The following is a 144,179-nucleotide window of genomic DNA, read 5'->3' as shown; positions in this document are numbered from 1 at the left end:
GCACTGAGATAAATTGTCTTGAGTCTCTGACATACTTCTTATTGAGAATCAACAAGTGTTTTGAGAGGGTCCCTGAAGACCACTAAAGTGACTTGGCTCTCTATAGCTCCTTCCTCTGAGGTCTATGGGCCAGAACTCAGTTATTGGCTCCTTGTCTCTAGAATCTAAGTTTCCTGAACACAGCCTGGGAGTTTTTTTTATCTCGTCTTATCATATAGAAGATATAACTTAGCATGAAAACTAGGTATACACATTGGCCATCTAAGAGGGCGTTGCTGGATTTCTGTCCCGCCCCCCAGGTCCCACCACCCTTCAGCCCCAAATAAACAAATGGATGCTTTATTAATTATAAAACTGTTGGTCAATGGCTAGGGCTTCTTATTGGCTAGCTCTGTCTTAATTATTAACCTATTTTTAGTAATCTAAGTATTTCCTTGTGGTCTTGGCTTACAGGAGAATGTCCAGACCTGTTTCTCCTTTGGTAGCTACATGGTGCTCCCCGAGGTCTCTCTCTGCCTATCTTTTCCAGAATTCTTTTTGTGTCCTAGCCAATGCCCATCTTACTGGCTCTATTGGCCAAACAGTGTTTTATTCATCAACCAATATGAGAAACATATATAGAAAGGCATCCCTCATCAAGAGGGTGCTTGTCGAAGAACATGCTGAGAAGGACTTGGATTATCTTGGACTTCTGATAACAGCTGCTTCTTAAGTAACCTCTGTTCTGTTAAAATTGTTCAGAAGAGACCAGGCTGGAAAATGACACTTCCTCAAAGCATTTTTGCAAAGCACATACACACTGAACATTTTTTAACACATTGCACAGAGTCAAATTTTCTGCTACACAAGTTTAATTTGGGCTTAATGATGGTTTTCATGAAACTGCACACTATGCCATATCTATACAATACTTGAGGATTCTTGACCTCAGCTTACACTTTCGAGAAACCAGGGGGAGGATTCATTTGGAGGAAGACCTGTGGTCATAAGTTACTGAAAATAGTTACAAAGAAAATACTAAAATATACAGGTAGTAAACAGTTTTTAGAAAAGCTCTTGAACTACAGTGATGGCTGGTGTATGGACTCCAATGGCCTTGAAACATCAGGAGATGAAAAAGGAGGACTGGTCTGGGCCAGAGCACATCAACGTTAAGCAGGACATAAGCAGGGTTCCATACTCACATCTGGATGCTGCAGCTTGACAAAAGAACTAACAGTGATCACAGGAGGAGTCCAGAGACAATCTGTTCTAGAACTGCTATGTGTGAACAGTGCTGGCAGAATGTTCTCCTCCAAGAAACACAGTCAGGGTCATGGTTGGAAAGTTTAGACCTGACCCTGCAGACATAAGTAACATGTTGTTGGTCCCCAGACCCCGGGAGGAAGATGGCACCATTTACCTGGGTAGATGAGGGTAGTTTTCCTCTTCATAATGCACATGCCCCAACATGTGACTAGACTCAAGATGCTTTCATTGCTCCATTTTATAGATGGACAAGCAGGCTCGAATAGGAATAGGAACCTTGTCCAAGATCATTTCCAAAGAAGCGATCATAATCAAACCCAGGCAGCACAGCCAGATACTCATCTTGATATAATTTGATCAGCATCTAAATTCAGTGAAGACAGCAGAAGAATTGCTCTGCTCTACTCTAGTAATTGCTCCAAGAAGTGGAAATAAATTGCCCATGAGATATTTACATGCTAGTGTGAGTCACAGACTGGTGGTAAGGTATCACTGGTATTTTGCAACAAATGATTCATGCAAGAATATCCATCATTTGGCCTTGGAAAAAAGTGGAAACTGCCTATGTACACAAGATTGAGATAATATTTATTTCAGCAAAACACTTTGGGTCTGTTGAGTTTTATACACAGAGGTTTGGAAAATCCAACATTTGCTTAGCCTAGCTAGTGCAATCTAGTTTGGCATTAATGTTCTCCCTTTTCTAATGAAATTAGTTTTAGGTAAAAGGGCAGTTTGTGTTGAATAAAGTGTTTTCACTGTAGTGTTGTTTATCTTAATCAAACTTATATCCAAATTGGCTCCTGGAATACAAATTCTTGTAGATCATGAAGTTTAGGAAAGTTGGAAAGATGGGGATGATTTTTCTCAAGGAATTTAAAATCCTGACCTGATATGTTGTCATTTTCAATTGATGTTGAGACCATATACCAACTTCTCTTTGATCCTATTTGTGTCTAGAACAGAAAGTTGTAGTTACTGAACCCTAATACCATCACATTGAGAATAAGTTACTTCATAGATTGGAATATTTTTATATAAACAAATATGTGTCTTTTGTATCAGTTTTCCTTCCAGGAGAGGCTAGTTTATTTGTAAACAGTATAGTAAAACCATGTGTTCCATTAAGCCTCAACTAAGGCTGGAAGTTTCTTGTAGAAAGCATTAAGTTTGAATGAAGACATGTCATGTAAAGAAGACAGAGTATCAATGTAAAGACGTCTACAAAAATCTCAGGCTTCAATGCCCCTTCTTTTATGAACTTTGGGCACACTTTCCCATCATGCCTCCCTCAGTTCAACATGGCCTTCTGAAGAAACATATCCCCTCTCAGACTTTTGCCACCAGGCCTGTGCATTTTGTTTCTGAACCTAGTATTGCAGATGCAAGTGACAGAATCATCACGTATTGTACCTGGTGATTTTGATTCCTGATAAATCTTAGGGTTGGAGAGAGAGCTCTGCAGTTAAGAGTGCTTACTGTCCCTCTCTTCAGCTGTATTCCCCAGGCTTAGCCTAGTGCTTGATTGTGGATTTCTGTGCCTGGTTCCATCAGCTATTGGATTAAGGCTCTGTGATGACAGCTGGGGTATTCATCAATCTGATTCCTGAAGTAGTCCAGTAGGGAGGTCAAGATCATGATAGAGATCTACATCGCTCTACAGAGACTGCTGAGTCAAGCTCATGGAAATTCATGAAATCTAAACCAGCAGCTGTGGATACTACAGGGAACTGAGCTAGGCCCTTTGTGTGTGAAAGACAGTTGTGAAGCTTGAACTATCTGAGAGGCCCCTGGCAGTAGGACCATGATAGAATCCTGGTACATGAGCTAGCTTGTTGGAGCCCATTCCTTATGACAGGATGCTATGCTCAGTCTTAGTTCGTAACAGAGGGACTTGGGCCCTGCCCCAACTTAATGTACCAGACTTTGTTGACTCCTCATAGGAGCCCTTAACTGTGAGGAGGAGTGGACTGGGGGTGGGCTGAGGGGGAGGTAGGGGTAGGAGGAGGTTTGGGATGGAGAACTGTGGTTGGAATGTAAAATGAAATTTAAAAGAATAAATACATTATTTTTTTTAAACAGTGCTTAATGTCTTGTGAAGGACCAGTTCTCAGAACCCCCATCAGGAGTCTGGCTTACACTATGAGTAACTCCAGGTCTAGGGGATCTGATGCTTTCTGGCTTCCAAAGACACTTGCATGTATGTAGAACACATCTCATGCAGGCACAAATGTATAAACACATAAAATAAATCTTTAAAAAAAGATAAATACCTACAATGTGACAATGGGGTTGCTAAATTATTTTTAAGACTCTTTTTAAAAGAAATGCCAAATGTGTAGAAAAGTTGCAAAAAGCAGACTACTAACATCTTTTATACAACTTCCACCAAAAATTACCATTTGCTTTTTATTTATCTGTGCATTCATTTATTTATTTGAGAGAAGGTTTCATGTGTAACCCTGGCTGGCCTGGAACTCTCTATGTTGACCCGGCTAGTCCTGAACACAGAGATCTGCATACCTCTGTGTGGTGAGGCAATATTATGAGAATATTTCTTATTCTAAGAAACTGAGAATTTGTTGAATCTCACAGCCACATTAGTAATGCAACTTGAGGTCACTTAATACTTAAGACTGCTATCCTATTGTGTACTCAGCTTGAATATTTAACCCGATTTTTAAGAGAACAGTGTAGCAACCAACCTCAGTTGCCTTGTATTTCCCATGTAACCAACTTTTACAGTTTAAGTTAATGCATAGATGTCACGCCCAACCTTGACCAGCAAGGAAGACGCAACTCAGGGAAGATCTTCTAGCAGTTTAATCAGGATCCTTGAACAAGCTTCTTCTAAACCCGGGGAAACGCCCCCACAGGCTTAAATCCCCTTGCGCTGACCAACCCCGGTGAGCCACGTGGACCCTGCAGATAGGCTGCTCTTATATGGAAGCAAGCAAGCTGAACAGGCTTAGCCAAATAAGGACTTGTTTATGACAGAGAGCACTCACCATCGGGAAGGTGGAAGGCAGAAGCCAGTGCCATCTTTAAGGTGTGGCACTTCGCAGCTCTCTACACATAGATAAAATAACCTTAAATTCATACTTTCCATGTCCCTGACCTAGAATAATTTGTGTGTGTATCAATTGTTAAAAAGCAGCAAATGCAGAGATGAAAAGCAATCTTTTAAAATAAATGTCAACGATAAATGCTGAACACAAAATTTAGATAGTTGTTGATAAATAATGGTACTGCTTGTTATCTGTGTCGGTTGGAGTCAGTGACTTAATCCCTTGCTAAACTCTGTCAAACATTTTTGCAAAGCATTCCATTATTTTTCCACGGGATGTTTTTTATACTGTTTTATAAAGACCTTTGTTAGGGACAAAGATGTTATTAGAGACCAACGCAGACATAAGGACAGGGACAGACAGGTTCACAAGACAGCCTTCATCCGGCAGACCCAGATAAGGAACATTAAGTAGAGAATTCAAATCTGGACTTTCTCGTAGTTAAATGATTCCAAGAGGACATTTTTTTTTTTTATTTCTTTTCCTTAATGTGACATTGATGCATTACTGGTGACTCAGATTTAATCACTAATGTGTTTAATCCTTTCACCTCTGTCTCCTGAGTGCTGGGAATAAAGGCATGGCCACAAAGCCTGGTCTTAACTAGATTTTAACATTTCATGATTTAACACATCATGTTTGCCTTATGATTGTCTTTCTCTCTTTCCTGAAATTTGCCACATGAGATATGTAGTATATATTTATGTGTGTATACTGCATATTTCTACTCTGTTTGAAAGAGTTTATAGGTTTCGTGCTTCATTTACTGCTTAATCACTTTGTTGCTACTTTCCAAGAATAAGAACATCTTCTAAAATGAATACAGTAAAATGATCATTTAATAAAAAGTCAAAACTGACGTAGGATTAGCAAACTCATAGGATCTATTTTAAAGTATTCCAATCTTCTTTAATGCCTATTGTAGCTCATATTTTGCAGGTGTAGGGCACCATGAAGGATCACACCTATATTTAGTTTTCCTACTTCTTTGTCTTTCTACTTCTTGAACCTTCCTTGGCCTTCACTGAATCAGTATTTCTTGAGAGCATAACCCATTGAATTTTTTTTCAGAATGTTTTCCAGGTAAATGTTAGCTTACATATCATATTCTGTGTATTGATGTGATAGTCTTGCTAGTGCACCATATCTGGAGTTCCTTTACCTCAGGACCACAGTGATGTTATTTTTGATGACTTCATTACTTCGTCATTTATACCCCCATTCAACTTTCCACTCTCCAGAATTAACCATTTAGTGCTGTACATTCTGAAAATGTATCAGATTCAGACTTTCTGTGCCATTCACTTGGGCTTTCCCTAGACTGCCACTTCCCAACTTAGTCTTCCAAGACCCCTTTTAGTTTTGCTAACCTTGAATTTCTGACATTCAAACTTTCCTAAGATTCTCCTCACACTTTAGTGAGTATGACCTTCTGCTCCACACGTGCTACACTAATGCCTCACGATAACCCATGCAGGAAGGTTTATTTTGGTCAGTTAAGCACGGGAATCAGTCATTATTACAATACCTTCCATACTATATATTAGCATATTAGATGCAAAAATCACATGGACAATAAATTCAGAATTTCTTCAATGTGCTTGAAAAGAACCCCTTTCCTTGTCAGTTTACTGCAAGTAACTTAAGAAAAAGGTAACCAGGGCTCCATGGAGAAGTTAGTTGTTGATCTCACTCTCCGGGAAGGGCATTTATGAAAGCCTTTCCACCGAAGCTGAGGTTGTTGGTTGGGAGCAGTCTTGTAGTTCTCTAGACCTTTCTTTGTGTTCAATTTTATCTTCAAACCAATATTGGCTCCCTCTTTTATATTCTCTCTCTCTCTGTCTCTGTCTCTCTCTCTTTCCTGTCTTCTATCCCTAACCAGGCTCAATCATCCTGGTCGCACAGGTTTTCCTTTCCTCCCCCTCATTTTCTCCTACTTCTCTCTCAATTCGCTGCCCCCCACTTCCACTGAACTCAGGGGGACTTGTCCCTTCCCAGTTCTGTGAGGGACTTTATATGAATCTCTTAGAATACACCTTGTATCCTAGTTCCTTTGGTGGTGTGAATTATAGGCTGGTGATCCTTTGATCTAGGTCTAAAATCTATATATGAGTAAGTACATACTGTGTTCCTCTTTTTGTGACTGGGTTACCTCATTCAGGATGGTTTCTTCAAGTGCCATCCACTTGCCTGCGAATTTCAAGATACCATTATTTTTTTCTGCAGAGTAGTATTCCATTGTGTAGATGTGCCACATCTTCATTAACCATTCTTCAATTGAGGAGCATCTAGGTTGCTTCCAGGTTCTTGCTATTACAAATAGTGCTGCTATGAACATCGTTGAACAGATGTCTTTGTTGCATGGATGTGAATCCTTTGGGTATATGCCTAAGAGGGGGATTGTCGGGCCCTGTGGTAAACTAATTCCCATTTTCCTGAGGAACCACCATACTGATCTCCAAAATGGCTGTATGAGTTTGCACTCCAACCAGCAGAGGAGGTGTGTTCCCCTTTCTCCACATCCTCTCCAACATGAGTCATCATTGGTGTTTCTAATGTTAGCCATTCTGGCAGGAGTAAAATGGTATCTCAAAGTTGTTTTGATTTGCATTTCCCTGATAGCTAAGGATGTGGAGCATTTTCTTAAGTGTCTTTCAGCCTTTTTGATTTCCTCCATGGAGCCCTCAACTAATGCCTGTTGGAAACAGGATCAAACACCCATACATAAACACTGAGTCGAACTAGAACCCAGATGCAGATGGAGAGGACAAGACCAGGCGGCAGAAACACATACAGACAGCTTACCTGAACAAGGAGGAGCTAATGGCCCCCAGACTGATAGCTGGGAAGCCAGCATGGGACTGACTCAGGCCCCCCTGAATATGGGTCTCAGCCAGAAGAACTGAGCAGGCTAAGGGACCTCAGACAGTGGAGCCAGGATGTATCCCTGGTGCACAAAAGGACTTTGTGAACACATCCCTCATGGCGGGATAACTGCCTTAATCTAGAGACAGAAGAGAAGCCCTAGTCCCTACTTCCCATGACCTGTGAGAACTACATGACCCCAAGTGGATGGCATTCCCCTACATATGGAATTGGGGTGAAGGGATGGGAGCAGAGGGTGGTTAGAGTGCATGTGAGAGGGCAGAGAGGGTAAAAGGGAGGGAAGGAGGGAGAGAGGGCTGGAGGGGAGGGAGGGAGGGAGAGGGAACTGGGATCGACATGTAAAATAATAAATTAAATAAAAAAAAATGTTTTGACTCCAAAATTTAAGTTCAAGGACAAGGGGAAAAGGATTTCTATTTTTATTTCCACAGAAAATGAAAAGATGTGGATTCCTTCCAGACTAATATGGTTTGATCAAGCCAGACCACCTGAAACAGAGTACCAGGTGATCCTACATTCAAAACAGCTGGACAAAACAGCCCTACAGACTACAGCCAGGATTTCTGAATCTTCTTCGAATCCCCCAAGACAGCGCCCCTTACCAGCAGGAAGTAGTTCGGAAAGAACGACGCCCAAATTCCCAAATGTTGTCTATAAATGTTTGTTTTCATTTTTAACTTTGTTATATAAAATAAATAAAAAAAATTTAAAAAAAAAGAAAAGAAAGAAAAGAAAAAGGCAACCAGGGAAGCCGCCATCCTGAAAGGTACCCATCAGGAAACAGGATGCCTTGCTGCTGCTCTGCTGAGCATGTCTTCTTCGTGCATTCTCCTTTTCTCCAGCTCTAAGGCTGCTTCTCTCCTGCATTGCTCCTTCCCTTCCATCAGTCAAATTACTCCTCCTCCTGCCTCACATGCACTCTCGTGTCTGTTAGTGAACACACAAGGCTTCTGCTTGCCTGGCTATGATGCCGGCATGTGCTCTGTGCTCCCTCCTTCCGCTGGCCACAGACTCCTGTTTAGGGATGCAGTTCCAATGCTGTTTTCCACTCCATGTCCGTTTTTCTCTCCTCCTCTCTCTTTCTTCCTTTCTCCTGCAGATCTATGTGTTTGTTGTCTTAGCTTACAGAGACTATGATAACAAGATGTCATAGCCTGACAGGCAGGATTATGAAACATGGAAATTTAGTTTTCACAGTTGTGAAGTTGAAAGCTCAAAACCAAGATGCCAGACAATTCCAGGGCTGACGAGGGACTGCTTCTTTGTAGACTGCCAACTTCGCCACTCAGTGACGGTTACCTCTTAGGCATCCTTTGTAAGAATGATGAACACTTCACCCCCATAACCTTTTACTCCTCTGGGAGAGACAGTGCCAGCACAAATATTGGGGAGGACATAAGCACTCAGACAATATTCCATGATGACTAATGGATTTCATATAGGCTTCTTTCTCCACATGCTAAGTATCTTGAGCTCATGAGCTTGGTGTATACTTTATAAATGATATCACAGTTCTTAGAACTGTGTGAGCCCTGATGGTTAAGGAATGAGTAAACATACACCTGATGTTTTCTACCTGCCATTAGAGAGCTGTCTAATGGGTCTGTTGACATCGGTTATACCTGATGATGATGTCACAGTATTGACTCTGAAGGGACTTTCTAATAAAGTCAACATTATAATTATCTGACAGTAGATTGCTTTTCATGTTTCTTTTCACATACCACTTGGGCCCCTTTTGAAATATCTGTCACAGATGAGGAGAGGGAAAGAACTTGACTTTTCCCTTTTAAGATAACCCAAACCAGTAGGCATCATGCATATTTCCTTCTCAAAAACTTTGTAAGATTCAGACATTAAGAGGGCATAGTCGCCAGGTGTGGTGGCACACTCCTTTAATCCCAGCACTTAGGAGGCATAGACAGGTAGGTTTCTATGACGTCAAGGCCAGCCTTTTCTATAAAGCATGTTCTAGGACAGTCAGGGCTATCCAGAGAAACCCGTCTCCAAAACCAAAAACAAATGAACAAAATAAGTAAATAAATAAATAAAGAGGGAGAGTTCACATTATTGATTGGCAATGAGAAAAATTTGTGGCATATGTATAGTATTCATTTCAGGGACACTAGTAATTCTCTATAATTTGGTAGAGTATGTGACTTTGTTGCACTTATCTTTTAGTGAAACTTTTAATCCTATAGCCACAAGTTTTCTGCTTTGTTGTTCATTTAAAATGACATATATATATATATATATATATATATATATATATATATATATATATAGTTTTGTTTTTCTGCATAGCTTTGGAGCCTGTCCTGGAACTAGCTCTGTCAACCAGGCTGGCCTCAAATGCATAGAGATCTGCCTGCCTCTGCCTTCCAAATGCTGGGATTAAAGGCATGTACCACCAATGCCCAGCTTCCATTATATATTTAATATTTTTCAGATATGCTAGTATTCATGAAATTCAACAGGGAAAATAACAACATCTGAAAAATGCAACTTATCTGTTTCCCCTGAATTTAAATATCCAAATGTGACTGCTAGTCACTTTGCTATGTAAGTGCATGTTATTGATCAGCAAACTTATATTTTCAGCTTAGGGTAAACCTGTGAAGAACATGGTAATAGGTGGCATTCTCCCATCTGTCTATGGCTTCTATAAACAGTACTTATTTTGTAAGAATCTTAGTTCTCTGCAGTTGAAGCAGTGATTCATTTGACCTCTAGATTTATCCAATAGAATTGGTCAAAGGCTTTGTCTAGGGTACCTGTGTGTTCTCATGGCACATCTTCCCACTTTAATTCATTACTGACCTATTTCTGCTGCCTCTGTTACAAAGTTAGGTCATCTAAAAGGGTCAATAATTGGCTATCTACTGATTAGTAACCTCAGAACATTAGATTAGCAGCTCAACGCCTGTCTCTGTCTCCAGACAATGTTTGAGGAATGAACTTCTCCATAGCACATATGCATATATGTATGTATGAATGTATATATGTATGTGTGTATATCTCTCTACTCTTGAAATTTTCTTTGAAATCAACTGTTGAGCTAAACTTTGTCATCAACTTAAATGGATCCCATGTAGATTGTGGCACAGGACTAGGGTGTATTATTCAAACTCCTTGTCAACTGTGATTCATTTAAAAAAAAAAAAAAAACCCTTTTACTGGCTGCCAACAACTCAAGAGTTGACATACCAAGGTTTGAGGGATCACAGATCTAGAGTGAGCTTGGACATGGCAGGAATACAGCCTGCATTCCAGGTTGGCAAAAAAGCACAATTTACAGTTTCAAGTCAAAGAGCAGCTGTTGTTACCAAAGAGCAACTGGGGAGGTTGAGAAATGTGTGATAAAAGCATCCCCAAATGCAGCATTCCTCTCTCTCTCTCTCTCTCTCTCTCTCTCTCTCTCTCTCTCTCTCTCTCTGCCTCTTTCCTTCTTATCCCCTATGTTTTATTTTCTCCCTTTCTCTGTCTCTAAAATTTGAAGCATTATCACTGTTCTGAAATTCCTTAACCATTGTTAAATGGCAAGCCAGTTAAATTCACTGTGGCACCATAGTACTGTTCCAACTCTCCAATCACAGTTGAGTTTAGGATACTGAAGTATGTGATGGCTTGAATCAGCATTACCATACAAGGCAGTTTTGAATTCCTCATAGTAACCTTTTATTACTGTTTTTAAGTCTCCAAGCACTGCCAAACATCTTGAGCTTTGAGGAATGATTATAAACTTTATAAAGATAAACCTTTGATTCCACTTTGAAATTCTGCAACAAGATGCCAAAATTACAAAAAATTGCATGTATTTCAAAACCAAAGACCTCTAAAATCATTTGGATAATTCAGTCCTAGAAAAAACAATGTTGGTGTTGTTGGGCAATTGATAAATGGGCATTGCTGCCATAGTCATGCTGGCTTTCAGAGAGGAAAAAAGGAAACCCTCAGAAACTGCTTGGGCTGCAGAGTTAGCTTGAAGTCTGGGCGGACTGCTTGCAGATTCCTTGGATATTTAGAAAACTTCCCATTTACAATCCCTAAAACATTTGTTAGAAACACTTAATAATGCGAGTGTTTTCCTTGGCACCTCAGCAAGGGGCTTCTTGCTTTCAGTTCACATTGGGAGGGGTTTTGCTAGGAACAGAAAGAGTTCTGTCTGGGCAAGCTGCACTGGTACTGCTGCTGGCCTCTTCCCCAGGAACGACACAGTGCAGAAAATCCTCAAGAATGTGTGACCTTCCCTGTGAAGGTTGGTTAGAGGTTCTTGGAAGAGGGTGTAGACGAGAGGGCAAATAAGCAAGTCCCACCCCTTTTATGTGGTGCTGACACAGTGATCTGCTGTAGTGTCTACGGAAGGGAAGAAGGTAGCCATGGATGCTAGGCAGGCTATTGTGGCATGGTGAACAGCTCTCAGGCTTTGGGGTCTGATTGCTACAGTTCCAGTTCTAGCCTTTTGGTTTACAGACGTGGCTGTGGCCAAGTGGTATCATCCCATCTCCTTAGCCCCAGTGACTTTCTGGTAAAAGTATGTGACAAAAGGACTTACCTCAATGCTTCTCGTGAGTATTAAGTGATAAGCTCTAAGGTCTAGACCTTCTGCTCAATAGACATTAAGGTGGTTTCAGAAAGGAGAGAAAGACTTAAAGTGAACTTTGTTTATGAAATGTTTCAGTCAAATTTGCTTTTATGGAATATACCATGCTCCAAATCGCACACATACATGTACCAATATGCACATGCACACACATACATTTTGGCACAAGCACAAACACAAATGTGTGCACCCAGGCAAATGTACACACATCTGTACACACATACAGGAATACATATGTATGAACATACACACACATGCATAGAAGCATATACAAAGTATATATGCATCTACCTATATCTATGTACACACATGTGTACAAACACACCCATGGCCATGGACAAACATGAACACAAGCACACATAAGGATCATGCTAATGCTATTCATTCACCCCTTATAAAAATCTATGAGTCTTGTGCTCACATCAGCATCAAAAATACAAATGAGAGCTCACACTGGACAGAATGTGGAGCAAAGGGAATACTTCTCCATTGCTGGTGGGAGTGCAAATTTGTACAGCCACTTTGGAGATCAATATGAAGGTTTCTTAGAAAACTGGGAATCAATCTACCACAAGACCCAGCTATACTACTCCTGGGCACATACCAAAAGGATGTGCCATCATACCACAAGGATATCTGCTCAACTGTGCTCATAGCAACAATATTAATTGTCTTAGTTAGGGTTTCTATTGCTGCAACAAAACACCATGACCAAAAGTCAAGTTGGGGAGGGAAAGGTTTATTTGGCTTACATCTCATGAAGGCATTTCCTCAACTGAGGCTCTTTCCTCTCTGATAACTATAGTTTGTGTCATGTTGACACACACAAAACTAGTCAGTATATCCATAGTAGTCAGAAGCTTGAAACAACCTTGATGTCCCTTAACTGTAGAATGGATAAAGAAAATGTAGTACATTTATACAATTAAGTGTTACTCAGCTGTTAAAAACAATGGCATCATGAAATTTGCTAGAAAATGGATGGAGCCATTACCTGAGTGAGGTAACCCAGATCCAGAATGACAAACATTGTATATATTTACTTATAAGTAGATATTAGTTGTAAAGTAGAGTCATGTTACAATCCACAGACCCAGAAGCTACCTGTATCTGAAGAGAAACAAAGGAGGAGGGGTGGATAGATGTGGCCAGGGGAGGGGGGAGGGAGGGCAAACTTTGGTTGGTATGTAAAAACAAACAAACAAAAATAAACAGCAAATAATCTGTAAGTCTTTTAAGAAGGTTTGTATGACTGTTAAAAAAAATCATTTGAATGCTCAAGTTACAGTTTCATTTCTGAGAAACATGGGTTGTCTTCAGCCTTCCATGAAAATACTAAATTTTATCCTCTAGGGATGCACGTCCTTCAAGGGCCTAAAGGGAAGGAGAATAGGACAAAAGAAGATACTGGGGGAAAGAATGACAAAATAGCCCATGTTTTCTAGCAGATGGAAAATCTACATTTAGTAACATGTACATATAATATACATATATGTATGTATATATCATACTCATATATATGCATATACACATACATACATACAATATACATATTATGTGAAAGCAGAAGGGGACTAGTGAGAAAAGACTGAAGGAAGGAAGAGACATGGAGGACAAAAATAAGCAAAATACAATAATGTATTTGTAAGAAAATACCACAATAACAAGAAATGACACTGCTAAAAATTGCAAAGAGTATTTTATAATGGCGGCAATATGGAGGTAGAATGGAGAATGAAGACCACACTCAGAGTGAAGTCCCAGATTCTTCTGCAGTTCTGTGCTGTCTGCCAACTTCCCTCTTATCTGTCCCCGTTTGACACCCGGTAGCAGAACTTGAAAAGAGGTGTGTGTGTGTGTGTGTGTGTGTGTGTGTGTGTGTGTGTGTGTGTGTGTGTGTATGTATGTGAAACTGCTATATGTATTTGCTAGACGGAGCTGCCAGTACTCACTAACTTTCTTAGAATGAAGACTTTGAAAGTCTCATCCTTGGAGATTATTATTCACAGTTAGATAGAAGTAGTTTGACTTAAAAATTCTAAGAAATAATGTAAATTGCTTTTTATTACTGCCGTCATATGCCGGGTACTGACAAACATCTTTTTCTCTGCTGAGGATTGCAATTGATTGTTAGTGTATTTGAATCTGATTGAATCTGATTTATACCTCTGTGCTTAAGTGGGCTCAAGACATAAAACAACAACAAAAACCTCTTGGTGTAGGTCAAGGTCTTTGAGAGCATATAATAGCAATCCCAAACTTGGAAGGCTGAAGAAATGTTGTGGATTACCTTTCCTAAGGTTCCAAGTTTTACAAAGTCATGGAGATATGAGGGATGTAAGCATTTGGGAACGTAGATGACAATGTGTATAGAAACAGGAGTTGGAAGGGGCTGGCTTACTGCTTGATGCTGTAAGTAAGGGTATAGAAAGAGCTGAGGATTCATATCATCAGCACCAGCGTCTCCTAGAAACTTGCTAGGATGTGGATCATTGAATCAGAAAGTCTGAAAACTGGGGTCCAGTTATGCATATTTTAGGAATCATCTGGGTGGTTCAAAACCATTGAATTGGATCAAGGTGAGACTAGACACAGGTGGCCCACAGAAGAATTTACAGGGATCCAGGTGAGAGCTGCTGGTTTGGAAATGAAGTGCTGGCTATGGTGATAAAGGCCTTAGGCACAAACACAAATAAGCCTTTCTGAAAGCAAGATAGCCCACATGGTAAGAACACCAGGGAATAGGTTGCACTGTTTTGGGTCGGTAGTGCCTGATAAAACTGCAATGGCCTGTGCCTTAGAAACTGACTCAGAAAAGGATTGAGAAGAAAGAGTAAGATGGCGGGAGGGACAAGCAGGGGTCCAGTAACCAACCACCCTGAGGATGTCACAGTGGCTCTTATTCCGAAGTCACACATTTGCTGTCCATTTAAATGAATTCTTGCCTAAGAATTGTGTTCCCAAATGATGTTGTTACCTCATCCTCCAAGCCAACACAGTCCCCAAACTTTAGAAACATGCGTGAAAGCACAACTGGTAGATGGAGACTGAATCTAAATAATTACCATAGCCACCTTTGTGGATTGAAAATGCAACAGTCGGGCCCTGCTCCTTGCCTGCTGCTGTACAGGGCAAGGAGGAGACCTAGCTGACATTGGGCTGACCAACTTCCCTACCGCTGAGGCCCAGCTCCAGGGCCTTGAGTTGGCACACTCCAACACCTGCCCACAGTGCTGCTGGGGACTGGGAAGGGCCAGCCCTGAGGAATCATAGCCACAGGATCTCCACGAGTCAGGACAACTGCAGGATATCCAAGAGGAGTATCCCTGGCGGTCTAGTATTGATGGTGTAGCAAAGGCCAGAGGCCCTGAGCCAGACCAATGATCCATTGCAATGAAAGCTGTTTGGGCAAAAGGGTGTACTGTGTGGTGACACACCCACACCAAAGCACCCAGCGCCACTAAGACAAACGAATGTGTGATGTAGAGGCAGGAGCAATGGTGGAGCGGAGTGGTACCAGCAAAGCAGATGCTATGGCTAATGTGAGAGAAAGCTAAAGATGGTGAAGGGAGAGGGTTGATGTCCAAGGTGTCCGGCGAGATGCACTCTTTCTTCCAATCTTCATTTTTAGTTGTATTTATTTTTGTTTTCTCTTATCGGGGAGGTTACATGGGTGGGGGCTGAATATGGAAGGACTGGGAAAAGGGTGGTATTGGGGTGCATCAATAAAAAATTATGTTAAAGAAAAAGAATAAATAATAATAATAATAATAATAATAATAATAATAATAGTAATGTAAGATACAAAAGCCATTTCTCCCCTTCCCGGTTCAGAAAACTACTTCTGTTTTGGTTGACTATAGACCTAGCCCTCTGGCTATAAATCATGCCAGACTAAGTTAGTCATAGATACACTATTTATTTGTACCCTTGGTGGGATAAACACAAGGCTTATTTGTAACCAGTGAAACAGAAAGGTAGGGGAACTCTGGGAATAAGTTTTCCTACTGTCTAGAGTGTAAAACACTAATTTTCCTCTTTTCACCCTTATCACTTGCGTCAGGGGAATGGTGCTAAGGAAGTAACAAACCCTAAGATGGAAGGCAGTGTGGGGAATGGACAGACTAACACAAACCTGTCTGAGCCAAATCTAGTTAGTTAGCTGACTACAGGTGACTCAGCTGTTTTTAGTTGTTGCTTAAGGCATTCCCCTGGTTACTCACCTTTCTCTAGGAAACCACTGGGGAGAACTTCAGCAGACCTCTAGCCCTGTTACCCCAGGCACCTAGAGCTTTCAGGCTCATTTAGGAAGTAGACACCCATTCTGCTTTGTTAGTCTGCTCAGCTGACCCTCTCCCTTCCTGAATGTGTTCGTTCCTCTGGATAATCTGAAATCTAATTGATCTGAACTGGAGACTCCTTTCTATGCAAAACCACTTCAATTCATGACCGAAATGGACTCCTAGTTATACCTCAATGCCTCTGGGTTTTGCATTTGAATTTTACTTTTACAGGACTTTCAGTAGAGGCTGTATTTTTTTTTTCTCTCCTAGGCAGGTTGGTTGCAGTGCCTGTGAGGTAGGTAGGTGGGTGCCTTCCTCAAGCATTCTCTTATTTGTACTAATTCCTTTTGGTTTCTGATATTCACAGTCTTTGAAAGTGTGATACAGAGCCCCTGGGCTTTACCACCTATTTCTTTTCTACCATTCAATTCCATTTTGCATTGAATGCTTAAAAATAATTATTGTTGCCTGCCAGTGGTGGTGCATACCTTTAATCCCTGCACTAGGGAGGCAGAGACAGGTGGATCTCTGTGAGTCTGAGGTCAGCCTGGTCTAAAGAGTGAGTTCCAGGACAGCTAGGGTTACACAGAGGAACTCTGTTTTGGGGTAGGGTGATAATTTTGTGTTAAGTAGGAGTTTCCAGTGAAAAGGCAAACTAATTAGACAAAGCTTTTAAGCATCTTATAAGGACATGAGAGAGAAAAAGACTCCTTATCAAGTTAGAATGCTTGTTAGGTTGTGTGATAAAAACCCCACATAATAGAGAGAAATGGTTCTTAGCATGTAAGTGTTCCAGAACATTCCTTCATATTCTTTGATAACATTAGTTGTTGTTGTTATCATTGTGTGATGACCACAACATACTCATGGGTATTCAAGCAACACTTGTGCCTTTTTTTTTTTTTTTTTTGTCTTCCTAAAATCCAATATTCATGCCCTTCATCCAATTCAGCTGTAACTGGAGAGGAGAGTGGAGAGTCAATGGGTTTTGGCCAGATATCTATTTCGACTCCTAAACCCAGATTTCTTTTGAACTACCAGTTCTCAGTCAGATGGTATTTATGAAGAATTGACACCAGCATGTCTACATGCAATAGTGGCTGACTCTAGCAACGGTAACTGGGTTCAAAGTGCTTTTGTTTTTGGTGAAGGTCAAGATATCCTAGGGAAATGCAGCATTGAGGAAAAATCAATAGCAGCCTTTATAAATGTCATTTAAAATGCCATTTAAAACAAGTATAAAGGTTAATGGTATTTTGTTTTGATTGTTTCAAAATATACTATTAGATTAAATAAAAGCTACAATGACATGCTCCTCATGAAAGGACAGAACAATTAGCCACAGGTATTTAAGCATCTGGTAAACATATGAAAAAAAAGATTATTAATCAAACCAGAATGCCTGTCAGGTTTGTGCTAAAATGCCTACCCAGGGAAATGGGACTGTTTCATATATGTGACATTCAGTAAAGGCAAGAGTTAACATTGAGCACTTGGGTCAGCAGTGCTCAGTACAAGAGGGTAGCAGATTAAAAAAAAAATGGCTACCAAGTGACTTGTTTTGTTTTTGTTTTTGTTTTTGTTTTTTTTTTAATCAGGGACAGCCATAAGTTTTCTAAGGAATTAAGGACAAACTCAGAAGACAAGTTCAGATATGCCAGAGCATTTTGAAACAAGGGCTTAAAACTATTCTTGGGTGGTGGTGTCTCTTTGGTAACCATGGTGAAGTTGGAAGAGCTCAAACACTACGTGTCACAAATTGCTTAAGAATGACTCAACACTGAACCTCTTGCCTTTGGTGAAATTCATCTTGAAACACTTGAGTCAATTTGGAAATATATGCTTAGAGACTTCAGTCACTGTGGTTCAGTTAGTGCTTATTAAAGAAAAGACAATCTCTAGTGTAGGTTTTTTTTTTTTTTTGTTTTTGTTCTTGTTTTTGTTTTTTGACAATCTCTAGTATTAAAAAAGAAAAAGATAAAAATGACACGTAACAAATGTGAAGGCCAACACGACACTAGAGAAACTTGGATATCTTAAGTGTTACTGAATAACAAAATTCCATCAATTTCTCCAAATCATAATTGTATCCAAGGTTATATTTATGTGTGGACTCCATGAAGGAATTCATGCTTGACCACTTTTGGGTGGTCTGAGCCTCTAGGGAGGGTGCTATGTGGGTCACTTGAACATCCTTCAGAAACTGATGCTGACACTGTCTCAGCATCTTCTTTTGAATTTCCTGGACTCAAGAAGTTTCTCTCTTCTCTTTCCTCATTGAACCCTCTGCTCTTGAATTCCCACTGCTGTTTAGCAACAAAGCAAACAAAGCAAACAAAGGTCACTGTCATGTCCTTTAGTAACCAAGATAATGGCTTCTGTGGAGAATAAGGACATCTCTGGTCTTGCCCTAAGCAATGATTCTATCCTGTCTTCTAGTAAGGATTCTGCTACTGTTAAATGTTGTTGATAAATTCATGCCATATCAGAAATAAAACAATCTGAGTTCTGTGTCTGAGAAATGAACTGACATGACGTTCTAATGAAAAAAATATATTATTTTACCAAAAAACAGGTAATTAGAATAAAAAATATTCTATGTTGTTCACATTTGGGAAGAGTAATACATAAATTCAGATAAAACTATTTTTTCAACTTCTAGGAAAGGGCTTAGTGTTGGCATTTGTAGCACGGTAACTGTTATTAATGTTCTATTGCTCTGACAGAGATCTTACGTGACCCCCCTGTGAAAGGTCTGTCAACACCCCAAGGGGTTGAAGGGCTCTAGTAGGCCCACGCATGGCAAACCTGGCCCTGGTAGGCCTTGCCTCCCCCCCCCCCATTCACTTGTCCTTGTTAAAAACTCTTAGATTACATTCCTAAAGCTGGCCACTAAGATTTAATCTCTTATTTGACCACTTCCTCCACTGAGGCCGACTACCAAGGTCCAGCTATCAAAGCACTGAAGTCCAGCAATCAAAAGTCTCCTCGTGGCTACCCTAATGAACATGTCCAATCAAAAGAAACCCACTTTTCCTAACATGGGCTTTCCCCTTTGACCTTTACAAAGTGCCATTTGCCTATGGGCCATGTTTGTCTCCTCTGTATATAGAGGCAGTCCTTTGTCCCTCCCCCTTTTTCTCTTGTTCCTTTCCCCAAGGACCCTCTATCTTTGTCTCTGATTTCCTTCCCTTTGTCCCTCCAGGGCAAATACATCTCTTTTGCACAGAGAACTTGATCTGGGGTGTCTTATGCTGATACCAGATATAGGTCCTTTCAGGGTTGTGACCCACAGATTGAGAAGCACTGTTATAGACATTGGGCAGAGGCCCTGACTTGTGAAATGTGTTCATTTCTTGTACATAAGGGTCTTTCCCTCCTTCCTGAAGGAATGTTTCTATTCAGAGAAAATGACTATGCTATGGGAAGGGAGCTATATCCTTAGTACTGGAGGAAAAATAATTCCATAGAATTATCACCTTATTTTCTTATAGGATAAAGAATGGCTATTTCTTATAATCACCTAGGAAGAAGGAACAATTGAAAAATCACCTTTATGGTGGGCATGTCTCAGAGACATTTTATCATTCCTATTTTTCTTTTTTCTTTGTGGGTGAGACATTTTCTTATTTGCTAATCGATCTAGTGGGACCCAGCCCACTGTGGGCTGTGTAATTCCTAGCCAAGCATGGCTGAGCTTATTGAGCAAGCCAAAGGGACAAAGCCACTAGGAATCATTCCTCCAAAGTCTGGTTCAATTCCCTAAATAAGGGATTTTAACCTATAAACCAAATGACTCACAGAAGTTGCTTTTGGCCATGGTGTTCCATAGCAACAGAGCTAAACTGACAAGAACTTCCAGCCACCTTGAGAACCTCTTAGCCAAGGAGTCCATGACCTTGTATTGCAAGGGCAAATTACAACTATTCAGGGGAGAGCCACACCTAATGGATCTATATCACCTCCACTCATTTGTTCCATGAAAGATACGGGTGTCATTCTCTTAGGGAATGACATGCTTAGTGCCAGCCTTAATCTTAGCTGGAGGCATAGTGTCAGCGGGGCAGATTTGGGAAGAGTCTGCTAGGGTGTATGAAGGGGTTCCATTCAAATTATCCTCATTCTGCAGATGTCTAGGAAAAGTACTAAATGTTGAGGACAAAATTGACTGGAAAGTGTGTTACTATTTGAGACAAAGCAAGGCAAAGGTAAGTGTAGTTACAGGATACTGAATGTAGGATTTAAGATTACTCCTTTCAACATTGTTCTATGTGTTCGAACCCCAAATGGTACCTTGCATTGCTAGAGTGGGCACAATGCAGAGGGAATACAGTGTACCTGTTAAGTATTGCTGTAAATACTAAGTATGTGTGCATAACACATAAAGCGGCAGCATTCAACAGGAAAACAGCATCTGAAAACAAAACAACCACTAACAAAAATCCCAAACCAACTGTCTTGAGTATGTGTCAGGAAAATTTAAACTACTAAGACAGAAATATTTCTGACCTGGGGAGGTTGGGGAGGGAGGCAGAATGTGTATGCTCAGCATGCACAAAACTGAGTTTGGGCAACAGTACAGTAGAAATCAGGTTCAAGGTATACTGCTATATAATCCTAGTACTTGGAGAAAGAGGCGAAAGATTAGACGTTCAAGGTCATCTTTGGCTACATAGTGATTTTGAGGTCATCCCAAGATATATGGGACCCTAATCTTAAAACAAAATCAGTTTCAGACTGAAGAAACACACACACACACACAGTTATTAATCTAGAATCTAGAAAAATCCCCAGGAAATGTTATAAGATCATATTTATAGCCAATCATAAGGAAGCACATTTGAAATTTTTTTTTTTTGATGTTTCGATAGTTTCAGTTTATTCCTTCCCAAAAGACCAACCACAATCAAATGAGGTGAGTTTCTTTTATTGTCTTCATAACAAGATCAGCTTAGAACTGGATCACTTGGCCCTTTCTCTTCTTATCACCTCCCAGTTCAAAATGCTTGCATCTCTTAATAGCCAGCATCTGCTTAGATCTGCAGTTAGGCTCAACACACTCAAGCCTCAGCACAATCTTCTTTGTAGTTTTAGCCTTTTTTTCGGAAAATGGGCTTAGTCTGCCCACCATATCCACTCTGTTTCCTGTCATAACGCCGCTTTCCCTGGGCATACAAAGAGTCCTTGCCCTTCTTGTACTGCGTCACTTTATGGGGCTGGTGCTTGCCACATTTCTTGCAGAACATCCGGCAGGTCTTAGTAACATTCACCATGTTGGCGGGAGCGATATGGGCACAGAAAGAAAGAGGGAAGGCCAGCGACGGAAGTTTATAGCCACATTTGAAAGGGCCAATGTAGGCTGGCTAGTGGGGTTACCTAGTAAGACTCATCAAAAATAAATAAATAAATAAAATAAAATAAAAACAAAAAACAAAAACAAAACAAAAGTAAATGTCCTCTTAAAACACCTAGAAATACAGTACTTGATTCTCTTTTTAAAGTTAACTAAAATAAGGACACCTTTAGAAAAACAAAAACAAAACAAAACTCCTGTATGACCCAAGGATTATGATTGCAAACAAGTCCTGATTTAAGTCTTTCTGACACTCACTTTCTCTGCACAGAGGAACTCCTGTCTGTCCTGTCCTTTATTTTTGTCAAGGTTTATTTTTACTCTTGGAGACATCGCCCCCTGCTGTATTAGATACATAACTGCAAAAAGGATCTGGAAAAAGACAATGATTCAACTGAAAGAGACTTTATTTTGAGTAACATATATAATAGGCATTCCATTTAATATTTATAGTGCATAGTTACGTGTAAAAGCATACAAGGGGAAAACATTAAAAACACCCCATGATGGGAGTGTACAGGCAAGAAGACAGTCCGTGTCTACAGCAAGCTCAGAGGTAGCGAAAGAGAGTTTCCAACTAAAAGTCATGCAAAAAATGAGGTCACGGCTGGCAAGTGATGTCAATACAAGTTATAATTCCCTGGGTATAAAAATCTATGCATATTCTTTGGATTTCAAAAAGAACTAAATGAACAGTCTGGTTTTATGTTCTAGACAAAAAAAAAATCTCTAAGAGCAAAGTGCTGCACATATTGTTCTGCTACATACATGTAAAATACTCAAGACCATAAACGGAGGTCACTGGATGACAAAGAGAACACTGAGAGGTAAAGTAAATACAAGGAGTGCAATAAGAAAAAGTCCCCTCTGCCTCAAGAAGGAGATGCAAAGGCTTAGGCACTGGAACACCCACCATGCACCACCACGGGTGTCTGCCAGAAGGAACTCACTGAGCATCATCACAGTTCATGAGACAGGCTAAGTGTGGAGTGTCACATCAGGCAACGTGAAATTTCCTTTACATTTTCCATGTGAATCAAAGCATAGGAGCCCAAACTGTTCATCTTTCCCAGGACACTAACTTTTAAGTGATATATATTATTTGGCACTAGGGGTATTCTGTTAAAACGATCGATTAAGATTTCATGGTTGGAAAGGAAAGCTACAATTCTTTACTTAAAAAACAAAAACAAAAAAAACCAAAAAAAAAAAAAAAAAAAAAAACTGTATGCTTAAAGCAGTAATTTAAAATTACAACAGACAAAATCCGTAAGTTTAAAACAAAGAAAAATGTTGAACAAAATCTTCTGGTGTGCTATATATTTTTTTCCTTTTATTATTTTTTTTTCAAATTGCATTCTATCATGAAATGCAGGCCACTGTGGACAGCTATGGCTCAATCCTGCTCCGTGCTCTGTGCTCTCCTCCTAGGACATCATCTTCTTACATTCCACGGAACAGAAAACCATCCCTTCTACAGGCATGAACTTCTGCCCGATAAGACACTTGCTGCAGCAGGAGCACAGGAAGCATTCCGTGGATGCATGCCAGCTGAAGTTGTTGTAGGTCACTCTCTGCACTTCCGGGTCGATGGCATTGTGGCATCCTTGACACACCTGTTTGGGAATAAAGCAAGCAGAAAAGGGTCAGAGAGCGACCGACCGTGTCAGCCACACCAGCACCTGAGGGCAAACTGAACCCAGATCTTCAGATGTTAAGTTTAAAACTGTATAAAAAATACACAAGTGACAGTGACATCTTCGTGAATTATTTGAGTCAGCAGGGACCTATACATGCCAAGCAAGGTAAGCAATAGCAGGTAAAGGTCAAACAGGTGAAAGATGCTCCGAAGATGGCCCTAGGGTGACAGACATAGAAAGTTCTGACAGCAAATGCAAAAGCGATGCATTTGGTTCCAGTTCTTTTTATTGGATTTTATAAAAAAGAATTAAAAGGAAGTTTATAAGACTGTTTCTCCTCACTCACTGAAGCTCTGAAGTGGTAATGTCATACCTATGACACGATGTGTCATACCTATTACATGGACACTGATTTCTAGAGAGTAGTAAATTAAAATCGCTTTCATAGTAGTTAAGAATTTAATTAAGAATACTGACAATATTTGAGTATAATGAGTTCTTGCCATCGATATATCTTCGAGTTACCTAGCGTCCATTCTGTCAGAAGATCAGTCATCGACTTATCTATCACCTATGCCATGAACTTCATTACTCTCATCGCCTGCACCACCCAGCTTGTGCTTTATGGACAAGGTCTCAGGCTGGTCTCAAATTCCTGACACCACTCCCTCCCCCGCCCAAGTGCTGTGACAATGGGTGGGCTCCATCAGTGCTGAGGATCAAATCCAGGCAGGGCTTCGTGTATACTACTAACTGAACTATATTCCCAGGCCATCATTCAGTGCCCTATGTATGTTTTACCCAAATATACAAATGATGCAAACACATGCATACACACACAGAGCGTAACAGTTTTCTAACTGAACATGCATATAAAGAGAACAAACAATCGTCTATATTTTAACAGGAACGTTATTTAAACGTTCAAAGCTACATGTGCACCCAGGGCCTTCAAGGGGGTGATGCCCCCTTTACCACAATGTGCCTGGCAGTGCATTTCCTGTGTTCAGAAACCTCACACAGCTCAAAGAGCTATTTCTTTCCATCTGTTTTGTTTCTTTTATTTGAACACAAGATGTGAGGTAGCTAATTCTATTTATTGTATAGGTTCTCTGGCAGGTAGGCCCTGTGAACCTCTCAGATGTAAGTCCTGGATGGCCATAGGATTCTGATAAACACATGGAGACAAACTAGGTATCTGGCCATCTCACACCATCTCCCAGTTAATGTTTAGCTAAGAAATTCCTGTTTAGACTGAGGACATTTCTATAGATCTAAAAATAACTTTTCTCTGTCACTTTTTTTTTTTAAAAAAAAAATTAAAATATCCACACAAATTAACACTGAGTTAAATGATCTCCAAAGATTTACATCACGAATGAAGCATGCAGCATCTTTACAGTTTGGATGAGATAAAGATACCTTGTTGTAATATTAGGCAAAGCCATTGGTTTACTTTACTGACAAAGTAACTCATCTAAAAAGAAACAATTGTGTATTATAAAATTAAATGACTCTACTTCAAAACTGTTTCTTTTTCAGGCATATTTACTGTGTTCACTAATTACTCAATAATATGGAGAGGGAGTTTCAATAGCTGAAAAAAGCAGTTTCATTTGCTTAAACCTTGACTAAGCAAATAATTTTGGGTATCTGCGATGTTGCTCAACAGTTGGGAGTAGAGAAAACAGCCCTTACCCTCATGTATCTATATTTAATATATTAATAAACATGATTAATAACATGTTCCTAAGAGAAGGAAAAGTCCAGGGTTAGCCTCAAACAGATGAGAAGAGAAAAACAAGTTAGGTATACCAGTATTTCCCAAGTGAAGGTAAAGAGTAAGCTCTACTTTCTAGCTGCTACCCACACAGACACACACGCACACACAAGAGGGCGGGGCATGAAGAGGCTAATCAAGAGAGAAAGAGGTAGAGAGAAGCAGAAAAGGTGTGAAAAAACGAGTCTGGGGAAACACATCGGTATGTTCATAAAACAGTAAGTGAGAGTGAGCAAGAGAAAACGGATATAAGAACTAAAACAGAAAGTAACATGCCTTTGGAATGCGTAACTTGGGTCAGATAACTACAAGCAGTGGGCTAGTCAAGAAGGGTGGGTGCATTAAGCAAAGGCCCCGGGGTCACATCTGCATTTGGGAAAGACCATCTGTCATTGTCACTACAGATGGCTTTTACACAAGGTGACTATTGGAAGCAGGGGCTCGCTTGTGATGGCACTAACTACATTTACAAACAAGGAAGTCTGAAGCAGTGGCGCTGTCAGGGTCTGAGTGGACTGACAAGGCAAAGTGGAGAGAAAACACACGAGGCAATGAGTCAGGACTATGAAGATGGGCAGACCTCAAAGCCGCCATTTTGTCAAAGAACCGAACTTTGAGAACTACACATAGGTCCACCTTTTCCCTTACCTAGGAGTCTCCCTTAGCACCAGCTTGCCAGGATTTGAAACTTAAGAAAAGAGAAACAGTAGGAGCCTATCATTCTGATATTCCTGGCTTATGACTATATATGGGCATCTTTTCACCCTGTATCTCCATCACCATCTCTTGGCCAGCATGAAGCAGCAGTTCTGTGTAACACGATGGATGCAATAAAAAAAAAAAAAAATACACTCTCACATCAAGCACCTGAATGGTCCTCAATAAATCTAAAAATATAGGCCAACTTTTGTTGTGCTAGATCCATTCCACAAGAGTTTAAGAAACAGTCATGGAATCATTTCCAGGGGGCAAAACAAGTGGGTGAGTTAGGAATGTATACTGAAACCATTTTTCAATTTTTTTCATGTATTCATTTTAGTATTTTATGTGCATTAGTGTTTTGCCTGAAATATATGTCTGTGTACCATGTGGGTACCTAGTGTCTAAAGAGGACAGAGAGGACATCAGAACCCTGGGACTGGAGGAACAGACGAGTGTGAGCTGCCATGTGGGTGCTTAGAGTCGAACCTGGGTCCTGTGGAAGAGCAACAAGCTGTCTTAACTGCTGAGCCAACTCTAAAGGCCCAGAAACCATTTTAAATGGAATCTGATCTGTAGTAGTAAGATTAAATTAATTCCTATTAAGGATTTTTTTTAAGTTGGGAATTTATTGGCAAGCATCATATATAATCTACATGGCACATGCACATGTTGGATAAGCCATCTTACGGTCCTGGCAGTCAGTGCATTTACGTACAGCTCATGAACCACCTGGTTTTAAATCACCTATGGAGGAAACACGCGCTTTCTCCATACAAGGCTGGCTCTTGGCTTCCCACTTCTAGGAGACCTAAGGAGAGGCAGAAGCTGAAGTCATGGTGTGGGGCTGAGGCAACTGTGTCCCTGTGCTTCTTACCACAGCATGGTTCTTCACATAGCAGGGCTTGCACACAGGCTTGTCATTGACCATCACATATATTTCTCCTGCCAGGATGTTGTCGCAATCAAAGCAGCAGAAGTGTTTCAGGTGCCAATTCTGGTTTTCAGCTTGGGTATATTCATTGCTGAATATCAGCTGGCCAGAGGAAAAAAAACAAAATCCATTAGGCATTTTTTTTTTCCTCTTTATGCCACAGTTCCTCAGACAGGCATTTAAGTCGACAAGAGCAAATGCCTTCTTTGGGCCCAACAATTGAAAAGGGTAACGTTACGTTTGAGTTTATCATCAAAACCAATTAAACTTTTGTTTCTGATAGTCTGTCAGGATACCCAGAGTCAAAAACAACCAGGTTTCCTGCATGGTTAGTGTTTGGTTAATGCCTGTTGTCTCCCGGATGACTGAGCCTTGTGGGGCACAAGGATGAGGCTCCATGCGGATGGCCCTGGAGAACATACCTCATCGCACCCAGCACAACGGGGCTTCTCGCTGTCACAGTAATGTCTGCCACAGTAGAGCTTCCCATTCTTCCAGAAGTAAATCATGTCGACCAGGAGTTCGCCACAGGTGCTACAGATGAAACAGGCCGGGTGCCAGAGTTTGTCGTAGCCAGCCCTTTCAGCATAGATAGCTGGGTCTCCTTCCTTCATGATCTGCTTGCAGCAGTAACAGGACTAGGACAAAGAACCCAAACAAGGATCGTCAGAGCACTGGCATGGCACACCCCGCTTCAGAGCATACCCAGCGACAGCTTCAGGGGAGGCCACTTCTACGGATACAACAGGACAGAACACACTCTTCCATGCCATGGAGTTTCCCCAGCTTCTTTCCATCTCAACCGACTTCTTTTGCCCTGTGCACGACACAGCACTGTTTCCCACATGGAAGTCACTCATAGGGAAAAGAATAGTAGTTTTCACCTCAACTTTATGTCACTTCCCTCAGAAACGATTATCCGAGAGCTGTTAGTAAACTTTGTTGAGGATTAAACTGTATTCGTTGATGTGCTAATTGTATCTCTGAGAAATACACCTCAGTCAGCTCAGACCTGATGCTTTGTTTATCTATATCATGAGTCTCCTTTACCTTCAAGTCATTACATCATTACAAAAAAAAAAAAAAAATAAAAAATAAAAAACAAAACAAAAATCTCTCTTGAGAGAGGCTTTTAAAAACCCTTGTCAATACAACTGCATACATCAACTCTGAATCTTAGGTATGGCCTCACAAGAAAACTAGATTAACCTAAGTATAATTTATCCTTATTTCTGTCTAAAGATAAGCTCTCTGATTGCATTTGAGGCCTGCTCCATAAGACAGAATTCCTACTAGAAACCTAATCAAAACCCATGGCTGAGAAGGTCTTAGGGAGCAACTTACTACCGTTGTTCAAGCTGTATTGATATAGCCACAAACTGCCTTCTAAATGTTCATGTTTACCATCATAAACAAAGGCTACCCTCAGCCTTAATCAGGATGAATGCAGAGACTCAGGCTGCCCGGGCAGCTGAGGATGTGTGATGGTGAGTGTTCAGCTTGAAAGAGACATTTATAGCACTCAGGGAAAATCTTGGAAGAGGGGGTAGAAAGACTCTAAGAACTGGAAGACAGGGAGAGAAGGGCTGTGAAATGTCTTCTGAGCATGACTCTGCCACTGTAGTCAGGAAGTCACAGCAGCAGAGGCTGTCTGCACTAGGCCTGCACAAGACTGGGTTACTCAACAGTCAATCATGCATTGGGAAAGGTCCCGCAGGGGGCATGTCCCTCCTTGCTGAACTATTGTTACTGATCGATTCCAGGAATGGGGGCCCACTAGGCTCCATGCATAGTTCCAATCCCATAGGCTTAGTTAAACTCAGTGGCTCACAAAACAGAAACACACGAACCCAAGAAAGGGACACGAGGGCTTAACAGGAATGGGGGGAAAATGAGAGGGATGGGAGCAACCAGAATGTATTATATATTATATGTGTGTGAAATTGTCAAAGCACAAACTGAATCAAACGAGACAGGAAAAAAAAAAGTTTTATTAATATGGGGTTAATAAAAAGTCAACAGTTACACTGATGACATTAGCCAATGTTAGTCAATGGAATAAACTAGAGAAAAAGATAACCAGTTAACACTTTTATATGTTATAAAGTTTATAACATCTTTATAGAGGCTGGGGCTGGAGAGATGACTCAGCAGTTAAGAGCACTAGACTGCTCTTCCATAGGACTTGGGTTCAATTCCCAACACCCACATGGTATCTCACAGCTATCCATGTCTCCAGCCTCTGGGCATCCAACAACCTCTTCTGGTCTCCATGGGCATTGTGTGCATGTTGCACACACACACACACACACACACACACACACACGTGCAGGCAAAAATCATTCATACACATACATAATAACTAAACAAAGCATTCAAAAAATTTTAATGACAGATGCTAGATCGGTATGTTATATTCAATAAGAGCAAAAGCTAGTGCCAACTACTGTGAACACATAAACTCAAAAGTAATTTTTCATAGTAATCAGAAAATTTGGCTTCAGATGGACATCCCAAACAAATAACTCGCCAAGTACGTCTAAACTTCCTCATTCTCTTTCCCTCATCTACCCTTTTAGAAACAGAAGAGTGTATCTCTCTCTCTCTCTCTCTTTCTCTCTCTCTCTCTCTCTCTCTCTCTCTCACACACACACACACAAAGAAGTTCTAAGAGAGGAAATGATAACACAAACACAGCACAAGCCAACAGTGTGACTACTCACAAATTGGATCTTCTTGGGCTCCTCAGACTTGTCCTTGGGAACGGCGGCGGCTACCGGGGTGTTTCTATCCCCAGCAGGACTGTGCACCTTGTCGCCTTGAGCGTTCATCTCTGAGGGAAGCTTCACATCACCCACACCCAGAGCCTCACTCTTGTACTTCTTCACAAACTGCTCCATCTCCTTCACCTCTTTGGCCGACAGCTCATGGCACTTAGAAGGGTCCTGGTCGTGTGCAGGCAGCTGCTTTGCCAGCTGCCTCTTCCGGTACTGTGCCCCCTCCGAGCCTGCCACTGGTTGCTTCTCCTTAGGTAGCATCTGCATGTACTGCCGGGCCTGGGGCATGGGGAGGCCGGTGACAAATGGGGTTATTCAATCTTTTATAAGATGCACCAGAAACAAGTAAGAATCAAGAGTAAGAATCAAGAAGAGGGGATTTTCATCCCTTTACTATAAACATGTAGAGATAGTAAAGCACTAAAGAAACAGTTTTCTATGAACATAATGGACACATTTTTTCTCCATGATTTCAACCCCTCTGTCCAGTATTCAAGAACATTTGAGATTACTACCATTTAGTTGTGCTGAATCAACAGATGTGTGGCGATAAGGAAGATTTGGGGCAGACCATCATGAGTACATGTGGATCAGTGGCTTTTTCTTCATATACAAACATCATTTGTGAGATTTACTGTAAAGACCTAACTGACCTTCCAGTGCTTCATCTAGTTGTCATAATAATGGAAGGTGTGCAAAAATCACATTTTTTTTACCTTTTATAGTAGAAGAAATATAACATTGGAACATTTTTGTTCTAAATAAACTAAGAAATTCTATTATTTACTCCTTCTCATCTTAGACAGTCTTGAAAGTATACCAGAAAATTGGGCAGATTGATATAAAACAACCAATTATTGTTTTATTTTTTTTTCTGGTTTTCACATAATTACTAAAATTGTGTGAAAAACTCCTTAAAAAAATAAGATAAATTAGATAGTCAACCAAGTCTACGAGTCATCTAGACACATATTTTAAAACATAGAAATAGGAACCTAAAGTCAATGTAATGGGAACTCAAGAAAACAACAACAACAGATGTGTGGTGCTAGCCTATATTGCAAAAGAAACTTCCCTAAATAAACAGTCTAGTAACAACAATAACAACAAGAAGCCTCTTCCCCCGACTCCCAGTACTTACCAATGCCTGGTTCTGGACTGGGGGAGCCCACTCATAGGTAACAGTGTTGATGGAGACATTCTTCTTGGCAGCAACTGGATTGGTCAGTATCATGACATTGCGTTTATACATGGGAATCCCATCTGACTTCAGCTTGGCAATCAGGGTGGTGTACTTGGTGTCTTCAAAGAGTCTCCCCACTTTTCGATCCTCCTCACTGCTCAAGAGGACATCATGTTCTTCTTGCCCGCATTTGCAGTTACGGCATATTTTTCTATAATTTGAGGGAAAGCACAAAATGACCAACTACACCTAATTAGAGATAACTACACACATGCAGTCCTTTGTGGTTCATAAAATACTTTAAAGGTGTTATTATAACAACATAAAAAAGCAAGTGCTTTCTTCCACGGGGAGGGATGAGTACTCATAAACTTAAGAAAGAAAGGCACATGAAAACACACCCTTACTTTATAAGACTTTGAAAAATTAGGTTATAACTAAAAAGTGCATGCTCAAGATTGCCAGGCTGAGGATGACACATGTGATATTTTTTTTTCTCACACCTCACTTACTCACCAAAATAAATATATACATAAAGCTGCCCAAACTATCACAGCAAGTGAGATTCCACATTCCACTCCTCTCCCTGTGAGTAGCCTGCGGTGACCTGTGAAGATGGTTTGCTACTCTCTTGACCCCCAAAACCCTAAACATCATACAAATCAAGAGGGTCAAATCTTCATGTTCACTTTAAGAACACCCTTGAAACTGCCCAGGCCATCAAGAGTAAGAATATTGGAAAAGCCACCAAGTTACTGAAAGATATCACCTTAGGGAAGGGTGTGCCATTCCAGAGGTATATGATGGAGTTGCTAGGCGTGCCCAGGCCAAACAGTGGGGCTAGACACAGGGTGGGTAGCCAAAAAGGAGTGCTAAATGTGGAGAGTAATGCCGAATGTAGGGGTTTGGATGCAGATTCTCTAGTAACTGAACATATCCAGTGAGCAAAGCACCCCAATGAATTTATGGAGCTCATGGCCAGATTAACCACATGAGCTCCCCTGTCACACTGAGAAGAAACAAGTTGCTCCAAAGCTAGAAGAGTAGTGTGCACAGAAGGAAAAGATATCCCAGAAGAAACTGAAATTAAAAAATCATAGCAAGGGAATAAATTATGCATGAGAGAAAAATGGCCTGCTATTGTTTCTGGCCACCCAGGGCTACATATTGACATGACAATTTCAAAATCAGACAAATGAGTCAATGATCCTCCACCCGAGTAACAGCCCTGGTTGTCCTGGAACTCACTCTGTATACCAGGCTGGTCTTGAACTGATAGAACTCCACCTGCCTCTGCCTCTGGCTGGAATTAAAGCCATGTGCCACCACTGCCTGGTTTGGCCTTCTAAAATCTACTTCCTGGTGAGATGATTACACAGACACATATGGACATAATTTAATTTCATTTGTGCTAAGAAATGGAAAAACAGACTACCATGGCAGTAAAAGCTTTACTTCAACCTGTTAAGGAAAGGATTCCAAAAGAAAGTGATGTTTTTGTTTAGACCTGAAAGCTGCATAAACCACAAGTGAAGGGGTGTGCAAATGTGTATTTGTGGTTGGGGAAAGGAGAAGAAAAGGCTCCCAAGACATGAATGGAAAGAGAAGTCTTTGCGGTGGCCCTAAGTTAGGAAGGAGATGCTCACTTAGGTCCCATACCAGATAAGGCTGGTTGTGAGGGCTTGAGAAGCTGATGAGGCTGGGAGCAGGAGAGGCATGAGACACATGCAGGTACATCATGTAGAGTTTGACTTTCATTATAATAGCATTTATGTGTCATTGAATCACAGAAAACTAGTACCATGAACAGATCTACTCTTTCAAATATCACACAACCTACCATGCAGAGACTCGATAAGGGGTAAAACATACTTGAGGACTACATGTTAATTGTGCATTGAGTTGGCGGTGTGGTTTCTAATAACAGCAGCACCGTGGCTACTTTTAATGTAATTCAAATGTTTGGTGGTGTTTGCAGTGGTCCAGGTTAGGATATGCTACAGCTGGAACTAGGGTGTTAGACAGTAGAGTCCAAATGGAGAAATTTGGGATCTTTTCTTTCCAGCAAATCTAACTAAGCTTTGTAGTTGATTTAGGCTTAGTGATATATGCTCAAAACAAAAACAAACACACACACACAGACACACAACCTATAAAACTGATTTTGGTAATGAAAAAAAAATGGTAAGATGAATGTTTAATTCACCAAGATTTAAAATACAAAAGAGAAATATATTTGAAATAAGGGGTCGGAAATTTTGAAAAGTTGAATGTCTTCAAAACTAAACCATAGTGGTACTTGGATTGCCTGTGATATGGGATAATAACATCAAGTAGACTGCAAGATACAACAATCTAGTGTTGCTATGCTGGTAAAACAATAAAACCCTCAAGTCTTGAGATTCAGGGAGCACTTAATGTGAAAATCTTATCAACTACCTTCTCCTCATGGGGAAGCATGGCTTGAAAGAGTGAAGACCAGAAGGTGTGTGACAAAGGACCAACTTGGAAAGGGTGACAGAGGAGGAAAAGGGGCAGAGGAATTATGATGGAAATGCAGGGCAATAGAGTTGAACATTTCAGACGACATCAGGCGCGTTCAGAGTAGTATGGCCATAGATGGAGTTGAGCATTTCAATAAGCATTCTGCAACCTTACATTGTGCTGGAGGTCACTACGGCTACAAAATAGTGTTAGAGACCTTTAAACATGTGCTAGATCACACAGATCACTAACAAAACATTAGAGCTCAGGTGCTCATGCCAGAAAGGATGAAAGGTCAATTACTAGGAGATGCATTCTACTCAGGAAATCGTGGGGAAAGGTCAAATAACTCCAAATCACAAGGAATAAGAGTAAGAGTGAGAAAGAAAACATCATGTGAATGCCGACTTTTCATTAGAGGAAGCATTCAATGTTTCTCTTCATCCCCACTGGTTTTTGAATCTCATCATAAGACTTGGGAGCTGATGCTGCCCCTTTCCCTTCACAATCTGACATCCACGAGAGGGATGTGGAGAACTGGAAAGGGGCGTGTGGTGTAGGAATGAGAATCACAGCTGGTTTCCACTCTCTTAATAACATCTTTCTGCTTTCTGTTTTGTAATAATGTATAGCATGACTGTCCAAAAAACAAACAAACAAAACAAAAAAAAACCTAAGGAGAAAAAAAAAAAAAAAGCAGAACACTCAAACCCAATCTACCAAACATTGAGCAACTTTTACAGTTAGTATATTGATTTGCAGCTAGAATTCATACTGTCCTGTAGGTACTCTTCAGAGCAGTGAGAAGGAAAAAAAAAAAAAAAATCAATGAAACACGAGCAATGAGCATTCATCAGAAAGCAAGCAAGCATTCTGGAGTTATGCCCTGATGCTATGTCTGGTCACATAAAAGTACAAAGCATTAGCAGGAAGAAGGTTCTAACAGGTTTTCTGACTTAAAATTAACATTCCATACCAAAACCAGGAAAAACAAAGTACTAAACACCAAATGGATATCTTTGCCAAATAACCAATTCTTAAATAATTATTTGTTCTTGTGTCTCCAGTTTTCTAAAAAATTCTTTCTAGTACCTAAGCTGGAAACACTAGGTATGCCATGGAGAGAAGAGAACACGAGAGGGAGGAGGAGAAAGGGAGGGGGGAGAGGGAGAGGAGAAAAAAAAAAAAGAGGGAGCGGTTACGGGGGGGCTTAACAGGCACATCACTTTTCTTGTACACACATTGGTCAGGAAACTTTATTTGGTAAAAAATCTGTGGAGAATTAATGTGTTTTATTATAGCTATAAAAGCTCCTTTCTTCCATCTGGTTATCTCATACCCCCATCTAGTGGAAAGGATCAGACCCTTCTACAAGTGTGGTCTTTACTCCCCTGCCGTTACCCAAGGGAATTAATTATCTACATGGTGCCTGGGTCAAGATTACAATGATAATTTCTGGAGAGGGAATGAAGGAGGGGATGAATTTAGTTCTCAAGGCAGGTAAACAGACCTTTATTGGGCCGGGGACTCTGGTGTGCATCCTAGCAATCAGCAAACTGACTGCTTATAGGAACAGACATAAGATGACTCTGACCTTGGATTTGGTGATTGAGGTTTGCAATGGTAATCATGTGTACCATACAATAAAGAGTTTGGGGTTTCTTTTAGTGACCAACAAAAGACATGGTAAGGGAAATGATTCTTGATGCTTTGTAAACAAGAGTTTTGGCACACTCTAGGTACAGTTACATTTACTATGAAAGTACGAAGTAAAAAGGCTCATTGACCAATGACACAAAGCCTACCTCTATAGTAGTTTTAACACATGGCTTGGTCATCCTTTGGAGGATTCATTTTTTTAATGAAGCCTCTTTTTTTCCTACCCACTCCTTTAACTACCCACTGTTTAAAGCACATTGTATTGGGTTAAACAACATACTGACAGCTATGGTGAACAAGAAAAGAAGGAAAAAAAAAAAGAAGTAAGGAAGTGTTGCATTATCCCAACCCCCAAGTTTCTTAAATAGAGAGAACCCATTACTAATTAACGAACACTTTTCAATTGGGTCTATTGCCGAGCTCTTCTACCCTTCCACTCTTGCAGGGATGGTCTGGGGACTGAGCACTTGGTAAAGCATGACCGAGAAAGAGCAGGTTGAACACTTTCTCTCCTGGACCGTGTCACTGCAGAAGCAGGAGTGACAGCTCTCCTAACTGCAGCTCCATGCCTACAGTGACAAGGGACAAGCCGCCACACCAGGAAGCCACCTACAGAACCTTGGCAGGACCCAGGATCTTGACATTGTGGAGATCTTTGCTGCACTAGTTAAGAATTATCCTTAAATCGTTTCATAATAATTCTTACGATTTAGCCTACAGAGTCAGAGATACAGGGGGAGACACCTGGTGGGATTCAGAGATAAGCTAAGTGAAAAGCCTTTTACATTAAAAAAAGAGAGAGAGAGAGAAGTAGACTTTGAAATTCTAAGGTCTGTGTGTGTAAGACTGTTGTTTGAAATGAAAGGTTATTTTTTAAAATTAATACCACACACACACACACATACACACACACACACACACAGATATACAGAATAAACCCAGGTTCTGGATACTCCAGTTCACCCTCCTGAGAAAGAAATGGTATCGTGATTCATAGAAATTATTATTTTTCCATTGCAAGTGGTAGAACCTGGAGCGTTCTGGCACACTGCCAGCTGTCCTGGTGACGTAAGACAAGGCTGTGCCACTGCCACAAACCATAATTTAAAGGGATGGGAGCTGTCCCTCTCTAACAGGGATACACATATATGGGCAGGAGTGTGGGTCTCTGTTACAGGTTACTCCATTTACGGTGGGGAATCAATTAGAAATTCTGCGACATGTACACAGCGAAGAAGTAATGTCATCTCTTGTAAAATATAACTTTTAACACAAGTAAGGCAAAAGTATAACTCTGTTGCTTATACGATGTGTGAGTGATTATAGTAATGATCTTACTATATATTCAGTATGAAAACAATTGGCTATAAATGTTGTAAAATTATGGAATTGGGCCAGACATTTCATAAATACTTGTATCTGCATTTTGCCGAAAGGCTGTCCCATAAATGGTTCTTGCTGGAGAGATGGCAACCTTCTTAATCCCTAGTTTTCTTCTAGTTTAGGAATCTCTAGCACACAGAAGAAGGAAGAGCTCTCAGCTAAAGAACATCATTGTTCGCAAGGATTTCTGTGCCACCAAAATCACACTTCAGAGCAGACGGCCCGGTACAGCTCAAAGTTGTCTGATTGTGAAAGTGAACATTTGCTCCAGTTTCTAATGCGGCATGAAAGAAAGATGGTTAGGAGGACTTTGCCAAGCTCTGGGTTCAAGTTCAGCTCTGCCTCTGTAATCTGTCAAACCGATGTGGCATTTATTTACTCTCCCAAGCAGGCTTGCTCACATAAAACAATGGCTTTTAGGAACATTAGGAAGAATCAGGGCATAAAACGCCGTGATAGGCAGAATAAGGCCTCCCTGAGACTTGCACTCCTGGTATTATTCCCTTGAATACAATTTTTATTTGGTAAATGGGGGTGGGGAGAGGTTCCCAGGCAGACCTACTCTAATCACTCAAGCCCTAAAAAAGGAATGGAAACAGAAGTGAGAGAGATTAAGGGCACAGAAAGCTTCTAAGTACTGCTGACTTTAAGATGGACGTGATTGTACGTCGGGGTATGCAGGTGGCTTCCAAAGATGACAGCAGTCTCACGCGAAAGGCAACAAGGGAACAGGGACCTCAGTTGTCCAGCAACAACGAAAATGAATTCTACAAACAGCAGGAATTAGAAATTAGATTAAAAAGAGTAATAAACCAAATCAATACAAAAAACACCATCAACACTTTGATATCGGCCTTCTGAGATGCCAAGAACAGAATCAGCTATGCTGTCCCTTTTCCCTCCAGCTCATAAGAGGCCCAGTTAACTCACACGTGTTTTTGCTTGCTCAGTTTGTAGTAAGCAGTTACACAGAAAACTATCACACATGTGGCATACAGAAATAGTTCATAAATTATATATATATATGTATATATACACACTATATATATATATATACACACACATATATATATATATATGTATGTGTGTATTAAAAACTCATTGGCCCAAACAAGTCATTATAGTATTTTTTTCAAGTTTTGCTATTTAAATGAGACTTGACAAGCAGAGCGGGAAGCTGCCCTATAAACTTCTATAAGCACACAGATTTGTTTTTAGTTCCCTATAACTTTCATGACACAGTCTCAACTTCCATTCACCTCTCTGGACCCATGTTCTATCCACGACACTCTGCTGACTGTATAAGGTGGGCTCTCTGTCCTCAGCAATGAGGCCAAGGCAGGCACTAGCTAGAGGCTTACTGGGAAGCTGAGTGAAGTGTGAATGTTCCCCAGTGTACAGGAGAAATGATCTCTAACTCGGGAATGTGTGAATGCACAGGAAGGAGGGGCCATGGATCACATGTTCCCCTCCAATTCATGTGTGTGTTTGTGTGCACGCATGCTAAGGCCATGAGAGCACATAGTGAGAAAGTGACTGTCTACAAATTCAGAAAGCAGACCCTTGACAGACTTCACAGCTTTCCCAAATGAATACATTTGTACTTACTCCACTAAATCTGTGCTGTTTTCGTTACAGCAGCTGGGGCTAACTAATACAGCCGGCAACAGCAGTAGCACATGACCTAAGAAGTTCTGTTTGTAGTGTGCGGAGGTAGTATCTTTCCAAGCATGGGCACAGGAGATAAGAAATTCAGAGAATCTGGTGAAATAACATGGAACAAGGAGCAGGGGGTAGAGGATGCTTAGAGGGAGAGTGGGAAAGGCTGGACTAACAAGTGGAGGTCAGATGCTGAGGTCTGACAACAAAGGCCAAAGAATGTGATGAAAGTAATACATTCAGTGTGCATGGAGGGTTGTTGAGCAATTAAGAAGCCCACAATAGTGCCTATCAAACCATTTTCAACATATCAGTCTATGGCTATGGAGGGAGGGGTGTGCACTGGTCAAGGGGTACAGACTCTGAATCCTAAATGTCAAGGCTGACTGTGAAGATGGAGGTGAGTAAGTGGCTGGGGACTGGTCTGCAGATGGCATCTTCGTTTACACTTAGGACCACTGGTCTAGAATGTGTTACTATGACTATACCAAAAGGGGGCTAGAGAGATGGCGGCTCAGTGGTTAATAGTAGTTGCTGCTCTTCCAGAGGGCAAAGGTTCAGTTCGCAGTTTCCACTTGGATGCTAACAATTCTCTGGAACGTCTGTTTCAGAGGATCTTACACTCTGTTCTGACTTCTGAGGGCACCGGCCACACACGGGGCATGGAGACACTCATGCAGGCACAATACCCACATCCTTAAAACAAATGCGTAAATAGATAAATAAAGCTTCAAAAATACATTTAAAAAAATACTGAAAACTAGCGGCACCAGAGGTCAATGTCATCTGCTCTGGTCTCCCAGTTACGGAAGTCAGGGGATGATGAGGAATCCTCTGAAGAAATGTCTGGACCCCCCCCAGGAGGGTAACATCATTACTGAGAAATATCGTCTGGAGGGGATCATACAAGCACTAGCTGGGTTGGGAAGCCAACCTTGAATATTTATGATGCTTGGACTCTAAGACTCTGGCCAGTTTATCAAAGCAGCCTGTACGATAAAAACTAAAGAAAGAACAGGTTTTCGTGCCATGAAGGTCTGTTCTTGCCTGGCCAATATTTTAACAATTTGAAAACATCAGATGATAGTGGCCTGCAGGAGAGAAAATGACAAAGACCAAGAAGTTACTATAAATGAACCTGATTTACTGAAATGGAAACATCTCTTAGGAATGAGCTTTAAAAATCTTATGAGCAGTTTATGGAACTGTCTAAATGAAAGAATTATCTCAAATTTGAAAACACTGTCCAGCAGGGGGCGATGTGTCCCTCTACAAAGTCAACTGTAGACACAAAGAAAAGTTATGTCAATAAGTGAAATAAATGGTCAGCCTGGTGTCTTCAGGTTCATTATCAGCGGGTTCAATAAGCAGGAAGTGCAAAACAAACAAACACCTGTTGTTCTTCCCCAAACACAATACAACATAGCAACTCGTCACAGAATTTACCACATATTAGCTAACTGTAAGAACTCTGAAAAAGTGTAACCCAAGCAAACACCAGAGTTTTGTTATGAGACCAGAGCATGTGTGAGTCCGGCTCTCCAGAAGTACCAGGAGATAGCCTCTAACACTGAGAAATCATTTTCTGTTCAATATATTATCTTTGTATTTATCTACAGGCATGATCACTATTGAACTCTAGAATTTACAAACTCAATGGAAAATTCTAAGGTGTCTGAACTTAAACATAATAAAGATCTGAACCATTATCTCTGGAATTATTGAAGTTTCTGTTTTCATCACTTTTTAAGATAATTTTGTCTATTACCTATGGCTTATTAAATATGAAAGCTTTTAAAGGAGACAATACACCAGATTTTATTATGTGTTGTCTCTTCAGCTTACACTGTATACAAATAGCCATAACGGATACTGAGTTTTTTCTTTATTCATTCTTCTTTTTTTTTTTTTTTTTTTTTTTTTTTTTTTTTTTTTTTTTGTTAATTGTAGTGTTCTATGGTAGTATGAAGCATGGAAGCAGTCATTAAATGAAGTTCAGTATGGACTGGGCCTACAGTTCAGTGGAGGAATGTTTGCCTTGCATGCATGAGATGCCAGGCTCAATCCTTAGTATTTAAAAAGGAAATAAATGGCCACGGGGCAACCACCACCCACCGTATAACTGATTTTTACTTTTCTTGACAATATTATGCAGACTCTAACTTCCAGCAGGCATGTGTGGAAGAACTTTGATGTTCTTTGAAAGAGCAGGTTTCCATTTTTAGATTTATAGGCTACAAATAAGATCCCCTAAAGTAACAGTTTTGATGTGTTATTTCTGTCCTTCAGATACATGCACAGTATTCAAAAATTGGCAACAAGTTACTTCTTTCAACAGTTTCAAGTTCCTGAAAGTTACTCCTTTACAAATTTGCCCCTGAGAGGAGATTTTATTTATTTGCTTACTTACTTTTTTTTTTTTTTTTTTTTTTTTTTTTTTTTTTTGAGACAGGGTTTCTGTGTCTAATAGCTCTGGCTGTCCTGGAACTCACTTAGATCTGCCTGCCTCTGACTCCTGAGTACTGGGATTAAAGGTGTGTGCCACCACCACCCTTTGCACAACTAATCTTAGTGTCATTTCCTGACAAGTAGGACACGGAAACACAAGGGATGCACACTGGGTGCCCTGCAAGGGTGACAGAAGCCATTCGGAGTTAGTCAGCAGTCCTCCCAGGGTCCCACAGACCCCCCCCCCCGCCACTCAGAAAGGGCACATTCAGCATTGGGAGGGGGCAGTAAGAAATCTGAAAGCAAATAAACCAAGCGACTCTACGTACAGTTGTTATTGCCCAACCCACTCTGTCACACTTCATGATATGAACATAGAACAGTTTCACTTTTATTAACTTCTTAGGAAACAGAAGCCCTGCTACTTAGCAGCTGGTTGAATACTTGTCAGAGACTGCAAGCACGCTGTCCTCCGGGCACCGCCCAAGAGGATAAAACGCTAATGATAGTACCGTTTCAAGAGCTCACCTCCAGAAGTGTAGTTCAAACCCTTCACAGTTCTCTTTGCATTTTAGACAGGGGGCTCCAAATCCTTGTTCATGACCTAAGCCCATCTGTTAAGGGGGAGAAAGAGAAGGGGAATCTATTATTATGAATTCAAAAAAAATTTAAAAATTCAATAAAACACACTTTTAATTCCCCTTGACACTCTTGTTGATATAACTCTCAAACAAATCTTTTATGAGCTGCACACTGTTTAGCCAACGAAGGCACCAGGTATGTAAATGGAAGCTGCAAGCCCACACATAGCACACTTTATATGCTCGTTGCTTTTAGCATGGAAGACAAAGAAGCAAGTACAACTTTACAGAAGACTACAAATACTGAAAATCACAAAACTCATGAATTTATGTCTTTTCCCATTGTTTGCCCAGAATATCTCAAGTACAGGGAGAAGGCAATGGGCAGAGACTGGAAAGCAAACAAATGTGTGAAAGAGTTTAGGAATTACAATTAAAATATTGCTTTATATTATGAAAATATAATCAAAGCAGCTACACAGGAGTAATGAATACCAACAACAGCATTCTATTATCCTTACTATTTAATTAAAATCTTGCAGAACCTTCAAAAACACGAAGCAGGCATCACTGCATTCCTTTTTGTTCTTTTTGTTTTGTTTTATTTTGTTTTGTTTTGTTTTTCAAGACAGAGTTTCTTTGTGTAACCCTCGCTGTCCTGGAACTTGCTCTGTAGACCAGGCTGGCCTCAACCTCACAGAGATCTGCCTGCCTCTATCTTTGAGTCCTGGCCTGAAAGGTGTGGTCACCACCATTCTTTAAAGATGATTTTATTGAAAGAAGGAAAGTTTTCAGAATTTGCTCAAGATCAAAATGTCAACACATTCTAGAACTTACCTGGAAGCCTCCTCCCTGAGGACTAGCTGTCATAGTTCCCAAAGGTGTTACAAAGGTTGCTAAGGGAGAGGAGCAATCAACAGGCTTTTCCAACCATAAATCTAGATTTTGCAATGACCAGCCTGGAAAGATATCCATGATGGTGCAATCGTGTACATTTGAGGGGTAATAAAAAGAACTGTCTACTTGGACTGACACATTTTTTTCTTAACATAAATACTTTTATTTTTTTCTCTCTCTCTCCTTTACTCCACAGTCAGGATACCCTGAACTCTAACATCCAGAATCCTCACCACACTTCTCCCCTTCTCCTTGTCCCCAGCACTGACCACCCCAAGTGGTCAGAGCCCTCTTTCTCATAAAAGAGATGATCATTATTTTTGGACACCTAAGCCTTACAGGCTGGTTTCTGCTCAGTTCTTTGTTCTTGAGAACTCTTGGTGAGGAATTTTTAGGAAGGTGTTATCTAGAGATACTCAGGATGCAGGGCTATGTAGGATGGGGTGGAAGACAGGAAAGGGAGGCCTAGGCGTCAGCTCCTTGTCAGCTAAGACAAACTGGCCACTTAGACAATGAAAGCCAGATCCTTGGACTCACAGGAACATTAACATTTGTGTGATTATATTTAACAGTGATGTAAGAGCTCCGCCAGTTAATATGAAAACTGTATTATTGTAAATGGTAGAGGACTAACAAAGCAGAGAACTGTGAAAATAAAGAAAGACCATTGAAGAAGAGTCAAGAAAACTGATCTGGTCCCACATGTCACCAGCTACATTCAAGGATTTTTGAAATCATTTTTCTCCTCTGGGTTTTGTCTAGACCAGGAGAGAATTGAGTCATACTGATTCCAACTTTTTTTAAATTCTAAAATTATGGTTGTAAATCATATGTTGGGTAACTTTATCTTCTCTTAGCTATGTCAACCTGTCAAGTCTAAATTGCTAAAAAATAAAATGATCTCTTGAGGAAGGCAGTGTATGATCAGCTCATGCAGGCCACAGTCATTTGGACCTCAGTCTGTAAAGTACATATAGGACACAAGCATCTCCAGTTATGAGTGACACTGGGCAGTTGTCACGCATCATTATTTCACCAACAATGTGTGAGGGCATTCCCTGCAGAACCAACAACTGGTGCTTAAAAAACATATGTGTTTCATAAACACCCAAGTTCTGAAGCTGTCTACTTCATAATATAATTTTAGCAACACATTCTGGCCATTGTCAATAGAAGGATATGACAGATTAATTTTTCTTCTTCATTGTCCAAGAAAACAGGTCCTCTGGATTGACTATATTTGGAGAAATCATAGCTGGGCTTTGAGACTACCTGTCAAGGTCCTCTAAAAGAATGACAGTAACTCTATAGTAGTTATATTGAAATACTAGTCACGAATAAGACTTCTTAAGTAGCCATAACTGTAGACTCCAAAACTCAGCTTACATTTCCATGACCTGAGTCTTGGGGAGCCCGCTCCCCTCTGTTTATTTTAGAGTTAGAAACAGAAATGGCATCAATTTCTCCATAATCATCATGTCAAGAAACCAGATATGTTGGCAAGATTTCAGGTGACCCTCTTGATCCAGAGCAGAGGGATCACATGTCAGATACTTGAAAGAGAAAAGGGTGGGAGGGGCAAAAGGAAGAGTATAAAACATCTGGCATTTCAAACGTGGTCTGGGTCGATCTGGAGACAATCTGGATCTGGAAGATATTATACAATGTTCAGGGTGAGATCATGCCTGTTGTGCTGCCTTATAACCAAGTTTCCCCATGAAGCCAGTGCTACTCAGAATGTTTAATTGCCTTGGAATGAAGCATCCTGAGGAAAATTATATGGAATGCACATATTCTATATTCTCTTCTGTGTGTGCATATATTTACTCACATATCAGACACATAGCACACAAACATGCAACTTATACACAAACATCTATATATGTGTATGTTTTTATATTACAGTCACGGACAAATGAATAGCATTTCTAAACAATGCTTCTCATAGTAACAGAGCAGTTTCTATGAAGCCCTACCCCCTTCCAATCAGTAAGTCTTGACTCATCTCTGACACAAGGTCTTAAACTGCTACAATTGTTCAGATCATTGCCTATCTCCCAATCTCTACCACATATGTGTGTATGTACATACATACATACATCCAAAAGAGGGGGGTGAGTTAAGTTAAATGCTGACCTCAAACAGGAAGAGAAGCATGCTTCAACATTTATATACTTTTCCAACTTTCTTAGGCAAGAAAACAGATTAGGCTTTACTTTAGGCTTACTTTTTTTTTTTTTTTTTAATTTAGAAGAGCAAAACTTCCTTATCTCACCCATTTCAAAATACATGAAAGACTAAAGAGAAGGTTGTGACCCTTGCCTCATCAGCTCACCGAGAGCCTGAAGTATTCTCTATCTTTTGCGGGTATTGCCAATTGTGTGCCGAGCCCTAAAGACACCAGGCTGCTTCCGGGTCTGCAGCCAGGGTCCATGTGCAAACTCTCCTCATGGCCATGTGTGCCACAAACTAAGGGATCCCTCCCTCTGCATGTCACCCTGCTGTTTCAAAACTTAATTCATCGTACAATGCTCCTCTTGCCAGATACCTTTTTAAATTCTATTTTACACTCCAACTACAGTTCTCCCTCCCACCCACCCCCTCACCTCCCTGCTCGCCCACCCCCAGTCTCTTCCTCCTCACTAGGCCCTCTTGAGCTAGCCAGGTACTTTTAATGAGATAATGAATTCCCCCTTTCTCCAATATCATAGGACTTACTTTAAAACCCACCACTGCCTTATTTCTCCTGTTTCCCTCCTGCAGCTCTGTCCCCAGGAGCTTTGTCCACACTTTTTCTGTATTTGGCCAAATCTCTCCTTACCCAGTCTACAGGCCCAATGTTAATGTCTGTTACTCCGATAAGCTTTCTTTAACTACTCCCTGTTTTATTTTCCCTGATTCCTACAGATGTTGGGAGAAATCTCACTATTTAGTGTTTCACCATTTTGTGACTGCTGACACATCAATTCTCCATTGCCTGTGAGCTCATCGTGAGCTGGACATTCTATCAGTGACAGAAGGTTTTACCTATTTAATTGTTCTTTAACATAATACCTTGTTTTGGGAATTTTGATCGCACTGTGACACGCTGAGACTGTTAAATGAAGTTTACCTTGAATTAGGGGGAGGAGTTAGTGACTAGCTGACCAAAATTGGCCATAGAGAAGCCAGCAACACGGACAGAGAAGACACACAAGAAGGAAAGGGCAGGGACTTGAGTTCAGTGAGTCTTCCTGGTTTGGGGACACACATCTTGCTGGGTTTCTGGCTAAAAAGCAGGGTCAACTGGTTGCTTCTCAATTTCTCTGACCGAGCAGGTAGTCACCCCCAATCTGACTTCTGAGTCTTTGTTGGTGCATAGAACAAAAGAGACGTAGTTTCAACGTACATATTTCAGCCCTGACTGGAAAACCCTCCAGGCCTTGGCCTGAGTGACTGGTTGACTGGTGGGGCTATGGGGCCTCAGATGATAATTAAGATATCAGTAAATTCATGTGTAGATGCTAAGCTGACAGAAAAACATCAGTATCTTACATTCCCACCCCCAACAAATTCCCACCACACCATTTTCACAAGAATGGCCCCGAAAGGGATTGTGTAGGTAACAGCAACAGCCCGTACTTTTGAGTGCTCATACTGCCTGACATGGATTGGTCTCCCATGAATCAACTTGTTTGGAACAGTCTTAAAGAACATCCTCAGTACTATTGCTGCCCACATTTCCATCCAAATAAGAAAGTGATTTGTGATGAAGGAGGCATACTACAAATATGGGTACAAGGAGTGATTGCTGGCATCTTGGTTTTCATTTTTATTTATTTATTTTTGTTTTGTACCCAATATCTTTAGTCATATGGCCACACTAAAAGAGAACTTTGATTCTCTCTTACAAATAATTTCCTTTGAAACAGTTGGTTTTTCACTCTGTCAGGACTAGGAAAATCTTCCCAAAGTCAGGACAGAGGGTAACTTTTTTTTTTAAATTCCCAAAACCCATTCTTCTTCTCAAACATATACAAGCAAGAATAATTGTATATATACATACATACACAGTTATAAATGTTTATAAAATACTATGTAAAATACCAGGCTTGATTGTTAGGAAATTACAGTGGTATATTTATGAAATTCCACAATTCTGTAACACATGAGGGTTCTCTTAAAAACACAAAGAAAAACTAGGAGAAGTTTTGTATATGGGTCTGTGCAAGCTTTTTTTTTTTTTTTTTTTTTTTTTTTTTTAACACTAATCCACCTAGAAAAAGAAATGAACATGGGACCTCAGTCTAACTAAGATTAGGGAGTACTTACGGTCAATCATTCTTATATGCATGGGGTTAATCGAACATTCAAAAGCCAATTCAGTCACAGAACAGTATTAGAGACAATGTAATTTAGGTTTCGTATATTCCAGGGAAACAATTAATAGGAAAGTTGTTGTCCATCTCCATAGTTTAAGCAGGTTCCTTAGAAACACTTCTAGTGACTACTGTCAAATTATATTTGCCATGACCTCTAGCAGCTCTCCTCTGTGAGTAAGCGACACTAGGGAAAGCTCCCTGCAACCACCCCGGATCTGTTACCTTGAGACAATCCAATGCAAGCTGTAAGGGTGTTAATAGCCTATGATTGTTGCTGAAATCACTTTTTAATTAAGGTTGGTTCTATGGAAAGACTCTGAAGTGACATGTGCTTAGCATGTTCTCGAAAGCTCCTGTTCATCAGCTCTAAAAGGGATTTTCAGAACCTGTGTCCAAAAGGTATCTGTGGGAGTTCCTTAAAAGAGTGTGGATTGCAGAAAAGGTTCCTAATTTGGTCAGCTGCAGCTGACCCCAAAGAGGGGTCACTCAGACAGAGGTACACTGAGAAGCATTACGACGACACTACATCCCAAAACTGAAATGGTGCCGCAATTATTGACATGTGTTAGGTATATAGCACAATGTTACAGCAGTACACTGTACACATCAAGAGGAGCAGGAGAAAGTGACCCCACAGTCAAGTAATTTGCTGACCTTTGTTCCCTACCTAAGTAGCTGGAGTGTATGTAGGACAGACTGAAGCGGGGATGGGCAGGTGGCAATTTCATGGGAGGAAATGCAAGGAGCCTATGGAGTTGTACTCAACAAAAGAAACTGAAGATTCTGATTTAAAAGACATGCCACTTCCCTGTCCTGACATTTGACACTGTGAAACCAGTGGTTCATTCTTTGTGACACAGCTTTGAAAAGGAAAACACATCCAATGATGTGACATATCCCAGGCTACCAAGCTTTAACAGAGTCTTCCTTTGTGTTCAGGAATCACAATAATTTGCTCACAATAATTGCTCACAATAATTTGCTGACAACACATCATCACAAAAAGTTCCCATCAGGAACTTATTAAATGGCATGATGACCTCTGTGTGGTTTTCTTCCCTCTAGATTGCAATTTTTGGTGATGATGACATATTTGTTGTTATCTATGTGTAGGCTCCAGGCATGGTGCTTTAAAGGTTAGTGTCTCTTATGCTGGCACTCACAGTAACCTAGCGAGTTGAGGATGAGGATAGGGTAGTTTTAGAGGGTTAAATAACTTAGACAGCTATACATAGAGAGGGAATTAGCACCAAGAACTGACTCTAAGATACACTGAAACCACGGATACAATTCTGGCTCGCTAGACCTTCACTAATCAGCACTAAGAGCCATCTAAGCATCCTCATCAGAGAATTTAAAAACAATATTGAACACTCTCAGCAGTTCACAGAGTAAATGAAATGAAAGAAGTAAACAAACAAAACCCTGCCCAGATTAAGAGGCAAGCATCAAAGCTGGGATTCAAATGTACATGTGTGAACACCAAGCTCTGAAGTACTTCCTTTAAATGCCCATGTTATAGAGAAGTGTATGGCAGGGGCCAATACCCTCTGACTGAATTCACTTGGTCCACAGAAGTCACAAGAAATAACAATTCTACTACCTTGTCTGTGATGTCTTGAAGAACGTGGAGTTTGGGTAAATATGTCTTGCCTCCCTTCCCTTACACTGGGCCTATTTCTGTTTGGACAACTTTGCATCCTATATTAGCACTGACATATTCTAACACGCGCACCACAGCTTGAACATTTCTGTAGCATATTTTGAATTTGTTGTAGTATTTAAAAGGTCGGGCTTTGAACCTCCCTTAAAAACCTCAGGCATTCAGTCATTTTTCACAAAAAATCAGTTCTACATTTCCTCAGGCAATGTGGAAGTAACATAACCTGGCTGAGAAGAATTTGGAGAGATCTATGTCTCAAAGCTAGCAGAAAAATAGCCATATTAAAACCAGGCCCTCTGAAAAATCAAGCAAGACATGCTGCGAAGTTCTTTGTTCTTCCACAGAATTTTAGAAGGCCCAAAGACTACCTGCCCTCTACTATTCCAACGCTTTGCTTCAAGCACTTGATGATTTTAGTCAGATGGTCGGTGCCAATCCTCTCTAAGGATATTTAGGCAGACGTTACGGATTATTAGATAAAGTTGACTGAACAAGAAGATTAATTTTGTGTAATTTTGCTCCCTCATTATGAGTAAGGCTATTGGGCAGTTCCATTGCTCAATGGCTACTTGACTGACAGTGGTCGGATACTTTCCATTCCTCTGGTCTCAGTGGTGATGGATACCGAACTGAGTGAGTAACCTAGATGGGATAGAGGTGAAGGCCAGCTAGGAATCTGTGGCTGTGCTTTCCATTGCTCCAGAGCCTGTCTGGACTGCTTACTAATGTTACAGGACAGCCCCACCATGTTCAGGGGACAGGGCACGGGAGCCACTCAATCCCAATCAGAGCCATAGGAAGTCTGTTGAACTACAGTCATGACAGGTGTGGCTGTTTAAAAAGCTAGACATTGCATAGTGGAGGACATCTGTGACTCTAGGACATGTAAAGTAGAGGCAAGAGGTGGTTTGAATTCCTATTACTGCAAACAGTGACTCACCAGTCCATTCTGAGACATATAAGGAAATGAACATGAGGTCATCATTGGTAACACAGAAAGTTCACGCCAGCTTGGGCTACATAAGACTCTATCTCCAAAAAAAAAATTATATATATAAATAATATAGTTTGGGCTAGAGTGAGACCCTATCTCATAAAAACTAGACACACCCCCTCATGGCTTCTCACAAAGACTGAACTGTTAACACAGAGAAATCAAACCTATCAAGGCAAACATACATGTTGTTCCAAATACAAGGAGCATTGCAACTGTCATGGCTGCCTCTCCAATTGCACCTATGCTTCAGGAGACTTTGGTTATGTCATCAAAGCTTCAGGTGACACCGTTCAGAACCCTGGGGTATCTCTCATAGATACCTGCTCTGACTGGGAGGACCACCAAGCCCATCCATGACAGCGTGTGTGCAGGATTGTCTCGCTCTTTCTCCGTCCCTTGCCAGGAGCAGGGAGCCATCCAGGAGAACCCTTGCACAATACTCACTGATGCTGCAGCCTCGACTCCAATAAAGCCACATTAAGAGTGTTTGGTGGCCCATTTGTAGTTTTTACTACAGGTAGGATGTACTACATTGGCAACTCAACAAACTTCTGGCCCCAGGCATACCCACCAACAATCTGAGAGCAGCTCAAGAGTTACAGACAAGCTGAGAGAAAAGATGCAAAGCCAAGGTCCTAGCCGCTGGGAAAGTTCTAGAAAGCCCCTGGAAGTTACTACTTTGGCTGCTGAGGAGCTGCTAGGCTCCTTACTAGCTGTCACTGGCGGACCTCTGGCAGAGCTCTCACACTAAAGAGTAAGTTTGAGGATCCTAACATCCCAGGGTCAGAGTTGCTGACCCTAAGTCCCACTTTGTCTGTCTCTTCATCGTTACAGAGCCAGCAAACCCTTAGTTGGCTGGAGGTATAATGAAGACAAACGCTTGGTGTCTGGGTGATGCCAACTCACAGCTGGGAGTCCAGCCAACAACAGCTAGCCCACAACGTGGAGTGTCCTCTTTTCACAAGCCGATTGAAACAGCTTACCAAATATGAGCCCAAGTTAGAGCAACGGGACAGAGAACCACAGCGGTGGGCTAGGCTGCTTCAATAGCACAGCTTCAAGCTGTTGCCTTAACTTAAACCTGACTTGGGGAAAACTACAAATTGCTGAAGCTTCCATGCTCTTGGCTTAGCTTGACACCGGTCAAAGAGAAGCTGCTGAGGGTGTGAACTCCAAGCCAGGATGAACCTACTGACTTCTCACTACCCAACGCTTCCGCTGCTTGGTCTTCCTGTTTAATGCTTTCTTTGCCTAATGAAATTTTGTTTATTGTATAGCAACTGTTTCCTCAATAGAATACTCCCAGTCTACCCAATTAAAGTTAATTACATTTGCCCAGGGACTCAGTAATGGTTGTTTGTATTGCTATTACTGCATTGCTTTTAAATGTGGCAGCTAGCAAACCATGACTCAGCTGTCCAGTCCAAGACATATATAAAGGAGTGTGAGCAATAGGAGCCAGTAGGCCTTTGACAGCTTAAAAAAAACAAAACAAAACAAAACAAAAACAACAGCTCGGTGTCTTTTAGTGTAGTAACTCATTTTTTGCTGCTTTTACAAAATTAGCCTATGATAGACTTTCTTTAAAGTTGTTCCTTACCAGATGAAAGAAACAGTATTATTACATTCATTCCAGCCTAGCCAGTAAATTTACATGTTTGTCTGGCCTCCCTCTCATTCCAACCCCCTCTTCCTTTTCTTCGTACCATTGCTGACACCCTAGTATTCTAGAGCACATAGGCTCAATGAGTGATATGGGTAGAAATCCAGTTTAGAGTCTATCATCTTAAACATAAACCACTTGAAATATTCCTTATGTAAAACAAAGCATAACTTTTTGCTGAGTCCCAGTTACTTTTATTGCTGGCCAGAACCTCATAAAAGAAAAAAAAAACAAACAAAATATTCTACCATTGGGACTCGTTCTATCAAGTTGTCACAATGGTATATCCATATAAAACCAAAACTCTACCTTAGCATCTACATGGCCATTTTGCAATGAAATGTAATAGCATTTTTGAATCAGACATAGCAAGGAAAACGTTCCTGTGGCTTGGGCTTATTAGCAGCCTCCCCACCAAAGCATTCGTTAGCTCGCCACTGTTCAGATAAGAAGCTTTGCAATAAACTCCTGGAAACTCCGTTTTATAGATTTTTTTTTTTTTTTTTTTTTTTTTTTTTTTTTAAGGTCATCGGGATGTTACTGGGATAAACACAAGCTCAGTCACTCCTGGTTTGAGGATGAGTCAGTGCTTCAAGGACAATGTATTCCTCCAGTAGTAGCATTATGTCGATAAGCAGGCAGATCTCTGCAATCCCCCACCCGCTGGCTTCAGGCCAAACATCCTCCACCCTTAAACCTTGCTTCAGCACAGCCCAAGCCCATCCTCAGCAGACTGGGGGAGGATTAAAGAAAGTGAACATGCTAAACTATACTTTTCACTTTGGGGACCAAATGAAAGCAGTGAGAGCTAGAACATTGTGATTTCTCATACCTTTTTATCTCTCCAGGCAATTACTTAAACAGGAAGTTATGTAGGTGTGTAAGTCAGAAACCAAAAAGGTGCATCTACTACAGATCAGACTGTAGCTGTTTTACAGGAGCGCTGAAGGCTATAGTTGGCTGGTGAGAAAAAAAAACCTTCCAACCTCTAACACAGGGCTTGAGTGTCTGTTTATTCCAAAACCAGTGACACTGTTTTTCTTTAAAATCTTGCAACCTGTTTTAAATTTGATAAATCTTGTTTCTCTATTTTTGTGTTTTTTTTTTTTTTTTTTTTTTTTTTTTGACGTTTTCTTAATCACAACCCATATAATTTCCCTGGACATTTCACCATCTTATAAAAATGAGTTTCTTATATGCCTTGAACATTAATGATCTAACAAACAGACTTTTTAAAAACCATAGTATCTCTGGGTGGTGGTGATTCACACCTTTAATCCCAGCACAGGGTTGGGAGTGGGGAGCAGGAGAATCTGAATCTAAGACCAGCCTGGCCTATAGAGTGAATTCCAGGACAGCCAGGGCTACACAGAGAAACCTTGCCTTTAAAAAATAATAATAATAGTTACCATGGCAGTGGTTGCTAAACAAAACTTTCTGAGTACAGCAAACAGGAATCCAAGACTGCCTCTGTCAGGGTATGTGCAATCAAGAGGACTGAATGCAGCTACTTCAGAGGTGGAAAGATGCAACTTCATTTTATTACGGTTGTATTTTATTACACTTTACCATTTATTCCTCCCCAAGCAGCCATAACATAGGATAAAGGGAATGAACATTCCAATGTTTACAAGATTAATTATGCCCAAGACTCACAACCCAAACTTCCCACCATGTTAGAAATCCAGCACACTGCTAGCTAACCTGTGAAGGCTCCTCGGGAGGCTTCCTAGCGCTGCCGATTTTCACCTGTCATTTACTTTTCTTAAAATTTATTTTTGCTCTATCACTCTTTAAATTAGTATAAATCTGTGTCTTTTCTGTTCATTACCATAGTGACACATCCTGCACCAGCCCTAGATGCATTTTTTAAGACAGCTTTTAAGAGACAAGTCTTATTCGAGAGACACAATAATTAAAAACAGTAGGTAATGTTTGCTTATCATTTCTCCATATACTAAGAAAAGTAATACTTCACATGTCAGCTCATTTGCCCCAGGCAACTAAGTTTCCTTGTGGAATTCACAGATGCATAGAACAGCTACACACTACACCACTTCCTGTGTACATGTGTGTATGTATTTACATGCACTCTTAGGGTCTGTGTGATTTTTAAGTGATGTAGAACACTGTGCTTGGTAGACTGTTAACATAAATTTTCACAGCCAGAGGCACAGGATTTAGAACCTTAGATATAATCTTTCACCTATTGAGTTTCTTCCTACATGGAAATTGAGTTCTAAGGTGGCCAACATAACAAAACAGAATAGACCTACTATGGCCTAGTATGATAAGAAAGGATGCTGGTAAAGATAAAAGAGAGAGTCTGGATACACGGCCAATAGACAAGTTCTGGATGTTACTGACCTTTCCTAATTTCTAAGCACACTGTATGGTTCCGTTCAGCTTATAGAAGGAACTTGTATTCAAATTATCAGGTAGCTAAGCACTATTCTAAAACTTAGAAAAATAACACAGAATAGCACTAAGGAAGCCCTACTAAGTAACTCTTTCTGGAACAGGGGTGGTCCCTTGTATTAATTCCATTCTGAATATCTCCATAACAAGTTCAAGACATGACTCAGCATTTTTGGTATTTCTACTGCTTTTTAACAGAAGTTTTTGCAAGCAGGAGGGAAAGGAACACTAATAACTTCCTCAGCATAAGGGGTAGCCTAGTATTTTTGTTTGTTTTCTGCTCTGCTTTTAGCTGTCTGTTCTACTACACCAGTGAAACATGGAGCATTTGCCATAAGAAAATGTATTTCCTACCCACAGAATGTGGACACTTCTACCACATGTGAAGCTCAGAAGATACAGCACTCCCAGGGCTCACCAGGACCCCTGCAATCCAGATGCTGTGGCTCACATCCCAAAGCAGGGAGCCCAACACAGGTTTGCTACTGCTCAGGGTCACAGTGAATATGGACAAGAGGGTATGACTCTTAGCTCCCAACACAAACAAGAAGTTGGGAGAATTCTAGAAGATATGATGAATTCTAGAAGATATTATGCTACTGGACTTTCTTTACTTGTAGAAGTCTCCCAGAAATTCCTTTTCATGAGCCTTTTACTTTTGTAGACATCTATCTGACAACTAATGGACATGCATCAAACACAACTTTAGCACACAACCTGAAAACCAGTAGGGTAGTTGGTAATTTTATCAGTATGGAAATTACTTCTTCAAATATAATTTCTTTTTTTTTCTTTTTGAGAGACAGGGTTTCTTTATATAGCCCTGTCTGTCCTAGAAGCTGGCTCTGTAGACCAGGCTGACCTCAAGCCCACAGAGATCCTCCTGCCTCTGCCTCCCAAGTGCTGGCATTAAAGGTGTGTACCACCATTGCCCAGACAAATATAATTTCCTTAAATAAGCAAGTAAGATTGTTTAAATGCATAAGATGGGTGATAGAACACTCAAAAGGTAGGAGCATTGATAAAAAAGAACATGAATTCTAAGGATAATGGTTCAAGTTCATAGGTTCTTCAGTTTCAAATTAAGTAATCTGAATTGAGGTTTCTTAGTCCTCAAAATGGGACTATGGCCCTCATAAGACTGTTTTGACAACAATCAAAGTAGTCAAGTTTTATAAAATCTAGATTTGTCTCTCAAGATTAACATCTAAGTGAAAAGGTGAAGCTACAAATGTACTTGCAATCTACAGATTGACTATTTTAAGAGTTACAGAAACATGCCTTGGGAATGTAGAGTCAACGATTTTCTGTGTAGGTAGGAAAATGGGAGGTTTCCTTGAAGAGGATAGATTAGATATAATAAGACGGACCTTGAAGAATGCATAAGATTTAGTATTGAACTTGGAATATGAACATTGCACAAACAATCAATAGGGAGTACACAGTTGTGACTATTAGTGTTCACTGTTTGACAGGATCTTAAATCACGTGGGAGGTGGGCCTCTTAGCATGCCAGCAGGGTGATCATCTTTGGTTCATTAAGGTAGGAAGGTAGCACCATTTCCCTATGCTTGTATTTAGACTGTATACATGGAAAAGAGGAGCTGAACAGCAGTGTGCTCTCTCTGTTTCCTGATTGTGGATTTGCTATAACCAACTCCATCAAGCTCCAAATACCTTGACTCCCTCACCATGACACTTGAGCTATGAGCCAGAATAAATCCTTTCTGCTATATTATTTTTGTTGGAGCATTTTACCACAGCCACAGGCAAAGACACAAAAGCTTCACTGGGGGCATTTTACTTTTTTCTGTCATTTCTGAGCACCCACTTTTAAAGACAAGCTCTCCCTTTACTCCAGTTTGGGTCAATGACTCTTAAGGAAAATGTGTTCCCAATGCAAAACTCCTGGAACAAGCTGTGTCTGCAGAGTGATGCGCTCACTGACTTGAATGTTAGCACTACAGAAAGATTAGAATGTTGAAGGACTGAAGCTAATTACCCTACCTTGAGCTGGTTCTAGCCCTCTGGAAAAGCCATTTCCAGCCCATTTGAGTCTGAACAACAGAAACCTTTGGAATCAATTAACTTAGCAGATGGTTAGCTTCTACCAACTCAAAAGCTAAGCATGTCATCAGATAGCATCTTACATCTTGGGCTTATAGAAAACCTCCCAATATGATGTCATCAGACAGCATCTTGCATCTTGGGCCTACAGAAAACCTCCCCCATCTTGACATGATTGGATCACTGATGTATTTTGAACTTGGCTTGATTTATGACTTTCTTTGTACTATAAAGTTATAAAGTGTCATAAAACTGCTTCCATGTTGGAACATGGAATATAGGGTAACTTAAATCTGTATTCCTGGGCCATGGTCACTCAAAACATCTCCAGAATAAACTCACTCTTTCTCTGTTTTTCTTTCTTTCCCTTTTTCTTTTTCTTTTCTTTTTCTCTTTTTTCTTTCTTGTTCTTTCCTCTTCCCTCTCTCCCCTCCCTCTCCCTCTTTTCTTCTCTCTCTCTCCTCTCTCTCCCTTTCTCTCTCTCTCTCTCTCCTCTTGACAGTTGGAGTTTTTTTGTCAACAGTTTCCTATACCAAGAAGGACTTCATGCAGAGAAGCTAACTAGATTTGAGGACCCAGATTCCCACATAGCTGCTTTTTTCCTTTAACTATGGGGCTACCTATGAAAAACGGCTCATTCTCATTTTCAATGCAAAAATCTCTGTGGTTTTGAAGCTTTTCCAGCTCCAGTCACTTGGACTTACTATCCACTTTTGGAAAACAATTAAAGCTTTGTAAACAAACCTGAATGCAGAGAGGGACTTTTTGTTGTTGTCTGTAGCATTCCATATTTAAGATGCATCTCATTCTTTTCAAAGTAAATTTAAAGAAACAAGAGTTTCAAGAAAAGTATGTAAGATACTAGGATATATTTCAAAAAAGAGGTTTACAAAATACAGTAAAATTAAAGCCAGGCAAGCCATTCTAGGCAGTATACTGGAAGTCGCTGGAGTCTTTGGTATATTTTGAAGATTGAAAGTTGATTTTCTCAGAGAGAGTAACTCCAAGGGAAAACAGCTGGTGACTGGCCATGATTTACCATGAAAATGAAACTGTTTCTACCTCTCAGAGCCATTATTTATTTTTGCAATCAGACACAGAGCTAAGGGGATGCAAGATGCAGGGACAGGGTCCAGCTGAGAGCTTCAGAGGACAGGGTGTGAACATAAAAGTCAAATTCTCATCTAAAATATTGTTTAAAAAAAAAAAAAAAAAGCTCTGTGTAGACAAACCAGCTTCCACATCCTAGCAACAGCTCACTTGCTTCAAACAAAACAAAATACAGCAAAACAGTAATTATGAAACTCAGAGTGCCTGTGATAGCAGTATATAAGTGATAATCAACCCAAGGGCAAGTTCATGGGGAAACCTCTCCTTTTATAAACCAAAACTCTTACAATAGTATAACTCACCTAGGTCACTGAAAGGTAAAGACTTCAGGAAATGTTAATGGGAAATAAATAACCTTTTCCATCTGCTAGGGAAAATTCCTTTTGGAGTCAACAATGAAATGCAAAGGCTTTGGAAAGGAAAACTACCACACTTTTAAGCTACAAATCAAATTGGTTTTTATTTAAATGCCTCTATATTTCCATTTCCAAACTGCCTTTGTTTTGAAGGTACATTCAAATTATGGCTTTTCTTGTGTAACCTAAGAAGATCTGACAACTATCTAGATGTGACAAGAAGAGAGGAGAAGCCTTAGTGATGTGTCTGAGAGTCTTAAATGTGCTAGAAAGCAACTTCTAAATAAAACAATTCATAAACATATGTTTCTTTTGAGACTATGGCTCAAAAGGTAAAATGGACTCCCAGAATCTCTAAGTGTTTTGCACTGGGGAACGTTTTATCTAATCCACTGAAAAGTAGCTTGGAAGGGGTAAGTCAAGGACATGGATGGCAGTCAAATAGGATGCTGTTGGGGTGTTCTTTGTCATCTACTGATAGAGACCCTCTGAGCATCTCTGAGAGTGACAGCATCATAAAATAGGATTTATTGATGTTATTGCATTTTCTTTAAATTTCTGAAATTTTTGTTCTTGAGGCCAGATGAGAAAGAATAAACTTCCATGGATGGTTAAGGCACTCAATTGAAAAGATACCCTTTTAAAGTACGGGGGGGGGGGGGAATGGAGGAATTATTTATTATAACCCAGACTTCAGTAAAGTACTTATGAATTATCTGCATTTTTCTACTCCCTTGCAAGCAGGAATAATTCATAACTTTGGACTTTCCCTCTGAGAATACTTTTAAAACTAGTGTTTTGGTTCACAGCAAAACTGAGCAGAAGCAGTGGTCTTTGTCTCCACATGTCGAGGCCACCCCCTCATCATCAACCCTGTGCTTCAGAAATGGCCACTTATGAGACACACTGGCACATCACTATTGCCAAAGTTCAGATTCCACATTAGGATTCACTTCTGGTCTTATATCCTGTGGGGTTTGGCAAACACACAGCAGGGCAGTATTACACACAGCAGAGTCACTAGCCTAACAAGCCTCTCATTTGCCTGCCCTTCCCCCAGTGCCTTCAAGTAACTCTTACTTTTACAGAATAGTTTTCAAATCAGTATTTCTAAGCAAACCCCGCCGCCCCCCCCCATTTGAGCCAAACGTCTCTGAAGTAGTTCTTACACTAAAACTCTGAGTTCCGTGTTCACCAGCAGAGGACTGCACAGCCCATCAAATGCTTTCTAAGTAGGAAGCATGGTTAACCGGCAAACATGGTGAGAGAATAACGATCAGGCAGGAAGAGACAAGAACAAATATAATATTTCCTGTTCTCCATGTCCCTTCTGAGTGCTGATTTTAATCAGGACAGACCAAGCAACTGTTTCCTAGGTTCAAAGTTTTTATTGGCCAACCGCTTCCTAGCCTCATACCATATATTTGCATACAATTTTAAAAATTCAATTCTGGGCACACAAAACTGAAATTTCCCTTTTAGAAGATGAGCCGGCAACCGTAAGGTACCAAGGGAAGAAAGTTTTCTCAACTTTTCTTTCTTAGTCTGCACAGCTTCCTTCCCTATTTGATAAATGACCACTGGCTTACTTCAAAGTACACAGGCGCAATTCCCAGGAACAAGACCTTTAAGGTCGAATGTTACAATAGAATGTGACGTCAGCGTTCTTTTGAGTCATAGTCTGGTCCCCACCCATTTCACCCAGGCGACCTGATAGACTTCCCCATAATCTCAGAGCTCCTCAGGTAGGGCTATTAGCCTGGACACCTGGCACAGTCACGAGGGTGTCCCCCAGCACCTGCAACGACCGACCGCTGCTTGCAGCTGGCCGCCAACTCCGCAAGAAGGAGACAGTGTGCTGGCGCTCAGGCCATCAGTGAAACACACACACTCCCCCCGCCCCTCAAAGTCATCACTCCAGAAGTTATCAGCAGGCGCGGATGTGAAGGAAGTGTCACTAGTCAGCAGCCACTTTGGAGAGCCTGGGGCAGCCAGGCTCAGGGGTGGAGGGGGAGGTCGGGGCTGTCAAAGCCACATGGCCGAACACACTCACACCGGCTCTCCAGACAGCAGCTTCCCCAGACAGGAAGCGGTGTCAGTCACCATCGCCCAGACCTCACCCTGGCCTTTTGGGAAGGCGTGGCTGAAAGGTTTTCCGGAGTTTCAGGCTCAGTGACAACGGGTCTCGGGGTTCCTCCCCGCAGCGACAGGCACTCCGGGGTTCGGGGTCCGCGGAGTCGTCCCCTCCCCTCCCCGCACCTACGGGATTTGACCCTGGAACCCGGGGCAGCTCCGGCGCTCAGGTGGAGCGAGCGCGCCCGAGGCCACTCACCTTCTTCATTTTGGTTTCCAGGTCCATGCTGGGCGTCGGAGGGGCTCGGTCCCGCGTCCGCGATCTCCGCTGCGGGGACTCACTCGGGCGCCGACGCCGCAGCCACTCGCCCCGTGCCCTCGAACTTCCGCAGCCCGGTTCGGCTGCGCCTGGGACCTGGAACAAAGAGGCGCTGGCAGCCAATGGCAGCGGGGCAGCGCCGGGAAGCCGCCAATCAGCGCGCGCCGCACGCACCTTCGCGGCCAGAGCACGGCACTAGCAAGGTGAGGGGCGGGGCCGCGAGGGGGCGGGGCCCTGCGGAGTTCCCCGGTGTGCGCGGACTCAGTTTCTCCAAAGCCCAGCGCCAGGGAGGGTGTGGCCGGCTTGTGTCCAGCTGAAGACCCGGCCCAGACCTTTCCATTTGGGTAGGTTGTACTTGGGTGCCGCCGGGAAATTTTGATTCAGGTCAAGAGGAGTGATCCTCCCAGAACAAACTTCTTGACTGATGTTTAGGGCCAAGAGGAGCCATGGAGCTCCTTAGGCATCCCAGGGATGAACTTCAGGCCTCATTTCACTATTGAATTGTGGAGATGTCCTTGTCTCCAGGGCCCCAGAGTCCGGAACACTGCCAAAGAATCTTCTCTGACATCCTTAATTCCCACGAAGACTGCTATATTGTTTCGTGAGCAAGTGAGGCTCACAAGAACTTCTGCAGAAGTACATGAAGTATTTGTTTGGGAAACAGGAACTTGCCTTTTGTGCCTGCTAAGTGTAAAAAGGCCAGGCTGCTCTTGCTTCTCCTGTTTCAAATACCAGTCTCACATAAGCCTGGGCCACCAGAACCCAGTCCATTTCATAACCTAATTTAAAAGCAATTACAATGAAGAACCTCAGCTTGGAGAGATGGAGGTGGGGGAGGGGAGTCCATCTAGGGATTCATTTACTTAACAGACTTTGCAGGCAACGGAAGGCCCCAAAGTGCAGGTATCTGCCAAAAGCCTTAGCATGTTGAAAACAGAGCTCGTGCTTCAGTCACAGTAGCTTCTCCAGGATGTGGAGGAAAAGACACATTTGGATTTAGGTAAATAAGGTTTTCTTTTGGGAAAAAAAAAATATTCATTATGTGCCTGTGTGAGCATGTGCACTTGCAAGTGCAGGTTTATTTCGAGTACAGAAGAATGGATAGGATCTTCTGGGGTTGGAGTTACAGACCTCCTGCCTTGGGCTTTGGGGCCTAAAATCGGTCCTCTGCAAGAGCAGCAGGGATCCTTAACTACTGACTTTCTTTCTCTCCAGCCCCAAGCAAATTCCCTCAGTTTCCACTCACAATAGCAACTGTTAGTGGCCAGGTGTCAGATAGTCCCCTAATAATGACATCTGCGTTACACACGTGTATTTGTCTCTCTAAATATGCATTCAATGTCAAATATAAAATCTCTATATGATGCAGGTACTTGGGTTCAGATACCGTTTCATTTTACCTCTGGAAATCTGGCAATTAAAACGCTTCAAAGTTCACTTTAGCTAACACTTTACACACCTTGCTTTCCTTGATAACTTGTTAATCGTGCTTAAGAGTGTACTTCAATATGCAATTAACGGAATGACCAAAATAGATCGTGATCATTTTTTTCTTTTTATTCAGTCAAAGTAAGGCATTCTAAGTCATTCTCCCAAACCACCTGATAGATGTGGGCCTGCAAAGTCTGCCCCTTGTAAGTGCTAATGCGCTCTGATGAGGTCTAGTATTGATACCATTTCTACTTTTCCAGAAAGCTTAACAGATGTCCAGTAAATCAGTTTAAAAGTAGGCATTTAGCAAATGTTATGACATAAACTGGGGCCCCTTTTTGTGTGGGATGGCAAAGATGTGTGTGTGGTTTAATGTCTATCAAAATTTGTCTTTCTCCTCTTTTTTCTTGCAAGCCCTTGAAGTATCACTTCGGGTGGGTAGCATTAGCAAGGTTGGCATTGGAGTTCAGTAGTCTCTAACTGTACTTTCTATCCTGCTAACTCTAGATTATTGTAAATCATTTGTAGGTGACTTATAGAAAATAAGATGAGGTAGATCAATTTAGGAGAGTTGACCTGAGATTCACAATCAGTTCTTCATGTGTTAACGTGCAAAGATGTCAAAGAGCTAGAATTGTTGTGATTTGATGATTGGATAAAGTTGGTGGCAGAGGGCAAGCATTTCTAGCATGATCATCTATTTCTGTGGAAGATTTAGGAAAAAAAAAAAGAATATATGGGACAGGGCAGGGTTTTTCATACCTGTGCATTTGTCATTGCGGAGATGGACAGCTAAAAGGTATGGGAACTGGGGTGCTGAAGGGAAGCACCAAAATATGAAGTTGAGAGTTAAAGCCTCTGCTGGAATGGTGATTTAGGTAAGCTAGCAGCCTACCTGGGTTAATTAAAGACCATGGGTGGAGACATCAACAGCTAAGAAGCTATGGAAGACAACCAATAAGCCAGGACTAGCACAGGAAAGAGATGAATAGCTAGACAAAGAATAGGCAGAGGTGAAGGAGTCAAATGCATATGAGGAAGAAAGGGGATTCCCGGGAGGATTAGCTAGCATGTGAAATTATAGAGAAGGATCAAGTGTGAAGTTGAAGTGCACCTAACAACACTCACTGGTAACTTCTGGGAGGTGCGTTGTTGATGAATGGTGGGGCAGATATTATTTAACTGTAGCTCCCTTTGTGCCTACTGAAGTCTGTGGTTTATGTTTGACTTGGCTCCACCACAAAACTCATGGACCATCAGCCAAACATATGACCTTCTCTGGCAGAGGAGAAATCAATCAAATAGAGACGTCAATATGCTGGGATTTGAAAGTCTATCCTTAAAAAAATAAGCAAATATTCTAGATTTTTACACACACACAAACACACACACACACACAGAGAGAGAGAGAGAGAGAGAGAGAGAGAGAGAGAGAGATACACACAGTTCTTTATATAAGCCAACTGTAGTATTTTTCCACTTAAACTTAGTGGGTTATCTCATTCCAGCCTCTGATGAGGTAACACCTCATGAAAGTTAATTGACTTTTCCTCTGCCAGAACTTTATCAAATCCAATAGTTCCTCAGCTAGTGGTGGAATGCCCCTCCCTACTGTCCCATGCTAGGATTATGTTTACCTAAAACTTATGTTGTAATTAAACCTTTTTTGATTGCAAGTAACAGAAATCCAGGTGAACTAGTCTGTTAACGTAAAAGCAAGATAGTATTATCAGGAGACAGTTTTGTTACAAAATTCAACAGCTAACTATATCTGGTAGTAAGTAGAAGCAGACACTACATGACCTCAGAAATCAAAAGCACCGATCTTCTCAAGGAACATATGAACCTTCACCTCTGCTTTTCCTTCTAAAACTGTCTTCTGTACACCCCGACCTCTAAGAAGTCATCCTCGGCTCTCAGGTGGATATCTTTTCAGTTGAAACAAAAGACCCAAAATGGGGTTCCAAACCAGGCAACTGAAAGACTCTTGTTATCCCAACTTGGTGGAGTTTGAACCTGTGATCCAATCAGTTTGGTCCAATGCCAGTGGTGAGGCCTCCGCTGGACACACAAACTGAAGCTCAAACTGAGAGGGCAGATCTCACCAAAAGGAAGGTTTGAGAATTCCCCAAACACCTCCAAATAGTATAAAGCCCAGATGAGACAGTAATGACACCAGAGAGTTGGAAAGACTTGCCAGTGGTGTTGAAGAGGAGAAGAAATCTGTTAGGACTCCTTCTCACATCTTAGGACTGTGCTGTGTTGCAGGCGTAGAGATCTAACACCTTTGTGTATAAAACAGAAGAGGATTGTTGAGAAAGCCTGTAAGTTCAGTTTTATATGTATCAAATTTGCAAGGCCAGTGGAATCTGGGTGTAGTAACAGACATAAAGGAGAGGGGTTAAAGATGCTAATGTGTACACAGGTCTACATCCAGAAAAACATATAGCTATGGGTCTGGAAAGATGGGATAGTGATTGACAGCACTTGCTGATCTTCAGAGGGCTTGAGTTTGCTTCCAACACCTGCTCACAACTACTCTGCGCTCGTGTGCATATAATAACATAATGTACTAATCACACTGTAAATGCAAAAAGGAATAACTGGAAAGTTGTCTGAATTAAATGAGGTGAGATTTCAAGATATTGATGACTAGATCTTTCTCCTCGAGCATGAACTCTGTAAACCTCCACAGAGAAGTTAATCATTGCTTAACACTTGTTACAGGAATGCCTCTGTGAGCCTAGTATGGCTATTATTACTCATTAGCAGCTTGAATAACATTCTAGGCTGTCCTACAGGAGGCATGCTTCAATAGAAAACAGGCACCAATATATCTCAGAACAAACTGTCACGTAGAATGCTTTTTAAACTGCCCAAACACTAGAACTTGACTAGCCAGAAATAGATGAACCACATAGTAGATTTAGCACAGCTATGAAACTATGGTACTGAGGGATTTTGGTACAAGTTACATCATAGGAACAAGGGGAACAGGTAATTGTATATCAAATAGCTTCACAACCATGAAAAAAATACCATACACAGACAAGGGTCACGAAAGACCTATATAAAATGTTAGTAGTGATTTGTCTTTGATGGGTAAGTCAATGGTCTTTCTTCCTTTAAAAACATATCCTATGATGTACATGATATATTCCTTAATGGAAAAACCTTATGTCAATAATACATGATCTAAAGCATTTGACCAGTACCAGTATAATCTTTAATCTAGTTGAAAATGTACACTGGTAGATGCAGTGTAAAAACAGATCAAGTAGTTACCAAAAGTTCATGGGCAACCTATAGTAAAAGCCGGTAAGAAATTATTTCATAAACAACAAAACTCAAGAGATGAGGCCAAAGCATCAAGACACATTGGGCATATATAAACAGTTCTTCTGTGGGGAAGGGAGGAAACAATGTGTGGCTGGTAGACAAGGTAACTGTAATGTTCTCTAGTCTTTTATTATGAAGAATTTCAGGCCCCCTCCCCAAGGTAGCTGGAATTTCAAGTCATTTGAAGGCACTGAGCAATATCCCAGCGCCCTTTCTACATCTATTTTTATTTATTTATTTTTTTCTGAGACAGAGTCTTGCTCAGTGTGGTCTCCAATTTACACCGTAGCCCAGAAAGACCCCAAAGTTGTTTTTCTTCTGCTTCTGCCTGCCTCCCAAGAGAATGGAGTTATTGGAGTTACAGACCTTTGCCACCAAGCCATGGTCAAAAAAAAAAAAAAAGTATATAAAAATAAATTTTTGTAAGGCTAGAGCATTCTAGAGAAAGTGACAAGACTGAAAAAAGACAATGAGGTAAAAAGAGAAGGTGATGGAAATGACCAGAATTGCTGGAGAAGAAAGCCAAACCAAAATAACAAACGCCCCAAATCAAGAAAACTTTACTAAATAATAATGATAATAATAAAATGATTTAAAACTAGATGTTGGGCTAGTATACTAAATAACTGAAAATACTGACTCAGAAAAACCAACACAAAGAAACATCTGGGAGGAGGGGGTGTATCTTTGAACAGTGGGGAAAATAAATTATTTGAGTCTCTGGATACTTTGAAAAAACACATTTGATTTATAGGAGAATGGAAACTATCATTAGTCTGTTTCACAGTCACCCCTGAGACCAGAAGAAAATAATATATTCAAATAAGATACTGGAACACACACACACACACACACACACACACGAGAGAGAGAGAGAGAGAGAGAGAGAGAGAGAGAGAGAGAGAGAGAGAGAGGGAAGAGGGAGAGAGAGAGGAGAGAAAAAGAAAAGTTAAAAAAATTTACTGTCATCCAAGAACTTGGGAAATTTTTACAAGCATTGCTGAGGAATCTGTACAGAATGCAGAATGAGCTTCTAAGAGCCAAGTTCTTGGGGAGATGCTGGCATAAGACTGATCTCCAAGAGTATACTAACCCCTTATAACCCGACAATATTGATGGTCTACACAGCAAGTGGGAATACAGCATATAGACTTTTAAAAGAGTTTTTAGCATTCGTGTCGCTGATAGTATTAGCATCGATCTGTTATATGTGCAACATAAAATATGACATGTAGATAGGGAATCATATAATTTTATCATGTGCTGCAACTTTAAGATATGGGATTCTGTGGGTGGTGTTGATGCATGTCTTTAATCCCAGCATTCAAGAGGCAGAAGCAGAGGCAGGCAGATCTTTGAGTTCTGGGTTCAAGGGCAGCCTGGTCTACAGGATGAGTTTGAGGACAGCCAGGGCTACACAGAGAAACCCTATATTGAAAAACAACCAAACAAATACAAACCAACAAAAAAAAAAAAAAAAAAAAAGAAAAGAAAAGAAAAAGAAATGGAAATGGGATTATACATGCTTCAATGCACAGACCTAGAGAGGCTAAGTAACAAGAAGGGCTCAAGAGGGGACTTATGGATCATCCTGAACCGGAGAAATAGAATAGATTTCATTGGTGGACTGGGGGGGGGGGTGTTGTAGGGATGGGGGTGGGGGATCAGGTGGGAGTGGAGAAGAAGGAGGGAATACTGGAAGAAATGACTGGAATTAGAGTGCATTTTGAGGGTGGTGTCAAAATCTAGGGTAATGGAAATTCCCTGGAATCTATGATGGTGACCCTATTGAAGACTCTGAGTAATGGGGGATATGGAGCCTGAACCAGCCACTTCCTGGGACCAGGCAAGACTTACAGTGGAGGGGTTCAGACACCAACTCAGCCTCAAAACCATCAACCTACAATTTGTCCCACCTTCAAATTGCTGGGATAATGGTGGCACAGAACTTGTGGGAGTGGCTAACCAGTGACTGGTCCAACTTGAGGCCCACCCCCAGGGGAGAGAGTCCGCACCTGACACAATCTGGATTGCCAGGAACCAGAAGCTGGACAGCTTAAAGACCTAGGATAGAACTAAACAAGACTTGGAAAATGTCAATGAAATGATTCCTAATGATACTCTGCTATACTCATAGGCCAGAGCCTAGCATGATTGTCTTCAGAGAGCCTTCATCCAGAACTGATGGGAGCAGATGCAGAGACCCTCAGCCAAGCATTAGGTGGTACCCAGGGAGTCCTGCAGAAGAGGCCAAGGAATGATTGTAGGCACAACAGGGGTCAAAAACACCACTAGAAAGCACAGAATCAACTAACCTGGGCTTATAGAAACTGAACCTTCCATTAGGAAGCCTGCATGGGTCTAACCTATGTTCTTTGCATATATAATGTGGTTGTTTAGTTTGCTCCTCTTATGGGACTACTAACGATGGGAACAGAGCCTATCTCTGACTCTTTTTATCTGCTTTTGGGACACTTTTCCTCCAACTGGGTTGCCTTTTCCAGAAAGATGTTATTATCTTATTATAATTTGATATGCCATGTTTGCTTAATATTCCTAGGAGACATGCCCTTTTCAGAATGGAAAGGAGGAGTGGATCTGGGGAAGGAGGGGACTAGGAGGAGAGGAGAAACTGAAATTGTGATATAATATATGATAGAAGAATAAATGAAAAAGAAAGATGGGATTCTATGTATGGATTTAAAATGAAAAAGTCAATACTCTAAAATTAAATAGTTTAGCATTTGACTGCTACTATCTAACTTACCTGATGTATACTAATTGTATTCCTACAAAAGGCTTACTAGTAATAAATATAATAGCTTCCTAGTAATAAATATCCCTAGTGCACAGATCATGAATTTGAAATAATTTTTTTTTTAATAAATGAAGCCCAGCGCCCCTTAGAAAAAGCACTGACCCCAGCAGAAAATATCAAGGATAAGCTGAGGATGTTTCATAAAAGAGACAGCTGTGCAGACTTTCTGGGGTCATTTCAAAAGAAGTCAGAAGTGGGAGGCTGGAGAGATGGTTCAGCAGTTAAGAATGCTTGTTCAACAGTCATAAGGAGCAGAGTTCAGCTCATGGTCCTTCGCTAACAAGTCCAGGGTCACCATAACTGCTTACATAGCTCCAGATCTGAAGAGAGTGGAGACAGGAGGATCCCAGGGGCATGTGGCTTCCAGCCAAGCTGAAATAAGAAGGCAGCTGGAAGTGTCTTCCACAGGCCAAAAGGGGTCAGTTTGACCTTTAATAGCGATATTAATTATAGCAGTTTGAAATTCACCAAATAGTTTTCAATTCATGAATCCATTTTATATATATATGTATATATAATATATATAAAATGTTACTCATATATGTGTGTATATAATATATATATTATATATTATATTATATAATATGATATATAATATAATATATATAATATATAATATATATTATTTATATAATATATATTATATATATTTTATATATATATATATATATATATATATAAATCTAGATGGACCACCCTTAGAGAATGCTAGGGAATCCAATAATCATTTTAAAAAAAACAAGTAAAGGCAATAATTTAGGATTTATCTCGCTTTCTGAAAACTTTAATAGTCTATAAAACTGAATATTAAAAAGTATGTCAGAAGATTCTAAACTAATACTGAAGTGATAGAATACCATCATTCCATAACATGCAATGAGTAAGAGGCATCATTACTGACTACTACTATTACAAGTGATTAGCATGTTATGTGTCACACATCCTCCTCAAGGACTCCAGAAGGACATCACCTAAATCTGCTCTAGTCTTCTTTTACAGCTCTTACTTGGTAGTAAATAACTTGGGTACAAGAAAATATTGTCCTCTATAATGAATGTCAAAGCAGCAAAATCTTGACGGGGGGAAATTCTAACAAACAGATTAACCAGGATTTCAATAGAAAAATTACGAGGGGAAAAATAAATTGGGGAGATTAAGAAACTTAAGACAGCGTTTCTTAGTTAGGATTTCTATTGCTGTGAGGAGACACCATGACAATGGCAACTCTTCTAAAGGAAAAATATTTATTTGGAGTGGCTTGTATTTTCAGAGGTTCAGTCCATTATCATCATGGTAGGACATGGCACTGTGTAGGAAGACATGGTACTGGCAATATCTTGATATGCAGGCAATAGGAGTGGTCTGTCTCACTGAGCATGGCTTGAGCACATATGAGACCTCAAGCCCACCTCCAGGGTGACACACTTCTTCCAACAAGACCACACTTCCTAATATTGCCACTCCCTTTGGGGGTCATTTCTTTCAAACTCCCTAGCCCAGAAAGATTTATAGCCATATCATACAGCAAAAAATATTCTTTAGTCCAACTTCAAAAGTATTCATAGTTTGTAACAGGCTCAAACTTATTTAAAAGTCTAAATAAAATTCACAGTCTCTGAGATTCATACAATCTTTCATACGATCTTTTTAATAGTAAGTAGTCTCCTATAAAATCAAAACCAAAAGAGAAAGAGAGAGAGAGAGAGAGAGAGAGAGAGAGAGAGAGAGAGAGAGAGAGAGAGAGAGACCACATACTTCCAATATATAATGGCACAGGATATACATTATCATTCCACAATGTAGAAAAGGGAGAATAGTGAGAAAATACTGAACCAAAGCAAGACTAAAAACCACCTGGGCAAACAACAAACTGTATTTCCATGCCTGATGTCAAAACACTATTCGGATCTCCAACTCCATTCAGCTTTTTTGTCCGTAACACACTTCTTTCTCTTGGGCTGGTTCCACTCACTGATAACAGCTCTTCTTAGCAAGTATCCCATGGCTCTGTTATCTTTAACATCTTGGGGTCTCCAAGGCAGTCCAGGCTTCAAATTTACAGCTTCATACAATGATCTCTCTATGCCTCCACTGAGGGACATCGCAGACACATGCTTGGCCTCAGCAGCTTTCCTTAGTCATAGAGGAAGGTTCCATAATGCCTTTCTTTTATGCTTGACTCTAAGGCCAGAACCATGTGGCTGAAGCTGACAAGTTCTGCTGCTTGCTGAGACGGGAACATGCCCTTTCATTATATTACATCTTCTGCTCCTCACTGCCTAAGCTTGGCTGTCCTGAAACTGGATCTGTAGACCAGGACAGCCTCAAACTCAGAGATCAGTCAGCCTCTGCCTTGCAAGTGCTGGGATTAAAGGAATTTACCATCAGACCCAGCTCTAAGATTTACTTTAGTTCCTTTCACAAATTGGAAATTAGTTGGGATGGATTTTGCCTTGAGTTCTCCACTCCCTTTATTCCATTTCTTAATCTGTGTATCTCCTTGAATGCAGGACTTAGTTCCGTTCCACTTCTTGGCACCCCCTTTTCTCCTCAGATATTTTTCTGTGCTCAGCTTCCTCATTTTCATTATTTATCTTCATTAGAGTTAACACTGTTAACCACAAAATAGAGTCTATACTTGACAATTTTGAGATTTCCTTTGCCGAGGGAATTAAGTCAAAACTCTTCACTTTAGCCTCAGGAAAACTTCTTGGGCAAGGATAAAAACCAGCGACATTCATCACCAAAATAACAGAACAATTTCTAGGTAACATACTGAATTTCTTCTCCTCTGAAACCTCTTGAGCTAGCTCCCAACAGTTCAAATCATTATCAGCACCATTGTCTTCCATGTTCCTACTAGTATAGCCCAGTAAGCAGTACTCATAGCATTCTACTGCTTTCCTTACCCAAAGTACCAAAGTGCCAATTCCTCTAAGCAAAGACATGGTTAGGCCTCTCACAGCAATAACCCAGTCCTTGGTACCAACTTCTATCTTAGAGTTTCTATTGCTGTGAAGAGACAGACACCATGACCACTACAACTCTTACAAAGAAAAAAAAAAGCATTTAATTGGTGTGACTTCATTTTCAGAGGCTCGGTTCGTTATTTTCATGGTGGGACATGGCAATGTGCAGATGGATATGGTGCTGGCTACATCTTGGTATGCAAACAACAGGAAGTGGTTTGTCTCACTGGGTGAAGATATATGAGACCTCAAATCCCACTTTCAGAATGACACACTTCTTGCAACAAGACCACACCTACTCCAACAAGGCCACACCTCCTACTAGTGTCACTCCCTTTGGAGGCCATTTTCTTTCTAACAACCGTATAGCATTTCACTTCTTTGAGAGGGACAACACTAAGATTTTGTCATACTGTGAGGAACATATATTTGAGCTGTTAAATGTTAAAAGAAAACACATGCTTACCATTACCATAAAAATGAAGGTGATAGTCATTTATGAAGACAAGAGTTGGTGATGGATGGGATGGAGTACAAAGATAGGATTCATTTGGTCCCTGCCAAACTCCTCAGAATGAGAGGTTCAGAATGGTTAGTGGAACAATCTTTGAAACAAAAGATAATAACTAGTGCCAATTATGTCTATTCTCTGATGTATACTTACTCTATGCATACATTTCTAAAATGCCTCTCCTTTACCTTTTTAAAATGTATGTCTTATAACCAAATAAAACTCCTGAATCCAGCTTTAAATCTAAGCTCTCTGAATGACCCAAATTCATTTGATTCATGTGTGACTCAATTGTTTTCTGTTTAATCATACCACTTGGGAGGCAGAAACATATGGATCTCTGAGTTCAAAGCCATCTTGGGCTACAAAGAGTATTCCAAGACAGTCCAGCTACACAGAGAAACACTATCTTGAAAAACCAAAAGCCAAACAAAAAACAAACTAACAAACTTAAAAGCAAAACTAACCAAACAAAAACATTACATTTATTTTTATTGTATGAATGATGATTTGGGGAGGGGAGGGGAGTGTAGGTGTGTGTGTGTGTGTGTGTGTGTGTGTGTGCGCGCTTCTGGAGGACAAAGGTCAATTTCCAGAAGGTATATGTTCTCTCTCTGAGATTGAACTCAGGCCATTGTCAGGTTTGGTGGCAAGCAGCTTTACCCAGTGAGCCATGTCTTCATCCCCTAATAATTCACTAAATGATTAAATATATAATCAGTACTCAAATAGTATAAAATGGATTGTGTTGGCTTGTAGTAGGAATGCCAGAACATATAACTACAAATTGGGTAGCTTAACACAACAGAAATTCATTTTCTCACTGTTCTGTAAACTGGAAACACAAACATCAAAGTGTTAAAAGGACTATCCTTTCTCTGAAGATTCCAGGAAGGAATTATCCCTTAGTCTTCCTGGTTTTGAGTATCTACTGGCAATCCCTGTCACTCTCTGGCATCCCTCCAATGTGCCCCTCCCCCATCACATGGTCCATCTTCTCTTTGCGTATGCCTATGGTCAAATCTCTTTTCTCTCTTTATAAAGACACGAGTCATTGGCCTTGGGGCACACCCACAGCTGTATGATCTCATCCTAAGTATATCTGAAAAGACTATTTCCAGATAAGGCCACATTCTGAGGTTCTGGATGGTTATGAACTTTGGATGTTACTATTTGACCTACTGCAAATGAACTGGCTGCTTTTGGGTAGAACAATAAGCAGGCCAGACTAAGTAAAGCCCAATGTGAAAAAAAAAAAAAAAAAAAAAAAAAAAAAAACCAGAAATGATCAGCTCTGTTTCAGTGACCTACAGAAAATTTACACCCTGGAAGAATTCTAACATCAGAACTAACTTAAGCTGCAGGGGAGCTGATTCCTTGGTTTTATAGTCTAGATGCAATGAATTTTCACTCCAAAAGTTTTGTATGGGTTGTTTGGTTGGTTTTTCCTCATGTGTTGTCCTCTATGAAAATCGTCCACAGAGGAATCCTTTGAGACTTTCTTTATGGAAAGCCCTTCATTTGGACAAAAAAAAAAAAAAAAAAAAAAAAAAATGATGAAATATTTGGGATGCCATAGGGAAATGATATATTCTTTACTATGGGAGGACTTGAAGCTTATAATAACAATCTGTCATTTTTTTTTTCAGGGAAAACTTTAATCAGTATGCTTTGAAACAGCTGACATTTATTGTAGAAGACTGTCTTGTGTATAGTAGAATGTGTAACTGCATCTCAGAAGTCAGCTTGCCAGACACCAGTAGCATCATAACCTAGCTATGACAACTAAAATTGTCTTCAGATACTGCCAAATGCCTTCTGGGAAGCAAAATCATTTCCAGCTGAGAATCATTGTTGTACAGGATCCCATAATCTTTTGTCTATTTTGTATTATCAGTTGCCTTCAAACAGTAGATTAAAACAACCCCAAAACAGCTGCCTTGTTCACAGCTCTTCAGTAAGAAAGGAAAGGAAAGGATTTCTTGTCTGCTGGCAGCACTAGCTGATGGCTCTACTGAGAGCTACACAGGGGCACTGCTTGACTAGCAAGTGATGCTGGAATGACTTGCTCTCTCCTGTGAGGGTCCTGGAAGGGGGGAGGTTGCTGGGCTTTTTTTTTTCACAGCATGTTGTCTGGGTTTCAAAAGAAAATAACCCAATTAAGTGAAGTGGGATTCGTAATACACTAATGATCTGCTTCCCTCTTCCCATGTCATTCCATCCATTGTGTTTATTGTTTTGAGATAATCATAAAGGTCTACCCATGTTTAAGGGGAAAAGACAAAGTTCCCCCAACCCTAGTTTGATGGGTATCACAGAGAAAAGAGTGTGAGGAATGGGAGCCATGTGACCTTTTGCCTCCTCAACTATAAACGCAAGGGCTCACATTTTTCCTGACTCTCAATTGCAGTGTCATTTCTGTACTAAGTTCCTTAAATTTCCACATCTTGGATTCTAATATGTAACATCAAAGTCAAGCCTAGGTGTAAGTAATCCTCAGGTGTGCTTAGTTAGCTGAGGCCCTCGGAATACAATTCTTGACTGGGAAAGGCTCTGAAGTAAAAGGAAAACTCATCTGTCCTTCACACACACACACACACACACACACACACACACACACACACACACACCAGTGAGACAACTGTAGAATCTTTTGCAAAAGTGAGTGCAGCAGTCACTGCTCTACAGAAATTCTGAAATCCAGAGCAATGTGCTGCTCTCTCTCTCTCTCTCTCTCTCTCTCTCTCTCTCTCTCTCTCTCTCTCTCTCTCTCTCCTCCCTTCTTTTCTTTTTGGGGTGGAAGTCTTCCTTATTTATTTATTTATTTATTTATCTTGTTGTACATATTGATCCCAGTTCCCTCTCTGTCCGTCCCTCCCGCCCCTCCCTCTCTCCCTCCTTCCATGCTCTCTAGATAGCGTCAACCTGATGGGCTGTTGTTGTTGTTTTAATTGAAAATATTTTCTTCATACAATATGTTCTGATCATGGTTTCCCCTTCCTCGACTTCTCCCAGATCCCCCCAATAACCCCACTCACCCAACTCCAGGCCTTTCCTCTCTCCCTATAAAGCACAAACAGGCCAAAAAAAAAAAAAAAAGTAGGAAAAAAGAAAAGAAAAAGATATGAAAGACATAAGAAATACACACACACACACACACAAAACAAAGCACATAAAAACACAAAATCAGAAATCATAATATATAAGTAAAGGAGCAGTAAGACAGGAAAAGTGCCCAGGGAAAGGAATATCACACACACACTCACACACACACACACACACACACACACACATGCACGCACGCACACACGCACGCACGCACACTCACACACACACACACACTCACACACACACACACACACACACACACACACAAATCCTCAAAAATACCGTTCATTTTGTGTTGGCCATTTACTACTGGATATGGGCCCCTGCCATGGGAGAAAACTGTCTTTTGCACGCAGTTGTCAGTAGGAGATAGTTTCTTGGTTAGGGATGGGAAGCCATGTCTAGTGCCCCTCTCAGCGCTGGGACCAGTCTGACTTTAACCTGTGTAGGCCTTGTGTGTGCTGCCAGGGTTTCTGTGAGGTAAGTGTGCATCAGTCCTAGTCCTGCTGTGTTTGGAAAACACACTTTCCTTGGTGTCCTCCATGCCCACTGGCTCTGGCGATCTTTCTGCCTCTCCTTCTGTGTAGTTCTTGCTACTGCTCTCCTAGTCGTCATTTTTCTATGAAAAGCACTCCGATTCTCATTGCCATACTTCAGAAGCCAGGGCTCAAAATCTTCTGCCTTTCATACTGACCTAACCCTTTCATCCATTGCTGTTGCAATTGCTTCTGCCACCTGTGGATTTCTTGTGTGTTTGTGTATAACTAATCCTATTGGGTCCAGGTCACACCCGCAAGTCTCTTTCAGATTGTCATGTTTTCCTAGCTGTGTTTCCAGTGAGAGACTTTCATGGATTAGCACATTAATATTCTTGGAAACTCTTTGTTTTTATGCAAATTATCTATGGAGCACATTCTGGGGATTCTTGGGATGCCGTCTCTGTGAGTTACATTTTGTTAATACTGGGTTAGATACTACTTGCTTCTTACCAAAATCATGTAACTAATATCTTGGATTTGATTGATTTTTGTCCTGAAGTCAGTTGTTAAATTCTGAGTATAAGAAACAAAAAGTACAAACATCCAAAAAAAAAAAAGAGACAATCACCCACAAAAAAGCCAGATGGCAAATGCTGTTCAATCTCAGCACCCAGCACCTCAGAGGCAGAGGCAGGTGGGTCTCTATGAGTCTGAGGCCAGACTGAGTGAGTTCCAGGGCAGCCAAGACTACACAGAGAAACCTCATCTTGAAAAAACAAATTAAAACCAAACAAACAAACATAAAAAGAAAAAAATAAACATAGTACTCCATTTTAAGCATTTCATTCTTTAATTGTTTTTCTCTTTTTCACATTTTATCATGGGTGGTGAGAATCAGCCAGGTGACACACTGTGTGTAATAGTTAAATTCTGCGCGTCTTTTTAAAAATCATGTATATTACATCAGACAATGATCTCTGCATACTAATTGCCATTGTCTAACATTTCTTTCCTTTCCTGGCTCCATGCAATGTTCCCAAAGACAGTCTCCTTGAAATTTTAGCTGCAGACATCTCTTTCCTAAAAATTGTTTAGACTTCCATATAGAATTTTCAAGGTTCTTTGGGATCCTAGTACTCCAAAGACAGTTGAACTTCTAAGTCAGTGGTCCTCCGTTTTCCTAATGCTTTAGTGCAGCTCTTCATATTGTGGTAACCCCCAACCATAAAGTTGTTTCATTGCTACTTTATAACTCTAATCCTGCTACTCTTATGAATCATAATAATAGTATCTGATATGCGGGATATGTGACCCCCCAAAGGAGTCAGGACCCACAGATTGAGAACTACTGCTCCAATGCTTCGGACAAATCACCCCAAAGCCAGTGGCATAAAACAGCCATGTAAGAATGCTTAGAAATGATGTGGACCAGGAATTAGGACAGAGCACAATGTGAAAACAGGATATCAGTTTGACATCTTGAGTGATGAAGGGCTGAGTAAGTTTGGCCATGAAGGTATGAATTTATGAATGAAAATCATGGCCAGAAAAGGTCAAGTTAGTGTATGTTATCAGAATTGTGACATATCATGGCTGGGAGAATTCAGTGTTGTGTACATAGCTCTACCCAGGCAGATGGTGGGTTGCTCAGGGCTATTCTCTGATTCCAACATGGAAAAAGCATTTCTGAATGTTGTTGGTCTAGCTACTGAATCTTTTTTTTGTTTTGTTTTGTTTAATCTCACAGACAAAAGAAAAACCTGCTTCTGTTTTGAGATTTTAGAAGAATGACTTGAAGCCTAGTTGAGAAAGGCAGATCCTTCATTGGTTGGACAAGAATTATCTGAAAGTGCACTCACATACCCCTAGTTGATGACGGTTTTTGCATGTTCTTTCTACATGAGATGGTTTACACATTTGGATATAGTGGTAGCTAATATATGCCTAGAAAGCAAGGTGAAAGTTCTTCTGAACTGACTTCATCAAGCTCCACTTAAAATCAAAGAAAGCACAGACCACACTGTGTAGTAGAAGCATCAATATCATGAAGTAAAAATGCATGATGGGAGATATTTTAGTAACTATTTTGTTCTTTGTGTGTGAAGTAGAGTTTTTATATTACTAGATTCAATCTCACAGGAACAAGTTTGTGTCTCTATCCACCCTCACTTTAAGTACTTACTTTTGAAACTGAAGTCACTGTCACAGAGGTAATGAAGACTTCATCATCTCCCTTGGCTGGCCCATTGCTGGTTTTTTTTTTTTTTTTTTTTTTTTTTTTTTTTTTTTTGAATTGAGGGCTTTTTGAAAATGGCTTGTGCAGAATTAGGCAACACACATACTCCTCCAACTCTTGAGGACACACTTCAAAGCACATACTGCATTCGTATTGGGCAGTAGTCAAGTCAGCCTTTATAATTTAGCAGGATGCATGCCTTTTAACCCTCCAGTAACTTGAGTTTCCACAGGTGTAAAGGGCTTCTCTTGATGAAACTGTTGATCATCTGAATGACTTTTCTTGTTAACGAGGATGTGCTTGTAATCATAGCTCTTCTTGATTTTGGAACCTGTGGATGGCTGTAGGAAGTCACCAGCACATTCTATATCCTGACCCTAGGTATAGAATGCTCATACGTCACAGCTTCGGTACATAGCCTGTGTCCTAAAGGAAGACTGGAATGAGACTTAACTCAATGTTTCAACAGGCTACTGTCTCACCGAAGTGGCTTGCCCCTTCCACATGTTAAGGTCTCTACTTCCCAAAACTAATTTGTGATGTTGGTCTCCTGATCTCACTGCATGTCAGTGGCACAATTTGAAGTGATTTAAGCCAGCTGAGTGAGGTTTTGTTGGTTGCATGTGATAATGAAAACAAATGTAGACACTATAGAACTAACTCAGTTTTTTTTCTGTTCCTACCTCCTATTTGCTGCACGCTAGTGCTCTCCTCCTAGACCAGAGGCCCCAAGTCACAGGAGAAAAGACTACAGACAGTTGTAGGTCTAATCTTCCCCCAAGCAAATAGAAATGCAGTCACATATTTAAGTCTGAAACATCCTGCTCATGAACTGAGATATCCACCATAGTTTCTCAGCCAGCTGAGAAGCTACTGGTACCATGAGTTACTCCTGACCTTTATAACCTGGAGGCAAATGGTAGTTCAAAATCCTCATCTTATATTCTAAGAATAAAATCCTTTTGTTTGTTTTGATTGAGAAGACTGCATACTACTGAACCAAAATATACTAAAATTTATTTTTTATAAGAATCCAGAGCAAGAAATAATTTCTTGTAAATTGCTGGGTTAGATTAGGAGCAATGTTTAAAAAAAGCAAAAAGGATAATGTCTATTTCTCTTAAAATTAACATTAAATATTAATAATAATTACAATATGTGTTCTTCTTTTTAGTAAACAATGTGAGAAATAGAATTATAAAATAAAAGTATGAGACATACTTTTGGGATTACTAAGGCAATTGGCTACAATCTCTGTATGTCCTGGAAGTGCTCATTATTTTTAAAACAAATATTTCCTTGTGGGCAAGTGGAGTAAGTGCTTAGTAATGTCTGTGGAATTACTGTCTATAGCCCTGTGTTCCCTGGGTAGAATAATATCTTTTATAAATAAGTAATGAGAGCTTTTGAAAGTTTTATTCAGTAATCCAAGTAGCTATGGAAATATTTTGAGTTAAAAAAAACCCATGCAAGTTTAAACAATGTCATCAAGTCTTACATCATTTATACAATCATAGAAACTTATTTTCTGAATAATGTAATTACAGCTCTTCCTGTAGGAAACCAGTAAATACAGTGAATCTGCCTAGGAAAATAAAATTCAGCTTGAATGTTGTAATTCATGTTGGATGATGTTGCTTCAAGACTCAAAACTCATGAATATTTCAATTCTATGTTAATTGTAACAGAATTATGAATACCACTTATAGAAAAATAATAATTTTACTTTGTAACAGAAGATTCTTCTATCTATAAAATACAATAAATTTTCTTTAAAAAGAGGTCATTTTAAGCACTGTCATTCATGAGAGTACAGGATATTACAGTCTATAGAAAATACTTTTAAGATTGCCTCCTATGTATATATAAATGTGAATATTTGGTAGATCTCAGTGTGAACAAAAGCTAACTTATTTATCATGAATTCCATCAGTCCTAAAAGGGGACAGCTCCAGCTTATTTGTGACTATTTTAGTGTAGCTCTTAGTGTGATAGTCCCTGAAACCTTTCTGGGAATGCACTTTGAAAGGCTTAACATTTGCCTCTACCATACAAGGATGTAGAAATTCAACATATGAATTAGTTGATATAATGATATGAAAGATATGCCAAATAAGACCATTATGTTCTTTTGCATAACAAATTTCTTATCATAATGCATGTTTTGATTTATTACAGAAATTGTATCACTGTTCGTACATTTCTGATGCTCCAAAAATCAAAGGCAAGTGAGTTAATTTATTTCTCTGATTCTTTTTTTTTTTTTTATTTTTCCCAAGCAGGGTGTTAATATAGTGAGTGTCTCTGTAACCTTAAAAATTAAAACATATCGGAGATAGTAAGAAATATGTCTACATTTTATTTCACCCTCTTGGTTCTACTTTTGGTGAATTAATAAAAAACAAATACTTAGTTTCATGTTCACCCTGAGCAAGAAGCTAATTACATTAAAATTAATTTTATCTGCATATCATTTTATTTTCTACTGAGAGACTATTCCTGTCCTAGTGAATATGTCATGAAGCCCAAAGATGTTACATTGTCTTCTTTCTCTGATGACCTAGAGGGAAAAGAATAAAATGTTTGTCACAGTAACAAAAAGTGAATTAGGACACACACACACACACACACACTGCAGAGCACCCAAATAGCTCTACTTAGAAAATGATGCAATTTGATCCTTTCCCTATAACATACACCAATATAAACTTGTCAATTTAAATGAAATCATTTAAGTACTAGATTAAGGAAAAAATAAGAGAATCTCTTTTTAAAATTAGATTTGGAAAGTTCTAAGTTTATTTAAAAATGCAGAAGCTATATTCAAGTTAACAAAACTGATTACATTTAAAATAAATATAACTTATGATAAAACTACTGTGAGCAAAGTCAAAAGACAAGTAAATCAGAAAGGAAGTTATTCTTCAGAAGTAAGAAGCTAGAAATGGATATTTAAAGGTATCATTAACCCAAGAGAAAATTGTGCAAAGACATGAAAAAGATGGTTTGTAGTAAAGTCACAACTTCATTACAACAAAAGAATTACAAATTTAAATTTGGTGATTTTCTCATTTCTCAACAGTGAGGTTAGTAAACTTCAACATCTAGTGAAGCTGAGAGTCAAGAGCTGCTCATCTAGCCATCATCCCAGTTCAAAATAGCAGATTTTTGATGAAGGACAATTTGGAATGCCTACTGAAATTACAATAGATTTCCCTCCTTACTTGGTGATCCTAAACAAAGAGTTTATCATACAGACATCCATGCCCATATAAATAATGATATTTATGCCCCCCCTGCAATCTCCTATTCATAATAGAGAACAGCCAATTGTCCCTTAGTAGTAGACTGGTCATAGAAATCTAGTTTATATCATAGGATGTTATCTAGTTAGAAAAAGAACAAGGATCTGGGAAATGGCTCAGTATATCTCTGTCACTAAAGGAAAAGAAAATAGATGTGACAATGTCCCTGTAATCCTAGCACTGGAACAAGATGACTAGGAAAACTATTTGAAATAGCTAGCTATGTGTTTGAAAAGAGATGTTGCCTTAACATACACTGCAGAGGCAGAGAGCAATTGAGGATACTTGATGTCAACATTTGATGGACAGCCACAAGCATGTATACATATATGCATGTGAACCTTCACACGCCTGTGCACTCACATTGCATATAAATACACATACATATATGCACCCCATCCACTCAAAAACCAAACCAAACCAAAACAAAAAGCTATGTATAAGGAATCAGCTATGGTAGAATCAGACAACAACGATATCTACTTTTTGAAGGAGAAAACATATATAAGTCATGGAAGTGTGAAAGTACATTCTATGAAACAAATGAAGGATCTTTCTGGATGATCAGTTAGATAGATAAGGGAGTAATGAGTAATAAACAAATACATTAATAAAGCTTGATTATAGAGTGACTTAGAGTTTATCTGAAAAGTCAGTAACTGTGTCTTAGGGTTTCTATTGCTGTGAAGAGACACCATGACAGCAACTCTTATAAAGAAAAACATTTAATTGGGACTGGCTATAGTCTGTTGTGGAATATTTGTTTTAAGCAAAGATGTGTTACATTTGTTTATGCTTCAAAGGTTAAACTATATAAAGTTGTGTTGCATTTACATCAATTAATTAAATAAAATTAAGTAGGGCTCAGAGAGGTGGGGTTAGCACCTAGTTGACAGGAAGTACAAGGAAGGAACATTAGTGTGGGTATTTTAGTTGGAGCTTTATGGAAGAAGGGAGGCTTCTGCGGAAGCCAGCAATGAGAGAGTTAGCCATTTGCTACTCTTTCTCTCTGAGCGTGCAGGTTTTTACTCTAGTCTATGAATAGTTTTACTAGAACAAAAGAGGTGTAAAGGTACCTTTAGCATTAGCAGCAGAGTCATTTTCTGGGAGAATGGGATTCCACTCAGGCTATGGCCTAAACTGCTGGGCTGCTAGCAGTGTAAAGCAAAGCCATTGTGATGAAGGTAAAACAGCATTTTGGAACACCAAAGTGTAGCATGACCATTTAGATGGAATAGTCACACCAGCCAGTTATGCAGCAGTTAGATTTGAGAATATTAAAGGACACAGTTATTTCATATGATATGCATTCACCCTTTATAAAATAGACATTAAATTCATGGGCATGACATTCATACCACAAGGATATTTGTTCAGTTATGTTCATAGCAGCATTATTTGTAATAGCCAGAACCTGGAAGCAACCTAGATGCTCCCAACCAAAGAATGAATGGAGAAAATGTGGTACATTTACACAATGGAGTACACTCAGTGGGGGGAAAATGAAATATTGAAATTTGCAGGGAAATGGATAGAACTAGAAGAAACCATCCTGAGTGAGATAACCCAGTCACAGAAAGGCAAACATGATATGTACTCACTCAGGAGTGGATATTAAACATAGAGCAAATGATAACCTGCCTACAAATCCATAACCCCAGAGGAGCTAGGAAACAAGGAGGACCCTAAGAGAGACATACATGTTTCCCCTGAGAAAGGGAAAGGGGCAAGATCTCCTGAGCAAATTGGGAGCATGGGGGGAGGGAAGAGGGGGTTAGGAGAAAGAGAAGGAGAGAAGAGGAAGAGGAAAAAGAACATGAGGGATCAAGAAGACTGAGTCTGAGGAGAATAGAAGAGAGCAAGAAAAGAAATACCTTAATAGAGGGAACAATTTATAGGTTTAAAGAGAAATCTGACATTAGGGAAATGTCCAGAGATCCACAAGAATGATCCCCAGCTAGGAATCTAAGCAATTATGGACAGGCTACCTTAGTTGCCCTTCCTCCATAATGAGATTGATGACTACCTTATATGCTATCTTAGAGCCTTCATCCAATAGCTGATGGAAGCATAAGCAGAGATTCACAGCACTGAGCTGAACTCATGGAATCCAGTTGTACAGAGGGAGGAGAGATGAGCAAAGGGGTCAAGACCAGTCTGTAGAAAACCACAGAAACAGCTCATCTGAGCAAGTGGGAGCTTGCTGATAGGTGGGGAACCTGAATAAGACTAAACCAGACCCCTGAACATGGGTGTCAATTGAGAGGCCTGGGCATCTACTGGGCCTCTGGCAGTGGAATCAGTATTTATTCCTAGTGCACAAATGGATTTTGGGAGCCCATCCCACATAGAGAGATTCTCTCTCTGCCTAGATACACAGGGGAGGTCCTAGGCCCTGCTCCAAATGATGTGACAGACTTTGATGATTCCTAATGGGAGGACTTACCCTCCCTGGGGAGTTAATGGGGGGGTTGGTGGGGACATGGAAGGATAAGACAGAGAAGAAACTGGGAGTGGTATGTAAAATACGATTGTTTTATATTTAAATAAAAATTTATTTTTTTAAAAAAGAAAGTTGTTATGACTGGATTAATACAATGTCAGTCTAAGAAAAATAGGCTGGAGAAAAGAATGGATAGTTGATGTATGGACTCTATAAGTAAATAAAGTAAAATAAAGAGAGATATTTCAGAGTTACAGGGAAAGTAAAGTTTTGCTAAATTAAAGTTTTCAACAGTGTTGACTATATTTAATAAATGAAATTGGGTTCTTGTATCATATCATGAATAAACAACACACCACTATAGTGAAAACAGAATCCTACAGGACAGAATATTTGTATTGCATTAATGTGTGGAATGTATAGTAATAAAAATGAATAAAAATTCATGGGCAAGTAGGACCAGAATTATTCCACAAGACTGGAAGAATTTAACTGCAGCAGCATTGGAAAATGGTCCTCAGTTATGAGGGGGAAAGTTACATGACAGAGAGAAGAAACTAGGGCTAAGGAACAATAAGGTAGGACTAGAGGTCATGAGATTTCCTAAGACCAAATTCTCAGTGAGGGTCAGTATGCTGATTTTCAAAGACAGGTGATATTTGAAACAAGACCTTGGTTCTGTTCTGTTTAGCAGCTTTGAATGCTTGGGACCAGGAAAGAGAATCAGGAAAGAGAAGTGAGACATTTTCTAAAATTATACAAGACCCTAAAGAAATTTACACTATTTTTTTTTTAACAAAGATTGATAGCAGCTGTAAATAGAATCATACCAGATCCAAATGTTAGACAAATATTAATTGAATCTTTGGCTTTTGAAAAATTTAATTCTGAATGGCAAAAGGGTGATTAGGCCTTTAAAGGCAAGATCAGCAGCCAAGGAAGAATGGATCTGAAATACAGTTGATATTGGACTCTAACACTTCTAATGACACTTGGATAGGAGCACTGCATTCTAAAAATATCAAGAAAAATCAAAATATTAGATGCTTTAGTTATTATATACAAGGTCATCTGAAAAGGGATTATAAGGTAAGATTTTCCTAGAAACAATGTTTATTTAAGAAATAATCCAAATAGAAGGCCTTAACCATCTGGAGTAGACAAAGGTTGCATTTGACTTAGGAATGCAGATCAACAAGGGACAAACAAAGTAACCCTTTTCCATTGGAAAATACCCTGAGGGGACTCATGCAAGCCCCAATATAAACCTTACCATGCCAGCATTTAGGAAAACCCTCCACAGAGCAGTTAAAAGATATAATTCCTGTGTTAAAAACCATACTGCTCTGAATGCCAGAAGAGCATCAATAGATAAAACTATAAATGATCAAAGACAAAAGTTAATAACATAAATAAATGGCATAGAAATTGAGGGTTTAGTAGAAATTGAGGATCTAGCAATAATTTCACCAAAATTATGACATCCAGGTTTGTCTCTTCAGGAAGTAAATGTTCAGCTACTAGAGATTGGAACTTTATCTTAGGTAAAGCAAAGTTTCAGGATGGGTCAAGTGTTTAGGGCCACAGGGACAGATAGGAAAATTAAAACCTTATGTGGCTAGCATATTAATGAATTTATGGGGACATGATTTATTGCAACAATGAAAAACACAAATGAACATTCCTTCAATCTCAGAAACAAACTATAAAGTAAGGAATGCTTCTGAGAGAAATGTTAAAAGGTCACAAACCATTCTGTGGTGATATTTTGTTTATGATCCAACACATAAAGCTTGCCTGAAGATTAGAGTCCAGAGCTAACCACAGTGGTTAGCCATAGAGGCCTGACAGTGGTAGCCACACACCTTTAATCTCAGCACTCAGGAGACAAAGGAAGACATATCTCTGTTAGTTCAAGGCTACCTTGGGCTATCCAAACTCAACCAAGTCTAAAAGGGAATATAGACAAGCAGTGGTAGCTCACATCTTTAATCCCAGTACTTGGGAGTCACATGCCTTTACTTCCAGCACTAAGTAGGTGGAGACAGCAAAGGACCTGACTGGGCAGTGAGAGGAATATAAGGCAGGCAGGAGGAGACAGGAGCTCATTGATGTCTGAGGATGCAGTCTGAGGACAGGATCACCCCTCTGGTCAAAGCCCTAGTAGAGGTAAAGAACTCTAGTGGCTGGCCACTCTTCTTCTCTGATTCTTCAGCTTTCACCCCATTCTAGCTGACTCCAAATTTTTATTATTAAGAACAACAACAGAAATAATATAATTAGTCCTCCCAGGATTTGACCATTATATCAATTGGCTCAGGGTCCTCTAAAGGTACTGTTGCCCCCAGACAACATGAAGTAATTTTAAGATGATGACACTCACATTCCCAAGAGGTGGCATGGGAGGTTTTGGTCGTTTGTTGTGTTATGAAGGTTTGTCTCACTTGGGGGGTTGGTTGCAAATTGCTAGTGGTCATGGTAAGGGAGGAAACTAAGAAGGAAGGCTGGCTTCAGATATCTGTTTCTGAGGGAAAAAAGGGAGACTATGTAAAGGATAGGATAAAAGGGTAAATTGTTGACTCTACTATAAACTAAAAGGCAGCTATTAAGCTCAAATATTTTACATTGGTATGGATTTTAGTATATTGATGTAAATTTATGGTTATTTTTTGTTATATGGTGCTATCTCTCTCTCTCTCTCTATATATATATATATGCATATATATGCATATATATGTTTCTACACTTGCTTAAGGGATTTTTGTATATTGATACAAAGTTAAGGTTATTTTTGTTATAGCGTACTGTTTAGGGGACCCAAGAGCCAATGGCTTTTTTTTTTTTTTTTTGACATGGACCTAGAAACTCCACAGAGTTATGACTGTAAGCATAGCTCCCACCAATATCTCCACCATGCCATGAAGCTAGAGGCCCAGGAAGCCAAGGAATAGGGTGGGACCAGCCATCACCACACCTTACCTCCCTAGTGTCTTGGCAGACAAGATAGCTAGTTCTTGTTTTTCTCTGCTATTACCCTGTTTCTTCCCAGCTACCTCACTTCCTGTCTGTCTGTACAGACCTCCAGACCTCTATGGTTAGCTAGTGGCAAGCTCCATTCTTTGACATTTACACAGGCTTAATTTGTACAAGCAAGTTATCACCACATCTGTCAGGGATTATCTTTTTTATGTTATGTGGATTTGGTGGGAAGACTCATCCACTGTGGGTGACACCATTCTGTAGGCAAGAGGATCCTGGACTGTATTAAGAGTGGAGAAAGGGAGCTGAGTGCCAGCATGCCCCCATTGATTCTGAATAGGAGCGAATAATGGAAATGACAGGAGCTATAATGTGGCTGACATGGAAGACAGGACTTTGGGCCTATTAAGAATCTCAGATCAAGAGCCAGTGACAACACAGTAACTGAAACTTAGAGCAAAAAATTCATGGTGTAGTAATGGCCCTTGTTTACAATATAGGGAACCAGACATTGAAGGACAAAGAAGATGGTTGTAACACAAATAATAAAATCCCAGAGACTGGGTTCAAGCTGAAGATCAGAAAAGCAAAGCAGCCAGGCAGTAGCTCTTACATCTACCGTGGCTGAAATGGAGATCCTGTCTTTCCTGTGACTGGAAACTGAATCTCACATGAGATCCTCTTCTTCCTTATACACCTCTCTAGTGCTGGGATTAAAGGTGTGAGCCTTGTTACTCCTTTAGACTGATTCACTCCCATGTGGCTCAGGGTGGTCTTGGACTCACAGAGATCTATCTGCCTTTGTCTTCTGAGTCCTGGGATTAAAGGAAAACTAGTGTGGCTAGCTTTGCATTCTGATCCCCAGGCAAGCTTTATTAAACCATAAACAATATATCACCACAGTCTGTTAGAAGTAGAGAAAACATAAAACTATTGTCCAGTTATCTGTAAAGCAGTATATATTGTTTAAATGCTTTCATATTTAATTGAATTTTTTATATTCAAATCAACATGAATATATTATTTGAGTTTTGGAAAATCTAGAAAGCTAAACGAAAACAAGATCCTCTGAATTCTTATAATCTAGGACAATCACATAGTAAATGTTACTGTTATGTCTATGTCCCTTTTTCCACTATGACACATGCAGGAAGTCAGCTAAGCTTGAATAGGGCTGCAATCTATTTGGCAATTATGGGAATTCATTTGTTTTCCAAGAGGATTCCTTGAAATTTACCCTAGTGTGACATTCAAGGGAGGTGTCTGTGTTCTTATCTTTCTAGGGGGACCCAAAGAAGGATGCAGGGCACTTTGCTCAACTTGGGGCTCACATGGTAGACATGTTCTTGCATAAGTACATTTGCCAAAAGCTCATCCTAATGTAACCATAAAAGTGGAACATTATGTTGTGTGAAAATTATGTCCTATTTAGTTTGATAAAATAAAAAAGTAAGGACAGAATTCACCACTATGACTATGATGAACAGGAAGAATAAAGCTTAGCTGATGATACAGGTAAGTGGAATCAGGAAGAAAATACTGGGGTGGGAGACTACTGACTTTCCCTTTATACAATACAAGAATCCTTGTGTTCATCGTGTGACATGCATCAGTGTTTTCCTTAATTTAAAGGCCAAGAGGGACTTGGAAGGTGGAGAAGTAGGAGTGTGGTGTGAGGAGGAAGGGCTCTGGATACAGTTTAATGTCAGAGGTTTACCATGGCATGAGTTCTCTTGGGATTTCATAAAGAGGCAACATTGCAGATGTCAGCCATCCAAGAGCTTGTTGGTCTAGGACTTACCTACAGTACCATAGAGGAGGGAATCCTGCTCCTATGGTCCACTGGTCCTTTGAACAGGAGTCTTTTCTTGAAGGAGGAGCTTCTCACACTACAAGTGCTGTAGGACTTCTCCCACAGGAAGTACTATTCCTATTTGGACTCCTTTCTCCTGCATTGAGGATATGGACTAAACAGGGACAGGTGAATTTCAAGACCATCTTAAAATTGGAGATGAAGGGAATAGAAACTCTCACTTGATCTTGATCTATGCAGTTTAATCATAATTTGATGATATGTTACGGTGGTTTGGAAGTTTGGATTTCTAGATAGGGATACATTCTGTAACCAGGATGATTGCTTGGATGACAAGGACTGATGAGAAAGGAGGGGAAGGTGGCTTACTCATGTTCTTAAAATTGGATTGAAAATTAAAGTAATTCTGCTTGCTTTTTTAAAATTTGAAGGTTGTCCTCCTTTACTAACTAATAATCCTTTAAATTCAATACATCACTAATCTTAGTGTTCATGGAGTCCCTTTCCCTGAGAAGTAACAGTTGATCCTTCTAGGGAACATCATTTCTCTGGGAGGTGTAACCCAACTTTTTAAGATGATAAGTTTTGAAAACCAACAGTATGAAAGAACTTTGCTGCCACCTAATGGAGAAGAGACGTATATTCATTAATCAGTAAGTAATTTCCTCCATTATACAGGGACATCCATATGTAACTATCATCATAACATAAATACACTTGAATTGAAAATCAACGTTGATTTATATTAATTTCAATTGTATTCATGTTTATGTGATACACACACATACACTTTCATTTCAGCAACGTTGTGGCTATGGGGAATATGCATTTTGATTATACTTCTTGTATTTGCATTTTTAGGCAGGGTCTTGCCCAGATGGCCTTGAACTGCTTCTAAAACTCGGTAGTTACTTAAGGGAAACACCATGCCTGTTTATTTCTGTATTATTATTATTATTTGGTCTTTTTCAACTTCACTGAATTTGAATTTGATAAAGGCTTCGTGATCTAGTAGATGATTCATAGATGTTAATCTATTTTGTTTAAAGTACTTTAGGAAATTCTAATAGACTGTGAGTGAGATGAAGATGTAGCTACAATAAGAGGGGATACTGTGCTGGTAGAAAACATAGGAAAATTACAACCATGCATGACAGACATGGAACATACTGTGCTGGTAGAAAACATAGGAAAATTACAACCATGCATGACAGACATGGAACATACTGTGCTGGTAGAAAACATAGGAAAATTACAACCATGCATGACAGACATGGAACGTCTGTATGTGCTTGTTCATGTATGTGTATTTACCATTAAGATAACAAATTATTCAAGATTTATTTTTTTCTGCTTTAAAATTGTAATTATTTAAAGCACTGGTATTGACCCCCTTTCCCTCACAGGCGAATAATTCTTGGCAGGTGTCAGAGTTAGTCAATACTTTTAGATTTAAAAAAATCTGACTTTATAAACTCCAGAAGACAGAAGAAAGGGATGGAGGGGCAGTTCTGGAATACAGGGGCAGTTCTGGGATATTGGGGCAGTTTGTCGGGGCCCATTAAATGCCTTCACTTCATCTTGGCTTAAGGTCAGAGAATTCAAAACTATGCTTACTCTTCCAAGGTTAGAATCATAAGACCTAAAAGTCTAAGGCATGGCTGCTGTATGATGTTTGGTCTTGGTCATGGATGTCTTATCTAAATAACAAGAGCCTGGGTCTGAGGTGTGGTTACTTTTAACCCTCAAGTCCAGGTAATGAGAGGTTTAGTCTAAGGTAAGGTTACTAAATGTTTGGAAAATTAAGAAGAAAAATCTTTTTCTTATGTTGTGATGAAGAGGTCTGCCATTTTCCCCTTTTGGGTTTGGTTATATTAGAATGTTGAAGAATAAACTTGGGGTGTTCAAGTATTCATTGAACTGCCCTCCCGACCCTATTCTGTGTCTGTCTTTTTCTTAGTATCTTTACCGGCCGTTTCTCAACCCACACTCCCCATCTCAGGTACAAACCGGGCAAGTCGCTGGACCGAAGCCCCCAAAGATGGGTTACTACACAAGTTCTGGGATAAGGGGGCAGTTCTGCTATGCAGATGTACTTCTTGGACACAACAAGTTATGGAACACCGGGGTAGTCAGACCCTGCCTCTGGTAATGTGGGCCACGAGTCGTGATAACAAAGAATGGCCCTACTCCAAGGGAAATGCAGTGCAGCACCAGGGACCACAAAGGGAATGATAGGACAGCTGAGAAGTGTGGAGAAACAGAATCAGCCAAAGAAGTGAGCAGCGAGCAGCCCCAGGAGCACTGGGAAAGACAGATGGCTCACACTGAAGATAAGCCTGCCTGCCCTGGTGGAGGCGGTTAGCAGCTCTGCCAGGACCACTCAGCCACAGACAACTCTCTCCAGTCTGTATGCTCCTGGGACTTCTGGAAAGACAGAGATTTCCTTGGCCTGAGCAACAATGGAGCTGAGGGGTATTTTGTCACTCACAGGACTTGGAGCGCTGTGGCTAAGCACGGTCTGAGAACAAATCTATTAAGACCAAGCTACCCTGGGGACCTGGTTTTAAAAAGAAAAAGAAAAGAAAAGTGGCAGTGTGAGGAGGGGGCCGGTTGTTGACCACCGTAGTGAGAGGCTTGCAAGGCCTCTGGGAGTTGACATCACCTGAGAATGACTATGGAGTCTGATCGCCTTGGAGTGAAGACAACTCTGGTAGACTCCTGGTATTTGCAGTCGGGCTGGTACTGACCTAAACCACAGGGCTACAGATGTGCTGGCTCAACCACCGCCTCCACTCCAATCTTGTGCTTACTTGTAATCTTCAATGTTGGTGGACTCAGGAAGAAGCCTCTCCAATGCTTTGCATTCATTCTCCATTTTTTTTTTTTCTTTTAGCTGTGCTTGTAATGAATTCTGGCTTAGGTTTTTGTTTGTTTTGTTTTTCAGACAAGATTTCAGGTAGCTCAGGCTGGCTTAAAACTTGCTTGAACTCTTAATCCTTCTGCCTCCACATCTGGAATTCTGGGATTACAAATGTGCAACCCCACATCCAACATAAAACTTCACTTTGGTTTTTAAGGGCATGCTCAATATCATTACACTTCTGATTTGGCTTCTGTATTTCTTCAATATTGTTTGATCTGTTTCTTCCTCTCTTTTTCATTCTTATATTTTTTTTTTTTGCTCTTTGGATTCTTAAGATTATTTCATTATTTCCCCTTGTCCATTCCACCCATGTACACAGATGCACTCTTTCAAATTCATGGCCTCTCTTATTTAATTGTTGTCATTGAGGGGTGTGTGTGTGTGTGTATTCCTAAATACATAAACATAACCATTGCGTCTGCACAGTGTCACATGTATGTAATTGCTTTCAGAGCTGACCTCCTGGTGTTGAATGATCACTTGGTGTGCTCTTTACAATTGTTCTTTTCCCTGTATTTTGTTTAACCTTCCTTCTCTGTTTGTTCCCTTCTCTGTCTCTATCGTTTATCTCATTCATTCACTGTTTCTGCACTTACCTTAAATTTTAATTTCATAGTACATACATAGCTTTGCCATTTTCTCTTTTAGGGTTATCTTATGGTGTCTTTGTGGAGCTTTGATAAATAATTTTTTATAAGCATGGTTCTAAGTATATCTCTGTATATTGTTGTTTCCTTTGGTGTTGCTGCTGTTAAAGCAAATTGTTTTCTCCTCTGTACACCTACTGGAGATGGAGTCTTTGAGATCAGAATTCACCCATGTAAAACATGAAGAAATGTGCAAAGAACACACAGAAATGCAACAATGATAAATGTAGCATGACTCCTCTGATAGATCATTACTCCTCGATTCCTGAGTCCAAAAGTACTAGATGAGGGAAAAGGGCAAATGGCAACTCAGAAGTTCACTTGTACAGGTGATCAGCATCTTGATAGATGATTAAGAACAAGTAGATGGATGAAGTAAGGATCTAGAAATGAAAGCCACATGGATGCAAATCAAAGACCTGATATATGAAAAATAATAAAATGTTGGAAATGACTTAGTAAATTTAAAAAAAAATGTAGTGAAAAGTGACATCAATGGACTTGACAAATTATAAGGAAATCTCTGAAGGATGGAGAAAAAAACTAGTGCATAGTCTAAATTCAGGCACCAATAAAGAACAATTAATAGGTGGAGTGTGGCCACATTTTCTAAGAACTCTAGGATGTGATAAAGAGATAAAAACTAGGAAATATAATAGAAGGATAAGTTATCAAAACATAAGGTATATAAAACCTACCTATTGAAATTATAGCAGAAAACTTCCCAAATCAGGAAAAGAAAATGCCCATACAGAAGAGATATTTAGAAGTCCAAATAGACATGGCCCTAGAAGAACTACTTATGCTACATTATAGTTAAGACAATAGAAGTATAAAACCAAGAAAAAATAAGCACAATTGAAAATGAGAAGAGAAAGCTATCAGGCCACTCACAAGGCAAACATCCAGAATAAGATCAACCCTACCAACAAAAATGACAGAGGTCAGGACTGCTATATTTCTGGTCCTGAAAACAAATCATTGCCAACTACACTGTTAAATACAACAAAATTATCTTCATCTTTTTAAAGTGATGCAGAAATGAGCACATTTGGGACAAGCACATTTGCAACAGCATCTTCATTCTGCTGCTTCAGAGAGCAGAAAACCCCCTATGTTCTGTTTCCCAAGTTGGAATCTTAGCTGGGTGGAGTCTTTCCCTTTGTTCCAGTGCAGAGCAGGCATCTACTTAGTGTTATAGCTCCTCTCTCTGCAGTAGCTTTAGCTATTGCATGAATTTTCACAGGGCCTTTTTTTTTCTTTTTAACTGTTTATTGATTCTCTGTGGCTTTCACACCATTCATCTTTATTCCATCTGTCTTAGTTAAGATTTCTATTGCTGTGAAGAGACACCACGACCATAGTACCTCTCATAAAAGAAAAACATTTAGTTGGGGCTGGTTTACAGTTTCCAAGGTTTAGTCCATTATTATTATGGTTTGGCATGACAGTGTGCAGCCAGACATGGTGCTGGAGAAGGAGCTAAGGTTAGAGAAGGAATTGTAGCTTATCCTGCAGAGGAAAGGAAGTGGTCTGAGACACTGGGTGTGGCTTGAACATGTATGAGACCTCAGTCCACCCCCACGGTGACAGACTTTCTCCAACAAGGCCACACCTACTCTAACAAAGCTACACCTACTAATAATGCCATTCCCTATGTGTTTATGGGGCTAATTACATTCAAACTATCACACCACCTAGTTCCCTGTCCCTTAGCATCTACCCTCTACTCCTATAACATCATACCCAGAATAAAATGAAATAAAATTTAAAAGAAAGGAAAAAAAGAAGAAAGGAAGAAAGAAAGAAAAACAAGAGAAAGGAGAGAGGAAAAGAGGAAAAAATATCATGGAAGCTATAACATGACACTGAGTCACACAGCATATCCTTTGTCCATATATCATTACTTGCAAGAGTCATTGGTCTGGTTCAAGACTTCTGGTTTCTGCTACACTATTAGTACTGGGCCCTTCCTGGGACTCATCTTGGATATCTTGTTTTTGTCCTGTGATTTGGAGATCCTCCAGTTTGGGATCTGCAGGACTCATGTACTATACAGATGCTAGATGGTGTGGATGTTGCGTGGGACCAACTCACAGCCATTGTTCTTGACCTGAGTGGTAGCTCTCCTTCATAACTCATCACCAGGGTGAGCACTCCAGCACTGCCCTGGCTAGTTCCCTCTGGGCAGTAACCCACAAGTGGTGGGGCTGATTCTCCTGCTCACCCACTCCTTTGTCACCAGGGCCCGCTTTCCTGAGTGCTGCACATGGGGCGAGGCAGGGTCAGCTCTCTTGCCTGCCACAGGTGGTGAAGGGTGAGGGGACAGGGCATCTTTCCCTTTAAGCATACCACCCCATGGCCAATTGAGGGGATGGGACCAACTCTCCCACCCTCAGGGCCAACGTGGCCATGCCCCCACAAACAGAGTTAGCTCTATTGCTATTGTGCTGCCCAGGCAAGGTACACCACATGTTCTCCTAAGTGCTTCACTGGGTGGTGGAGGGCAGGACCAGTTATCCCTAGCATTGCAACCAGTGAGGGGCAGGGCCAGCACTGCAGCCCTGTCCTCTTGGTCTTCAGTGGTAAGAGAAGCTATGACATCAACACAGACCACAGCTGATACAGGGCCACAGACCTATACGTGATCCTTGGCAGAAATCCAGGCCCGGATATCATCATGGTCCCAGCTGGCAAGCAGGCTACCCACTCCTCATTGCCTTCACCCCTTCAGATCTGCCTGTCTCCACAGAACAAGAACCATTGTGTGTCTCTCCCCATATCTCATCTCATATCTGCTCACTATAATAGTGCCTGACCACCCAGTGCTGCAAGGTACTGGGGAGGCCCATGTTTTCTTCTAAATGCCCTGGGCCGGGGTGTGGGTCTCCTTCCCCTAATCAGCCTCAATGGTCCTCAGTTCCCTTTTCTCACCAGACTGAACACTATTTCTTCCCTTGCAGTTTGGTCATTTTTGTTGTAGATCAATGGAAGAGTTATTAGTAATAAGGATTCTACAGACTCAACATTATACTGCCCTAAAGTTTCCTCCACTAAAGAAATTACTCTATTACATTTACGTTCAGCCTCATGTGACCAGTCAGGAAATGGACAGAAAATAGCCAGATTCATCACATAGGAATGGTGTCTAGCCCAGTTGCTAATATCTTCTGCCTCTCAAACCTCATAGACCAAGTCTCTACCATCCCGGTTATCCTCAGTGCTATTGTCTTCCAAGCTCCTACTAGAATAGCCCTTCAAGTTTGGCTGAGAGTGCTCGAAGTTCTAGTTTATCATTCTAAAGTTTTTCACATTCCTCAAAACAAACACAAAAACAAGAAACATGTTCTTCATAGCAACATCGCACTCTGGTACCAATTTCTTGATTGCTTACTTTTGTTGCTGTGATAAAATACCATGACCAGGGCATCTTGCCTGTATTTGTTTGGGCTTACAGTTCCCCAGACAGAGTCCATAGTGGTAGGGGAGGCATGGCAGCAGGGCACAGCAGGAAGCTGGGAGAGTAGATTTCAGCAGTATAGAGGAAGCAAACCGGAAGTAGGGCAAGGCTATAAACTTTCAAAGGTCTCCAGTAGAGATGTGTTTTTTCCACATCCTTAGCTCTACATCCTAACAGTTCCATGATTTCTCAGAACAGAACCACCAAATATGGACCAAATTCTTTAATATGTGAACCTGTGGGGGAACATTTCTCCTTCAAACAGCCACACCCATGCACAAAAATTGGTAGGACTCTATCAATAATAACCTTAAATGCAATTAATCTTCACTACTCAATTGAGTGGTGCAGCTTAACTACATGCATTCAAAAGAAAGATGCAATTATCCATTGTGTCTGGGAATACATGTGGCTGAAAAATAGCACGTCCTGACTAATAACAGTATTGAAGTCAACTTGACAAGTAAGTGAAAGCCTCAAACAAGCTAACCTAGATGTTTTAATATCTGACAAAAATCCATTCTGATGATTTGAATGATCCTATACTTGAATATTTTGTTCCCAGTGGGTAGAGTATTTAGGAAGGGTAGGGAAGTGTGCCTTTGTAGGAGGTATATCACTGAGAGTGGGTTTGAGGTTTCCAAAGCCCTGGCCGAGCCCAGTCTCTGCCTGCTGTTTGATAGCCAGGATGTGAATTCTCAGCTACTCTTTAGCCTATGCCTGCCTGCTTGCTATGACGATCATGGACTAACCCTCTGAACCATAAGCAAGCCCCCAGTTAAATGCCTTCTTTCATAAACTGCCTTGGTCATAGGATCTCATCACAACAATAGAACAGTAACTAAGATATAAACAGTTCAAACCGAAAAGCCAAAAGAGCCAAAGGCAGTGACTACATATTAGTAAACAGAACACTCCATCAAAAAGATAAAACAAGTATAAATAGTAGTTGTAAATGTTGGGCCTTTCAAGTTTATAAACAAACAAGTGAATGCTAATGGAAAAAGAAGAGAAGTATGTCCTCATACAATAATAGAGTGTCACTTTAATTCTTTAGTTTTTGTGACCAAGTGTCTGACATAGCTAGGGTGACGGTTCAGTCAGTGAGGCACTTGTCTTTGTCTTAGTTGGGGTTTCTATTGCTGTGAAGACACATAGCAACCATAGCAACTCTTGGAAAGGAAAATATTTAATTGGGGCCAGCTTACCGTTTCAGAGGTTAATCCATTAATGTCACGGCAGGACATGGTGGCATGTAGGCAGACATGGTGCTGGAGAAGAAACTGAGAGTTCTACATCTGGGTCAGCAAGCGGCAACAGGAGAGACTATGACACTGAACATGGCTTGAGCACAGGAGACCTTAAAACCCACCCTCCTCAGTGACAATCTTCCTCCAACAAGGCCACACCTACTCCACCAAGGCTATGTACCCTAATTGTGCCACTCCCTATGGGCCAAGCACTCAAACACATGAGTCTATGGGGGCCACACCTGTTCAAACTATCACATTCCACTCCCTGGTCCCCAAAGGCTAATAGCCATAATATAATGCAAAACACATTTAGTCCAACTTCAAAAGTCCTCACAGTCTATGAAAGTCTCAATGATGTTTAAAAGTCCAGAGTCCAAAGTCTCTTCTGAGATTCTTGTAATGTCTTATCTGTGATCCCCTATAAAATCAAAATAAAAAAAGCATATCACATATTTCCAATATATAATGCTGCAGGATATACAGTACCTATCCACAATGTAAGAAAATACTGGACCAAAGAAGGCAAAACCAAAATCCAACTGGGAAAATTCCAGACTCTGCGTCTTCATGTCTGGTATCAGAGCATTCTTTAGATTTCCAACTCCTTTTAGCTTGCACTGTGACATGGTTCTTTTTCTTGGGCTTGTTCTGCTCCCTTGTAGAAGCTTCCTTAGCAAGTATCCCATAACTCGGGCATCATCAACATCTTACCATCTTTAAGGCAATCCAGGCTTCATCTTCACAGCTTCACACAGTGACCTTTCTGAGCCTCTCTGCAGGGACATTTCTGTCACACAACTGGTCTCAGTGCCTTTCCTTAGTAGTGGAGGGAGATTCCATAAACCCTATTTTGCATCTTTAAAGCTAGAATCACATGGTTGAAACTTCCAAGTTCAGTTGCTTGTTGGGATTGGAAAATGGCTGCCATGTTCAGTTACATCTTCACCAGCTTTCTATTTTCCATGGTTTCCTTCACTGCCTAAACTTGGCTGTCCTGGAACTTGCTCTGTAGAACTTTCTCAGGCTGGTGTATGCCTCTGTCTCCTGAGTACTGGGATTAAAGGTCTGTACCACCTAGCCTGAACCTAAATTGTTCTTTAATTCCTCTTCATAAGTTGGAAGCTTAGCTGGGTGGGATCTTGCCCTGAGTGCAAAAATGACCCACGTTTGGTAACTAGAATTCACTTCAAAATACTTGACATCATGGTATGCACTTGTAATCCCAGAACTTGTTATGCAGAAATAGGAAAGTCTCTGGGACTCACTGGCCAGCCAACTTAACCTAATAATCTCCAGGCCAGTAAGAAACCCTTTCTCAAATTACTGTCTAACAGCCTATGAACTCCTACCTATTCTCGTGACTTTAAAACAACAACCAAAAAGAAGGTGGACAGCACTGATGAGGATGACACCTGAGGTTGTCTTCTGGGCTATACGTGCATGCACAGGTCCTCTCATCAACCAATGAATACACACACACACACACACACACACACACACACATGCATGAACATATCAAAGGCAGGAATGCATGTAAAAAGGAAAGTAGTGTGTACTATGACTCACAGTTTGATGTTACAGCTCATCATGGCTTGGAGCGCATGGCAGCAGGAAGTTGAAACAGCTGGTCGCATTGCCTGCAGAGTCAGGATGAAGAGAGCAATGCATGCTGATGCTCCTCTCTTTCTTCTCCTTTTTATTCTGCCATGGACCTTTGCCTATGGAACGATTCCCACAATTAGGGTGGATCTTCCCACCTCTGTTAACCTAATCTAGAAAAATCTCCCTTAGAGATTTGTTTCCACAGCGATTCTAAATCCTGTCAAACTGACAATCCAGATTAACCATCAAGAAGTACAGCCTGAGACATGGCCTCCGCCTCGATGAGGGTGAGTTGAGCCATACCATCACTGTGTAGCCTTCACAGTGTTTCCCCTTACTGCATTTAGGCAAATGTCTAGTAATGATATTGGGGTTTGTGCATTCCTGCTCAATACTATTACTTAGCATTTTAAGACACACATTTCATAGCTCACTCTACTATTTTCTTACTTGGATTGTAACAAGGTGTTCACTCACTAATCCAGAGAAGATGTAACTGAGACCTCTGCATGACAATTAGAGACTCAAGTGTATTATATAGGCTGTGGAAAGTCCATTTAGCCACAGCCTGTTTGGTTCCAGATCTGCAGGTGCCTTGCGTCTGTCACATACTGTGTTTTCTTCTAAGGCCTCCAAATTTAAGATTCCACAGGACAATCACATGAGAGTAAGTTACATTACTCTCTGTCACCAGGGGCTTTCTTACAAGAACTAAGACTGGTATTTGCTTTAATATTACTCAAGGCTAACAAACAGGAACTACATTAACAAACATAGAGAAATGAAAAATACCAATTGTCCTGAATGTGAGTGTGTGTGTGTCAGGGATAAAGTCCTCTATGAATTGATTGTAATTAATGCAGAGCTATCTTGAGGAAAGTTTTATTTTCAGGATATTTTCTTAATTTATTATGTCTCTATATGTTAGATGAAATTCCTTATTCAGTAACAGCCAATTTTCCAAGTACGAATTATCTATCATGTTGATACAATGGAAGGATTAGCATTGTACTCTAATTCGAACATTTTGGTCAATGCTATTCTCTTTCCCAAAGCAATCCAGTGAATGAACAACTCAAAAATAACCATAACAAAGTGAGATGTGGGCCATTTCTAAATTCACCATTTTTATAATCCATTAGTCAAAGTATTCATTTAACAGTAAAAATCTTCAAAAAGAAAGGTCTAATTCTATAATGAACATGGCTTTTCTCTTTTTCTCTTCACAGCAGCTTAAAATATGAAAAGAAAATGATTAGTAATGGATTGAAAGCTAAGGATCACTCAGGAGAAGGGATTGTGAAACAGAAGTTGTGGTATTTCAAATGCAGGCGCCTTGCAGAAGCTCATGGTCCCTCTTAGTCCCTGGGGTACAACAGAAACTGCAACTGAACTTCCCTTCCTGAACAAGGAGCTCACTTTCATGCAGCCCATGCAGGCTTCAGTGCTGAAAGCTCTCCGTTGCGTTTCCTGCTCTCCAGCTCACTAGCTGGGTGACTTGGGGCAAGGGGCTTAGACTCTTTAAGCTTCTATCTTCTCAGTATTAAAATAGGTGCGAAATATTGTCAGATGCAGAGGTAATATGTACAGAATGCCTACGTGGTAGATGTGGTGGCATATACCTTTATTAACATCACTCCATAGGCAACCATAGCAGGATGTGGAGTTCAAAGCCATACTTGGCCACATGGCAACATCTTGTTCTTTAAAACTAAGAGCCACTCTAGGCAATTATAATTATGGTGCTGTATCTCTAACACTCTAATATTTATCATGTTATATAAGAAATCCTTATGTTTTGTTATGAACAATAGATATGCTTTTACATGGAGCTCAAGGATTACAAACAACCCCTAACTCAGGAATTACTTGCATTCACTTGTTAAAGGGAATGAATGATGCCTTTGGTAAAATTGAGAGCATACACATTTCACAATTTTTCACAGAGGGATTTTCCTTTGAGGATATGGGCTGTAAATATTTGTTACAACATGACTCTTCATTAATAATGGAAATGGAGGACCCAGGAGGGGCTATGTCTGACATGGTCTCTTTTTATAGATTTTAGTCTTTGATGTTTGGACCACTGATATTTTTATAGTAATATGTATATGAATAAAATTATAACTAGTAGTATTTTTCATAGATTCAAACAATATAAATGCACATGAGAAAGGAGTTAGCTTGATCTTTAAATCCTTATAGCAAATGATAGCTAAGACATTTACTCATTTTTAAAAAAATTCTGAGTTTGTTAATAAATATAAAATCTGTATTACTTTTTCACCCTACAAGTGTATGCATAGTGAAATTAGTCATAATTTTATTCCTCTGATGTTCTTCTAGCAATTGTTTAGATGTCCACAAACCCCTTTCTAGAATACATTTTCATTACAGCAGTGAGGTGGTTTTGAATTATCATTTGGGGAAATGATTTTTGTTTGCAATTCTGGACACAGCCTGTTTTCAATGGTGATAAATATATTTTAAAGAGGTCACTTTTCTATTGGGTCAATTTGAACTTAAATTTAGGAACATGACTTAACATATGATATTTGTAAATACAGATGTTCTTTACCTTGTTGATCTTATGTAACAAAGGGAAATTTTGTTGCAACACTAAAAACCAACAACTAATGAGTGTTTTGCAAAGTAGTTTGTTTCAAATTGCATGTCTTATGGATGATCTAATCTATGCATTTGTAGACAAATGTTGTGTGTACTTCACAAGCCTGCATCACTACCAGCCAGCTGGCTCCTTCTCTGCACATAACATGTCTAAAGTCTCCAAGGTTCTCTTAAACAAGCCAGGCTTGGCAGTGTCCATCTTCGTCATCAACTCTGGGGCCATGAAGGGAGGTGGATCGCTGAACCTATTCCAGCCAGCCTATCCAAATTGATCAGCTCCAGGTTATTATTAGACCCTGTGTCCTAAAATAAAGGTGGAGAGTGATTAAGCAAAGAAGCAGATAGACTTCTACCATTGGCCTCACAATGTTTATGCACACATGTGCACTGACCATCACATACACATATGTGCATAAACCCAGTGTAATACACCATACAACACACACACACACACACACACACACACACACACACACACGAAAACGTAATTTAAATCATGTTTCTCTTAAAAATTTCTATGGTGTTCTACCGTACAGTACAGTTTACGGTCTATGTAGGACTTGGCTCATGCTCTGTTTATGCATCCTCATCCCTGATAGCATCATGTCATCTCAGTCTAAATGGCTTTAATATTACTCTTTAAACGTAAGAACACTGTTACCTCCTGGTCATGCCCATGCTATTGGCTTGAGCTTGAACAGTTATTCCAAATATCTACATGGTTTTCACCTCTTGATTTAATTTTCAAATTCAACTTTCTTCCCACCCCCTTCCTGCTACTGCTTTCCTGACTACTGCTTCTTTCTATCATAGCAGAGACTGTATCTATTCTGTTCATTGACTGCCTCTCCAGTGCTTAGATGATAAAAGGGGATTGAATACATTACAAAGGATTTAACACTTTATGAGCAACATACCTCATAAGGCCCATGTTTTCAGTGTTCAGTGAGCTACAGGCAGAGACCTGAAAAAGCTATAGCCATAGGCTTTGGCATTGTAAATCACATATAACTAAATAGATTGCTGTTTCTCATTGTAATATAAGATCATTTACTAAGCAATCAGGACTTTAGAGAAGAATAGAATATGTTTTTATCCTTGGATAACAGTGGCACACTCAACTTTGTTATAAAGTTCAGAGAAATGTACAGGGGGAAGTAGGTTTAGAATGCTTCAGTGACTTGTTTACTGTGGTTCAAAAGGGGTCAATGATGGTTTTATTTCTGCTGATCACTAGTTGGCATTCCTGTGGATAAGCAAATGTCCAGCTGTGTCTATTTTGTGTTCTATTATGCTGTTGTTTCCCAATGCAGAGAGAAGACAGCCACTCACCAAGAAGAGCAAGTGAACAGAAAATATTGTTCCTTTATCAAATGACATACTACTTTTGAGAAGGGAACAATTACAGTCCTATCCTTTGAGTCTGTCAGAATTGGCATTGACTCTAGAACGCAGTATTTTTAATTAAATGTTTTGTGTTTTTAATTGATGTTGTAAGTCAAACACAACTTGTGGGGGTGAGTTTTCATCAGAGTCATCCATGGCCTTTTTTGATGAAATCTTTTTTTGGATATCATCATTGGTAATCACCAAGGGTTCAGCACAGGAGTTCATGAAGCCAGGTGCTCTCACAGAAATAGTTCAAACCCTTCTACTGTATTGACTAGGACTAGTCCCATGATTACTTGGGTATCGGGTAAATTAGAAATATAATAAAAATGGTAATATTTGTAATGAGCAATATATGTACTCCTTGACAAACATAAAGATAATCAATGACAGGTCTAATTTGCTATCAACTAGTTAAGACTTCTTTGGTTTTTTCTCCTCCCTCCCTCTCTCCCTCCCTCCCTCCCTCCTTCCCTCCCTCTTTGTCTGACTCCTTCCCTCCTTCCCTGCCTGACTCCCTGCCTACCCTGCCTGACACTGATATTTGTGCTTGTCATGCTGTTTTTATGTTTATTACCCCTAATGTTTGTATATTGTATATTTATGATGTTAATAAAATAATAGTTTATAAATAAGAAAGAAATCCGTGGGCTGCTTTTTTTGCAATTGCCACCTATTTAAAACTTTGTTATATGTTACTTATTCTCTTTAATGTAGCTGTGAATATGATAAATGAATGTAATACTGAAAAAAGGAACTAAATTGTGGTTTATGTAGACTTTATTTAGAAATGTAAGTAAATAGAAGGTGTGTGCAAAGAGCAGATGGGGAGTTTGACTCTCAGAGATAATAGCCCTGAGTCATCATCACAGGTAATTTTTCTTTTGAATTATGAGAACTATAAAATGTAAAATTACTCATGTTTATAAGACTATTTGTTTACCTTATCTTTAAATATTTAAGTGCTTGTAAAACATGAAGGGATGTTGTTGTGGTTATGTGGTTTATTCCTAGGAGCTGCCTCTCAAGAGCTCTGCTATTCTCGGTGACAGGCACTTCAGAGACCCAACATTAGAAAAACGGCCACTTTCTATTCCCCACAGATCACAAGCATGATGGTTAAAGGAGAAATGTCCTCCACAGGCTCTGGTATTTGAACATCCATTTGCCAATACTGTTTGTGGTGTTTAGAAAGTAGCTTCTGGCTGGAGGCAGTAGCAGTACTTAAGTTGAGGTGGGCTTGGATATTATACAGCCCTACTTGCAGTTCACTTTCTCTGCCTTATGCATGTGCTGAGGATGTAAGCTCTCAGCTGCTTTGTGTGACACTTGCTGTATGCTTCCCCATCATGACAGAACAGGGCCCCCCAGAATCATACACCAAAATAAACTTTTTCTTAAATCACTTTTGGTCGTGGCCCTTTATCACAAGAATAGAAAAGTAACTAACACAAAAATATTGCCAATTGTCTTTACTGACAATTGGTGCTCAAATATAGCAGTTTTATTTTAATTCTGTGGTAGCATTGCCTTAATTTTACAAGGACATTTTGGCTCAGAGAAAAAAAAATCCCAATTATGTTTCTCTACATGAATAGTAAATAAAGAACCTACACATTAAAAGCTGCTGCTGATATGAGGCAGACATAAGAACACTGCTGTACATGTGTTTGCAGGACTACACCCTTGCAAGGGAATAAGTACCTTCCAATGTTATTTCCATATCAGAAGGTAGTGAAATACCATGTGAGGTCATGGATAATTCAACTTGAATATGCTCTGGTTACATTTTTAAATGGAAGAATAGTGTGTGTGTGTGGGGGGGAGTGACAGGAGTCCAAATTTCTGTAAGAAGGGTAAAGATAAACAGGGGAATTTTGCATCTGTTCCACCCAAGCTGAACTTTGTTATGAGCACTTTCCTGCCAGCCTGGTCCCATAGCCGTGTGAGCCCCAAAATAACACACAGAGACTCTATTAGTTATAAAGCTGTTGGCCATTGGCTAGAGCTTCTTATTGGCTGTCTCTGTCTTAAATATTAACCCATTTCTATCAATCTAAGTGTTTCCACTTGGTCTTATCTTACTGGAGAGAAGGTCTGGATCTCTTCACTCACTTCCTACATCTTGACTCCCCTCTACTACATTTCCCAGAATCCTCCTTGTCTCCTTGTCCCACCTGTCTTGCTTTCCTATTTGCCAACAGGGCTTTATTCACTAACCAATAAGAGAAACATATTTGCAGAATGACATCTCCCATCACCTTCTCAGCAGCAAGGCTGAGTGGTCATCTTTCTGAAAGTTGTAAGTAGAGCAATGCTTCAGGCTCTTTGGATGCTGCTTGCACTTGTTTTGTGTTTGTCAACTTGACACAAGCTAGAGTCATCTTGGAAGAAGAAAGTGTCTCCGTCAGATTGGTAATTGAGGTAGGAGGGCAGTGCTGCTCCAGTTAGGTTGTCTTGGATTGTATAATAAGTGAGGTTGAACAAGGAATAGGGAGCAAGCCAATAAACAACATTCCTTAGTGGATTCTGCTTCAGCTCCTTCTTCCAGTTCCTGCTTCAGTTCTTGCCCTGGCTTCCTTCAATGATAAAGCATAAAGAATAAAATGAGACAAACCCATCTCCCAAGTCCCTTTTGGTCATAGATCTTATCACAGCGATGAAAAACAAACCAGGACACTGCTCTTTCTTCAGGGGTCCTGGTTTGGTGGATTTTCTGGGATTACTTACATCCCACACTTTGTTTCTCAGGTACCAACTGTGAGCCTGTTATATTAAATATCTATCTCTATTTTGTCAGCAATGGAATTGAGTCTCAGACCAACTCAACTTCAGGACTTATTGGTCCTTGTAGGTTTATAATTTTTCATGCTTAAAGAATTCCTTCATTACATCCCCTTGTCAAGAAATATGTCAAAACGACTCTTTAAAATACAATTCAACTGCCTCCCTCCGTCCATCCCTCCCTCCCTCCCTTTTATCCTCTCTGCCCTCTCACATGCACTCTAACCACCCTCCCCTCCCATTCCCCCACTCCAATTCCATATGTAGGGGAATGCCATCCACTTGGGGTCATGTAGATCTGACAGGTCATGTGAAGTAGGGACTAGGGCTTCTCTCCTGTCTCTAGATTAAGGCAGTTATCCCTCCATGGGGGTATATTCGCAAAGTCCTTTTGTGCACCAGGGATACATCCTGGCTCCACTGTCTGAGGTCTCTTAGACTGCTCAGTCCTTCTGGCTGAGACCCATATTGAAAAAGGAGAGGGAACTGGGATCGACATGTAAAATAATAAATTAAATAAAAAAAATGCTTTGACTCCAAAAATTTAAGTTGAAGGACAAGTTACTGGGGAAAAGGATTTCTATTTTTGTTTCCACAGAAAATGAAAAGATGTGGATTCCTTCCAGACTAATGTGGTTTGATCAAGCCAGACCACCTGAAACAGAGTACCAGGTGATTCTACATTCAAAACAGCTGGACAAAGCAGCCCTACAGACTACAGCCAGGATTTCTGAATCTTCTTCGAATCCCCCATGACAGTGACCCTTACCAGCAGGAAGTAGTTTGGAAAGAACAACGCCCACATTCCCAAATATTGTGTATAAATGTTTGTTTTCATTTAATTGGACTCTGTTATATAAAATAAAATAATAAAAAATTAAAAAAAATACAATTCAACTGTGTGAGGTATATCATCCTGGTAGACTCCCACTCAAGTTTTTTCATAATTACATAACAGGAAGGAAATACTTTTCATTTCTTGTCAGTGTTTGTTTCCTTTTGTCACCAACTTTCTTAGCTTTATTCTGTGCTCAAAAACACAAAGTGGCAATGGCTAGATTTTTCTCCTTCTTCCCCTTTGGAGATTTAAAAATAATTTAGCCATTGGACTATTTCGTGTGTGTATAATGCATTCTGATTTTACTCCCCCACATTTATTTACCACTCTGTAGCTCTTAATCTTCACTTCTCCTACATAGTTCTTTCTCAGTGGCATGGCTTTTGATTTTGTTACTCATTTAGATTAATCAGGGTGATGTATGGGTGCTTTGGATTAGAAATGTGCATTGGAGCCTTCAGAAACACAGCTGAAGGCCATGGTGCTCCCTTTCCCTGAATCTATGCAGAGAAACTAGTTCAGCAGTGAAGAGCAGGACTCCTTGTGAGCCTCCTCCATCCTTGCTGGCTGTTGATCCCAGTGCAATCACTCATAGTTTGAGAGTTTGTGATCTACATGCCTCTGTGTTGCCCAGGAAGTGACATTTCACAGCCCTTATTCCTTCCCCCTACTTCTGCATCATTCTATGATCCATGGAGGTAATATAAATGTCATGCTTAAGGCTGAGCATTCAACCATCATGTAGTCTCATCATGTAGCCTCAATACTTTATGCAGTTATAATGTCTTAGAACAGTTTGCTGGAGAGACTTCTCTGATTGAGGCTGAGAGTAATTGTTCATGATTACAGACATACATATTTACAAAATGATTGGATCTATGTAAATTTAGCTAAACAATAGAATTAAATTCCCCCTGAAGTCCTATGACCTTCTTTGCCATAGAGCTTTGAGTGGGTTTGCAGTAATATCTGTGGGATAACCTCTTGGGGAACAGGCCTCAAGTGAAATAAAATGGTATTTGTTTACCCCAACAATGGCCAGGCCATTATTGCACAGGTATACATATCTTGACTGGTGGTTGGTAGTTTGGTTGATAGCTTTACATCTAGGTAAAATCACGGATGCCTTTTTCTCCCCAGCCAGCCTTTCTTCATGTAGCACTTTGAAACAACCCAGCAGGGAAGAAGTTTCCAGTTCAATTCCAGCTTGGCTTTGGTATATCATACAACCAAAGTACATAGCCACATCAAGAAAAAGAGTCATAACATCTAGTTCTGGTGGGCAAATAAGAGTAAAGATAAAATCATGGAATCATTTGGTGGCCTCAAGTCTGTAGAGTCTAGGGCCTCCTTGACCAACAACTTGTAAGGAGCTATTACAAATCTAGCATTGATTTTTTTGTTTAATAACCCGTAGCTTAAGATGAAGGCTGATTTGGTTGTGTGTTTGTGTTTGTTTTGTCTTTGTCATGCAGGGTATATCCTTTCCAATTAAATTTTCCATATTGTTTATTCCTAGCCTTTCATTTCAGTTGAGCTTTTTCCCATCCCTTTGTCTCCCAATGTGTTCACTCCCTCCCTACTTAAGCCTTTCAAGGCCCTGTATTCCTTCTCTCTATTTTCATATCACCTACAATACATTAACTACCATCTCTGTTAACCCGCCTCCCAACCAGTGGCCTATTTCTGTATTTCTGGTCTTCACAGCATCTCTAAATTGGACTTACAAAGTTAGAGATTTAAGCTAATATCCACATATGAGAGAGAATATTTAGCCTTTGTTTCTCTTGGGCTACCTTAATTAGTAGACATTTTTCTAGTTTCATCCATTCATTCATCTTGAAGTTTTATATTACTTGTCATCAGAGTTTGTGAACATTTAAAATTTTAAGCAACCCGAGTTTTGTATTAGTTTTGGGTCAGTGTTGGGAATTCTATTCCATCAAGGTATGGATTCAATTTACTCTTGCAGATGGATTTACATTAATCCCAAATCACTTTATTTCCTGAGAGTATTTTTGTGCCAGAAACTATTTGGGACTTGAATAGATCTCCTGAGTCCCCTAACAAATAAAGTTTTTCTTTTAGACTCTAGGGTCTTAGTTCCTGGGTTGAAATACTCTGACTTCACAAAATTGCTTGTAACTCATTGAGTTCAAGGTGTTGGCTGCAAATGTGTCTGTCTAGCAGTTGTGACCCTGCATATGTGTGCAGAAAGGGAGGCCTTCCTGTGCTATAAGCTGAAGGCTACCCGGGCATATCCTCCAGGGTGGACCATGTTAACTACTTCCTGTAGGAGAACAAAGGCATGGGTACTGTTTTCCGATAGCTTTCTGGAGAGGTGGAATTTGTGTGTTTCAGTTCAGCCCACTTTCTTGGTAACATAGATTTGATTATGACACAGTGACCCTCACTTGGGAAGGGAAGGGAAAGAGATTAGGTCTCCGAGACTTTTATGATGAAAAAAGGGAACTAGTGTGAAACAATTTTGGATTATTTGTTTATTCATTTTATTTTTATGGGTATTAATGGGAAAACTATATGCAGCATAAATTCTTCTCCATGTTGAAGCTGACGAGGAACGGTGGTTATTATTTAATATACGTTTTTGTTTGTATTTTGTTATTATTAGCCATGTTTGAGTTTTACTTAGTGATGAGTGTGTGTGTTTGTGTGTGTAGATAGAGAAACATGTTGATAAAAATATGCATTGAAATATCTGGAGATACAGAAATAGAGAAACATACACTCACACCCAGTGTGGGTGAGAGAGATTTTAACGGACTGCCTGGTTTGACCATGGTGGCCTGTCAGGCTAGGGTTTGGGTAAGAGACAGTTTGCAGTCTTTCTAGCCACTGCAGGCCTATGGGAGCAGGCTTTCTGTGTTGTAGTTCTTGAGCAGCATTGCTTTTCCTTTGGTGAACCTTGGCACTTTTTCTCTTAAGGTTTCAATTGGTTCAATGTGAATGTGTTCCAGGCTCTTCTACAGTTTTTTTTTTTTTTTTTTTTAAATTTTAGTCACACCTAAAACACTTCATTGAAAGGCCTAAATTAGTCACTGGTCAAATGAACTGGGCACCACAACTAGCCAAATAGATTAATGTAATAACCTCACTCTTATAAACCCCCCAGCAGCAATAAACCCTTTATCCCTGTAGCCCAATGTTATAGAACCAACATGTATTCCTGTCAATTTTATTTACAATTTAATTTGTATTGGCAAAATACACAATTTTTGAGCAAATTATGTTATCTTGTATCATTTCCTTATGCACACCTAAAGTTAATCCAGACACCTGTGGAGACTTTATACCGTCTCTTCTTTTGTTCACTCCCAGAACAGCGGTGAACCCATAAATACGTACAAAACAGCAGGCTGGACTCCCGTAGCTGGGCCCAGTGCCTGGATTGTATGATTAAAGCGGGGGTAGGAGGGTTGGGAGGGTGAGGGGGTGGGGTCAACATCATGACTGAGAAACCCACAGAGACAGTTGGCCCCAAATTGCAGGAGCTCATAGACTTTGGACCAACAGCTGGGGAGCCTGCATGGGACGATCCTCTGCATGTGGGAGACAGTTTTGTAGCCTGGTCTGCTTGTGGGACCTCTGGAAGTGGTAGCAGCATTTATCCCTAGTGCATGAGCTTGTTTTTTGAAGCCCATTTCATACATATGAATGGATGTCTTCCTCAACCTTCACGGGAAGTGGAACTTGGTCTTGCCTTAACTGAATGTGCCAGGCTTTGTTGACTACCCTTGAGCGGCTTTACCCTTTCTGAGGAGTGGATGGGGGTGGATTGGGGAGAGTGGGGGGAGAGGAGAAGGGGGTGAACTGTGGTTGGTATGTAAAATGAACGAACAAACAAACAAAGAATACAAACAAAAACCACCAGGCTAAGGAGGCATATCTGAAGGCTTCTCACTTCTTGTCTCCTCTGGAATGTCTTCCTTTCCTGCCCAGACCCGTGCTTAACATGATTTGGGCCATTATGCTCTGTGGTGTAGAACTAGAGATAGTGATGGCTGGCAGAACTGGAAGGTGGTTTCCTCACTTCTCTGGCTCCTCCCATTCCCACTCCTAATGCCAGGATCCCGCAGCTCCCTAATAGAAGCATCAATCATGTACACAGCAAGTGGTGATGTACAGGATTGAAGCTGGCAAGACATCTACTCAGTTTCTTGATTTAGACTTCAGAAATTTCAGTCACTAAACATGTTTTCTCTATCTGCTTCCAGCTGGGAAACCCAGGATGGATGCTTGTCTCTTTCATGTTGCACTTCATTCAGCTTTTCATCCTGGAATGAGAATTGCTACTCACATATTCACTGCTCAGCCAGCTCTGCGTGTATTCTGAAGGTCTGTTATGACAACCTCTCAGTATTGATTACGGAGAGTCTCATACTTAATTGTATGAAAAACAATAACCCTATGTGAACCTCAAAAATGACCAAAATATCACCTTTTGGTTAGTATAAGTGACTGACACTTGTTATAAATTGTAGCTTCGGGCTCATTGTTTACAGACGTGTTGGGTTTCAAATAGAAGTTTATTTTGCTTTTATGTTGCTATTGTAAAGTTAAGCAAGCAGTTCTAGGATAATGATAGAATCTTTTATCATGAGATTCTATGACGTTTGTTGGTTAGATTGACTCTGTCAAGCCACAATTCCTGCTATTCCGGTCATTGTCATTCTCCAGTATGGGAGTAACTAACTGAAAGACGGTTAGCTGGGAGGTGCCTATCTACAGGAGCTAATCTTAAAGTTGCTTGAATTATTTTCTCACATACTATTAGACCAAGCCTAGTCATGCTGCCCTGTGTCCCTGCAAAAAAGGCTGGGCATAGAGCAACCAGCTAGAACTTAGAAGATTCTGTAAAAGAGAAAAACAAGAGTGGAGAGGACAAAACACTGGACAAAACTTGTTTCAGATATTAAATTATTTTTGAGAATAAAGTATTCCTTTTTTTAAATAAATTACAGAACCATTCTGGTGCTGGTTTAAGCAAAAGTAGAAAATATGTCATGGAGATGAAATACTCAGGATGAGAAGCCAGCTGGTACTCAAAAGGAGATTGGAAACAGGAACTGAAAGTTTTCACAGCCATCCCGGCTGCATCTCTGCTAGTCTCTGTGTTTCTCAATTATTGACTGCCTGTAACATAGTTTTCTGTAACCCTCAGAGAGTCACCAAAAACTAGCATCTTATGCGTCCCTGCATTCAGCTTTGGCAAAGCCAGCTCTGTGGGGGGGTTCATTTAGGTTCTGGTTATTTCACTTTCAAATCTCTTGAGTGCCTTTGCCGGACCCATTCAGCTAGAGTCATGTCTCAAGGGCCATAGTGTGAAGTTATTACTGATAGAGGCCCCAAGATGTGTTGGAGAACATCCTAGAAAAGAGATATCTTCCCTACAGTGAGCCTGCCTTCTCCAGTTTAGTTGATATTCTCAGAAATCCATCACTTCAGCATGGCCCTTGTCTGTTTCTTGAGCTGTCAGTTAATCATTAGTGTATGACTTTGTAGACACCAGAGTAACCCAGGGCAAAGCGTCACTGGCTAACGTTCAGAAAGAAAATGAAGAATGTCTTGGTCTTCTGAAGAATCCATTTCCCCTTCATCTCTACATACAGGCATCTGTACCATTTTCATAGAATTATACTTGGGAAAGAAAATGAGCAGTTCTGCCCCAGAATGCTGTCATCTGGTAGAATGGCTTCCCTTTACCAGGCTACTGCCACTTACCAGTTATATCTGTAGAGTCACAGCTGGTACTTCAAAAAGATGAGTATTGATACTTAAATTTTGAATTACCAGCACTTTTTATTGCTTGAAATTTTCATACATGCATATAGTCAAATCCACCCCACTACTCTCTTTCATTTCATGGTCTCTTTCTCTCTCTGAGTCTAGGTAGTGTCTGTATATGCATGGGAATAAAACAATCTATTGGACCATGGGTAGCCTCACAGGGGCCGACTCCTTGAATAATACTGACTCAGCGGCCAGTTGTTATTCTCTCTTTAGCTGGGCTTAGCTAGGGTGGGACTTTGTGACTCCCCAATACACACACACACACACACACACACACACACACACACACACACACAGGGATTTTTTTTCCCTACTTGATTTTGCTTTCACCTTACACTCGTGACAGGCCTTGGGCAGGTAGTCACAGCCACTATGAATGAGTTCATGTGTGCAACTGCCCAGTCGTGTCTGGAAAATACCGCGAAGCTCTGGCTGTCTACTACTACCTCTGGCTCTTTCAGTCTCTCTGCTGCCTTTCTCTTGATGATCCCAAAGCATTGGGGAGGGCGGGTGTTGATATAGATGTCCCATTTACAGCCGAGTACTCACCGTCACTTATGAACACCACTTTGACCAGTGATAAGTCTCCACATTAAGGAATGTCCACTGCCCAGGGAAGCTTCTCTGACTCAGTGATACTAAGGGTAGACTAGACTAGTGATCTGATTAGTATAAATTGTAATTAAACAAACATATTATAATTTGAAGGCCTTCATGGTTCATTGCAAAAGAATGTTGTTACAGATACTGTCATAAAAATACTTAGTTCTTAAAAATTATTTAACATTCAGAAAACAATTCATATGGAAAATTCTTTATTATTCATTGCATTAACACAATAATGAGAATATGGTAGTTTAAATGGTTACACTCTTTTAATCATTTTGGGTATTTAAAATGATCAGGCAATTTAAATTGAGAAATGGTATTTTAATTTCGGCTTTTATTGGCTTTATGCTGGCTTACTGATATATTCCTCCTGTGAACTCCTGGGTCAGTTCCTACAGAACTAACTTCCTGAGCATGCATTATTCATTAGCTCTATGCATCTGTTTGTATGCCTCTGTAATTTACATGGATTGTAAATGACTAGAGGGTGTGAATCATGTAAGAGTTTTTTTCCCCCTTAATCTCCTACAGGGGTTGATACCCTATACAACATAATTGTTTTTTTTTAAAATGAATGGCTGACTTCTGGATTGGGGGGGTTGCTGATAGCCCTGAAAGGACACTAGACTGCTGGTTTACATTTCCAGTGGATGAGATGGCACACTGGGGCCCACCCTATAAATATTTCTTGAATAATGAAAAGAGGACACTGCCAGGGCTTCCAGAGTGCAGAAGGCCCCGCATAGGAACAGAAGGGAAGCTATCTCACTCATTGTTTTGGCTCTAAGCTCTGCCTGTGGACCGCTATATTCATTTATGAAGTATGTTTAAGATAGTAACTGGTGGACTTATCTGGTGCTACCCTGCTGTTGCTTTACTTTGTACAGCATGCATCTTTTTCCATTTTATTAATTTTAAGGATGTAATGGTTTAAAATTGTGTAGATGTTGTTCTTAGCAGGAATTTGGGATTTGGCAAAGGATCTACTTATGTGAGTTTATCCTAGGCTTTCTCAAAGATGCTGAACTAGTCTTCTGGGATGGCATTACTATGGAGGCAAAGTGATGAAAAAGGGTTATTAGTTCTTTGGGATGCTAACAGAACATACACACACATTGGCCCTCCCTCTGGCAGAGAATGTTCAGTTATTGGGTGTAAGCAAGGAGTGGAAAGTTTTTTTCCTTGCCTGGACCATGACTTTCACCTGTTTCCTTTTGCACCATGCTTTATTTAACAAGTTCGCTTCTTTTCCTGCAGTTTCTGTTCTCTCCTTTTGTCCCTATTACCAGATTGTTTAAGTATATATGTTTTCTGACACTCCTTTACCTTTTATGGCTGGATTAACACACTGCCTTTCCCATGCGATTTGCTTCATCTTATTTGCTGTGGTAGTATTTCTAGAATATTCCTTCCACATTTTAGAATGTTCCTACTTAAAATACTCTGAAGGATTCTGTTTGAGTCTTCTACCCTTGGACCTGTGCCACCCAGCCTCTAATGACTCTAATGACCCATGACTCTAAATGTCTTGGCCATTTAGAGTGCATCTGGGTGCTTTATGTGGGTACAGCTGGTTTCTACCTTTCTCTGGGGTATGTTCATTTGCATATCTGCATCTTCTCTTGGGGAAAGTTCCCAGTGGCTTCTCATTTGCATCCCATCACCTGTCCAGGTCTTCAGGGTTTTTGCTGTTTTGTTTTTGTCTACTACTAGCTTCATACCCTGTAGAAACCCTTCCTAATTGGGTCTAAGTAATCAACCACATTGCGTGAATCAGTTGGTGCCAGGGTCTAAGTAACCAACCACATTGCGTGAATCAGTTGGTGCCAGGATTCCACAATTTAATCATTACATTGTCTTCTAGTGGTTCCTTAAGATAGAATTGACTCTTCTAACCTTGATTATAAACTAAAGATATTGAAGATTCAGTTCAGTGATTTGAACTTTCCTTTAATGTTAGCTTCGCTCTTGACATAATAAATAATAAAAATAAGACTCCAGTGGGATCAAAAGTGTGCTTTAATCAAAGGACACTGGAAGGGAAGAAGCTCTCCACGGAGGAGGCTTGTTGAAAGGCCAGGACTGGTTGGGAAGGGATGAGAATGGCCCATTGTTCGTTCTCTGGGCGTGGAGTGCAGGGCTGTGAATGGAGGCTTCAACTCTGGTTGGATGGGGCCATTGTTCCTGGATGCCCGCATTAACTCGGAGTAAGAGAGAATTCATCAGAAGGCTCCTCCTGTATTTTATCTCTTCTCTTGCTCTGGGGCAGAAACTGTTCTACTTCACAGGTTGAACTTGTTACCTCTTGCCCTGAGAGGCAGAGACACACTGCCTGAGCATTTCCATTTTGAGACACCTTGTAGGGATCCTTCACTTTAGAGGAGTAAGCTCTCAGCAGCTTGGTGTACCACAGCCACAGAAGCCGGAGGATGCTATTTTTTTCGGGCAGAGGTGGAAGTCTCCCATAGTATGGACTCAATAGGATTTTTGGGGGGAGGGAGAAAGGCAGCATTTTTCAAGCATAGCTCTCATTGAACATCCCGTGTAGCAATTATTATTGTATTTCAGTCTCATAGCCTTTGCTTTTTGTGTGAATTAGGAAGGGGAACGTTAGGTGACCGTGTAAGCCTTTGCTTTAAAAAATCCTTTAATTTATTAAAGTTTAAATTAAACAAATCTCCTGCTGTTACTAAAGTTTTCTGAACCATTTTGTGTAAATGTTATTCACTCTTTGAAATCAGTACAATTAAAAGTTGTGTTAAGAATCTTCCCTTTCAAGGCTATAGACTTTTTCTCTAAGGATTTTTACCTCATTTTAGCTCTTTGATTCCTTAAACATGTCTCAGAAAAGAAGATATACATATTCTTTAATTGCTTCTTAAACCCGAGAAGTTACACTCTGTCTCCCAACCCCCCCCCCCCCAAACCTTTAAATGCTTGTAGTTCTCCCTAGATTAGTAGCTTGCTAATTTGGAGGTTGAAATGAACTCAGAAATAAAAATCATTTGACAAGGTATCCCAGGATTCACTTTAAAAAGATGCAGCGGCTTCTTCATAACAAAGCTGTCTGAGATGAGCTCTTCTATATGACATACTGGGGACATCTAGTGGACAGATGTCAGAATGGACCAGAGAAGGGTACAAACAAAAGTGCAAAAAAAAAAAAAAAAAAAAAAAAAAACCAAAAAACTATTATTATTTTCAACCAGACCACAGTTCACCCACCCCTGCCCGCCTCTGCCCAGTCTTTCCACATCCACATCCCCTCTGTGATCCCATCAACTTTTTCCATTTCTATTCAGAAAGAGGCAGGCCTCCTGTGGATATCAACCCAACATGGCATATGAAGTTTCAGCAAGACTAAGCAACCCAGTATGAGGAGTAGGGTCCCTCAAACCAGTAGAAGAGTCGGAGACATCCCTTGTTCCCACTGTTTATGTGTTCCACAAGAAAACCAAGCTACCCAATTGTAACATATATGTGGCCAGTTTCATGTAGGCTCCCTGGTTGTCCATTCAGTCTCTGTAAACCCAGATTAGTTTATTCTATGGGCTTTAGGACAACCAGAAACCCAGTCTGGAAAAACAAAACAAACTAATTCCAGCACCCTTACTGAAAAGGTCATGTATAATTTAAATGTTTAAGTGTCTTTCTTTTTTCAGCTCAATTTGTTATTTTGAATTCATTGTGAGTGAAGTAGCTGATAGTGTTTTATGAAATACATAAACTTGTTTGAGTTTACAGCAGTGTAGCTTTTAATTTAAGATGTCCTATACAAAGTAATCAGTATTTCCTTATCAAGGTGTTGAGGCAGATTTAGATATCACGAAAGAAGGATGAAGTATTTAGCTAGTTATTTGAGTCTGATGAATATCTTTCTGAATCTTCCTATTTAGCATGAAAAGTCCAGGGTTATAAAAATTACAGTCCTTTGGGTTTGGAAATCTTGAGTCTTATTTGTATGATATCATGGTCATTTATATATTACTTATATTTTTTAAGAATTTTTCACAACTATCATATAAGGTTATTCTCAATAAAACTGCACTGAGAATTTAGCTCACATATGAATTGATAGAAAGGCAAATTAGCTTGTGAAGAACTAACCCAGGCTTCTTGAAGTTTGACAGAATGTCACACACCACCTACTGTCATCATCTCTCTTTTTTTTTTTTTTACCATCATCATCTTCTTTACCATCATCATCTTCTTTACTGATAGCCTTTCCAATCATTTAGTGACCTCACAGGATAGATCGCTCAGCCCACTTTGTACTTGGGGAAAGTTAAGACTCAAATTTATAAATTGACTTGCTCAGACTTTCAGAGGCTCAGAGGCAAGGCTTATGCTCACATCCAGGATAATCTGAATCATTTTACAATGATTGAGTAAGCCAGGGACCCCAGGAAGATGATAGCATGTGTTTATTTTCTCTGAGGCCAGAGAAGCCCATTGGCTACAAGACAAAACAAAACACAAATAATAAACACAACTTAGAGTTGAATATCTCAAAAAATTTTAAATTATTTAAAGTGATATATTAGTGGTCACTATATATATGTGTTTGAAAAAATGATATTTAAGAGACAATAGAGGCACAATAGGACAGTTAATCCCTGACTTCTTTTTTCTGAGACAGGGTCTCCCTAAGTAGCCTGGGCTGTCCTGAACTCACTTTGTAGACCAGGCTGGCCTCAAAGTTAATCCTTTTAAGGATTAAATTAGCTAATGACAATTATGGAGGAAACAATTCGAAACAGCAAAACTGTTAAATTTTGCTGACTATTAAATTTTGAACACTATTACATGAAATTAACAATGTTTATGACTTCTAATTTGCCTCTGGAGTGGATGAGTCAATGAAAAAGATTAATAATGAAGTGATCTGAAATCAAGAGAGAGATCAGTGAACTACATGCAATAATTTGAAAGTTCTACATAACTTATTTTGACAGTATTGATTGATTTTACTTAGAAAATTTTAAATTGAATTCCCTATAATTGAATATTCACAATATATTTATATGTAGTACCCTTAGCTTTTCCTTTAAACCACTGTTTAGTTTGACTAATAAATTAAAAAGCTACTCAAATGAATTGCATGTTTATGTAATACAACACTCAAGAATCAACTGATTTCTGAAAAATTGAAAGCTAGTGAGTAAACATTTTAAACAACTTTATATAATACCGAAATTTTTGTTGGGGTTGAACGCACATTTAATGGTTTAACAAGATCATTTAATGGCAAAATTCTATTAGTAGGTTCAATATGTTGAAAAGAAATCCAATGTGTAAGTACATTTTATAAGACCAGATCATGGCGAAGTAGGAATGTATTTACTAGTAGGTATTGCAGAGTGTTCCTTTAGTAGACATTTGAATTTAGCAGCTATTCTGTTTATAGCTGTCCATTGGTTTCATGGAATAACCATCGATTCTTCAGTGGTTAGTATATTCTCATGTGAACGTACATTTAAGACAATGTTTGTGAATCCTCAAATTGCCGGTACTTGTTGTCACTATTGAGGCTTACAATATCACTGTTTAAAAAGTTATGTACCTTACCAATGACATTTTATTAGAGTTTTCTTCCTTCTTTTTTTCTTACTAAATTAAATACATGTCTCTCAGTAAGGGCAAGTTCCTACCCATTGCCTGAAATTGTTCCCACACACCTCAGTGCATCAGAGACACCTTTGCAAAGGTCTGACATTGCTGTGCCAAAGAGAATGTAACAGCACAGAAAATAAACCAGTGAATCGGAGAGTTACAAATAAGCTTTAAGCAAAATCTGTTAAACTTCACTGCAGGAAACTTCAAAAAACTAATTTTCCTAAGCAACGTGTATTTTTCCATGCTGGTTTTAGTGGTCATGCCTATTACAGAAAGGTAGTAACTAAATAACTATTATTTTAGTTTAATAGGATTAAAAATTAGAAATGCAAATTTGCCCCTAACTCTATCTATAAACCCTCATCTCTGTTTTTATGGAAATACCCCTTTTAGTGGTTTAAGCCTATGAAGAAAAAACACTGAAGATTTTTAACTAGCCGCTTTTCAGGGGACAGAAAGGAGCAAAGAAGATTTAGCCGTGAAAAGAGCAAATAAATAGGTGCTCCAAGATTAAAAAGAGGGTAGGAGTGCATGCTGAGCTGTTGAAAGGCCTCTCTGTGTTTAAAGGAAAATATTGTTTGGTGGTTTCACCAGCGCATGATCAAAATAAGAGGTACAAATTAGTTCATGGCTGCCGAAGCCACAAAACATCACGCAGAGCGCTATCTTTGGGAACGTTTTAATGAGGAGAAGAGGTCATCAGAGTGTGACATTGCTTTTCAGAATTCTTCAAGAACAACACAGACTTCCTGTTCCAAATGTGGGAGAGAATAAAACAACCTTAGTAGTAATCGTACAACTTTTGAACCGTGTTCCTTGGAAATGTTGGAGCGCGCTCATTTTGTGGCTTTAGTTAGCGATCTCAAAGGAAACGCTTCCATATTTTTCCATGCGCCCTTATTTCAAACGTGCAGTGAAACGGCAGCGCTTTAACATGGATTATATTTATAAAATAAAGTTTTATTCAGGCTTCTAAAGAGATTTTAATGTTTTCATTGCTCTAGGTGAAACGGTACACTGTGCCTCTGTTCATTAACATTTCATATCAGTATAGCAAAAAAAAAAAAAAAAAAAAAAAAAAAAAAAATCAAGGATCACCACAGACAGCATAAAAGGAGGGAGAGTCTGCCTTTGAAATTAAATTCACCACGATCTTAGTTTTGGTGCATTTCAAAACGTGATTTTAAAATGTATAAGTTGTTAATGACATCCTAGGTCAAATAGTCACAGCCCAGAATTAAGTCCTACAGAGACTGCCATTATTTAAATGTGTACCGCTCTCTGAGCTGTAGTTGGAAGAGATTTTCCTGGTATTTAATAAATAAAACAGTTGTTTTTGTTTCAGATGTCAATATTACGGCGTATTTTGGATGTAAGTACAGATCTGTGCATTTTACTGCTACTCTATTGCAAACCAGTCGTATGCCTTCTGCTTTTCATTAATATGACTGCAGTTTGAGAAAATAATTACGTTCATATTTTTACTGCAAGTATTTTTTTAAAAAAGGACTTCTGATTTTTCACAGAGCAATACTTTACAATCTTAAAGCTTACTTGTGTTTTTCCCCTCCCAAATAAATGATTCACAAATATCACACTTCCTCATGATGTATGAAATTAATTGTCAAAGGCATGAAAATAATTTCAAAGAGGTACAGACAGAATTTTAGCTGGGATTGAGATGGGGGAAATCATTTTGGTGGCACACAATGATTCTGTGTAAGGATTAAGTGATTTATTTTGTGTACACTTAATTAGCATAGAGGCAGTCATACTTAGTCTATTTCTTTTCCTATCCTCTTTTTCTTTTTTTAAATCTTACCTTATTTTTTATTTCTGGTGTGAGAAAAGTCAAGCACAGACTCTCTGCCTTATGGATGACAAAGGATAAAAGCTTGTCACTCTAGTTTTTGAGCTTTTCAACTACTTAATCAAAAAGTTCCGAACTTATCATTTCCTTAAAGCAGACTTTTCTATTAATTTTGTTTCTTTTTAACATAGGCAGGCTTTATTCTTAACTATTCTTATTCATAAACCAGACACATTTAAGTTGTCAGACCTAAGATGTAGAATTTTTCTACAGAGACCTAGCAAGTTAGTTGATTTTTAGCTTAGCCTTTAGTATGGTTTGACTTTTCTACCTTTTGGGTTGGATTACAGTTTTTTTTTTTTTCCTGTGAATGATTACATATTAGTATGATGTGTCGGTTTCCTTTACTGTTATTTTCTACATGATTGCGGGCTTGTCTTCTTGTTCAGCCATTCTGTGAATCTAACTGTATTGTAGTTCATGGATATGACCCTGCAATCCCTTTGATGTCTTAGGCATCTAAAACCAGCATGAGGTTTTAAAATGCATCACAGAGCCAAAAGATAAGTCCCAGAAAGTAACACAAGAACAAAATAAAAGGGTAAAAAGAAAATCTATTTTTTTCTTTCTATTGTTTTGAAATATGCCCTGGTTGAGGAAAAAAGGGAGTGTATTGCTTAGGTGGGTATCAACTAAAACATCATGAAAAGCTCTTATTTACATATAAAAATGGTATTCTTTCAGCAAATATTTTATTGGCAAGTTAATTCTTTAAAGAATTATTTTTGTTTGGTCATTAACTGTAGTTTTTGTCATCAAGAGTCTAAAAAAATGAATTATTGTGACTCAATCAAAAATTAAATCCCTCTTTATACTATATATAATTTTCCTCAGTTATTAATAACTTCAAAATTATAATCTCAAATTTTTGTAAAGATTTTGTTTTACAAATTTATTTTCCCTTGGTTATACAATAATGGATTTGTTTCCCAGTGTAAGTTGAATTTTTTTTCAAAGAAAATTTTAAAGAGAAATTGGGCCAATCAATAACATTAACACTATTCCACAAATGTAGAAAATGAGAAGAAAGGCAAAAATAAAATCCCTTGTAATAGTGTATATTTGATTAGTTTCATATGAACATCCATTAAATATCTGTTGTGGATACACTAAAATTTAATGCTGTTTGCCTTTGTGAGGAAGAGTTTTCTTTTTTTCTAGCTACTAATATTCTGTACCTTATTTAAATGTTGACTTGATGTTATGATCTACAGACTGTCTCTAAAACCCTTTCAGGAGATCTACACTTCAAGTTATTGTCATGTTAATTAAAAATATTTTTAGTCATTTTCACAGTTTTAATTTGTGCATGGACTGCACTAAAATAAAAATGAGTAAATTACTGATGCTATTCACGAATCAAGGCAGCCAGCACCAAATTGAGAGGAGTCATTGTATTCCTCAATGCTTTGCACACTCAAGATGTTGGTTGTTCCCAGAGGGCATAAGACTTAGGTGTATTCAGCCTTTACCCTGGAGCTCATTTAGGTTTTTGGATGCTATTGTGAGGTTGAGAGGTAGCTTTAATCTTTTCTACATTGTACTTTTCATTCATTGAAGATCAGAATGACCACCTTCATCTGAAGCCCACATTGAAGCATCAGAAATGTGTTCAAATCCTTAAAAACCACTGCACAATAGCAATTGTGGATAGCATTTTATAAACAACACAAAGAATGTGGTTAATGAATGATTTTAGGAATAAGTAATTATGATTATGTGCAAATTTTTGACTGATGCATGGATTTTATGTATTAAATAATAGCTTTGGCCTCTCTGCAATATATCATTATCACTTCTTGGCATGTTCTCCTGATCTACAGTGAATGATGTCATGCTTTTACAGATTCTTTCCCCCTTTGGTTCACTATTTCTCCCCCTCCCTGTCTCTTATCTCTCTCTCTCTCTCTCTGTGTGTGTGTGTGTGTGTGTGTGTGTGTGTGTGTGTGTGTACGCGCGTACATGCAGGCACTCATGGGAACCAGAAGAGGGTGTTGGACTTCCCTAGTGCTGAAGTTACAGGCAGCTCTAAGCTATAGGTGATGGAAACCCAACTTGGGTCCAGTGTAAGATTTGTACACTCTCTTAACTGCTGACTTATCTCTACAGCCCACAAAAATATTATTTTTTTATTTAAAAGTGTATTATAATCTCATAATAAAAGAAAATATTTAAAAATTAAAAAATAAAAATCAATAATTTTGATGTACCCATCAAATTTTCCCTGTGGAGTTTGCAGCATAAATAAAGCATAATGACAATGCATGATTATAGGCAAGAGTAAGTCTTAAAAGCATAATTCTTAGGAGAGCAGATACTGATGTAAGTATTAGGATCCCATCATCATTTACTGTATCCACAGTAGAGAGAACGCTTTCAAGCTATTTTATACTTAGCATGTTCAAGGTATTAGATACTGTAAATTATCATTAGCACTAAGTACCTCTTAAGGTAGAATCTACTCCTCAGCACAATCTTAGTGGGAAATGGAGATAAAGATAATGTTTAGATAACTTTTTTCCAATGTTAATTGTGTTTGCTAGAAAAAAAATGTATTTTAAAATAATCTTAAAATTACAAATTAAAATCATTCCTTTTTCCTTTTTGTGGGGGACTCTTTCTATTAGGGAGTATTTTGCATGCAATTAGTTAGAATGCTATTAAATACACTTACTGTTGTGATATGTATATATGAATGATATATATGCATTATATATACTTATTCATGTACATATATGTATATGAATGATATATGTATGTTTTAGCTTGTAGAAAGGGAAACCTGTTGTAGAGTTTCTTTTTGTGATGTTTGTGACCAAGATAATGATTTGTTTTCAGGATGGTGGGATTTTCAATGAATCCTAACTGGTTATCAGGAAAATCCCAAGAAATGGGTTCAGGTTATTGACTCCAGATTGAAGTCTTTAGTGGATGCCACTTATGCCATGCCCTCATTTCTGGGTGAGACCATAAAAAAAGGCTGATAACATATTGACTCAACTTGCAAAGACAGCCACATAGGTGGCATCTGTAGTGTATTTTTAGGATTTTTAAAGAATAAATCAACTCATTATAAAGACCTTCCTCAGACCTTGCCATTAATATACTACATAAAAGTTTGTGTTGATGTCCATTCATGAGAATTGTAAAAATACATGAAGCAAGAGAAAAATTCATTCCTATAGTGGTATGCAAATAAATTTGTTTTGTTTTTCAAGACAGGGTTCCTCAGTAGCTTTGGATCCTGTCTTGAAACTGGCACTGTAGACAAGGCTGGCCTCGAACTCCCAGAGATACACCTGCCTTTGCCTCCCAAGTGATGGTATTAAAAGTGTGCACCACTACCACCCAGCCATAAATTTTTAAGAAGCGCTATCCAATTCACAAATATAAAATCTGAAATATTTCAAAAACAAAACATTTGGGGGCACTGATACGAAGTGGGAAATTCCATACCTGACTTCATGTATTGGGTCATAGTCAAATGTAGGCACTTAGGAAACACTAATTAACTTTGTACTTAAACTTCTGTTTTATCTCTGAAATGTATTTGCATGTTATGTGTGAACACCCCCAAATTTAACATATTAAAATCCCAAACACTGTTGGTTCCAGTGTTGGACACTCGATCTGCATTGTAGTTTAGAAGCTGTGGTATAGGCAAAAGTTTGCAATAGGATTGAAGGTGAAGGAGCCTCTTTGAACATAATATGTTGAGTAAGAATAGCAGTCAAAGCATGCAGTAGCTCAGATGTGCAGTCGCTAGAATGTTAAGTCTTTGAGATTAATATACGAATTGGCAGTTCTATTGGTATAACTACTCAGTTGTCTCCTTCTAGGAGCTGAAGTTCTCCTGGCTTTAGGTCATTTGTAGGAATTATATAGGAGTCGAAGCATAGTTCTTCATAATCAGTGTACTCATAGCTTCAATATCATTGATGTCCTATAGTTTTTACTGAATTGTACTGGTGGAATTAGCCACTATTTAATTTTAAATATGGCTTCAAATAGTAAATTGCAACTAGACTGAAAATTATTTTGCCTCGTCTTCCATATATCGCTATGTGATACTAGCTCTTTGGTTAGGTTCTCATTCTTACGTTGTGTTTGTTTATCCATTTGTGTGGCAAGTGTTTGGTAAACATGGTGTTTTAGGGGAATGTGGGAAGAAAAAAGGGAGAAGGACAAACAAGAAGAGATAGAAAGAGAAAGGGAGAAAAGGAGGGGGAAGAGAAAAGAGAGGGGAGTAGTGAGTGGGGGAGGAACGAAGAGGAAGATGAAAGCAAGAGTATTGCAGCATTAATAATTTTCATATGAATGTATGTGGTACAGAATTAGAGACAGCTAGGAATGGCAATGCAAACATGATAATATTAGTACTTTGGAGGCACAGGCAGGGAGGTCTTTGTGATTTGGAATCCATCTTGGTCAACATAGCCAAGTGACTTCCAGGCCAACCAGAGTTATACAGCGAGACTCTGTCTCAAGACACAACAACAACAGCAGAGATGGCATGTCTATCACAATATAAAGAGGTTGCTTTGCGTTGAAGGTAGGATATTAAATTTTGAGCAGTACAAAATTCTTATGAAGTAGAACTTCTACAAAAGATACTATAACAAACACAAAGATCTAAGGCCATATGAAAAATGGGTTGAACTTCATACAAAGAAACATGGACATACAAAGAAGCAAGCCTGGGAGACTGATTTTGTGTGGATTTGTGAAGGATCGTGAAACATGAGACTTGATTCATTTGGGAGCAATGTGAATATAGATACAGATTCTCCATCAAGATTGCTCCCAAGTTACTTGTGAGAATGGTGCTTTATTGTATGAGTCATACTTGGGCTTCTAAGACTCATCCTCATATATGAAATTCTCAGTGACACAGAGCTCAAATATGTTCACTCATGAATGGTTTTCTCTCGAGTTCTATCATAAGTTAAAATTGGCTACATAGACTTTGTGTGTGTGTGTGTGTGTGTGTGTGTGTATTAGACTAAATACAGCCATTATCATATCCAATGTCTTACATGCTTTTACTTTCATGGTGAATACATTAAATTCTATTCTTTCAGAAGTTTCCAAATACACATTGTTATTAGCTACCATGCTACATAATAGATCTTTTGAATTCATTCTGTTTACCTTAATTGCATTTTTTTAAACCTCATCCCTGCTTCTATAAATTTGGCTCTATTGGATTTCACATGAATTATATGGTGTCTCTCTTTCAATATTAACTATTGTAAGTGTGTGTGTGTGTTCATGTTTACAGATGTGCACATATGTACGCTCACACATGTGGAGGCCAGAGAACAATCTCATGTGCCACCATTCCCCAGGCATCACACACCTGTTTTAAGACAGTGACTTTCCCCAACCTGGAGCTCAATGAGGAGGCTACCCAGACTGGGCCAGCATGTGCCAGGGACCCTTCTGTTTGTACCTTCCCAGAGCTGAGATTACAAGCATGTGCCCATACATGTTTTGTTTTTAGTGTGGGCTTTGCAGTTGAACAGAGGCCCTTGTTCCTGCTGATTAGGTATCTCCCTGGCCTTTATTACTACAATTTTACTTACTTCATCATGTGGAGAAGAATATAATTAAAATTTATGATCAATTTGAGATTGTTCCCTGGAAATTTAAACATTTTCTTGAGCTTGGTATTCTAACCCCCTTCCTTTTTGTGCTTCTCCACCAGGCTTTCAGGAAGACTTCCCCGTGGAGTGTGGATTTTCTTGTCGTTTACCACTTTCAGTTCCTTTTCTCTGCTTTTGGGACAATCCTTCGCATTGCTCCCATGTTCCTATGCTGCCTCAGGAAGCTGACTAGGACATCACGGGAAAAAAAATCAGTGAAGTAAGTGACAGGGAACACATCACACACACACACACACACACACACACACACACACACGCACGCACGCACGCACGCACGCACGCACGCACACACACACACACACGCGCATGCGCGCACGCACAGATGCACCAAACAACCCAAATGCATGGTGTAGTGGGGATACAGTGCTACAGACAGGAAAGCAGGGAGACGTGAGGAGGCACCTTCATGGCTATGATGCTGGCTAGAACTGGACCAGAGAGGGGAGGAACCACCCCTGCAAGAAAGAGCACCAGCCAAGGCCAGCCTGCTTTGCAGGAGGAGAGTGACAGACCCTTCCAATTCAGCCAAGAACCTGTCTCAGAAATTATGAAACCGGGGAATATTAGGAACCACAACAGCAGCAAGCAAGAAATGATTCAAGGAGATTGTCTTCCAGGTCTTGTTCCTTTACTGCTTTATTGATGAGCTTTGAGAATAAATTTTGTTATCTTATGTCTGCGTGCACATGCGCATCTATGAGTGTGTCTGAGTGTAGAGGACAACCTTGGGTGTCAGTCCTCACCTTCCATCTTGTTTGGGACAGGGTCTCTTGGTGTTTGGCCCCATGTACACCAGGCTAGTTTGCCAGAAGCTGTCCCCATCTGGGTCCTGTCTTGATATGGGGGTGCTGGGACTAAGGACATCTGGGAGTCTGAAGTGGGGTATTCATGATTTACTCACCGAGCCATCTCCTCAGCCCTGTTTTTTTATTATCTTAATACAGAAGTTACATCTAATGTTCTCTGCTGAAATAGGGAATAGGGTGTCGTGTCAATGTAAAGGCAATTGATACAAGCAGGATATAGGCTACGCTTGTTCGGCTTCTGCTTCTCCATGTGATAGTCTACATATTATACATCCACAACATGCTGTGGCTTGCATACATATTATTATTCCTGCTCCTCCCCACATAGTTCTTTGTTATTATTTACCTACAAAAGAAACCTTTTAACAAACTACTTTCTAATACTCATCTGAACATTCTTGATGTTTATATACCTTTTCTAAATAAGGCCAAAACAAGCAGACCCTCACCAAAGCCAGCACATTAACCACTGGCAATGAGTACCTCAGAGGATATAACTTTTCCTAAGCACAAACTACACATCCTCTGATGTAATACACTGCAACTAAGGCTGATGTTGCCTCATTTGTAGTCACAGTTCACACACCTAGGAAGTGAAACCATGCTAAATCCATACCCCGCAGCACATCCTTTATACAGCAAAATATTGAAAGCTAGCGGAGAGGAAATGGTGATGAGATTAAAAGGGTTGAGAGTGTGAAAAGCTAGAGACATCTCATCCGCGACAAGGTAGGATGAAGTAGTCAAGGGGAAATAATGATTAGTCCAAAATTTTAAACATATAATAACGAAATTTTTAGAACTCAACGCTAAAAGCTAAACTTTGAGATCAGTGCTGTTGAAAGCATGATCACCCGAGCCAACTTCTACTTCTGTGTAAGCTTCTTGTGGGCACAAGGAAGAACCTGGCAACAACTGTGGAAACTCTTGTAGACACTGGACTTTGCCTTAGCACTACACACTTGGGAAAACAGGCTTACTAGTGCCAGTTTGGGAGGTGCTTTTCTGTGCGCTAACAGAGAAGAGACTGGATGGGTGCCAAATAAGGGCTTGAATATGCTACCGAGTAGAGAGATCTGTGAGTAATGTTACGAAGAAATACACTTGTTAAACACAGAAAACTGAAGTAGAACACTTACGCTTCTAATTCAGCTGATGAGAAATGTTGGCACTTAGGGAATAATAACACCTGGCAGAATGCTGAAAAGACGAAAAAGAATTAGAGGAAGAGGGAGGGAGAGAACACAGCAGAGACAGCAGGAGTAAGTGCGAAGTTACCACTACTGTGACAGGATCTGGCCCAGATAGTGAATCATTGCCAGTGGGAGGTATAAGAGTTCTCTTTCCAGGTCTTGTTCCCCTCTAGACTGGTGCTGGAAGTCCCAGTCAGAATGCCCCTGGATAATGATTTGGTCTTCTGCTTGCTCTCATATTTGGAACCCTGCACACTTCTTTCTTTTGTTTGTTTATTCCTACCGTTGACTGAGTACATCATGAAATGGTGGGTCAGAGGGATATGCCAGGGAAATAAAATTTCTAACTCCTACCTGCATGAATGTCTTTCCCCCCCTCTTTTTGCCTCATAATTAATCTGATAAGAATCCTAGGTCAGAGCTGGGCATGGTAGCTCACACCTTTAATCCCAGCTCTGGGGAGGTAGGGAGGAATTATTGTGAGTTCGAGACCAGCCTGGTCTGCAAAGTGAGTTCCCGGACAGCTAGGACTGTTATACAGAGAAACCCTGTCTTGAAAAACAAAAACAAAATCAAAAAGCAAACCACACAAACAAAAAAGCCCCAAGAAATAATGTCTCTCCGTTCCATTGTGTTCTAGCCTTCAGGGTTGGAATATTAGTGTACTTTGGTTCTTTTTTTTAATTTTCTTTCTTTCTTTCTTATTTATTTATTTATTTATTTATTTATTTATTTATTTATTTATTTTAGACAGGTCTTACTATGTAGTCCAGTCTAGCCTTATTCTTAGATTTGCTAGTGCTGGATTACTGGTGTGTACCATCACTCCTAGCCCACCCAGAGTTCAGATCCTGGATTCCCTTTCAATAACAATATTAACACTATGCCTTTTGCTATTTCTTGGGCTAGCTACTTGGTAGACTTTCAATGTAGAAATTAATATGTGAGTTCTAGAAAATTTCACTGATGAATTCCGTGATCATTCACTTCATTTCCTTTCTGGATTTCTAATTTGTGTAATTGTCATCTTGCAAATGATCATCATCCATGTTTTCCTTCTTCTGTTTCTGCTACTACTTTGTTTTTAACCTTTGCATTCTGAAATAATCTGTGGATTTTCTTTCTTGCTATTTTCATATTTCAGTGTATCCCGATGCTGACTTCTTTGAATGCAGTCTTTTATTCTGAAGCTGCACACTTGAAGCTTTATTTAAAGCATTACCTCATTTTTCTTCAAGTTTTTATTTTCCTCATGCCTTTCTGATTTGGATATTTTCATCCTACCCAGATGCACCTCTGTGATGTAAGATGTAAGATGAGGTCTTAGTGCAGGGTAGGAACACCAGACTCAAACCACTCCTCACAGGTCCTTCTGAAGTATGACTTCCCTGCCTCTGAGGCTGCGCAGCAGCTCGCCTTGTCCCACACCAGCCCAGGAGTCCATCTTCTTCAGCTCCTTTTGCTCACGCCACAATATTTTCAAAGCTACAGCTTCAGGTTTGATGGTAATTATTCCATGTGTCTCATGTCCAACTGCCTTTTTTCTTCTTCCAAAAAGCATCAATGATGTCACCAATTCCCCAAAGACATCTCTTCTGATATTGGTTTATCTAGATGGGATCATCTTTGAGTTTGTCCTCTTTGTTTCTCTTCATATTTCATAACCTGGCAAGTCTCAGCCATATTTTTCTTCCCAGGATCTTCTGGAATTGCTTCTTCCACCGTGTTCTGCTCACTCTCTTCTACAAATCCCACAAATCTACGGATTTTTGTCAAAATCTGTAGGACATACTTTCTTAATAGACCCACACCATCTCAAGGCCATGCCATCCAGTTGTACCTGAGGAACTGTCACAGACCTCTCAATTGTGCCTATGGTACTTGAGCACTCAAAAAATGCCAGCTTCTTTCTGTGCACTTTCTGCAGCATGGTAGTTCATATATATATATATGTTCTGTCTAGTTCTAGTCTAGCTTCCTAATATTCTTTCCAATGGTTTCATGTTACCCTTTCTGCCGGCTTCATTAAAGATAATTTTCATATTTATTTTTGTTTTAACAACTGTATACCAAAATTATACCTTTTCCATGAAGGAGTTTGGGTGCTTTTTAATACATCTTTGGTACATTTCTTGGACTCACTTCTCTTCTTATTTTTAAAGTCATGTGCGTGCATCTCTGTGGATATGTGTACATACGCATGAGAACAGTCACCCTTGGAGACCAATATCCAGCACTACATCCCCTGGAGCTGGAGTTTCAAGCTCTTGTAAACTGAATGGGGTGGGTACTGGGAACCAGAAGTGGGTAGTCTCAAGTAGCAGTGTGAACTCTTAACCACTGAGCCATTTTTCCGCCTCAAGGCTTGCTGCTCTTCAAGGGCAGTTGTGTGACTTATCTGTGTCCCCAGCATGTCTAGAAAAACACCTTTGCCATTGTGGGCCTTCAATATTCATAAAGCTTTGACAATACAGATGATTTGCATAATACACAGTACTTTGGAGTTTCCATGGGATTACTTATTATTTGTTGTATACACTCCTATTTACATTCCTGTATACAACAAACAGTGGTTAAGATTTGGTATATCTGTGCTTTGTTGACATCCACAATAAGTTGTACAATGCCTAGTATATATCCTGCTCTTTTGTTGTGAAAAAGTGATATATGTACATATAAATAATTGTTCTCCTATGATTCCTTTGAAAATGTCAGGAAACCTGGAGAAAATTTTCCATTGGTAACACATATTTTCTCTCCTCAAGACAGAATCAGTTGCTCCTCTTAAAATAGTCTAATTATTTTATTGGAGTCATATTTATAAGGCTACTTGCAGTGCACTAGAAATAGAATTCTGTCGTCACTTAATGAGATTTTTCCCCCTCTAAAATTCACATTATTCTGCCGACTTCTTAAATAGATAGTTTAATATTTTATTTGTTTTATTATTCACATTTGGGGTAAAATATTTCCATTCATATTCAGAGTTGGTTGAACTGCATGCCAGAGTTGGGGTGCACAGAAGTTTTTCCCAGTCCTGTTGTTTCCAAGATGCAGCTGCCCAATGTGTCTAATTTACAACCCTGCAGCAGGCTTTCTGTTGCTTCTGGAAGGCAAGTTAACAGCTCACTCATTGTTTAGTGACATGCCCTCAGTCCCCAACCAGCTTTCCCCTCTTTCTACATCTGCACCTAAATCAAATATACCCCTTGAAAGCTTTTGTAATTATGCACCATGGTTCATTTTGGAATTCATTTTACTGTGTCTCAGCAGCACTTGGGGGATGCTTTTCTATTTAATTTGTCAACAGTATTTTACATGGTACTGCAGATAAAACTTTCTGTAGCTTCTTTTTCTCCCGGCCATTCATCAGTGAGTCACTACTTTTAGCCAGGTTGCAGAGACTCCTCTCCAGCTATTTCTTGGTTAGTTGTTTATGTAATGGGCTCTGCTGGTATCCACAATACCATGTTTGTGGGTCACATCGACAAGTAAACCATGGAATTCCTCCCCCAGGGTCCTATTTATGAAAAGGAGAAAGTAATTAAATGGTAAACTATGTGTAAAGAGTTAGAGAAGTTACCTTGGCAGCAGTAGAGGAAGACAAAGAGAGAGGTAGAATTTGGGTTTGAAGAGAGTATCTGAGTTGGGTAAGGAGAATTGTTATGTTGAACAGTGGTGAAACATTAATGAAAAAGACAGCATTAGAGAGCTGGTCAATATATTAGCACCCAGGCAATGTGGTGCTATGTGGATTAGGTGACACAGTCGCTCCACTTAAGCCTTCAAGATTGTAATAAGAAGTGAAATAATGAGAAGTACATTTAAAAACACTTACTTCAGGCAAGATACAAAAGGGTTATCATAAAAGATGAATAAAATTAGTATGGCAGAGCAGACAGCTAATTGAAAGGTAAATAAAAATGGAGTGTATTTGTCAAATTTTGATTTACACACTGGGAGACACTAAGGTTAAAGGCAAGAGAAAAGAGAGCTTGGGTCCAAAGGATTAAAAAAAAAGAAGCTTTATTGTTACCTCACATTTTTGGAACAAGCCCCGACTCTGAATTTTAATATCGTTTAAGTGCAGTTCTCCTGCTGAGGCCACTAGGTGGGGATCTTTATCAGTCATTAATGTGGATTTTTCAAAGATCAATTCAGTGTGAGTAAAGGGGGAAAACATCTTATGTTTTTGTTTCATGCAACTATGAGCATTTAGCATCCATGGCTATGGATATCTATCTGTTACTGTCTCCCAATCTCTTTTATTCCTTTGGGTAGGGCTCACGGGCAAGAAAGGAAAGGTAGGGAAGAATACAGATATTAAGCTCTTAGTTCCTCTGTTTGTTTGGCTCCTTGGCATGTCCAAACCTGGTCAAGTCTGGCCTTATTAGATTTTATTTTCTAGAAACTTCCTGTTCTTAATCCAGTGTTGGCCATGGTAAAGTGACTAGGAAAGAGGGGCACAAGCTGCTCGGCTCAATGACCAGTCCCATGTGGCCACCTCAAATTACTGGTCTCAAGTATATGTTGCTTCACTTTGCTGCTGACCCACATTTTCTACTCCACAGTGTTCCGAGTACTAAACAAAGCTCCCCCATTACTTCCTTGACACTGTGCCACCCGATACTTGACAGGTGAGAAGGCAGACAACTTGAGATAGGACCTCGTATACAGTAGGTTTGGCTAACTCATATTGAAGAAATGATAGATGAAGAAATGAGTGAGCATCTTAATTTAGTTCAGGAACGCGGTACCCAGAATGTTGAATGATTCTTTCCATGGCAATGCTTTAAAACGTATGGGCAGATTATATAATCCTCTGCACCCCACTGGCATAAGAACTCAACCAACATGGCTAAGCAGCCCGTTCTGTAGAGAAACCCTTTCTGAGTTTCAAACACAAACTTACCAATGAACTTTCATTAACCTGTGATTTTAGGAAAAGTTCTTCTAAAATGAACTAATAGTAAGTTCATGAAAGTCATCTTTGAGGTGCCTAGTCACACAACATGTAATTAACAGTAAAGCCTCACAGCGCAAACAGGGGTCTCATCTATCCAAATAGTTTTTAATGCTAAGCTTCTTAATGATCTTTAATAAACCCCTGTAAATGTAACAACGATTACAACTTCAGTTACTTCAGCAAGTCTGGAGACTCCTCCTTAATTTATTTCCAACATTTCCCTTTAGAAAAGAAATTCTGAGTGCCTTGATACCTTGATACAGTTATACATTTGTTACCTGTTCTGAAAATTAGGCTGTCAATTCTTTCTTTAGCAGAAGAAACGGAGGTTATTTCGTTTCCTCCCAACTGCTACATTTCAATGAATTTTTTATTTTACTGATTTATTCTTGACTGTCTTTCCTTTCCATTTGACCTTTTGGGCCAATCAGGGCTTTTAGCCAAGGATCAGAGAAATCTGAGTCCTGGCTTAGGCAAATCCCGACTCATTTCTTTCACCTGATTTCCCTGCGTTATCTCTGCCTGCTAAAGATAATCATCACATAATATTAATCATTTGGAACCCTGACCTCTGAAATAGTTTGTAAAGCAAAATTTCTTGATGCCAAGTCAATACATTCATTCCACTGCTTAATGCTCCAGAACAGTTTCTTGCTTTTATTTATTTTCTTAAAGTGAAATACACATAATGTGAAATTCATAATCTTAATCATTCTAAACTTTTTAATTCAGTTACTTCCAGCACAATCAAATGGAAGTCCAACTATGAAATATGGCACCCACACACCCACAGTGCTGACTAATGCTGACTAATGTATCCTTAGGTAATCTTGTTATTGTGTTAACATTAAGGAGTGTACTCACCCAAACTACAGTTTCTATTTAGCCTTCTCATGGGTCTACTATTATGTAAGTGATTCACTACTGACTGATACATCAATGTGCAATGCACAACTGTAATTCTGGAACATTCCATCACCAGAAAAGGAAGCTGCATCTATTATCAGACATCCCCAGTTGTCCCTTCTCCTGGCTTCTGACAGTTACTTACTTGCTCTCTCCTTCTGTGTTTGCCTACTCTCATTATTTCATATATTTGCTTTTTGCTTTTTGTAATATGAGGTCACAAATGGCTTCTGTGTCTGATTTCTTTCATTTTATATAATCTCTCCAAGCTCCATTTATGGTACATCATATGTCCTTACTTTATTCCTTGATATGGGTAATAATAGCCATTACAAGTATATTTACTTGTCTGTTCATCTGTTGGTGAACTTCTGGGGTAATTCCAATTACCTGGCCATTATGAATATTGTTTCTATGAATATTGGCATATGATTTCCAATTTGAATATTTATTATCAATTTTATTTTGGAATTTTTGAGTCATGTGTTAATTCTCTAATTTTTTGAGAAGACATACTTTACACTTGCTAATATTTTAAAAAATGGCATTGTCATTAAGCCTATTTATTTTTGGTTGTGAGCCTAGCCTTTAATGGCTGAGCCATTTCTCCAGCCCTGTCTATTTATTATGTAAGAGCTTATTATGTAACCATCATGCTTGTATGGGATATATTGGAGCAATATTAATCTCATTTTCCTTTCATCAACATTTATAGACCTTAAAAGTTATTTAGACAGTTACATAGATAGCAACAATAATATCTTTTTTAAAAAATCAAGTTTATCAAATCATGCCTCCCTAATCTGTGCTTACCTTTAAAAGCATTCGTTGGGCTCCAACAGTGCATCAAGATTCATTTTGGGGGTTTGAAATACAGAGGAAAATACAAGTGGGATTATTCCTGAGTGGAATGGCATTCATGAAAGGAAATTATTTTGTATATGGACAAATCTGTGAAGGGAGACATAAAGAGTTACAAGATAATGCTCAAATTCTAGAGTTTGTGAGGGACATCTGGAAATATTGTGAAAATGCAGATTGGAATAAAAGTACATGAGATCAATAACCATGACCATCCAGGAGCATGAGATCCCACCTCACCCAGGGCAATGTGATGGTTGTGCTGGAGTGGGTGAGCCTTTCCAAGGCAGGGGCTCTGCAGCAGGAGGAGGGATATGTAAATATATCAGAAAAGAGCCCAGGAAGGGTCTGAGGTAAGAAAGTTCCACAGAGAAGAAACAGGTGATCAGGATTCTGGGAGAGACAAAGATTTGGTGGGGAAAAGATGGTGAATAAGAACTCGTCTTCCCTGACATTCAAGGTTATGCAAACACAGTACGAGGCAGAATTCCTTTGATTTCCCATCAACACTAATGAGTGTTCATTTCTAGACCAGGCCCTGCGGAACAGCACCTTTCCCTATACATAAGTAGATGAACTCTGTTTTTTAGAGACCCGTTTTCTCTTTAACCTTACATTCTATAATTGTGAGCCTCACTGTTTTCACGAACATTTCTTGTGGATCTAACCATGTTGAAAGCCAGAATAATACATACAATTTTGTTTAGAAACTCTTTTATTTGGATAATGTCTATTGTTTAACTTATTTGGAGGGAGCTATTATAAACAAATCATTGACTGAGATAATTATTTATAAATCTATGGTCACATCACTAATTAATTCCTAAGAATAAAATATGAAATACAGTAACATGGCTTTAGATGGCCAAAGCTTAACTAATCCCTGGAAACATAAAATTGTGTTTTAGTTTGTGTTCATACAATAAGGAAAAAAACCATATTTCCATCCATCAGTATCAGCTGATAATGCAATCATTGGTATTATTATTCTTTAACTTGTTATGAAGTACAATTGAAATTCCACATAATTCATTTTTTAAAATGGACAGTTTATTGTTTTAAGAATAAAACCAAAGGTTATGAAGACACTTTTGAATTTTTTAATTCTTGCAATTTTTGCTTACTTTCTATTCTTTCTCAGTTTTTTCCTACCTATATGATTACTTGAATAATTTTCAGTCCATGATTATATCCCTTTTCATTTCATACCTCCATTTCAAACTAGTTTTAATTGCTACTATTTTCCTTTATCTATTGCATTGGCTAGATCCACACTTTTTTTTTTTTTATTATTTTTGTTAATACTTATTTGCTATATTATTTAGAGATTAGGAACACTGTCTTGAAGCCAAGCTACTCTGGATTTACTATTTCACTATCTAAATGCATACCAAGGAACAACAATTACTGATTTTGAGCTTCACTTCATAGCAAAGTATCCAAGACTACACAGAGAAATCCTGTCCCGAAAAGCCAACCAAAGAAAATGCTCATAAGGGAAAAAAGAGGAGGAGTATGGGTCTGGAGGATGGAGGTGAGGGAGGAGTAAGAGGAGTGAGTGGGAGGAGTGTGTACCCAAGACCCCATTCATGTCACCCAGGGAAGAGACCTGTAGCCTTCAAAAGCTCCAGAGAATCTTCCTAATTCTTCCCTGCTGTGTCCTACAATACGCCTCAGTACACGGAACCATAAATTCTGTCTCTCAAAGTAAGAACCTCTTACAATAGCTTTGGACATGACGGTGCTGCCGTCTTTCACAGGATTTGCTATTGGCTTTGTGCTTGCTGGAGGAGATTTTACTTACCATGTCAAATTCTTCTAGACATACCTATCTTATCACAGTCAAAATAGTAGGGAAGTCCTGGGTGGGTGTATAGTTATGGGATAACTCCTGCTATTAAGGCTGCAGTCCGCCATGTCCTGATAGCTCTCTGAGCTTGGTACAAAGTGGAGGACTCCCTTTCTCAAGTAGGCTTCCTCTTCTCCTCTAACCTTAAGCTTACATACCTGACTTATTTGGAGGGTGGTCCTGCATAAGAGCTCCCTTCAAATGCTGTGTGACTCTTTGCTCCTGCCGATATTATAATTAAGTGTTATGATCAATCAGCTCTTCCAACCTGTAACCCAATATATATATATATATATATATATATATATATATATATATATATCCCTTATATGCCTTTCCCCTGAAACAATAACATTAGCTGTCTCTCTGAAGCTGACTCCCAGAAGTTCTTTCCATCATCTTGATGATTGTAGGCAGGCACACTGCTCACCTTTGCCCTGAGCCTGTAGCCAATGACTCTGAGGAAAGGGAAGCTCTAGGCCATATATATATATATATATATATATATATATATATATATAGCTATAGGCCATATCTTGGGAGAAAAAGAAAAACCAGGATGGTTTAAAATAAACAAAGCCAACTCCATGTTTGTTTGATTTTTATGTGTGTGAAGTTTGTTTAATTTGTTTTGTTTGACATATTATTTTGTCTTGTCTTGTTATGTGTGTGTGTGTGTTGTTTAGAAGAAAGAGAAAAAATGTGGGGCAGGAGGCTAGCAGGTTCTAGGAAGAGTTGGGAGAAGGAGAAAAATGAAATCAAGATATATTTTTATAAGAAAATAAACACAAATTTTAAATAAATAATATACTTCAGTAGGAAAATAAGCCAGCATGAGATTTATTGGTCAAAACAACTTCAGGATGCATACACAATGCTATTTTTATGTATAAAACAAAAGTTGATATATGTTTCCTTCCCTGTTAGAATGACCATCTGTAGTGCCACAAAATGGCTATGTACAGATTGGGTGAGTGAGATATATCTTTTTGTCCCAAGTCTAGGGATTCATTGAAAAAAAAAAATTGCTTGGGGCTATGACTTTGGCATGCCATGGGTTAAATAAAGGTCATTTCCAAGTGAAAAATAAAAATCAGTTGATCTTTTGGTGTTAAAGGGGCAAAATAGTTATAATTTTAGATGCTTTTAGTGCTCTTTTTTGAGGGGGGGGTAGGGAATTTCCTTTTCCCTCAACTGAGAATTTCATACCAGTGGTTTCCATAATGTATACGAGTGCCTTAGGGCATTCTGAAGAGGAAAAGAAGAAAACTTACCATATTTTAAAAAGTATCCTTGCCTCTATTGGCTCTTTCAAGGTTCTTAACAGTGGAGTGGTATGGCTAACCACAAGACTGAGTTTTTAACATTTAATATCTCTGCAGTCACCAGGGGCAAAGTTTTCCTGCAAAATAGGCCCTAACCCTATTGTTGACTCACTCTTTCCTTCTGTCTGTGAAACATGTCCAAACACAGACTTGTGATGATTTCACAGTATTTTTCTAACATATTTGTCTTTCCTGGGGAAGGGTTAAAGGCTACCAAGACAGTTTATCAGTCAATGTGAGTTCAGGAACTCCACATCTTTTTGGGTCTTAATCTTGGTCCCACCACATTCTTTAGGTGACTTCAAGAGGTATTAGCTGAGAGGTTAGCCTGTGGTGGTTTAGTCAGACAGGGGAGGCACATTCAGGTCAGGCAGGGGGAGCACTTCAGGTCAATGCATATTTGAGCTGTTGCTGTCTGCATTGTATGTCTTCTGAATAAAAAGTATCATAAGCAGCAACAATAAAATAGATGACCACCCAGTTACCCAATTACCCCTAACAAATCTTACAGCAGTGTAACAAATGTCCCTGTTGGTTGTGTTAACTGATGTCATCACACCTGTGGGTGGCAGAAATACTGGCTACATTCTGTTCAGGATGGAGGCTTTTTTGGAATATTTGTGCAATTCAGGCAATTCTCCAAAAACAATCTCCTTCAGTTAAGAAGAGTTGGTAAGGGCTAGCTAGACAACCTCTTAATAATTGCCTGGACGAATTATATCCAACAGATTTCTTTGGCATGCAAGTTATTTATGTGTCCAGAAGGAAGGTAATTCTGTGCATATGTTTTGCCTTAGTTACTATTCTATTGCTGTGAAGAGAAACTATGACCAAGGTGACTCTTGGAAAAGAAAGCATTTAGGTGGGGGTTTGCTCAGAGGGTTAGTTGATTTCATCATGGCAGGAAGAAAACAGGCATGGTGTTCTGGAGCAGAAGCTAAAAGCTTTACATCTTAATCCACAGGCAGCAGGAGAGAGGCACTGCATCTGGCTTAGCCTTTTGAAACCTCAAAGCCCATGCCCAGGGCACACCTCTTCCAACAAGGCCACACCTCCTAATCCTTACCAAATAGTTCCATTACCAGTAGATCATGCTTTCAAACAGATGAGCTATATGGGACCATTCTCATTCAAACTACCAAATCTTTGCTAGAAACAAGGAAAGACATAAACACTTCATGAAGTATGCATTTCAGGTCCTCCTTTTCTCCCTCCTCATTGCATGCAAAGAAGCCAATTCTATTTATTCACATAGGCCAGAAAGGAAAAAAAAAAAGTCTCACCATTGTGGCATTTAATTCTCACTTTTGAAGAAAATAACTTTCCTACCAGAATATATTAGTGGTAATTTCCCCCTGAGATACAGACTCTTAGTGGCAAAAAAGGTTTTTCTGTGACTAATGATACATGTTAGTAAAAATAATAGCTTACCGCCATCCATACTGGCCAAGTCAGAGATCCTGGAGGTGATGAGTCAGCAGGTCATTCCAGGGAGATTCAGCATGAAATTCTATACATTTGGAGATGTGTTCTTACTTGCTCACACATGGAAGAACAGATTCTATTACCTAACAGCTGTAAGAAGTCTTGTGACTACACAGGAAACAGTGAGTGTTTGCTGAAGACATGTGTGGTTGCACTCTAACATTTATCGCTTTAACTTTTGAAATCCTGTCTCTCCTTTATGTGCTTTAAAATCACTGGACCAGTGCTTGAACACTCCAGTTAGGTTTTCCTCTCTTTTCTCCAGTCAGAATTTTATCACTGTGAAATTTCCACTCTTAGGTTTTAGTTTGGTGTGATGGATAAACATCAAAATAAATCTACTTCCTCTTCACACTAAGACTCATTACATGTTTCACATAGCTATCACATGCAATCCAGTTTCTGAGTGGCGGTGTTCTTAGCCTATCCAGTTCAATTCTCCTTTGCCATTTGTGTTTGGCCACATTTCTAGGGCATTTATTTTATAGTCTGTAAGATAGCCAGTGAATTCTGAACCAGGAACTTAGATAAATACTTTGTATACATTATTTTACTTAAATTCACAAAACATATTTTTTCCTTAATTAAAATATGGTGTCAAGACCATGTAGGTGATAGACATAATCTAGGTTTATCACACCTGTAAATAATTGCAAACCTATGTTTGAGTCAACCACACTTCCCATGCTTCAATTTCTCCAGTAACATAGGGGTGATAATTTGCCCTACCATTTAGGACTGTTGTCAATGTGGAATGTAAAGCCCTCTGCAAAGCATCTGCCTAAGAAAGAGCATAACAAGTGTTATGTAGAGAACGAGCCCATTAATGCTCTCACTGTACACTGTACTCCTTTCCTGTGATGCTCCCTTTAATATGGCTCTGATGTTGAGTCGCTTAATGTCCTGTCTCAAGTCTCAGTGATGCTATGACAATCGTGTGCAAAGAGTATTATTCTTTTCTTCTACATTTGTCTTCATCCCATGTCAAATATCCTTTTCTCCATTACATTCAGGTCCTCTTTAGGAACACTGAAAGTGAGGGCTACTGTATCTCCAACTTGCTATTATTTTGCCTATCTCAGAATCAGTGGTGACAGCAACTTGCTGAGCATCTACTTGATATCACATATGATTATGGGTTTAGAATATTCAATTGCTATAAGAACAATAAAAGTCATATAATACTGTTGGGATGGTTCTTATTAAGGTAGTAAGAATTCCATTGTGTATTTCATTTTCCCAGCTTTGCTTTCCCCTGTATTTATTTGTACAGCGTGCTTTTAATGTATTCCCCAGATACTTTCAAGTATGTGGGACAGCAAATGATTGTTCAGACTTTGTGTCCACATTTTGCAGGTACTAATTACTTCAAGTCAGTCTCCTAAGTTGGTTTGCTTCAATCTTGAGAGACAAAGGTCTGAGGTTAGAGAATTTTCAGTATACCAGGAAGGGAAGTTTTAGAAAGGTTGTTTATGCTGAACTCTTAACCCAATCTTTATTGGATCAGTTTTAGCAACTTTGAATCTAGTGGTTAATTTCACAAAATTTTGTCAGTGAAACCATTACAAGAATCTTTGAGAATTGCTTTTTAGTTCAGTCTTTCTAAAGATCATGTGAGGAAAATACATGGCATATTCCACTTTATGAAAGGACGCCTTAATGTTCTAACCAATTACCTCAAACTGGGAGGCTGAAAGCAACAGAAATGTGTTGTTTATAATTCTTGTGTCCAGAAATAAAAATCAAATTATTCAGGGTTTAGAGAGAGAAATACAAGATTCCTTCCCAGAATACCTTTAATTTCTGTGTCTATGTTCTCTGCTTCCTCTCATCCAGCCACAGAGGTAGCTCTCTACAATATTCCAATACAACACCATCTGAATCCATGTAAATAATACACTGAAAGGCTTTAGTTCAAAGAAGTTAACACTTAAATGTAACAGGAGATAGGACTTCAACATTTTATTGGGGGAAAGAGATATAATTTAATCCACAAAAATAAAAAAGACATGAAATTAAGTAGAAATAAGCATTCAGGACCTCCTGTCTTTTCATACTGTTCACTTCGTTCACTCTTTCTAGCGAGTTCTATTTTGTTTTCCTACAGTCTTTTTTTTTCCAGATATGATATTACTATATAGCTTTGGCTAGCCTGGAACACTGTATAGACTGTGTTAGCCTGGAGCTCACAAAAATCTGTTGCGATTAAAGGAATGCAGCACCATTGCCTGGCTCAAATTTAAATTTTCCCATTTATGTACTTATGCATGTATTTATTTATTTGTGTGCACACATGGCATGCATGATATATGCATGCAGGCCAGAGGAAAACTTGTGGGAGTAAGTTCTCTTCTTCCACCATGTGGATTTGGGGGATTGAATGCAATGTGACAAGTACAGGCCCACACATACAAACACACACATATACACAATAAATGTAATTAAAAAAGAGAAATTTGCTTTATTCTTGCATTCCACTCAAGGAGGGCACAAAAAAGTAAACAGATCAGGGAACATTGTGTGTCTATAGCTATGAAAATAATTGAGCAAAGATGTTGCTAGTATCCATCCTTTAAATATTCATTAGCACCATACTGCTAATTAAACATATTTTCCAATTGTTGTTTTCTTATTATCTTATTCCCAGTTGTTTATTCTTTGAAGATCATGTTCATTGTATAGATTGTGCTGAGTTTAGGTACAACCCTTGTCACACTGAGCATCTAATACACATTCTAGCTTTATAATGATGTATCATGAGCGTCAAGTAAGAGCAACAATATTAGAGTTGAGCAACAATAACCTTTCCTTTTTTTCTTTGAAGAATCCTGACAATGAAGTATATTTCTAGAGAAAAATCAGAAAAGATAGGTAGAACCTATTATGACTGCTTCAGCCAGAGTTTAAATGAGAAGGGCTATTTAAAAGATAGAACTCACAATATTAATTCTAAATTCCCCAGGGTGTTGGATTAATCTGGTCACTTCACACTGTTCCGATGTCTTACATGGTGCAAGTTTTTAAAGACCAGAAGGGAAAAGATGCTTTCCCAGATGTTCAGAGCAGGGTTTGAAGGGCTGTTTACTAGACACAGTCCTTCAGCAGATCCTCATTTCACTTTCATTGCCATTTAAGAGGTTACCCCGAGGACGGCGTTCCTCAGTCTGGGGGAGACGCGGTGTCCATTGTGGGCAGTTGTTCCTATTTTGTGTTTGTTTCTCCTTTAATGAGGATACAACTTTCATCCAGGGAGCTGTGCGGGTCACTTGTTAGTGTGCTGCAATGCACCGAGAAGCTCCACCAGCTGGAGACTGTGACTGGTAGTTGAATTATTTTTGCACAGCGAATGGTTTTCCTTTTGACATATTTTAATATACTTGCACACAGAGAGCAAGGGTGGGTGAACAGAAAACAGACTGTTTTATTAACCCAGCAGTCACCTTTGAGGCTTGTGCATGTCCACTTTTTTCCTTGCCTTTGTACATAATCCCAAGAGCCTGGTACCTGGCTTTGCTCAGAATAACAAAGTCAGGCACAAATCTCCAAACACAATTGTTAGCTGAATGCCAACTGTTTCTTCTCATCTTTTTTTTTTTTTTTTTAACTTGAGCATTAAGAATTGTGTCTTCATGAGCAAACCATAACCGCTTAAGAGTGAATTTGTTTTTCTATTTCAGATGCCTTCCTATTATTTCTGGCATTTATTTTTCACCGTGTAATCTGAGGTGCTAAAAGATAATAATTTATTTGCATGTATTTTGCAGTGAGACAAAAAGAAGAGAACTATGCCTAGAATCTGCTTTAAATGGACTGCAATTACAGCTGGAAACACAATTAAGAGAAAGTGTGCTGAAACTTCAGCTTGGTTGGGGATCTAGGACTTAGCAGATTAAGTTTCACATGCCGTTTTTATACAAATCCATGTTTCACAGACTTTTCCCTGAAAGACCTGAAATTTCTTCATGTCAATTATTTTCATTTTCTAAGGTACATGCATATCTCTCTACTTCTAGAGCTGTACTTTCTAAACAAGTATTGTAGGTCAGTACCTCTGAAACTCCATGTCTTCAAAAGCTGAATAATAACAGGAATAAAAGTCCAGGGCCTTGTCTTGGTTTCTTGAAGCTGACTGCACTCCACAAGAAGCAGCTCACTGAGTAGCAGGGAGATGCAAGGACGAAGAAGCACACCATAGCATGTTATTTTCTCCTGTCTGTTCCCATTGTTTTCTGCATTCTGAGCTCTATAATAACACCGCACGCTACTATCTGATGTTTTGAAGCTTTTTATGTTTTATTAATGAGTTCCACATAATCTTGCTTAATTCTCCAAACTAATTAATGGTGTATTGTATGAGTAGAAAGATTATTGACAACAAGAACTTTTAAAAAGCTCTCTATAATGAAGAAGGTAATATGGTATTTAGAAAGCATGTGTTCTTTAGACTTCTTAGTCTATGTACACTGGGCCATGTCAAGCACTTGTTTGTTGAGTTATTTAATGTGAAAAACAGTTGTTTTATTATTATTATTATTATCATTATTATTATTTGTAGTCTCTGAGTTTGAAGGAAGCAAGCATATTGGAAGTGAAACGTTTTGAACTAGGATGGGGGTTCAGAGTAGCTACCTTGGGGATGGTTGCAAGATTAGTGACTTGGATTGATCACCTACCAGGCAGCAGAAGCTAGTTTGCAGCTCATGATGTCTTCTGCTCTTGGTAGAATTTCTAGAATTCAAGTTCATTTGCCACATTTTGAGCATAAGATTTTGACCAAATTCTTGACCTGTAATTGTAAGGTAAAAGCATGGAAAGAGACCTTGCAATGTACAGGGAAATAATTAGAATGAAAGGATGGTGGTGTGTGGTGGTCATACTGCTGAGTTGTGAATGTGGATCAGGTTGATTTAACAGATCCACATTCAGGAAATATCCTCTTCAATTATCTGAGTCCATTTTCATGTTACTTTATACCTATTCCTGAAGTTTACTCCATACCATTAACTTCTAATACATTTTGAATGAAAGTTATTTATTTTAATCAAACATTCATTGCTTAGAAGGCAACCAATATATTTTGTTTATGCTTCAGTTTTCTGTTGATATCTTGTGATTTCTTTGCAAAGATGTATCTGGAGTAGGCAAACAGCACATACAGTCCTTAAGTCTATAATACCATTTTCCTAAGGAATTCATTATTATCCCCAAGTCCTTACTATGGAAAGAATCCTCCTTTTAAAGCACTGATTAAGCAAGTACTATGAAATGGCATTACGTTAAGAGCTTTACCTCCATTGTTCAACTTGTCCAATATTTCAATAAAGTAGTAAGTCCCATTTTATAGATAATGAACTGAGGCTCAGAGATATTACAAACTGCATAACTGGCAAAAAGTGATGCTGACTGAGCATGAAATTACTCCATCTTGTTTGATCTTACCTTTTCTTCACTCGCTTTAGTAGTGAGGTCTACTGTGGTTTATAAAACAACTAGCCTAATCTGAAGCAGATTAAGTCAAAGATATAATTTATTGGCTCCCATAACCAGGAAGGAAAGCTGATAGGTGGCCAAGCATGGGACTAGAATGTCAAGGATCTCTTTCTGGTCAGGGTTCCTATGCTGCCTTTGTTTCCAGGCTGGCATCTCTGGTTTTCAGCCCCTCCAGGTTCGCTTTCTCACAGCTTGTGGCAAAAGGAATGACGGTGTAGTAAGCTCAGCTCCACTGTGGAAAGTTCTGACCAGGACTTTCTGAGATCACATGTGTAGCCCTCTACCTGGTTTTTGTGACCAAGATGGTAAGTGCTACGTTCAGCTCTTACTGGCCAGACATTCTCTGTTGTGGTTATAAGCAGAGTCACAGGGAAGGATCAGCTTATCATAACTGGAGAGGACATGGAGTTTGTAGCTATCAACAGGAAATCACTAAGATACCTGTTTTTTGTGCTTTAGTTACTATGCCATCAGGTCATCGTGGGGGAGGTGAGACCTACCTTTGCAAGATGGAAGGATTCAGTCAAGTTTGGTATAAACATCTGAAGTTGATTTGATCCAGATACAGTCTCTGTCTGTGGCATTTTGTTACTTACCTAAAAGTGGAAAATCCTGACTGAGCTACAGAGCAGGATCAGGTTTTTAAAGTAGACGGAATTAAAGTTAACATTGAGCCTGAAGGTTGCACAATGTAGACCTGAGATGTGGATGGACGAACACTGTGTGCATTTGGCTAACTCTCTTTTGTTAGCATTTGCCAGTATCTCCAGAGGCCTGACTAAAAACATGTGACATGATGAGAACCGGATTTCTGTATTTAAAAAGCTGTGGCCCAGATATTCATCTGTAGCGACTGTACCGATGTGTTTCCCACTATGAAGCTGCTTTTGAAGTCGTCAGGCAGCTTATACTATTGGCTTTTAAGCCTTCAGTTACATTGCTATAAACGAGTCTGACCCTGAGAGACTGGTCCTGTTACAGCCAATTAAAAGGAAATTATGAAGATTTCAGGTAAACGAACAGACCTGAAAAAACCCAGGCCCCCTAATATTTTTTTCGTAAGCCAACGCTTTAAGCTTAGCCCAGCGCTGAATGTGAATAGAGGAACCCACGCTGGTGAACTCTTCTTACCAAACCTGGCTTAATTTTGTTGATGATGTGTAGAGAGGTAAAAACTTAGAAGAAAAAAGTGTAGCCATTCTCTTTTCTACAATAACTCCAGTGTTCATGAATTTCCCACTCTCTTCCCAGTGCGCATGAATCCTCCTGGGGGTGGTAAGCAGTAAGAGATCTGAAGGAGGTAGCTACCTGGAGAGGAGCATGGAGTAAACCTTCTACTCATCACTTAAAAGTGCAGTAGTTTGTCTTCTGGGTATTCTCAGAGAGTTGGATGGCTGTGGAGAAAGCATCCCCGTCCCCAGTGGCTCTGTCTGAAATGCTCCTATCTCTGTGTGGCTCTCCCTCTTCCTGCCCAGGCTCTGGATAATACGGCTTATAGGTTTTTAACAACAACAACAAAAAAGTTTTATTAGCATAAGAATATTTGTCAGTTCTGAAGCAAAATTTATTTTTGTTGCCTTTATTCCACCTGTTCTCAAATTCCCTTTCCTCTTTTGATCCCTCCCTTGTTCCTCTCTCTTGGGGTCATTTATCCAGCTGCTTCATAGGTTCACTTGAACACCCCTTATTTGCATACATAAACATATCGAAGCTGCTGTCATTTCCCTGTCATGACCTGTTTTCACAGCAATGGCAGCACTGAGGTTTATTATCGAGGGACTAGGGATTTTAACTGCAGACCCAGATGAGGTTCTCTGTGCCCACAGAGGCCTGAAGGACATTTTGTAAACCACTGCTTACTATATTCTGATGTACTCAAGGCTGGCAGAACTCTACATGGGAAAGAGACACAAAACTCTTATTGCTTATATTCTTTCTTTGGCATTTCCAGGCTTTTACAAATTGTCCACTACATTTAGATTATGTAATTAATGGCTTTGTCTCAGAAAATGGAACCAGGACCTGCTTGCCTGTTTCATTTTGTTTTTCTTTTCTCTTGGCTATCTCTGTCTGTTTATCTATATATGTGTTTTTTTCTTTTTCTTTCTTTCCTTTCTTTCTTTCCTTCTTTTTTTTTTTTTTTTTTTTTTTTTTGAGGAAGATTTTATTTTTCTGC

The 144,179-nt window shown here is 39.6% G+C and overlaps 1 protein-coding gene, 1 long non-coding RNA gene and 1 pseudogene across 2 annotated transcripts; 1 reads left to right on the top strand and 2 right to left on the bottom strand.

Annotated features, from left to right (window-relative positions):
* Nucleotides 1-20,946: 20,946 nt before the first annotated feature.
* On the bottom strand, nt 20,947-21,376 carry LOC127215460 (60S ribosomal protein L36a-like; annotated as a pseudogene).
* A 454-nt stretch (nt 21,377-21,830) lies between these two features.
* Nucleotides 21,831-58,757, bottom strand: Tes (testin LIM domain protein). The gene is made up of 7 exons (XM_051175713.1): nt 58,533-58,757; nt 40,616-40,701; nt 30,413-30,665; nt 29,218-29,550; nt 26,917-27,132; nt 26,438-26,596; nt 21,831-23,057 (listed from the first exon to the last, which is right to left on the bottom strand). The coding sequence occupies exons 1-7, from the start codon at nt 58,557-58,559 to the stop codon at nt 22,869-22,871; spliced, it is 1,263 nt and encodes a 420-aa protein (XP_051031670.1). The 5' UTR covers nt 58,560-58,757; the 3' UTR covers nt 21,831-22,868.
* A 28,806-nt stretch (nt 58,758-87,563) lies between these two features.
* LOC127215459 (uncharacterized) lies at nt 87,564-123,244 on the top strand. The gene is made up of 3 exons (XR_007833951.1): nt 87,564-87,614; nt 107,786-107,906; nt 123,164-123,244. It is a non-coding gene; the product is annotated as an uncharacterized LOC127215459 (long non-coding RNA).
* The last annotated feature ends 20,935 nt before the right edge of the window (nt 123,245-144,179 follow it).

Source organism: Phodopus roborovskii, unplaced genomic scaffold, assembly GCF_943737965.1.
Source record: "Phodopus roborovskii unplaced genomic scaffold, PHOROB, whole genome shotgun sequence".
In the NCBI taxonomy this organism is placed as follows: Eukaryota; Metazoa; Chordata; class Mammalia; order Rodentia; family Cricetidae; genus Phodopus; species Phodopus roborovskii.
The sequence above is the reverse complement of the archived record's forward strand: the minus strand, read 5'-3'. Positions and strand labels throughout refer to the sequence as shown.

Bases quoted from the DNA above. Each gene is read 5' to 3' on its own strand.
- Tes (XM_051175713.1), bottom strand. From the start codon at position 58,559: ATGGACCTGGAAACCAAAATGAAGAAG. The intron at 40,702-58,532 runs GTGAGTGGCCTC...CCCCCTTAACAG, and splicing joins TGGAAACCAAAATGAAGAAG to ATGGGCTTAGGTCATGAACA. The intron at 23,058-26,437 runs GTAAGAAGCACA...ATTCCCAAACAG, and splicing joins ATGTGAAGAACCATGCTGTG to GTGTGTCAAGGATGCCACAA.